The sequence below is a fragment of the Geotrypetes seraphini genome, chromosome 10, assembly GCF_902459505.1.
Source record: "Geotrypetes seraphini chromosome 10, aGeoSer1.1, whole genome shotgun sequence".
Taxonomy (NCBI): domain Eukaryota; kingdom Metazoa; phylum Chordata; class Amphibia; order Gymnophiona; family Dermophiidae; genus Geotrypetes; species Geotrypetes seraphini.
Genome location: NC_047093.1, coordinates 80,586,677 through 80,717,477, shown reverse-complemented (window position 1 = coordinate 80,717,477; position 130,801 = coordinate 80,586,677). Strand labels below are relative to the sequence as shown.

The following is a 130,801-nucleotide window of genomic DNA, read 5'->3' as shown; positions in this document are numbered from 1 at the left end:
CCCTCCCCTCCACCATATGCAGGATACCTCCCTCTCACCCCTTTCTACCTCTTTAGCATCTCTCCCTTCCTTTCCTCTATCCCATCTTCACCAATTTTTCCTCTCTCCCCCACATGTGCAGCAGCTTTCCATCCCTCCTATCCCCCTGTGCAGCAACTGTTCATCCCTCCCTCCCATCGCCCTGTGCAGCAGCTTTCCATCCTTCCTATTCCCCTCTGCAACACCTCCCGACTGACCCCCCCCACCCCTCTTTGGGCCTCCTAAAGTAGCATCAGCGGTGGCAGTGACTGGCTTGGCAGAAGCAGCGTGGTGAACAGGCTTCTCATGGCCTGCCCCCAGTGCTTCCCTCTGATGCGTCATCAGTGACATCATCGGTGATGCGGCAGAGGGAAGGTCCAAGCGGGGGCCACTTGTCTTATCTTAGTGGTACAGTAACTAACTATAAAGCTTATCAGAAAATCAAAAAATTCACAGAAACCACTTATCTTAGTGGCACAATAACTGACTCTGACAGATCCGTTTCGTTAGTACTTCTTCAGAGAATCAGTTAGAAAAGCCATAGTGCTAACTGAGCCATGGAGATAGCTTTCCTCAAAAAAGTTAAATGGTCTGTGTCAGACCTGAGCGCCATTATTCAGGTCTGACAAAATTATAAAATCTATTGAAATTTTTTTAAAAAAATATCAATTATAGCACTTAATGAATTATTGCATTCACATTAAAAGGATGGAGGCGGACCATGATTGAAACCATAATATTTCATTTGTCAATAGCCTTTGGCTATTATGAGACATAGCAATATGGTCTGAGGTTTTGCCTTCTTCCATTTATGATCTATTAGTGCAATTGAATTGACAAAGTTAATTTTTGTTTCATTCCACTTTCTTTGTGCAATTGGAATCGTAGGCCATTCCCATTGCATCCCAGAATGCACTGGGAGATGGACCTAAGATGCCAGTTGGCCCAGGTAACAGTTCTATGAGTGTCAGAGCTGTTACCACTGCAGCCGGCACTAAAAAACATTCTACAATTTTGTAAAAGGGGGGGGGGGGGGGATATATTTTGAACTGTATTTGTCTATTTTTCTGTAGCAGTTATTGAGATGGCATTGCATATTTTAAAGTTATCTGCCTTGACCTCTTTGAAAAAAAAACAGAGTATAAATGATAATTAAAATTTTCTCTGCATACAATGTGTTTTGTGTGGTTTAATTTTATGGTTACCAATATGTATTGTTAATAAGATGATATTGTGTGTATAATGAATGGAAGAAGTTACATTACAATAAGTACTATTATTATGGGGGTGGGATCTGGGGCAGACCTTGGGCAGGTCTGGGGCAGAGCTTGGTTGGAGGATACTCGAATGATATTTGTTAGACTTAGGGAGGACTTGGCTTGAAGAAATTGAGAAACACTGTTTTACATGAATCGAATTTTTAAAAGACTGTGGGTTTGATTCGGATATTGTATATCAAAGTTGGAGATTGTGGACTATTGGAGATATTTCTAGTGAGTAAAGAGGGATCAAGCTCACCACCACTCCCTTTTCTGTAGGCCTTCTGGTGTACTTGTAATGCCTGTGTGGTCTAACAGGTAACTTCAGGCAAGAATGGCCCAATCACTCCAGCCTGTCGCATCCCCTTCTCCAATATAGCTGCCACAACTCCTAGCAACAGTCTCATGGTACTTGCTAGTACCGCAGGTCTGTTATTAGAGGTAATGATAGCCAAATTAGAAAAGGGACCATGATGGGCAGAAGAAATTGGGCATCATTACTGCCCAAAGAACCCCCGTTAGACCACCAAGGCTTTATAAAGTAAGCTGGAAAGGGACCTATTAGGAAGGATTAGGGTGGGGGTAATGGTGGTGTGGGGGGGCCGGTCTCTATTTACTCAGAGCTAGATGCACTAAAGTCAGTGATCGACTAACGATCTTCGCAAAACCAATTTTGACTGGTTTAGCGACGATTGCAATTGCCAACCTGATGCAGAAAACAGCTCACCTAAATGGATTTCTGCACGATTGCTCATTCTCCGATCCGACCATTCAAATAAGCTCATTAATATTGAAATGCCATGTAAACTAGCAGAGTGATTGATGCTCTAACAAGGCTTCCCGATGCCCCAAAAAATGTGATCGCTTTTAGGGATCCAAAAAAAGCGACTGGTCAAGACCAGTCACTTATCTGTCCCACCGATACAAAAATATTTATAACATGCCAAACCTTTTATTTAATGGGCAGAGATGTTGTGTGTGTGTTACACATGCACAATATCTGCCCCATTGAAAAGAAAAGAGACCACCCCATTACGCCGATAATGGTCCTCCCCGACATTCCCCAATGAACCAGCACCGAGGACTGCCTCCTCCCCCACAATGGCAATGAAAATGGCAGGAGGGATGCCCACTCTCTCTTACCATGTCGAACCCCGCCCCCCATGTAAGAAAAAATTGGCAGGAGAGATGCTCATTCCCCCCTGCCAATGGGGGAGAGGAAACAGGACTCTGGATAGGTGCACGTGGGGATGAGAAGGACTCCGGATAGGTTGAGCTGCTGTAGAGTTACTAGATGTCTGGTTTCCCCTGGACAAAAGTTGTTAAATTGAAAAGCCACCTGGACTTCCAACAGAGTCCTCAAAAAGAGGACATGTCCAGGGAAATCCGGATATCTAATAACCCTAACCTGAATGAAACTCACTTTGAGCAACTACTGAAAAAGTGTAAGCCAAATCCAAACAAACAAAACCCCCTACACTACATTACTCTATGATTAGGTATTTAATAGAGCAGTAATTAATCAAGCTGAAGGTCTTTCTGTTTGAGCATTTTGGAAAGAGGATTTGAATAATGCAGGTCAGGAACATAGGTAACAGATCAAGGTTAAGCTGACATGAAGATTTTCTGAATGGACCAGCTACCCGGTGCCCATATCATGAATGCCAAGATCAAGGCAAATCCCTAAACACATCAGTAATTGAATGCAGCTTTGAAATGCAGATGTTCTCAAAAGCAGTGAATTTTGCCTGAAGGTTTTTGGAAAAGGAACAGGAAAGTCTTCCTGAAAATTCTCTGGCCTGTCTCTCTATGGACAGTGAGGACCTCATCTATCTTGTGACCGCACTGAATTTGATTACGCAATATGGTTATATCAAACTGAACTCAAGGGAGGAAAAATCTAGCAGAAAACAATGAAGTCTACTCAGCTCCCATCTTTTTTCCTGCCCCCTCTCTCTTTACAAATAAATGCAGCTCATGAATATGCTAATGCTCTGAGCCAAGTATTTGGCACTGGAAAAGTTCCATGAAACTTCCTTAAAATAATATTGTTCACTTCTGTACACAATAGACCAGTGGTCTCAAACTCAAACCCTTTGTAGGGCCACATTTTGGATTTGTAGGTTCTTGGAGGACCTCAGAAAAAAAATAGTTAAATGTCTTATTAAAGAAATGACAATTTTGCATGAGGTAAAACTCTTTATAGTTTATAAATCTTTTCTTTTGGCTAAGTCTTAATAATAATATTGTAATTTATAGCTAAAGAGACATATGATCAAGAATATGTTTTATTTTACTTTTGTGATTACGATAAACATACCGAGGGCCTCAAAATTGTACCTGGCAGGCCGCATGTGGCCCTGGGCCGTGAGTTTGAGATCACTGCAGTAGATTGTATGACAGCAAAATCCTGCCCCTTTCTGAATGTAACACTTAACAAATGGCTTGCAAACTCTTATGCAGCCGTGCTGAGAGAAACCACAAAGGTTCTGAAATAGAGAGTGACATGGGAACAAAGATTCATCCTGTCCCTTCACCATCCCTGCATTTTCATCCCTGTCCCCACAGTAAAGCACATTTTTATCTCCATCTCCTTCCTGTCCTTGCATTCTTAATTTTCCCCGCATCTCCCTACGGTACAGATTCTTCAAACTTTCGAAAAATAAAAGAAGAGGGCATTCGGAAAAGTTGAAAGGGGACAGATTCAAAACGAATGCTAGGAAGTTCTTCTTTACCCGTGTGGTGGACACCTGGAATGTACTTCCAGAGGGCATGATAGGGCAGAGTACGGTACTGGGGTTTAAGAAAGGATTGGACAATTTCCAGCTGGAAAAGTGGATAGAAGGGGATAGAGGATTACTTTACAGGTCCTGGACCTGATGGGCCGCCGCATGAGCGGACTGCTGGGCACAATGGACCTCAGGACTGACCCAGCGGAGGTATTGCTTATGTTCTTAAGGTTGAAAGAAAGAAAACAGAGAGTAGATTTAAATGGTCAATATTCTTGGAATGGTCAGTGGTTAAAGGAAGCAGGGGAGACCAAAGTTCTGTTGACTGAATACCTTCAAGAATGACATGGGAATAAATATCAAGTAAAAGAAGCCGTGGAAAACTCAATGTGCGGTGGCGGCTAGGAAAGCAAATAAAATGTTAGGAATTATCAGGAAAGGAATGGAAAACAAAGATATAAATGTTAAAATGCTCTTGTATCGCTCTATGGTATGGTCGCCGTAAAGCTTAATTAGAAAAAGTACATAGAAGGGTGGCAAAAACGATAAAAGGAATGGGATGAGTTCCCTATAAGGATAGGCTAATGTGGCTAGGGCTTTTCATTTCTGAGAAGAGATGGCTCAGGGGTGATATGTTAGAGGTCTATAAAATACTGACTGGAGTGAAAAGGGTAGATGTGAATCGCTTGTTTATTCTTTCCAAAAATACTAGGACTAGGGGACATGCGATGAAGCTACTAAGTAGTAGATTTAAATAAACTGGAGAAAATATTTCTTCACACAACGTATACTTAAACTCTGGAATTCTTTGCTGGAGACTGTAGTGAAATCAGTTAGCTTAACAGGGTTTAAAAAAGATTTGGCTAATTTCCTAAAAGAGAAGTCTACAGGGTTTGGGGAAATCCACTGCTTATTCCTACGATAAGCAGCAAAAAATGTTTTACTACTTGGGATCTAGCTAGGTACTTGGGATCTGTGTTGGCCACTGTTGAAAACAGGATACTGGGCTTATCACAATAAGAACATAAGAATTGCCACTGCTGAGTCAGACCAGTGGGCCATCATGCCCAGCAGTCCGATCGCGCGGCAGCCCTTAGGTCATAGACCAATGCCCTATTTAAGTCTAGCCTTACCTGCGTATGTTCTGGTTCAGCAAGAACTTATCTAACCTTTTCTTGAATCCCTGGAGGGTGCTTTCCCCTATAACAGCCTCTGGAAGAGCGTTCCAGATTTCTACCACTCTCTCGGTGAAGAACTTCCTTACGTTTGTACGGAATCTTTCCCCTTTTAACTTTAGAGAGTGCCCTCTCGTTCTTTCCACCTTGGAGAGGGTGAACAATCTCTCTTTCTCTACAAAGTCAATTCCCTTCAATATCTTGAATATTTCAATCATGTCCCCTCTCAGTCTCCTCTTTTCAAGGGAGAAGAGGATATAGTATACTGGGTATGGTATACTGGGTATATCACAGTATGGCAATTCTTATGTTCTTATGATATCCTTTGTTTCCCTCCCCCCCCAAAAAAAAAATACCTGGAAAAATCCCCTTAAGAACATAAGAATTGCCACTGCTGGGTCATTGTGGTCCATTATGCCCAGCAGTCCGCTCCCACGATGGCTCTTAGGTCAAAGACCAGTGCTATGAGTCTAGCTTTACCTGCGTACGTTCTGGTTCAGCAGGAACTTGTCTAACTTTGCCCTACTGGAACAGGCTTGACCACATTGGCTTTCAGAAGGGTGGAGAGGACCTCTGCAAGTACCTTCTTGTGCAAAAATTTAGACCACCAGGTTTTTAAACTATATATAAGGAGGGTGGCCTGTTCCCTATTACCATGGAATTACCACGGTATTGGTTACCATTCCTACAGTAATACTGCAGAAAGGTCTGCCGGTAATGCAGTAATACCAGGCATTCTTTGCACACGGTCCCCATTACCTTGGTAATTACTGCAGTATCAAACAGTAATAGTTACCATGTCACTCTCTATCCTTACTAATCGAACTTGGAACACCAATGGGGTTCTGATTAGCTGCTAGGAGGGCTAATTACTGACCTGCATTAAGGGAATATTGCATGATATTTACCTCTTAATGTCTGTTAAATGGCAAACATTTACTGTAATGTAATCTCATTATTATACAAATTGAATAAAGTAGCTTATGTTGAACTCTGTATGCTACGTTATTCATGGAAAAATAATGTCAGCTTTGAGATGGCATTATTTTTCCTGCTCAGGGCATTAGGCTACTAATATACAACTTGATGTTCCTGGATGAGAGCGACTGAACAATTTTTTCGGTTTCAAATGAAACCGAATCTGCAGATGAAATTTTCCATTTGATTTCCACTACTGGCTTGAATCAGCACTAGGTCCCAGTCCAGCCCCCACTCCCTCCCTGAGCAGGCTACTACCTCCTCTTTTCCATCTTCCCTGAGCAGGAAGAACTATCCTCCTCCCCTCGAACAGGTAAAACCAACCACCCCTCCTGGACCTACTTGTAGACCCTCTCTGGGCCTACATTAAATTCTGGTAGAGAGTGAGAGAGACAGAAAGAAAGAAAGACCTGGATCATAGGTGGGAGGACTCAAAATGTTAGCAGAAGGAAGATAGAGGGAGAAACCTGAAACACAGGGGAGGCAGAAGAGAGGGGGCAGATGTTGGACTTGGAGATGTACAGAGGGAAGAGAGAGAAAGAGACTGCAGAGAGATGGAAAGATTTTGGACCAGGGAGGGAGGATGGAAGAAACAGAGAAAAGACCTGGAAGGAGAACAAATGCTGGGGGGGGGGGGGGGGGGGTTGTAAGCAGAAAAAAGACAGAAAAAGGCCTGGACCAAAGAGGAAAGACAGAAAGCAGATGCTGGACTATGGGAGGTGCAGACAAAAGGGGAGAAACCCTGAGGAAGAACAGAGAGATGCAAGATCATAACAGAGGAGGGAGAGAGAGGGAGACATGTTGCCAATAGTTGTGGATGAGACAGGAAGAAAAATTGGACACATGGAGGGACAGAGATGTTGGCTGGGGAAGGGAATGAGGTCCGGAGGAGACGAAGCATGCAGGGGGCAGAAAGAAAAAAAAAATGTTGGATGCACAGTCAGAAGTCCAATCAGAAACTAATTAAAATCACCAGACAACAAAGGTAGGGGAAATTATTTTATTTTCAATTTAGTGATTGAATTGTGACAATTTTGGGAATTTACATCTGCTGTCTATATTTTGTACTGTTAATGAAGAAATGCATTTGTTTCTATTTTTCTGGGGTTGTACTACATGCAGAGTCTCGAATCTTAGGGTTTCATTTATATATATTAGTACTTTTAGTTTGTGGTCCCGTATTTGCATAGGAGTTCTGTGTTCTGGTAGGAATGAATGTTGAGAAGCATATGTACAGTGTACTCTGTGTAATTTAATTTTGTGGTTAACAATTATGTATTGTTAATAAGATTATGTTTATATATATGAAAAATGAATGGAAAAAATGGTCTGGGGCGAGATTGGGCGGGTCTGGGGGGCAAAGCTTGTGGGCCCCGCAAACAAAAAAGCATTCCGCTGCCTATGAGTGTTTGAGGCTTTTGCGGTTAAGGCAGAGCTTACAGGAATGGGGCAGGGGCAGGGACAAGAACAGGACTGGGACGGGACGGGGAAATTGAGTTCCTGCAAGGACAGAGAAAATTAGTCCCTGTGTCATTCTGTATGTGGTAGCTCTGTGACCTCAAGTGGCAGCCTTGCAGTACTGCAAGACTGCTACTAGAGTTCATGGTGGTCATTCTGCTGTCCTAACTTTAGCCACTTAAACCAGTTAGCAATCTAAATATTGCCACTAAAAAGTACCAGTTTCGGTGAAAGAATGGCACTACACTAACTGGACAGTACAGGGGTGGTTTGTGCTGATATTTAGCTGCACTGTCTGATTAAGTGCTACTGAATATCAGCAGACAGGCAAACATAGGCAATTTAACTATTCAGTTAACTTACTTTGAATATCAGGCCCATAAATGTCTATTTCTTCCAAAGCTGTGACAAAACCCAGTTCCCTTGCCAGTTTTGCTTCTGGGTGAGGGAAGGAGACACCAACCACCAGGGAATGGAGGAAGTGATCTTCCATAATCCCTTTAGTGCACTGCTGCTTCTTGGGAGCACTTTTCTAAAACCTGGACATCCCATTCATTCCCCTTCTGAAATAGAGAATAAGGGCTGAATTTTGCATAGGATGCCTGGTCTCAGAAACTGCCTAAACAGCTTTTGAGATTCGCACATAGGTGTCCTATATAGAATTATGTCTGTCTTAACGGACAGACGCCTAAGCCCATCTAACAACACAATTCTCTAACCGGCGTCCATATCACAGACACCAGTTAGAATCGGGTTCCTGCTGAGCTGATTGCAGCAAAGGCATCTCCCTGCTGTGACCAGTTTAGTGGCAGGGAACCCATCCCCACCCCATGAAGATACCAGCAGGAAGGATGCCCAGTCCCTCCTGCCGGAACCCCCGAAGCCGCTACCCCCACCCCCGAATGTTTGCAGCAGGAGTGCCGAATTCCTCCTGCCGCCACCACCGCAAGACATCCCCTGGCAGAATCTCGGAGAGAGCGTGAACTCGCAGGCCTTAAGCATGCGCAGATGCTCAAGGCCCAGCAAAGAAGAGGACGCAGATCTTCGGGCTCCAGCATGTCCTGTGCGTTGGTGCCAGTGGCCAGATGGGGGTAAGCAGCGTGTTCGGGTGGGTGCTGGGGGATTTCAGATTGCAGCAGGGGGGGGGGGGGGATGTGACACGAGCGAGGGGATGCCGGACCGCGGGTGGTGCCACTCTCAAATCGATGCAAGCTTGGTTTCTGAGGTGCCGATTTTGCAAATGTTTTGCTCATCTTGCAAAACACTCGCAAGCCGGTGCACTCATAAACCAAGGTACCACTGTACTTTTAAAGAAAAATGGGGAGACCCAATGATCCACAGTGAAAACAATCCACTGATGAAAACAAAAACAAAAACTGTGGATACAGATGTTCTGGAGATAATTTATTAAACACTGACATATAAAACCATGAAAATTAAATTTAAAAAGTACAATGCTAAAAAATATGGTGATAAAAATCCACCCGGACCCTACACGGTCCGTGTTTCGGCGAACACGCCTTCCTCAGGGGTACAATGGTTTGCAAACTCATATATAAAGAATTGGACTGAAAACAGTCTATTGTCTTTAAACGTGTGAGCAAAGAACACCGCAGACAAGCTGAAGTAGCAAAAAAAAAAAAAAAAAAAATGCTAAGCATTTTTTTGATTCTTCAGCTTGTCTGCGGTGTTCCTTGCTCACATGTTTAAAGACAATAGACTGTTTTAAGTCCAATTCTTTATATGTGAGTTTGCAAACCATTGGACCCCTGAGAAAGGCGTGTTCGCCGAAACACGGACCGTATAGGGTCCAGGTGGATTTTTATCACCATATTTTTTAGCATTGTACTTTTTAAATTGAATTTTCAAGGTTTTATGTCAGTGTTTAATAAATTATCTCCAGAACATCTGTATCCACAGTTTTTGTTTTCACCACTGTACTTTTCACATATCAATATATTATACTGCCCCATCACCAATAAAAAAAATCTAACCATTTAATATGTAACAGTCAGTTTATTTCAATATTTATTATTATTATTTATTTGCTGGGTTTTATTTCTACATTTTTAATGGATTGGTATCTATTTTACTTTATTTGATATTTATTACCCCGCATGCTATTAAATAGAGAAACAAAAAGTAAAATCAGGAGAGTTTAGATGAATGTTTTGGTCTGTATCCCGTTATTTCATCCCAGCCTTTTCGACAGGTTCGAATTATCCATTCATGTTCCTCATCATCTGAAATAGACCAGACAATAATAAGAACACACAAGATAACATATCTAAATATGCTTCACTCTTCTTGTTCATATAATTAAAACTGATACATATAATTTGTTTTATTTAAGATTTAGGGAAGATGTTATCAACATTAGTATGTGTTATTTTACTGTTAATAACAAGGTCTCACTGCAGAAAATGGGACCTGTGCCAAAATACAGTGCTCCCCCGGTATTTTTCAACCGCGAATGACCATAAGGGAGAGGGCTGCCGGAGAGGCAGGAGAGAGCAGCCGGAGCGCCAGCGAGTGAAGGGAATCACTCGTGGTATGCTCCGACCGCATCTTCCTGCACTAAAATCGGGTCTCACCAATCAGGAGCTGCATGTCAAAGCAGCTCCTGATTGGTGAGGCCCGACTGCCAGAAACCCCCCACCCCCCGACTACAACTAAGTTTTTCAGTTGTAGCTGAAACAAAATCTGAATCTGAAGTTTGCTGCACAATTTTGATCGAAACTCATGCTGAAAACAAAACTGGGGTGGCATGAAACTTCCTGACCCAAAGTGGGCCGCATGCCCTCCGGATACCTGCTCCTCCCAACATAAAGGCACAATCTCCTTGACCAAAAGCTCCACCTCCTCACCATGTATAGGCCCTCCATGGACCTACCTTAGTAGCCCTGGTTGTGTAGTGACCTAGTCAGGGCAGAAGTGATCTCCAGTTGCTTCTTCCCAGGCTGGCTCCACATTCAAAATGTCTGTGGCAGTCTCATGAGACTGCCACTGGAGTTTGTGGCAGTCATTTTGAGATTGGAACTGGCATGGCCAGGAGCGATTCTGTTGACCCTGCCCAGGCCAGCTCCAATCTCAAAATGTCTGCTCCAATCTCCAGCAGCAGTCTCATGAAACTGACAAAGCTATTTTGAATGTGGAGCTGGCCTGGGCAGAAACAACTGGGGATTGCTTCTGCCTTGATTAGGTCACTAGATCACCAGGGCTTCTAAGGTAGCCCAGGGAGGGCAAGTGGTTATGTTTTTGGTCAGGAAAGTTTTGGTTTCAGAATTTTGGGTCATTTTCAGCACTGAAGCTGAAACTAAAATTTGGATGGTGTCAAGTATATGGCCCATTCAGTCTGTCTAGGATGCTTGCCTTGCAGTGCTATAAGACCCCAGCTGATCTATATATATATGACTTCAGAACTGGAGATCCTTTATGCTTATCCTTCATATTTTTTACCCAGTAATTCTGCATTCTTCTTTTTCTTCCAGGTAGATCAGAACCAGTGTTGCATCCTTGTGTAATACACCTTCATTTACAACCACACAGGGATTTTCCTCTCTGTTTTCATAGACCTTCCATCCCACTGTCCCTAGTCTAGTCCTTGAAACAGCTGTTCTGAGGCTGAGAGCCATGAACGAGTATCAGTGTTCCATCTGGCCTGGATCATGGTTTCTGTATCTATGACTCTCTATTGGACTAGGAAAGCAGCCTCCGCAACATCCCAGCACCTGCTAATCTGGGTGCAGAAGACTTACGGCCTCTTTTACAAAGCCGTGCTAGCGGCTGCGCTGCGCTAACGGCCTTGAAGCCCATAGAGATGTAAAGGGCTTCAGGGCTGTTGCTGCGCGGCTTTGTAAAAGAGGCCATTAGTCTAGGAATATAAACAGGGACTCTCAATGTGGCTGTACACAATACACCCCCACTGAGCTCCTGGGATGGCCAGAATCGTTTGAATACTCGTACTGTTTTTTCATCCACCACCCTGTCTGTGAAAAAGCATTGTTATTTATTTTAAATATTTATAATTTGCCTATCTACAATCAGGACGATAACAACAAAAATATAAATAAGCAATAAATACTTAACTCATAAATAAATAACACAACACAAAGACAGTTACATCTTCTTAATAATACCATAGATTAAAATTGATTTGGAAACACCATAGACACAATTTCATTCACATAGAATGCTGGAAAATGCTTGTTTGACTAAATGGCAAATTGTTTGCAAAATGCCCCAATACTGGGGGCCAGTTTTAAATCAGGTAGCACTAAGTGCCACAGAGCTGGACAAGCAATGTCAAATATTGTGTTTCAATATTCTTTCAATCTTATTTTCTAATATTAATTCTGACTGTATCCTCTTTGAACATCATATCATGATTTCAGGTTTCTTTGGCTTTCTTTCAATACAAATTATTACAGTTAGGGTATCATTTACTAATGACTAGTGGGTTCTAATGTCATTATCATTTGCTACCTGCCTTAGGGCTCACTGCATAAAATGAGACCTGCAGTACATAACATGCGAGGATAGTATTAACACATGTTATTAATAATATTCAGTTTGTACTTTGCTTCCAGCCACAGTTCCATTTTATGTCTTTCTATTTTTAACTGATATGCATATAGAAAAAAGGGTCAACCAACACAATGCAGGTGATGAGTAAGTAAAAATAAAGTTCCAATATAAAAGCAAGTAGACTAACCTGGCAGGCACACTATTTTTGTGTAATAATTCCTCCTCTCGAATGACTGTGCAATTGTCCTTTGCTTTAGCCTGACCTCCCTGGAGCAATACAGTCCATTCCCTCAATAAGGTTCTCTCACACCCACAAAAAAAGCCCTACTTTATCTTAGCTGTAAGAATGTATTATTTATGAACAGTGCTCCCCCGCGAATTCACGGTCCGCTGTCCCGGTCATTCGCGGTATTTTCTTACTGCGAAGGAGAGGCAGGAGAGGGCAGCCGGAGCGCCAGCGAGTGAAGGAAATCACTCGCGGTATGCTCCGACCGCCTCTTCCTGTACTAAAGTCGGGCCTCACCAATCAGGAGCTGCGTGAGGCCCAATTTTAGTACAGGAAGAGGCGGTTGGAGCATACAGCGAGTGATTTCCTTCACTCGCCGGCGCTCCGGTTGCCCTCTCCTGTCTCCCCTGCCTAAAATGGAATGGAAGCCCCGCAAATATCGGGGGAGTACAGTATTAGGATTTATTTATTGTCCTTCTGAAGGAATTCACTCAAGGTGGTGTACAGCAAGAATAAGTCAAACATAAATAACAGACAGCTACATCATTAAACATATTCAAATTACAGTACAATATATGGCATAGTATGCTACATAGTATTACTTCTGTAAATTTGGGTAGAACTGTGCAACTTACAACTACCAGTCCTGATATTAGCTGAAAAGCATATGGACAACAGAGCTTCTAAAACCACTAGTGTATAAAAAAAAAAAACCACAACAACTGTGTATTATTTTATTGCATCTCATATTGTGCACAACTGACAAAATAAAAACACCTCCCAGCCAAGCTATCATAAATTGGAGAAATGTCACTATAAGCTATTAGCATTGTAATGAACTATTAAAGGCAGAAATGATGGAGCAGAGGAACCTAGAAATACACTCTGGGCGGTCTACATGTGTATAGCAGAGCATAAAGAGTTAAGCTATGGTTAGGCAGACTTTTTGCCACTAAAAGAAAGACTGGTTGCTAATTGCTGTAGTTTGCAGGCTATTTGAATCAGTGCAGCTGTAACCTCTTCAGTAGTAACCCCTCAAACAAGACAAACTGGGTTTATTGTACTGAATACATCTTAAAGCCCCTCCCTGATTATTAGTCATTTGGCAGCAATGGACTTAACAGCCTCTTGACTAGCCTTTTACACTCTACCTGGCTGCGTAGCTAACAATTTAAATCACAGATGCCCATCTCTCTTTGTAGCAGCTGCTTGTTAGCTATAGCTTTCCTCTTTTCTGTCTCTGCCTGCCTCCATAACCCCTGCAACACCAGGGTTACACTGGAGAATCACATTTCATCAATATTTAAAATGCAATTAAAGCTTGAACATTGATTAACAGTTGCAGATATGGAGTTCTAATTGCTATTTTGCAGATTGCATTTGTCTGAATATGTTAATATGATTGTCTAAGCAGATCTTCACCTTCAAAAGTGATTTTCTTTCTTGAGGATAAAGCTGAATTTTTCAATTCTGACTCTTTAATCAGCTGTCACGCACAACAAAAAGGAACATATTCTTTATACCAAATCTTTGTTTATGTATAGATATATATCTTTGGATGTTAAATCTTTCTGTTTTCATGGGAAGATACTGTAGATATAATAAAACATTTCTGCAATGTACCAGATTATTTTGCATTGATTAATCCTAATCCTACCATGACAGTTGTCCTCAGTACTGTGCTCTGAAGTAACTCTATTTTCACTGAAGATTATATTCAAAAACTCAGCTAAAATCTTGTCACTTTTACCTAATCTCTGCAGAACCTAGCATATATCTGCACATATGATTTATTTGAAAATATGATTAGTTGGAGTCCCAGCTGACAAAACTAGAGTATGATATGTTATTACAGTCTAGTAAAGTCTATAGCTATGTTTACATTGTTATGTTTTATGTCTTCTTATGAAATATACTGTTTAATATTACAGTGTATAATACAATTTCAAATTAAAAATGAATGCAAAGGAGACCTCAGAACTTACAGAGCCATAATAAGCTATGGAATACAATAACTGATCTTTAAAAAAGCCTCTTTTCTTTATCAGTGTGATCGGTGAAATATGGCAATCATTCTACTGCAAATAACATTGGTAATCTATAGAATGTGCATTTTGAAGGGCAAAATCGCAAAAGCACTTATCTTTAAAAAAGTTCTCATATTCCCAACAAAGACCACTGTTTCATATCAGCTGCTTCAGGGGAATTAGTAGTTTTCAGGGCCACACATCATTACTTTACACCATTGCTTCCAAAAATGCCATCTTAGAAAGCGTATCATAATTAATGCCAGGGTTTATGGCAGAGGCTCTCAACACATGGTATGCGTACCCTTAGGGGTACGCAAGTCGTTTATTGGGGGTATGTACCTCACAGGTCTCTTGCCCCTCTCCCTGCTTAATGGCCATCGGGGATCTCATGTCCTCTTTCTTGCCCACCGGCCTCCGCCAAAGCCGCCGCTGGGGATCCCATGCCCTTCTTCCTGCCCACTCCCCTCCACCGAAGCTGACCCGGAAGGCTTCCCTACAATGTCAGAGCTGACATCAAAGGGAAGCCTTATGGGTCAGCGGTGGATCCCAGTTATCTCCTTCCAGGTGGGCTGCTGCTCCTTCCTGCTCGAATGTCTATGTCAGGAGTGCCCAATTCCTCTTGCCTCCACCCCCAAAGATCAACAGCATGAGGGATGCCCAATCCCATGGAAGTGGCCTAAGGGATCTGGCCAATCGTAGTCTTATGCCATTCCCAGTGCATCACAGAGGGAGCAGGGAAGGGGTGCTGCTGGACAGGGGGGAGAGAGACAGAAAGAAAAACAGACATACAGAAAGAAAGAAAGAAATGCCTAAGTCTACACATCTATTCTAGCACCCGTTAATGTAACGGGCTAAAAAACTAGTGATTCTATAAAAAGTAGCACCTAGTCCAAAGTGCATAGATAAAAGTGAGCATGGTTAGGGGCAAATTGTGGGGATGTTTTTGGTTTAGGCGCCTATTTTTGAGTTAGACACCATTGTGTGCAACAACTTAGGCACAGGCTTTTAGGTCATGAAAACCCTGGCATACAGTGTGCCTAAACGTTAGGATGTCTAGTGATACCTAAGGCTGCTTAGGTGGCACTAAGCATAATTCTATACAGTGCTCCTAACTTTTACACAATTGCATTTAGCTCTGCACTAGTCAGAGCCTATTTTTTTCAGGTAATATGTAAAGAATATTCACTGTGACTCTACAGACTGAAAGGCCTGTTATGATTTTACAGGACTAGGCATGGAAAGTATTCAGGCCATGGTGCTCAAACAGCTGATGCTAAAATCAACAGCGCAGACCCCACAATGTAAGAACAATGCAGAAATCTAGCTCTCTAGTGCTCAAAGGAAACAGTATCCAAATTCTATGCACGCTATGAAGCCGAAAGCAAGGTGGAGGAATATGCCTGGTGCATGCACACAAGAGTTTCACAATAAGTGCAGTTCTTGTGCATATGCCCATGCAAGACCGAAAGTGCAAGCACACCTTGGTGCTGTTCTTTTGTGTCTTTAAATATAAGCTTTTCAAATGTTGTTTTCATTTGAAAGGCTCACATTTAAACATAGAAAAACAGGCACCGATGTGTGTTTGTATTTTCTGTTTTGCTCAATCTTGTGCACATTTGTTATTCACTATCTACATTTATAGACTGCATGAGCTTACTTCCACTTCTAATAGAAGACAAAATCAGCAGTTTAAAGTGAAAAATTTTGAAGAAATCCTCTCTTCAAGGCCTTCAACTTAGAGAATGACATGGGGACAAATTTGTCCCCGTCCCTGCAGGAACTCAATTTTCCCATCCCGACCCTGTGAGTTTTGTTGCTGTCATTGTCGCTGCCCCATTTCTGTAAGCTCTGCCTTAACCGCACAAGCCTCAAACACTTAGGATTTTAAAAAAGTTTGTGCAGATGAGGATGGAGCTTGCAGGAATGGGGCAGGGACAGGAAAAGAACTCACGGGGATGGGACAGGAAAGTGAGTTCCCACAGGGAAGGGGAAATATTTGTCCCTGTGCCATTCTCTACTCCAACTCCAGCATCTTTTCTGCGTTATTCTCTCAGCATTGAGAATGAATTCCAAATGACCTCATTAACATCCGAGTATATTTAAATACAATTTGTGGCCATCTTTGGTGCACACATTGTTTCCTGCGCTAGAGCCCTCTGAATATTCTGCATTCATCATCATGCACAATACTCCAGTGCTAATTGCATCTCACACCAGCATTAGGTCTTAGAAAGCCATAAGATCCCAGTAGCTGGATATTTCCATTGCCTATCTTACTGGTTGCAAAAGAATGCACTCCAACAAAGATGACAAAAGAATGAAGAAAGCCACATTGATACTAGTTCTTTATAAAATTTTCTTTTTGTCTTCTGATATCTTATGTCATGTAACACTGTAAAACATTCTGGAAGGTGGCTTGTAAGAAAAATGCTCTGGAAAATGCAGCTTTCTTGAATTAAACTACAAAGGCTTTTACTTAATTTTGTTTAGTTTAAAATAAGATTCTTTTCATTTGGTTCAAAATTTCTTATAGTTAGGCTATGATTTTCTTAAAGCAATCAAAGTATTTGATAATCACGAAAACAGTCTTTCAGTCTTGCACAACAGCAAAATAAATCTTCAGCAACAAATATGGTATACACACGAAAAATATGCCTAAAGGCTAGTTTCCTAACTCAATCTTCATTTCCTACAAGCAAGCAGTTTAATGAAAAAGACCATCATTTCAACATTTGCTGGTATATATCTCTCATCAGTTAACTTATCAAATTCCTTGGCAATCATAGATCCTTATGCTCATGCCCAATTTTGCAGCAGTCATCCTGATGTGGGCCCCGTTTCAGTTCACTAAAAGCCTTTCTCAAGAGCAAGCACTGAAGAGAGCCTCTTTTGCCTTGTTGCTGTCAGCAGGGCTGTGACAAAGCCAGAAGTGCTTGTTCTGAACACCCTGTTTGTCTTGCTAGGTTTAAGTAGCAGTCCGGCTTGGCTGGGTGTTTCACTACGGTATGGCAACAGTTTGCTGATTGAGTCTGTGTAAGTTACAATACCAATGGGTGTCTGTCTGATCTGAGATAATTTTCTATGCAAAGTTGATTTTGTTTTTTTTTTTAAATAAAAAGAGCATTTGAACAATCAAATTCCCAGTATAAAAGGTCTGGCTGCAGATTCTTGACTTTTTCATGTCTCATATTATGCTGTCAGCATGGAACATTGTGACTGACTGGCTTGTAAAGCTGCCTTCTAAATCTTTCTCAGAAGGATTTTATATCAGTAACTTTGGATAGATTTTCCTACTAATAATTTTTCTCTCTCTCTTGAATGCCAATAGTAGAATATTCTAAAAATTCCTAGAAATGTGTGGTTACTGGTGGCAAACATATGAATAAATAAATTGATATACTGACCCTTTTCATGAAACATATGTAAGTTGCTTGCTAATATCAACTCTATAGGACTTTAGCCTTGAGGATTTCCACATTTGTACTCATGTTTTTGAAAAATGCATTATTTTGTTTTGATTTGCTGGGTGTCATTGTCAAGTTTTCTTGACATTCTTCCTTTGTGTCAGGGGTGTGTAATGGGGAACAGATCATACAAGTCTACAATTCTTTCCAACTGAGCAGCATATGGTTTTAAAGTGGTACATCTAGTTCTTAAATAAATGTGTCACATGACCCCACATTATTTGAAGAATTATACTGTACTAGTCTTTAAGCCCGTTACATTAACGGGTGCTAGAATAGATGTGTCTGTCTGTGTTTCTTTATCTCTCTCTCCTTGGCCGCTGTCTGTGTCCTTCTGTCTTCCCCTCCCCCCCCGAGCAAAACTGTCTGCCCCCAGCACAACCTCCCCCCAAAGAAGCCCCCTTTCCCTCTCCCTCTCTTCATGGCCCCTTCTGTCTTCCCCCCCACAGTAAAGCTGTTTGCCCCAAGCACAACCCTCCCCCAAAAGCAGCCCCCTTTCCCTCTCCGTCTCTCAATGGCCCCTTCTGTCTTCCCCCCAGAGCAAAGCTGTTTGTCCCCAGCAAACCCCTCCCCCCAAATCAGCCCCCTTTCCCTTTCCCTCTCCCCCTGGCCCCCTGTATTGATCCCCTTCTTACCCTCCCTCCATCCCGGCGTCTTCTGACCTGCTCCTCTTCAAAGTAGCCTGCGATTATGGTGGCCGGCTTTAGCGAACCTCGCAGGCCGCTCTCCAACTCGGTAGCACGTTCCCTCTGACGTGATCCCGTGCGTCAGAGGGAACGTGCTACTGAGGTTGGAGAGCGGCCTGCGAGGTTCTTTAAAGCCGGCCATGATCGCAGGCTGCTCTGAAGGGGAGGATCATCAGCGGTGGCGGCAGCAGCAGCGGTGAGCGAGGGCGGGAGGTGTGTTCCCTGCCGAGGACGCGGGCAGGGAGAGAGCTTGCCTGCGCTTCAGGTTGGTGAGTGAGGGCCGGAGGAGGGGAGTGGCCAGAATGTTCCCTGCCGCCAGGTTCTAAAATGGAAAACGGCCACGAATCACACACCAGAGCGGCAGGGATTGCGCTGTTTTAACAGCGCATGCGCCGGTAAGCTTTTATTATTTAGGATAATGACATACATGCCTGTTAGAATATCGCAGTCATCTCAAAGACCAAGGTGATAGTTCCATCAATGCATCAGATTGTGATGAAGGCAGCAGACTTTTATATGCCGGCCCTATGATCTGATGAAATACTCTCTCTTCAGAGGCTCAGCATTGCTCATGTCTGGCAGCTTGAACCCCAGCAGTAGTACTACAAAACTATCACTAGAACTATCATTTTGAGCCCAGGCTTATGTGAGCGCAGGTGAATCTAGAGATGATTCCTGCTGTATCACTAACTCACCAGGGACATGCCCAACAAGTGCCAGGGAGGGGGGTTTATAGGAGTTGGTGATATTGTTACTGCTCGGGTAGTTTGGCGTGGTAATGGAGGTTGAGGATGATGCTTAAGGGGATAGAGGATTAAAAAAATAACCTGCAGCTGTAATAAATACAGGCTGATAGCATACTTAACATACTATTTGCCAATGTATTTACCATGTAGTGTCTGTCCAGTATGATAACTTCAGCATAGATGTTGGTCATGCCCCCAACAGATACTAGGGATTTAGCTCATATATTCATATTCCCAAATTCGAATCAACAATTTTGACGTGCCTTAAAAACGTATCTTTTTAGGGAATCTTTTGGAAGTTAGATATTGGATGTTTATTCATTTGTATTACTAGTCTTTGTGAATCGCATAGAACTTAATGGTATTTGCGGTATACAAATGAGTTTTATGTTATGTTATGCTATATTACCACACAGACTTTGTACCTATTACATGTTACTTTTATACCTAATGCACTGTAAGTGCAAAAACTTACTACACTTTAAAAAGCAGACTGTTATTTTTTTAAACCAGTAACCACTTACCCAGGAGCCACTACAAAGAAGTATTCAACTACAGGGTCCGTATTAAAAGTAATTTAAACAGCAAGAAATGGCTTCTGGCTGTTTAAATCACTTGTCTGGGCTAGAGAATGACACAGGAAAAAAATTTGACCCTGTCACCGCTCCGTCCCCGCGACCACCATCCCTGTCACAGCTCCTTCCCCATGACCACTGAACCCGCCCCATCACCGTGACCATTGTCCCCACCCTGTCCCCGTCCCTGTGACTACTATCCCCGCAGCATCCACACAAGCCTAAATACTGCAATATTTAGCTAATTCATAGAAACATATAAAGATGACGGCAGAAAAGGGCTACAGCCCATCAAGTCTGCCCACTCTTCCGACCCACCCCATCAAGTCTGAGTGCTAATGATCCAGTTCCTTAACTCGACCCCCGTAGGGATCCCACGTGGATGTCCCATTTATTCTTAAAGTCGAGCACGCTGGTGGCCTTGACCACCTGCACCGGAAGTTTGTTCCAGTGATCTACTACCCTTTCTGTGAAGAAATACTTCCTGGTGTCACCATTAAATTTCCCTCCTCAAAGTTTGAGCGGGTGCCCCCTTGTGACCGAGGGTCCCTTGGGAAAGAATATATCGCTTTCCGCCTCGACACAACCTGTGATGTACTTAAATGTCTCAATCATATCTCCCCTTTCTCTGCGCTCCTCAAGAGTGTAGAGCTGTAATTTGCCTAGTCTTTCTTCGTATGAGAGACTCTTGAGTCCGGAGACCATTCTAGTGGCCATTCGCTGGACCGATTCAGCTCGAAGCACATCTTTATGGTAATGTGGTCTCCAAAATTGCACACAGTATTCCAGGTGAAGTCTCACCATGGTTCTGTAAAGCGGCATTAAGACTTCAGGTTTGCGGCTGATGAAGCTTCTATTGATACATCCCAACATTTGCCTTTCCTTAGATGAAGCCTGCTCTACTTGTTTGGCAGCCTTCATGTCTGCACTGACGATTACTCCCAAGTCCCGTTCTTCTGAAGTCCTAGCTAGTGTTTCTCCATTCAAGGTGTAAGTTCTGCATGGATTTCCGCTGCCGAGATGCATGACCTTACATTTCTTAGCGTTGAAGCCCAGCTGCCATGTCGAGGACCAGTTTTCCAACGTGATCAGATCCTGGGTATTACTATCCTTGAGATTGCTTTCACTTACTATATTACATAGTTTGGCGGCGTCGGCGAACAGTTTTACCGACGACGCCAAACTATGTAATATAGTAAGTGAAAGCAATCTCAAGGATAGTATGACGCAGGATCTGATCACATTGGAAAACTGGTCCTCGACACGGCAGCTGGGCTTCAACGCTAAGAAATGTAAGGTCATACATCTCGGCAGCGGAAATCCATGCAGGACTTACACCTTGAATGGAGAAACACTAGCTAGGACTTCAGAAGAACGGGACTTGGGAGTAATCGTCAGTAATTCCTTCCTTATAAATCAAAGTTTTGGCTGCTGAACTAGAGAAAGAGATGTTAAGCTGGCAGGGCTTTGTTTATAAATTTTTATCAACACAACTACTTTATCCTCCCCCTTACCATCACAGCACGTTAATTTCCAGAGTAACTTGCTCAAGCCGCCGGAGCCTGCCTGCAGTTGAGTGCGTCTGTGGGTGGAGCTTCTCCTCTGATGCAACCGGATGGCCTTGTCCCCGTACCCGCAGTGAGCACTTCCCCCACCCCGCAGCTAGCCGTGGGTAACAACCACCGTGTCATTCTCTAGTCTGGGCTAATCAGCATACTCTGTAGCAATTAACTGGAAAATGCCACTGAAAATGACCACTTAGCACCTAAACCACAAATGGCTACCTTCTGATTCACTGCTGGTGCCCAGACATGGCCTGGCACTGAATATCCAGATATAAAGCTAGCAGTAGTCAGCAAAATGCCACCGAAGGCTGAATATTGAGCCCTACATATATAAAGATATCTGTGAAATCTCTTGTTTACAAAAACTAATGAAAAGCTCGAGGAAGGAAATTTAAACCTGAATCAGTGCAAAAAAAAAAAAAAAGGTGGGGAGGATAAAACTACGGTTGAAGAGCATGACAGAAAAAAAGATTAGGAGCTAGATATATTAAACAGGATTGGTACAGCCACTCTGTGTGGGGCCACTCTGCTTTATTCTTTTAGCATATGGTTGTTAAGTGCTACTGTTTTTTTTTACATTTATCATATTTAAAATGTTGTGCTATTTGGGGGAAGCTGAGACCTCTGTATGTCTATGTTCTTGTCAGGGGCTCACAAAGATTTGTTTTGAAGTTGTTTGAATGTTGGGTGAGGGGAGGGTGAGTAGAAGTAGAGGGATATAAATGTTCTAAGGCAGTGATTTTCAACCTTTTTACACCCGTGGACCGACAGAAATAAAAGAATTATTTTGTGGACGGGCAAACTACTAGGACTAAAATTTAAAAACTCTGTTTCCGCCCCATCTCCGCAAGCTCGTCCCTGCAAATCATCTGATCCCATCTGTGCAAGCCTCAGTTATGATTTTATATTGAATATATTTTATTAAAGTATAAAAAGAAACAATATTCTGTACAATTGTCATTTTATAAATACAAATAATACAGAGCAAGGATCAACAAAACCCCTGTCTCCCCTTCCCTTCACATATATCCCCTCTACTATCAAGAAAACTGAACAAGCCAAATTATTACAGAATGCTACACAGAAATATCATGCTAATAGAATACCGCAGTCACACATGACAGGAATAGTGTTAGGGGAGTGCAACTAGGGCAATTGTCCCTTGGTCAGAGAGCGCCCTAAGCCAGCTGGAAGCTAAAGAAGCACTGCCTGGGCTTTGCAGTCCCCAGTTATGTCTAACACCAGCTCTAGCAGGATATATATTTCAAATCTGATATATTCTAATCACAAAATAGAAATAAAATTATTTTTTCTACCTTTTGTTGTCTCTGGTTTCTGATTTCATCTTCTTTTCACTCTCTTCCTTCCAGTGTCTGCCCTCTCTGTCTCTTCAATCCAGCATCTTCCCCTTCCATCCACTGTCTGTCCTCTCCCCCTTCCATATGGTATCTGTCTTCTTTCTATGCCCCCTCCCCTTTCCATCCAGCCTGCGCCCCCTCTCTCCTTTTTACATGATTCATTCCAGCTTCACTGCTCTCTTCATTTTCATCTCTCCTACACCAGATCTACCATCATTGTCCCTCTCTGCTTATTTTTCTGCTGACCCCTTCCCATCATCAATCTCTCTACTTTCTCATGCCTGTCTCTCCCCTTCCCCTCCTCTAATCTCCCTGCCAGCTGTTTCCTTCCTTTTTTCCTTCTCCCTTCCCTCCTCCTTCTGTCAGCAGTAACTCTCTTCCCTTCCTCCCCTCCCAGCAGTATCTCTCCTTTTCCTTCCCTCCAGGTCCAGTAGCAGCTGTCCCTTTTTTCCCTTGCCCAGCAGCTTCCCAGACTCCTTTCCCTCCTCCCCTCCCAGCAGCATCTCCCCTCCTTCCCTCCAGGTTCAGTAGCAGCTGTCCCTTTTTTTTCCCTTGTCCAGAAGCTTCCCAGACTCCTTTCCCTCCTCCCCTCCCAGCAGCATCTCTCCTTCTCCCTCTCCAGTAGCAGCTGTTCTTTTTTTCCCTTGCCCAGCAGCTTCCCAGACTCTTTTCCCTCCTCCCCTCCCAGCAGCATCTCTCCTTCTCCCTCTCCAGTAGCAGCTGTCCCTTTTCCCCCTTGCCCAGCAGCTTCCCAGACTCCTTTCCATCCTCCCCTCCAAGCAGCATCTCCCCTCCTTCCCTCCAGGTTCAGTAGCAGCTGTCCCTTTTTTTTTCCCTTGTCCAGAAGCTTCCCAGACTCCTTTCCCTCCTCCCCTCCCAGCAGCATCTCTCCTTCTCCCTCTCCAGTAGCAGCTGTTCTTTTTTTCCCTTGCCCAGCAGCTTCCCAGACTCTTTTCCCTCCTCCCCTCCCAGCAGCATCTCTCCTTCTCCCTCTCCAGGTCCAGTAGCAGCTGTCCCTTTTTTTCCCTTGCCCAGCAGCTTCCCAGACTCCAATGGTGGCTTTCTCCCCTCCCAGCAGCTCTCCTTACTTCCCAGCGCAGCGATTCAGGAAGGCAGCCTTAGGTCCTTTGTTGGGTTGCGCCGCCTCTGAGGAAAAAGGAAGTTGCATCATCAGAGACGGCCACGACTCAGCAAAAGCCCCAAGGCTGCCTTCCTGAATCGCTGCGCTGGTAAGTAAGGAGAGCTGCAGAGAGGGGAGAAAGACACTGTCGGAGGCTCCCCATGATCTCTCCTGCCCAGCGAGGACCAGCTGAAAATATCTTGTCGATCTTGCCAGCCCTGCGTGGACCGGAAGAAATTTCCTGCGGACCGGAGGTTGAAGAACAGTGTTCTAAGGTACTGAAGACATTGATTACTTCTGTTCAGATACTGATCACATGGTTCATACTCTGTTTGGAATTTTGGTCTCTTTAGGTGTAACAACTAAACAGTATAATATTTTGCAGGCTGTTTTGCTTGATTTTATTTATTTATTTATCATTTTAATGCATCCTATACAAGATGTTTAAGAAATACAGAAATATATAATTCTCTTAGTCATTTTACATACCAAGAATTGAAATTTAAACATCCATATAAATCATATAATACAGTCCACAACTTGAGGAGAAGAGACAAGATGAAAGTAACACCCCTCGGGAAAGGGGAATATACAAAGGAAACAAAAAACTTTAAGAAATGGAGCAGTCAGATCTTACCTATCCAAAATAAAATTAACCGCAATATTATTAACCTGTATCATCCGGTCTGTGTAGAGATACCTTTACCTTCAAGGAAAAAACCTAATTGGGCAGGTTCAAAGAAAATATATTTACTTCCCTGATAAGAAATAAAACATTTACAAGGAAATCGCAACTGAAAACTTGCCCCCAAAGCAATCACCTTTGATCTATATAACAGAAATTCTTTCCTTCTGGACTGCGTCCACCTCGAAACATCAGGAAATATATATATCCTTTCCCCCAAATAGGAAATCTGCTTTAAATTGAAATATAATTTCAGCAACATCTCTTTATCCTGAAGAAATACCAATGAGACCAATAAAGTTGCTCTTCCCTGAATTTCAATATCAGAAGACTGCAGAATAGCAGAAACATCTAATTGAACATTTTCATCCGCTGTAGCTTTTTCTTTCTGCATTTGTTTTATATAGTAAATTCTTTGTATCGGGGGAAGACTTACTTCAGGTACCTTTAAAACATTCAACATAAAGTTCTTAAAGAGTTCTTGAGGAGACATAAACTTGGCAACCGGAAAATTAAGAATCCTCAAATTTAAGTTTTTCTGCTGATTTTCCAGGTTTTCAATCTTCCTCAAAATCATTATCTTTTCTGTTGTTTGTTTGGTAATCAAATTCTTAGTCTCTATTGTTACTTTATCCAAATTTTTTAATTCAACTTGGTGTTGCTGGGTAATAGTCTCTAAGGAGCTTATCCTGGAGGTAGAATTCTGAGTCATAGTAACAAAGTTAGAACATACCAGGTGAAGATTCTCAATTGCAGACCAGATGGAGTCCAGGGTAACAGCCTGTGGTTTCACCAACGGTCCAAGGAGGGGGACATCAGCCGACCCAAGCACGGCTCCTGCTCCAGCGTTGGAAATCTGGGCTCCTACAACCTCCCCACCGCTGGTCACCGACGGCTCCTCTCCCCCAGAACGCTGCCTTTCCAACGTCGGGATCAGCGTATCTGCTGCGTGTTCGACTTCCGGGTCAACTACGGAGAGAGAGCAAGCCTCACCCCACACTCCGGGGGAGCCCTCCCGCCAGCTCCGCTGCAACGCAGATTCTCCGGGAATGGGAGGGGTGTGCGGTCCTCGCGGGCTCAGAGAGAGCGACATCTCTCCGTCCAAGCTGTGGATTTCCCGTTCCACAGCAGCGGAAACACCCAATATGGAAGTAGGGACTGTGTAAGCTGTCATCACAGTCTGCCTCGGCGTCGAGAAGCCCGGGGTAGGTGGAGGGATACCCCTCGGTTTCCCTCTTCTTTTAGGCATAGAAATATCTTTATTAAGACGTGAAAATGAAGAAATTTTCCCTTCAGAACGGGAGTGCTTCTCTCAGCTTCCTGCTCCAGACGCCATCTTCTTTGCTTGATTTTAAACCCTTTGCCTAATGACAACACTTAATGTAATAACTTGGAATATTTGTGGCATCAACTCTCCCTTAAAAAGAAAAAATAGCTTTATACAGCTTCATGCCACGGGGGAGCAGATATGGTCTTTTTACAGGAAACCCAACTAAGTGATCAAAAACATGCTAAATTAGGTCAGAGTGGGTGGGACATTGCTATTTTGCAACTGCACCAGTTACCAGGAGAGCTGATACTGCACCGTTAATTAATAAGGCTGTTCCTTTTCAAGCACAAAATCAAAAAAGACAAAAAAAAAAGAAACCCACTGAAAAATCAAAAATGATAAACAACAAAAAAAATGTGGGGTGAAATAACTATTGCCAAAGATCATAAATAATTCATTAATCAGTACTGAAAAGAGTGGTAAGGCTGAGCTTTCATTCAAAATATAAAACTCATTTTGTGGTGAGACCTCAGAAATTCATTCCCCAGCTCACTATAGGGCAGCCTAAGCTGATCCAGTCCGGGGATTAATTTATCAATCACCGGTCAATCACCACTCACCAACAGATCACTAGAAAGCTAAGTGACGTTCTTTTGGAAAAGATAAAGATTAGAAAATGAGTCTAAATGAATAATTAATAAAGGCTGGACCGACGAAGAATAAAGCAACCGGTAGCGTTGTACCCAGCTGCGATCTGAAGGTCCATACAATTGAGAATAACAACTATAATTGAGAATACTAAGTACATTTACCATCTGCCTTTGGCGAGACACCAGTAAGACAAAGTGTGATACAATTTGATTGAATATACAACAGTGGCTCTTATATATATATATGATTGAATGTAGAGGTAGGCCATTCTCAAAAAAAACCCTAATTTTGGACGTTTTTTTTGAGAATGGACATTTTCCCTGCTTCTACTTTCAACGTTTAGGACCTTAAGCCAAAAGGGGCTTTTTTTTTTATTATGCCCCTCCACGGGTTTGGTGGGTTGCTACTACAAAGGTACTAAGAAACCAATTAAAAAACAACTTTAACTGTGATAGTAGCATGGTGGAATAGAGATTTTGAAGCTTACACTTTGGATAGCCTTCTCAGGAGTTTGCGAGAAGGCCCTTGGCTTGCAGAGTATCCAGCAGCACAATTTACATTACAAATTTCTCATGCGGATGTACATCCATCCAGCAAGAGCCAAAAAGATAGGCACCCAACAAATGGAGCCTTTCCAAAATGTGGCCAGCAGGATACTGCATTTGGGAATGCCAATATATTCAAATTTATTGGAATCAGATTTGGAGAAATCTTGGGCTGATTTATGGTTGCCGTTGGCAGGCAACACTTCAGAACTGTCTTCTGGATAATATGTCTGACATAGTGGAAGGCACCCATGTGCCTAGCCTCTTCTTAAGGAAGGCAGTTCTGACTGGAAAATGATGCTTGTTGCTATGTTGGATTAGGGACTCTTCCCCCCAGTCTTACCTTCTGAAAAAATCAAATATATGAGTTATTGAATATGGAAAACTTTCAGTGGACTCTCAAGGCAGAATTGCAAAGTAAAAATGTATTAAACTGTGGACACCATATTTACAGACTCTTCCCATCAGGGTGTGCTCTGCTTTTTTGGGCATCCTAGACTTTTAATCATATTGGCTGCTTTGACCAGTGCATTGCAGTCTTTTCTTGAGTGTCTCCAGTCACCTGGGGGGGGGGGGAGAGTGGGTGAACAGATTTTCCTCTGATTAAATTTATCATTGCATGAAAGGCCTGATGATCCTCAGATAGATGAAAGTTTGAAGCTAGACTGAATAAGATTGTTATATTTCTGTAATTCTTCATGAGCAATGCAATGATATTAATAAAGATATTTAAAGATAAATTGCCTCTAGCTACAGATAAAGGGAGTATAAAAGTATTGATAATTATATTATGCTAGGTTTGTAATGTTACCCTTTGAATAAGGTGGAAAGCTTGATAAGTGCTATTACTGCTCTATTCATATTTAGCACTCATACTTGGGTGGTTTCAAAGGGTTCAGCCTTGTCTCCAGTCTTGTTTTAATCTGTACATGACACCCATTTGTAAACTTTTGGCTTGTTTGAATTTACATTACAAATTTTATGCTGATGATTTACAATTTTTTTCAGGTAGAAAGTTCTATTGAATTATCATTGGTACATTTATCACAGGTGATTAAACTGATTCAGGACTGGATGATGGCCAATAGATTACAAAACTAAATGTGAACAAAACCCAGTTCTTGTTCTTGTTTTTATCGAGAATGGGATGGTCAAGTTGTCCTTTGGATTTCCAGGTAGATGATTGTTCACGTCCCATTTTAAGTGAAATTTACTTTTTAGGGATTTGATTAGATACTAAATTATCCATGAGGAGTCATGTTATTAGAACAGTGTTTTCTAAATTGAGAATCATGCACAAGTTATGAGATTTGTTGTCTTTTGAGAATTTTCAAATAATTCTGCAGGCAAGCATTTTTTCCCATTTTGACTATACAATGTTCTGTTGTTTCAGTTTCCAGATTACATGTTATGAGCTTTGCAAGTGGTTCAAAATGCAGTGGCAAGCTTGTTAACTGGAAAATCAAGGAGGGAGCATATTTCTATTCTAAAAATATATAAACATTCATGTTCACTGAGATCAGAGAATAAGAATCTATTGAAAATCACAAGTTTCCAATCAGTGAGTCTACTAGGTATTCAGACTAAGGGCTCCTTTTACTAAGCTGCACTAGCAGTTTTAGCACACACATAGCATGCGCTGCAGTGCCATGCACGCTAGACGCTAACGCCTCCATTGAGCTGGCGTTAGTTTTTCCATGAAGCGCGGGGGGGCAGTGCGCGCTAAAAACGCTACCGCAGCTTTGACTTTTCAAATTGAAGGAACTAAATTATGGAACATCTTACCTCTAGAATTCTATAAGACAATGATTTTATTAATTTTCAGAAAGCAGTTGAAGATGTGGCTTTTTTGGAAGGCTTTTGGAGAAACAGGAGATGTTTAAGAATATAGGATGAGGTATTGATCAATGGTGAATGGGAGGATTATTGTTTTGATATTATAAATGTGTGATTTTTGTTCTATTTTGTTTTTAGAATTGTGAATGTTGATTTTGTAATCTGCCAAGAACATAGGATTGTGCAGAATAGAAATCTGGATAAATATAATACTAATTGAGGCCCTTTTTTACTAAGCCGCAGTAGAGGTTTCTATCATGGCCTGGAACATTAAATGCTCCAATGCTGCTCTGACGCTCAAGTATCAGAGCAGCATCGGAGCATTTAGTGCTCCAGGCTGCGCTAGAAATCTCCATCGTGGCTTAGTAAAAAGAGAGGGGTTAAGTCTCATTCTCCCCAGTATTCAAAGCTATTTAGCCAGCCCACAAACAGCCACTGACTGGTTAAATAGCATTTAACTGGCTAACTGAATATTCAGTGCAAGATAATCAGTTAATCAATAGTTAATCAATAGTTCTCCCATTGTAACCCCCATTTTATTAATCTTTTATAAGCCGCCTTGAACCGCAAGGTAATGGCGGAATAGAAATCCCTAATGTAATGTAATGTAATAACCGGTTATCTTCATTGAATATTCATAATTAGCAGTTAAAAATTAACCGGTTATATCACAAAATAACCAGCAATAGTCAGCACTGACTGGCTAAGTTTAACAAACTAATCGGATCGCCTAAATAGCAGTCCTATCTTTGCCAATTATAACTTAACTAATCAGTTCTGAATATCAACCTAACCAGTTAGGTTAAAGCCAATAAAAAAAAAACCTTTTTATTCAAATGCTAGTCACCAGAAATGGCCTGGCATTGAATATTCAGACTCATCGCCAACCACGGAACTTAGGGAGGCTGCCTCTTGCAGTCTGAATATAGGACCCTTCGTGTTTACCTTGTAGTTCAGTGATAGTGATGTATGTTACCTTACGGAGGATCTGGATTCAATCTTCAGGTCAGATTCAGTGTTCCCTTAAGCTGTCCAGGGCTAGAGGTGCTGCAGAGGCAGCATTTAAAACCTTGGGAGGAAGAGGACTAGGAGTCCTAATTATCATATAACAGCAATGACTAGTGACTGGACTTAGGAGTCATATTAACTAGGTTTTGAGCTAGGGCAGTGTCTTGCAAATTTTCCAAGCTGTGGCACACTAAACTCGTGGCCGTGGATCTCTTCACAGAGAAAGGTAGGGGAGGGTTATTGGGTGGGCAGACTAGATGAGCCGTGGCCCTTATCTGCCGTCTGTTTCTATGTTTCTAATAATGTCACGCACATGTGTGATGTCATCACATTGAAATCAGCGAATGCGTAAAGGCCCTCCATATGAGGCCCTGAGCTTGTTACTATGCTAGTGGGGAGGTGCGGCCAGGAGGCGAGGCACTGGCTGACTCACTTACAGGACGTTCCTCTCACAGCATACCCGGAATCTCACCGCAGAACTCAGTTTGCGATGCAATGAGCTAGGGACTACCGCTGCTAAGGATGGGCTGAGTTGGGAGGGCATATAAAACCCAGGAAGTCATACATGAAGGTTTTTGGAGTTATAGCCCAACAAAGGTAAGCCCCAATTGACGTTGAAGCCCAAAGGAGCAGGTGGAAATTGCCAAGTCCAAAAAAAAAAAAAGGAATATGAAGTATAGGGTGAAAAGGTTTGCATGCTTAAATAGCACTCCCAGAGCAGAGAAATAAACTGTCACTTTGCTAAACCTGTCTGGCACTAAGAGCTGTTTCAGAGAATTTCCTGAATACTTCCTGCCATCTGCTTTTGATGCTTTCAAGAGTTGGCCAACAACCTGGGTGTTTTCCTGCTTCTTCCTGCCCAGCCTATGAAGTAGTACTGCTGGATTTGTTCCCTGTCATTCCAGCCCCCTTCCTCAGTTTCTTCAGAATGCAGCTGTTTTTTCACTTTTCCTCCACTGTTATGGCCTTGTGCCCTGAATTGTCTCTCACAGGGGTAGTCATGTTCCTCTGATGTTGTGTAATGATGAGGTCTTTCGATTGTCTCAGTGTTCTTAAAGGAAGGTAATGGACCGCTTATTTCTCCTTAACACCCAAACCAACAAACATAATTTACGTATACCACTCAAGAAATCTCTGCATAAGCAGAAGAAAAGGACATCTATTCTACTTATAATCACTAGTTTATATTGAATTCATTTGGCCATTACAATTGGTCTGCACTCATTTAATCATTTAACTGGTATACACATTTATGCTACAGCCCAAAGGGAAGTTCAACACACACATGTACAAGTAACAGATTGCTTGCTTGGGTGTTCCCCTTTATATTGTTAATCTTTACAGGTTCCTGTGTTTTTGGAAAGCATTCCACTTATCTGACTTATCACTAGACACACCGCATTCCAGTGTTTTGGACCCACGCCCATAGCTATCATGTAGGCTAGTTTGGGCTAAGGGTGTATAAAACATTCACTGCAGAATCACAGTTTAAAACAAAAGATATTTCCCATTTATTTCCCTACTTAACAAACATGATCATAAGAATTACCAAACTAGGTCAGACCAAAGGTCATCTAGTCTGGTATCCTGTCTCTGCATATGGTAAGCAATGGATACTTTGGGTAAATGTGCAAGAAATACAGCACAGTGGTCATCTATTATCATACTCTCTTATCACTCAACAGTAGCACCTACAGGCCATATTCAAGGTTTACAGGTACCAAGTTCTACAAGGAGCTGACATCTGTAGCCTCTGGCTGTGTAATGCAACTGTAATAACTAGACTAGATGGAAGAAGGTTAAATTGGGGGAAAGACCTAGGTAATTGCAAATGAAGGCTCACTAAATTATAGCTGCAGGAGATGCAAGTTCTAATTGGACTGGAAGCACAAAATATTATGCTAAAAAATTCAGAAAATCTCACATATCTGCTGTAAAGCAATAATGCACTAGATCTGAAACCTGTGATTATAGAAAGATACACATCATACAATGATTTTTGGTCAGCTCAGGTTGGAAATTTTGCAGAGACCAACTCATGAGCACTGAAATGTGAACTTTAATGGCAAGAAAGATGATTTTAGTGGATATACACAGAAAGGAGAAGTGGAAGACTGTACCTGCATTTCTCAGGAATCTGTCCTCATAGTCACTAACAATCCTGGTATTTGGATTATAAAATCCATCGCCACAGTCATAACAACCTTCTGGTATTTTTCTAGGAGGATCCAAGTCTGTGAGCTGTGAACGACCTTAAAAATGAAGGTTACAATGTCTTTAGTACAAAGGCAATAACTTGTAACTTTCTTTGTACTGCTATGGTGCACCAGCAAAAATAAGTAAATGGAGGTAATAAGAGCAGGTCAACAGCAGTCCAAGCCAATCATGTTCTTTAAATTTACATGTTTCTGTTTCTACAGCATGGTTGTAAATAAATGTATGGAGAGTAATTTTATAATAGGTTGTCTAAGTCTGAAAGGCCAAATAGGCTCCTATTTATAAAGACACAGAGGTACCTATGTGTCTTTATAGAATTGTCCCTCAAAACCTGAAAAATCCTGGTTATAAAGAAGTCAAAGACATTACTCATGTGCACACTTGGATTTTCAAATGTATTCATATAACCTTTTAAGAAAAAACTGTGCATGTTAAATAGCGGGCATGAAACTGTGCAGATAGTTTCAAAGGAAAAGTGTTCAACATCCCTCTCCTTCCCACCCAGCCAATGCCTACCTGATGCAAAATGAAGTGCAGGGCTAACAGTCCCATGGAACATCACTCCCATCTGTCTGCTTCAAAATGAATATGGTGCCAAGTAGAGAATGACACGGGGAAAAATTATGTTCCCTTCACTGCCCCGTCCCCAGATCACCATCCTCTTCACTGTCCTGTCCCCTTCACCACCCTGTCCCTGCCATCCCCTTCACTGCCCCGTCCCCACTGTACCTTTCACCGCCCCGTCTCTGCAGCATCCATACAAGCCTCAGTACTGCAATATGTAGCTTATTCCTTCCTTATAAATCAAAGTTCTGGCTGCTGAACTAGAGAAAGAGATGTTCAGCTGACAGGGCTTTGTTTATAAATTTTTATAAACAAAATTAATATACTACTTTATCCTAAAGCAAAATAAATAAATAGAATTTTTTTTTCTACCTATCAGCAGGAGTGATGCCCACTTGCTCCTGCCTTGGTCACTCATATCCCCCATGCTCCCCAACCCCCTCGCCCTGTGCCTACCCACGTCCCCGACCCATACCTTAGCAGAAGATCAGCAGGAGGAAAGCCCATTCCCTACTGCCAGCAGGCCCGCCTCTTCAAAATAGCAGACCTTCCCCTTTCCAGTGCAAACTGAATGCCCTGGGAGAGGCCTAAGGCTCTGATTGGCCCATGCACTTAAGCCACCTCCATAGAAGGGGCCTTAGACACCTGGGCAAATCAGAGCCTTAAGGAGCCTAAAGCCCTGATTGACCCAGGTGCCAAAAGCCCCTCCTAACACTAAGCACCTGGGTCAATCAGAGCATTAGGACCCTTATAATGCATCCCAGGATGCACTGGGAAGGGGAAGGCCCACCATTTTGAAGAGGCGAGCCTGCTAGCAGGACAGAGTGGGCATTCCTCCTGCCGTTCTGAATAAGGTATGAGGGTAGGTCAGGGGGCATAAGGGGAATACGGGGGTGGGTGTGTCCAGGTAGCCAAGGTAGGAGTGAGTGGACATCCCTCCTGCTGATCTTCATGGGAGAGGGGTGTGGGAGAGTCTAGATGGTTGCCAAGCCAGGAGGGAGTGGACTTCCCTCCTGATGATATTACACACTTAGTAAGTGCACTAAATGTGGGCATGCTGATAGCAATTTATGCTAGTTTTCTATAATGGAATCTTGGCACTGATTCCATTAAACAGTAGAATTAGTGCTCAGTGCATAAGGTGCTTCCACTGTGGTGTCTAGTTATAGAATTGCCCCTAGCTTGACCAGAAGTGGGGGCCTCTTCCTCTTGGTGTTTTCCTGCCCTCTGCCTTGCACCCTCCCCTATAAAAATATTAGAGGGAACACTGAAGAATAGCTGGATGCTACTATGTACCCAACAACAGTGCATAACCACAAACATTGCTTTACATCACTGTCCTTTAAATCTGAAAATGCTGTATGCATATTTTTCTCTGCTTCGTGTGTTAATATTTATATGGAATACCTGCAGGTTTTAAACCATGACAGATCTCTGTATAAAATCTTCTGTCATAACCATCACAGTATTCCCAGTTCTTCTCTTTGTATTTAAGGCCATCCGCAAAAATATACTGCCCCTACAAATCAGGATAAACACATTTAAAGCAAATGATGCAGATTATGGAAACTTTACCTTTCTCATTACAAATATTATTACTGTAACTGAGAATGAATATTCTGATCAATCCAAAAGCTTTATTGACCAATTGCGATGTACAATGTGTGACATGTGCTAAGAATCTTATAATTCCATTACAGGTATATTAGAATGGATTTTTTTTCTGGATAAAATGAAACAAATCTTTTTTTTTTTTAATGCAAAATGAGGAATTATTTCTTCATCTCTATCAGCTGGCCACCCTAACTGATGGAAATATAAAAATTCTAATTTTGCATACAATCTAGAATCAGGTCTGTACATTGTATAGCTGTCAACTTGATTTATTACTATTCAGTCCTGTTCTTCATTTTAGCCTTGCCCCCTTCAGCTGTAGCCACTCATGGGATCTTTCCAGTAGACCAGGACAGGTATTCTGTGTCACTACACAGTGTGGCAGCTGGAAGTCTGGATATTTTCACAGTATTTTTTTCTACTTTTTCACCTGCATTCACAAGTAACAGGCCATAAGACTGATAAACAGTAAGAACATAAGAACATAAGAAGTTGCCTCCGCTGAGGCAGACCAGAGGTCCATCCTGCTCAGCGGTCCGCTCCCGCGGTGGCCCATCAAGCCCATTGCCTGAGCAGTGGTCTATATCTATCTATACCCTTCAATCCCTTTTTCTTCTAGGAATCTATCCAAACCTTCTTTGAAACCATTTAATGTGTTCCTGTCTACCACAGCCTCTGGAAGCGCGTTCCATGTATCCACCACCCTCTGAGTGAAGAAGAACTTCCTAGCGTTTGTTCTAAACCTGTCCCCTTTCAGTTTCTCCGAGTGCCCCCTTGTACTTGTGGTGCCCCTTAATTTGAAAAATCTGTCCCTGTCTACTTTTTCTATGCCTTTCAGGATCTTGAAGGTTTCTATCATGTCTCCTCTAAGTCTCCGCTTTTCCAGGGAGAAAAGTCCTAGCTGCTTTAATCTGTCGGTATATGGGAGATTTTCCATTCCCTTTATCAGTTTAGTCGCTCTTCTCTGTACTCCCTCTAGTACCGCCATGTCCTTCTTGAGGTGCGGCGACCAGTACTGGACACAGTACTCCAGATGCGGCCGCACCATTGCACGATACAGCGGCATGATGACTTCCCTCGTCCTGGTCGTGATACCCTTCTTAATGATACCCAACATTCTGTTAGCTTTCCTTGAGGCCGTGGCGCACAGCGCCGATGCCTTCAGTGTTGCGTCTACCATCACTCCCAGGTCTCTCTCCAGGTTACTGACCCTTAGTGGTGTTCCCCCCATTTTGTAAGTGAACATCGGGTTCTTTTTCCCCACGTGCATGACCTTGCATTTCCCTATGTTGAAGCTCATTTGCCATTTTTCAGCCCACTTTTCCAGCTGCGTTAGATCCTTTTGGAGATCTTCGCAGTCTTCCCTCGTTTGAGCCCTGCTGTATAGTTTGGTGTCATCTGCAAATTTTATGACCTCACACTTGGTTCCCGCTTCTAGGTCGTTTATGTAGATATTGAACAGGAGCGGTCCCAGCACCGACCCCTGTGGAACTCCGCTCGTGACCCCTTTCCAGTCCGAGTAGTGGCCCTTTACGCCAACCCTCTGTTTCCTGTTTGCCAGCCAGTTTTTGATCCATCGGTGGACCTCCCCTTGCACCCCGTGGTTCCATATTTTTTTGAGCAGTCTCTCGTGTGGTACCTTGTCGAAGGCTTTTTGGAAGTCGAGGTAAATGATATCTATAGATTCCCCTTTATCCACCTGGCTGTTCACCCCCTCAAAGAAGTACAATAAGTTTGTGAGGCAAGACCTACCCTTGCAGAAGCCATGCTGACTCGGTTTTAGCTGCACATTGTTTTCGATATATTCACAGATGCTGTCCTTAATCAGTGCCTCCATCATCTTTCCCGGGACTGAGGTCAGGCTCACCGGCCTGTAGTTTCCTGGGTCGCCCCTTGAGCCCTTCTTGAAGATGGGCGTGACATTTGCTATTTTCCAGTCCTCCGGGATCTCTCCGGTTTTTAGGGATAGGTTGCATATTTGTCGGAGTGGCTCCGCTATTTCGTTTTTTTAGTTCCTTGAGTACCCTTGGGTGAATGCCGTCCGGACCTGGCGATTTGTCGCTTTTTAGTCTGTCTATCTGCTTGAGTACATCCTCTTGGCTTACCTTTAAATTGACCAGTAGCCACAGAAAATTCTCTCTACCCAGCATATTTTGCTTTTTGAGATAACATTTGACTGTAAGGAACACACATAAGCCTTTTTGCTCAATCTTGATATTCATCAAGACAACAAATACACTGTAAATCGAAAAAAAAAAAAAACCACAACAAAATGTGTTTTGCCGTACCTTCCACAGAACTTGGCTGATTTTTATGAATTTTAGTGTGCTGTGTCCTGAATGAAGTTGATGTAAAATGTTGTAAATATTTTCCAACACACCACAACACTACCTTGTGAAAATGAATTGTGAACTGAATAAAAAACATCAAAAAGTTTTATGGTGTATCTTGCAGAAAAAGGTAAAGTCAAAAAGTAATGTTTCAATTAAATAGATGTTCGAAGTGCACTCCCTTTGCATAAAGGCACACCCTTAGCCTTGGCCACCACTGACCTATGGATTTGTCAACGATGCTCTGCTTCAACTCAGTCACACAAACCTATACAAACTCAAGGCGACAGATCAAAGAGGAAGTGGGAAAGTAGAGGGGGAGCAAGCAAGAGGAGGGGCATAGAAGTAGGGGGTGCAATACAGAGGTTGAAACAGTTAAATGTCAAAGAGGTGGGTCTTTAGGTTTTTTCTTGAAGGCGGTGTAGTTTGTCTCTTTCCTGATTGCTTCTGGGAGGTGTGACAGGCAACTGCCTGACTCAGGTAGAAATACCCCTTCTGACACTGCCAGAGATAAAACTGTCCCAACTCCTGCTAGGAGAGACAGCCCAAGGGATATAAGGCAGAGGGATAAAAACAAAAGGGAGATTTCTACCAGTCAGACAGGATAATGTAACTCCCTATTATTCCCTTGCTAGAAAGACTGAGCAGAATATCTGTGAGTCCCAGAGAATAAGATCTGACACTGAAAGAGTAAACAGAGGAGGTGGGTCTCAGTCTAGTGAAGAACACGCTGTGCAACCAATCAGGGAGAGAGTTTCCCCAGCAGGCAGAGAATGTGCAGGTAAATTGAGCCCAGCTGATCCAGGGCAGTGCATTGATCTACCTAGTGCCTTGGTTGATCTGTATGTCTGTTGGTTATAACTATTGTTTAAAAATTTTTAAACATTATGTTAAAAGAAATGTTATTTTTTTTTCAATGTTGTAACTCGCTTAATAATAATAATAATAATGGCAAAATGAAGGGGACGTGTGTGTGTATGAAGATATGTTGGAATGAAGCCTCAGCTTAACTTTAAACCCAGTGGGTATGAAAGCAAACACTGCTTTTGGTTTCAAAACGGAAAGTATGTGAGTGAAAACTATTAAATTCCCCAGCCAGGAATGGGGGAAAGGAATTCACTGCACAAGAGCTAGGTTAGAAAATGGAGCTGAAAGCTGCATTTATTACCAGAGCTCTAGGGCACTTATAAGGGGGCCGGGAGGGCATGATTCCAATTGTTATGCAGGGAGGAGTATACCCCAGCACTCTGGCCATAAGTAAATGGGTCAGTAGTGCCATTGGCCAAGCAGGGCAAAAGTGCTGAGAGAAGCAATGCAGTAAGCTAGGCTGTAGCCTGAATAGGAAAAAAAAGAGGGAAATAAAAAATACCCTCTTTCCCTGAGAAGTGGAGAGCAGGGATGGGGAAAGCCTTATCCCAGTCAGGAGGTTAGGGAGAGGCAGCTGCTGGAACCGTGTTTAATGCAAAGCAGCCTTTATAACAAGCACTACCATTGTACAGAATCCAGAGAACGGTTGAACTGCGGAAAGCTTATTTTTGATTATTTGGACGTTCCTGGTATAAGGTAAAGTCAAAGGCTACCTGAGAGGAACTGCCTCTGAATGAGAGGAAATTTATTTTGTGTTCAAAGAAGAATAAAAAGATGTGGGTTGTTTTTGTGGGGGTTTTTTTAGAAATAATATTGATTGGGAACTTCTTTCCTTGGGGCCCAGAGCCTCACTATCACTGGCACTCCAAGAGGCGTGGATCTGAAGCATGTGGCAGACGCCTTGGTTGACCCTTGGGCACCCATGACCCCATCACAGAGGTCATTCCAGGTTTTTACACCCCGATAAGTTAGCATAGAGTAGAAAATTTGCTTGTAGTGGAGGTATTTTGTGGATGGCAGGTTTAGTTGAATTCTGTTAAGGATTCTTCTTGATATCGACCAAACAGTAGAGAGCAGTTGGATGAAAGGGGCTGCCGAATTTCCGTACAGAATCTGGTGTAGGATACATGAAGTTCTGAAAATTATTTGGGATGATATTGGGAGCCAGTGTAGTTGCCTGATGAAGGTTGTGATTGAATCATATTTCTTTAATTTGTAGATTAGTCTAATGGCTGTGTTCTGGATGAACTGCAGTTTGTGGATAAGAGTGGTGTTGATGCCAAGGTAGGCAGAGTTGCAATAGTCCAGTTGAGGTAAGACCATCATCTGAATGATCAGAGCAAAGTGATGTGGGTGGAAGTATGGTCTTGTGAGACGCAATTGACGCATAGTGTAGATGGTCTTTTTCTAAAAGTTAGAGATTTGTGGTTCCATTGTGAGAGTATCGTCTAAAAACAGCTGAGTACCTTGGTGGATTTTTCAATTGTGAGAGTGATGCCTGATGAAAGAGTGAGGTTAGATATGATGTTCTGTTGTGCGGTGCGGAAACCAATGGCTCTTGATGGCGTTCAGTTTCAACTTTTTGTTCGTTGCCCATGTTTGGATTTTATCTACATTTATCTTCCACTTCAGATATCACTGTCTAGTAGATGCGTTCCTGTATCAGCCCCCAAATCCAGTAGTTAACTGGTTTTAGGTTTGGTGAATTCACAGGCCAGAAGTCTAGACTAATGAAGTCTGGGGTCTTCTGATATAGCAGTTCTATTGTGTCCTTTGCCTGATGTACTGGGGCTTTGTCCTGTTTGAAGATAAAGTAATCTCCCGACATGTAACAGATCACTAGCAACAGTTTCTGCATCAAGGGGATGTCCTGGTAGTATGCGCAGTTGGTCTTAACCCCAGGATCAATGAAGAACAGATCTGTGAATCCAAGTTTCAACACGGCGATCGAGACCATGACTGATTGGCTGAAGGTAAAGTAAGTCCGTAGTAGGCATTTGACATTAATTGGTGGAGCTACTGTAAATATTTTTTCATCTATAAACTAGATGAAGCTGATGATGTGCTCTGGGCATAGGCATCAGAACAGGGAGCCTCCCCCCAAATTGGTGGTCAACGGTTGGTGCCCTTCCTCTCACCCATTTCCTAGTGTTGTACTTTATATCTTTGGGGCAGCCACCACACAGTGTCAATGAGCAGGCATGCCCTTCAACCCTTATTCTACTTCCAGGAGCAGGCGTGCTCACTGATGCTGCGTGGCGGCTGGCCCGAAGATTTAAAGTATAATGCTGGTAGGAGGTGGAGTCAGGAGATGGCGACAGGCCGTGCCAAAAGATTCTGCTGAGGCTAGGGTGGAGCTCCTGGGCCCCTCCCAAACCAAACAGTGTTCTACTGCCTATAGCTCCGGGTACTTAGTCAAAAGCTGCTTGTGCAGTTTCAGGCGTGTGTCTTTGTTGTGTAAAGTTAACTCTTGGGCATGACACTTTTTAAGACACTTTAAGTTAGATCTTCATGAATTATGCTAACCACAGTTGTCTGGCTTATTCCTGTTTCTCTTGCTATTTGGCGAGTTGTTTGGTGTGTTTACAGCATGTCCTCCTAGATAGCATACAATGTCAATGTGCTCTTGTGTGTGAATTGAACGGGGTCATCCACTGCCTGGCTTACAATCCACAGTGCCCATTGCTCAGATCTTGCATAGCAGCACATTAAGGCCATTTCTGTCCAAACCCTTTTGTGGGAACTCTTTCAACAATCGTTGACTGCTGTAACCTTTTAGCAGTACCAAGCAGATGTTCAAAGTGCAGAGACTGTTTACAAACTATCGTCTGCTTCTGCACATATCCCATAGCAACAATTCATTTTCACAAGGTAGTGATGTGGTGCTGTGGGAAATATTTACATTTTATATCAACTTCATTCAGGACATGGCACACTAAATTTCATAAAAATTAGCTGAGTTCTGTGAAAGATACAACAAAAACCATTTTAGCGTGGTTGTTTTTTTCCAGTTCACAATGTATTTTAGCAAGCCAGGGCTAAATGAATATCATTTATTTAATTTGGAAGTATAAGGATTAAATGAAAAGAAATACTTCTACCTCCATAATTCATCAACATATTGCAGCACTGATGTACTACATGTGTTCACTTTATTTGAAATCTCTTCCTTCACCTCAGTAGGCAAGAAGAGTCTTGTGTGAAGACGCTGTTTTGCTATTGTTTGTGAAATTGAAGTATGCAGCTAGCACTTGTCAGTGTGATTCAATCAACATGCTGTGATAGAATTTCTGGCTATTATAAGTATTCCTCCAACTAAAATTCACCACCACGTGAAGATTATTTATGGTGAAGATTGTGTTGATGTGCACTGGACTAGATTCTGTAAATGGCACCCAATCTGAGTGCCCAAAAAATGACCGCTAAGGCCTAGATCAGAGGTAGGGAACTCCAGTCCTCGAGAGCCATATTCCAGTCGGGTTTTCAGGATTTCCCCAATGAATATGCATTGAAAGCAGTGCAAGCAAATAGATCTCATGCATATTCATTGGGGAAATCCTGAAAACCCGACTGGAATATGGCTCTCGAGGACTGAGGTTCCCTACCCCTGGCCTAGATTCTATATACAGCACCCTCGCTCAAGGAACTACATCCAGTTAGGCAACCATGGATCCTAGAACTTGAAGATAATCCTATGCCGAAGGAGCTGACCGCTCCAGATGAGAAGAAATCTGGGCACATAGCTTCTGTCTGTGAGCTACTGGCAAATAGGTCACATATGGAGTGCTGTGAGACAAAAAATGAGAATGACCAGAACCCCAGGAGGGTTTGGGTCCACTATCAGACATGGGCTTAGGGTGATAGTCCATCACAGAATACATGAGATCATCCAGGCCTTTGCCAAACAACAAGAGCCCCTTAAAAGGCAGCCTAGCTAATACCGCCTTAAAGTGGAATCGCCAGTCCACTATCTGATCCAGAGCAATTGGCAGGCCGAGAGTGAGTATGCTGACACCTTTGCCAAAGCTCTCAAGATGGTCCAACCATCAAAAGTTGAGGAGGGGAAACCACTGCTGCACTCTCCGGTGTGTGCCGCCAAGAGGGACAGGCGCATGCCACAAAGACGTCACCGAAGCAGTTTTGATACCTAAAGTAGCTGCATCAAAAGGTTTCCTGAGGACCACAGGCACACTATGGTCTTGATATATTTTAACACTACACCACCTCCACCGGGGAGAGGGGTGTGCTTAGTCACCTGCACCACCAAAGAAGTCACCTGGGCTGACCGAAAAGCTGCTGACACTCTTGTGCTAGAGAAAACAAGAATGACAAAGCTCCATAAATTTGCAGAGCAGTCTCTGGTTCAGTTACCAATATACAATTCTTTGTAGTCCATGGATCAAGGGCAGGGGGTCAGATGAAGAGGTATGCTTTTATTGCTTTCCTGAAGTTGAGGAGACCTTCAAGAGATCTGATCTGAAATGGCAGTCGATTCCAGTAGCTTGGTATGAAGTGGGAGTAGGACAGTTGTTTGGCAGTTTGTAGGTGAAGATCATGACCAGGGGGGCGTTTTGAGGCGTATTTCATCCTGAGAGCGTAGAGACCGGTTTGGTAGATACGGAGGAAGTTTAGCCATCACATAGCCCGGTGCCATGTCGTATAAAGATTTGAATGCTAGCATCAGGCCCTTGAAGACACATTTAGCTACAGGTAGCCAGTGAGCAGATGCTAGAGCCTGGGAGACAGGGTCACGTGCGTGGAGATTTAATAGAAGCCTGATTGCTGCATTTTGAACACACTGGAGCCGTCGTACATTCTTTGCCATGAGACCATTGAATAGTGCATTGCAGTAATCCATGCAGGAGAGTACTAGGGCTTAGAGTAGTTGGGAAAAGTCAGACTCTGAAAAGTAGTTCCTTATTTTTCAGAGTTGTTGCAGGTAGTAAAATGAGGAAGATACCACATAAGAACATAAGAATTGCCGCTGCTGAGTCAGACCAGTGGTCCATCATGCCCAGCAGTCTGCTCATGCGGCGGCCCTTGGGTCAAAGACCAGCACCCTAACTGATACTAGCCCTATCCTTGTTCAGCAGGAACTTGTCTAACTTTGTCTTGAATCCCTGGAGGGTGTTTCCCCTATGACAGACTCCGGAAGAGCGTTCCAGTTTTCTACCACTCTCTGGGTGAAGAAGAACTTCCTTATATTTGAACAGAATCTATCCCCTTTCAACTTTAGAGAGTGCCCTCTCGTTCTCCCTACCATGGAGAGGGTGAACAACCTGTCCTTATCTACTAAGTCTATCCCCTTCAGTACCTTGAATGTTTTGATCATGTCCCCCCTCAATCTCCTCTGTTTGAGGGAGAAGAGGCCCAGTTGCTCTAATCTTTCGCTGTATGGCAAGTCCTACAATCCCTTAACCATCTTAGTTGCTCTTCTCTGGTCCCTTTCGAGTAGTACTGTGTCCTTCTTCATGTACGGCGACTAGTGCTGTATGGATTACTCCAGGTGAGGGCGCACCATGGCCCAGTACAGCGGCATGATAACCTTCTCCTATCTGTTCGTGATCCCCCTCTTTATCATTCCTAGCATTCTGTTCGCCCTTTTCGACGCCGCTGCCACACATTTCGTGGACGGCTTCATCAATTTGTTGATCAGAACTCCCAGGAGATATGGTCGGAGAGCAACAGGTTACAGTCAAGGAGTATTCCTAGGCTGCACACTTGGTCTTTTGCAGTTAGAGTAGTTGCGTCCCAGCACAACGAGGGACGGGCACAGTCGCAGCGTTCTTTGTGGATCCAAAGGAGTTCTGTCTTGGAGGCATTTAGTTGATGTTTATTGACGGACATCCAGTTTTTGATTTCTGAAAAGCAGTTTAGGAGTTTCTCAATCTGGGCATCATGGGCTTCTCCTAGCGGTAGGTACAGTTGGATGTCATCCGCAAAAGAGTGAATCTGTATTTGATATATGTGGGCTATGTCTAGGACAGGTCTAATGTAGAGATTGAATAATAGGGGGGATAGTTGAGCCCCCTGTGGAACATCATATTTGATCGGTTTCAGTTTTGATAGTGTGTCATTGAGCAGAACACTTTGGGATCTGTTTTCCAGGAATGAGGAGTATCTATCCCTCTCTCATCCACCCCCATATTCAACACCTCTCTCTCTCCCCCTTCCTTATACCTTGTGTCAAATCTCTCTATCCCCCTCCATGCACCATCTCTCCCTTCCTCCCCTCCATTATATGAAATTCATCATCTCCTCTCACCATGCATGTCTTCCTCTTCTCCCTCTGTGCCAGCATCTTTTCTTCCTCTCTTCCCTCACCTCGCCCTGTGTCACCAACTTTCCTTCCTTTCACCCTCCTCTCCGCCCCTTAAGCTACCAACTTTCCTTCCTCTCACCTCTTCCCTCCCACTGTGCCACCAACTTTCCTTCCTCTTACCACTTCCTACCTTCTATGCCACCAACTTTCCTTCCTCTCCTCCCCTGTTCTCTAAGGCTTGCTTCTTCAGGTCACAGTATTGGCAGCAACTTTCACATATTGCCTGCCACTAACCTGAAAGCCTCCCCTCTGCCACAGAGAGACTTCCAGGTTAGCGGCAGGCAGAGTGTGGAACTGCTGCCAATGCTGCGATCTGAAGATGCCGACAAGGTCAAGATTCTGCCCGGGAAAAGGGAATTCTGCGCAACTGTGCAATTCTGCATTATGCAGAATTCCTCCATGAATAATCTGTTGTCCAAAAATGTTATACACAGCAGAATAAACTGATACCTATAAAAAAGGAAAAAAACCTAGTGAAGGAGTGGCCCAGTGGTTAGAGCAGCTGCCTCAGTACCCTGAAGTTGTGAGTTCAATTCCCACTGCAGTTCCTTGTGACTCTGGGCAAGTTACTTGGAAGTACTTGTAGAGAGGTCCGCGCCATGCGTGGAAGTTTCAAGTTTATTAGTGTTTTTGATTAATCGCTTAATCACAATTCAAAGCGATGGACATAAATAATAAACAATAAAATTACAGTATTAGGGAATAATACAATACTTAACATAAACTTAATTCCGAACAGGACTATTAACAAACTTAACAAACAAGAAAAAAGGGGAAAAAGGGAATTGAACTACAAAATATTAAAAATAGAATAATCAAGGAAAGTGGCAAAAAGGGCAAAAAGAATGCTGGGAATGATTAAGAAGAGGATCACAAACAAATCGGAGGTTATCATGTCGCTGTACCGGGTCATGGTGCACCCCCACCTAGAGTACTGCATCCAACACTGGTCGCCGTACATGAAAAAGGACATAGTACTACTTGAAGGGGTTCAGAAAAAAGTGACAAAAATGGTTCAGGGGCTGGAGTTGCCGTACAGTGAGAGATTAGAGAAACGGGCCTCTTCTCCCTTTAAAAGAGGAGACTGAGAAGAGGACATGATCGAAACATTCAAGATAATGAAGGGAATAGACTTAGTAGATAAAGACAGGTTGTTAACCCTCTCCAAGGTAGAGAGAACGAGATGGCACTCTTTAAGTTAAAAGGGGATAGACTCCATACAAATGTAAGGAAGTTCTTCTTCATCCAGAGAGTGGTAGAAATCTGTAACGCTCTTCCAGAGGCTGTTATAGGGGAAAGCACCCTTCAGGGATTCAAGAAAAGGTTAGATAAGTTCCTGCTGGACCAGAACATACACAGGTAAGGCTAGACTCAAGTAGGACACTGGTCTTTGACCAAAGGGCCGCCGCGTGAGCGGACTGCTAGGCATGATGGACCACTGGTCTGACCCAGCAGCGGCAAATCTTATGTTCTCCCTACAGTCCAGACATGAGTCCACCAGACTTCGACCTTTTTCCAAAGTTGAAACAACCTATGCGTGGACATCATTTTGCATTTCTGGAAGAGCTTTCTTCCACCGGTACCCAAAACATTCGGCAACTGAACAAAACGGTGTCTTAGATGGAATAATTAAGCTTCCCAGACGTTGGGACATGGTCATTGCAAAGCAGGAAGACTATATTGAAGGGTTGTAAAGAGATGCTTGAAAAAAATTAAAACATGTGAATTTCAAAAAATAGTGCGCATTTATGAAATGACCCTCGCAGTATGTAAATATTTTATATTAAAACTCAATAAATTCAATTTGTACATTTATTTAATATGGATAAATATGGAGGTATTTTATGGTAATGCTTAGAATTAAATGAATTAATAGTTTTATTTAAGACAATCTGAAATGAAAGAAACATGATATTGAGATATATATTTATATATCCCCCCCTTTTATCAAGTCACGTTAGAGTTTTTTTTATTTCAGGCCGTGGCAGTAAAAACTCCAACGCTCATAGAATACCGCCATGGCCCTAACATGGCTTGATAAAGGGAGGGGGGTTATGAGTTTCTGTGTAGATATACAATATATTTTGCTACCCTTTTATTAAGCCATGTTAGGGTTTTTTTTATCGCAGGCCACTATGGTAAAAGCTCCGATGCTCATTGAATTTCTACGAGCGCTGGAGCTTTAACCTCAGATTAAAAAACCTAACACAGTTTGATAAAACAGTGTGCATTATTTATGAAATGACCCTCGTATTTTAATATAGCATTCAAATTATCAGGCACAGAAAATTCCAATAAAAGTTTAAGGGCTCCTTTTACTAAGGTGTGCTAGTGTGCTACGCTTCTAGAACTAACGCCAGCTCAATGCTGGCATTAAGGTCTAGCGTGCACGGCAATGTAGCGCGTGCTATTCCGCGCGTTAAAGCCCTAGCGCTCCTTGGTAAAAGGATCCCTAAGAGTCAAAGATTGAAAAAATACAAGCAAATATAATGAGAAAAGCATATATGTCATTAAAATGAACAACCCTACACTTCTAATTTTCATAAAAATATATACCAAGCTAGTAATGTTATACAGCTAAAGCAAGTGTTTATGTGGCAGTTAAAAACACCTTTAGATAACTGTTATTACAACTATAAAATCATTATTTGGGGAAATGTACAGAAACCAGCACTTATTCAATAGGAATTTGCAATCCTTCCACTCCCAATGAAAAGAAATACTCATCTTAAATAAATGTATCTACCTGCTGTTCATTCTCTAACCAATCCTGTTATTTTAAACACCTCTTCGAAACCAGAGCTGTGGGCCAACATCTTAAAAGCCTGGTAGTTACCAATAAAATTGTTAAGTCTGTTGAAGCCCTGCTTGGATATAATGCCTCATATACACTGAAAATTATTATTATGAAATACTGAAGTGTAAACGACTGCATATAATGGTAAAGCACAGCTCTGGTTCAGACCTGAGAGGTTTATTAATAAAGAAAAATCAAGTGCTGTGCAGAAAAATTATACACATGGTTGGAATCAGCAAAATGGTTTAAAACTGATTAAATAAAATAAATAAATAAGGTGGCATAAATCTAAACAAGTAAGTTTCCATTCTCTATTATTCCTGAGCTGTGCAACTGGCCAAATATCTGGAGACAGTCAGCAAGTGATGGTTTTTTCATGCTACAGAAAGCATTCGCTATCAGCATGTCTTCATGTGTAGTGCATTAATACCATATTATTCAGTATGGATGTTTTGTCATTTTTAATGTACCCTGCTACATGAATGTTTTAAACTGTGCTAAGCTGACCTGTATTACATTGTTATTACTATGATTAAGGGCCCCTTTTAGAAAGCAACAGTAGTAATTCCCATGCAACAAATACAACACAACTCATTTGTTGCAGTAGCTGTGCCAGAAATCACTACCACGGCTTTGTAAAAGGAGCCCTTACTTGGATTATTTCCAAGTCTACTTTGCTATTCTAATTGTGTACTGCTATGATGATATTTGAGCATTTCAATGAGGTCATCCTATATAATAAAACGCTAGCCGCGTATGTGCACTCCTACCAGCGTGCTTCCATTATCAGTAGGTCTGTGGCCACAGGAGTGCGTATGCGCGAATCCCCAGCACCTACCTACACTCGCCGGAAGGACTGGACCCCGGCGCTGGACATCCTGCTCTCCTGTCGGCTCCTCTCACGAGCCGCACCAGCGTCGGAGAAGGCTTCCGACGCTGGCGGGGATCGAGAGGAGCTGCGGCGTCACCTCAAGGGGCGGGAAGGGAAGCGCCGAAAAAAGACTCCAGCCACTACTTTCTTCGTGGTCCCGACTCCAAACGCCGATTCAAGCAGCATGTGCAGCACTACACACGCTGCTTCGGGGCCTTCTACTGCCCTGATTTGCTCTGCTGCATCTCTGATGATGTCATCAGGGACGTGCCAGAGTAAATCAGGGCAGTAGAAGGCCCCGAAGCAGCGTGTGTAGAGTGCTGCACACGCTGCTGGAGTCGCAGGTTTGTCGGGAAAGGGGAGCAGGAGAGAAGACATGCACAGCCACTTGCAGCAGGGGCTTAGAGGGAAAGCGAGCTGCAATTGGACAGACTGAGGAAGGAAATGTTCAGATAAAGAAGAGCTGAGACTGAAGAAGGAAAGAAAATTGGAGAGACTGAGGTAGGAAATGTTCAGATGAAGGAAAGAAAATTGGAGAGACTGGGGTAGGAAATGTTCAGAGAAAGAAGAGCTGAGACTGAAGAAGGAAAAAAAATAGGAATAAATACCTACAGGGAAACACAAGATCAGGAGCATACAGGGAAAAAAATACAGCATAGAGGTTTGCAGGAATAAGGAACACATAGAGAAAGTAGAGCAGAGACCCCTGCAAGAAGAGAAAAAGAGCAAAGAGACTGGGAATGAGAAAGAGAGCGGAAATGCTTGCAGGAGAAAAAGCAAGGCAGTAATGTTACAGCTGGAGAGTGCAAAGTGAGGAAGAAAGCAGAGACAGCGCTACACAGGGAAATAGAGGGGGAGAGAGACAGAAAGAAAAAAAAAAAAAGTCAGACATATATTCTAGCACCCGTTAATGTAATGGGCTTAAAGACTAGTACTATCAATATAATGGTAAATTGCTTATATCCAGTTACAGTTGCTGTACTTGCCCTTGGATGAATTTCTTCAAAAACGCAGTAAATAAATGTTAATCAATGAAATACAATAAATACATAGTTGAATCATCTTGTGAATTTCTCAGTTCCATTCGATAGAGATCTCTCCTGTGCAGAATTTTCTACAGTTAGGAATGAAAAACACAAGTATTTACAATGCTGGTGCTGTACCTCTTGGGCAATTCCGTCTTTCCAGGTTGCAGAGTATTGGCTTCCATTGGGAAAATGTAAGATTCCTTTGCCATGGAACATTCCATCTTTCATCTCGCCTTCATATGTGGTGTCAGTTGGCAGGGTATACTTGCCTTTTCCCTCCATCCTGTAACAACCAGTTCAAAAGATGTGGATCCTTCCAATCTATATTATTCATTCATGTTAATTTATTCTTATTCTACATAGTTTTCATGTTGCCACTAATGAGCTGTATGTTATGCAAAGCAGAATACCTCAACATAGTTATAAAATAAAAAATGAAAACCTAAATGGCTTGGTGATGTCTTCAGTGTGCTCTGATATTCATTTCATAGAATATATATATTCTGAGCTGAAGAAGGGTTAAGTTAGTCCAATAAAAAAGGTATCACCTTATTTCCTTTGTTTTTATTTCTATATATTACCTTTAAAAGTGGACAAGCACAGCTACCACACCATTTTACTCATAGAATATACTAAAGCATTTGAGATATATATATTTTGTTCATTGCACATTTCCTTAAGGAATGTGATCTGTAAATGTAACACTGCAAGTATAGGACATTGAAGTAAGACCATGTCTCTCCCCTTCTAATCGACGCTCATTGGCTGCCTGTTGAGCACAGAATTAGTTACAAAATTTTACTGTTCGTTCCAATAGCCAACCCAAATTCATTGATAGACTTCTTATTCCATATCAACCTGCTAAATTGCTCTGATCTACGTCACAAAACCTTCTTGTTGTACCATCTTTGAAACTAATCAATACGCTGAGATCTAATAACTTTGCCGTCACTGCACCTTCCCTATGGAATTCATTGCCCAATCACTTACGAGCAGAAACCTCGATAAAGCAGTTTAAAGCAAAACTCAAAACATTTTTATTTGAGGATGCTTTTGGATAAAACTGTCCTTTTTAGGACTAAATCAGCAATAGTCCCTTTCCCCACCTATTGTTTTAACCCTTAAGTGTGCTTATTGTATTTATTGTAATTCAATGTAATTGCGTGAATTATTGTAATTCAACCCTACTTCCCATATTATGTGTAGTCAGTATATGTGTCCTATGCTAAAAGTCTACTAGCCTAGTATAGTACTGTATAATATTTTAACACCAATTTTTATTTGTGTTTTAAAAGCTTTCTTTTATTAAGGCTGTACACCGCTTAGAAATTTGAATTAGCGGTATAAAAAATGTTTTAATAAACTTGAAACTTGAAAGTACAGCTTTCCCAACCCTCTAACTTCTTTCTACCCATTTCCACCACCATCATGATTTCCCTCTTGAGATAAAAGAAAATGAAGGTTTCATTGTTTATTATTATTACTAGTCTTTAAGCCCGTTACATTAACGGGTGCTAGAAAGCAGCCCCCTTTCCCTCTCCCCCTCCAGTTCCTCCCTAACTGTCTCTCCGTGGCCCCCCTTCTGTCTTCCCCCCATAAGCAAAACGATCTGCCTCCCAGCACATCCCTCCCCCCGAAGCAGCCCCCTTTCCCTCTACCCCTCCAATTCCTCCCTGACAGTGTCTCCGTGGCCCCCCTTCTGTCTCCCCTCCCAAGCAAAGCTGTCTGCCTCCCAGCACACCCTTTCCCTCTACCCCTACAATTCTTCCCTGACTGTCTCTCCGTGGCCCCCCATTTTGTCTCCCCCCCCAAGCAAAGCTATCTACCTCCCAGCACACCCCTCCCCCAAAGCAGACCCCTTTCCCTCTGCCCCTCCAGTTCCTCCCTGACTGTGTCTCCGTGGCCCCCCTTCTGTCTCCCCCCCCCCAAGCAAAGCTGTCTGCCTCCAAGCACACCCCTCCCCCAAAGCAGGCCCCTTTCCCTCTTCCGCTCCAGTTCCTCCCTGTCTCTTCGTGGCCCACCCGATTTTCTCTTCTCGCGGTCTGGCCAGCTCCCCTAGTCCCTTGCCGCCGCCGCCACCCCCTTCCCGCGGTCAACAAACCTCTTGGCTCCAGCAGCGGCCGCAGCACTGTAAACACGCTGCTTCGCGGCCTCTACTGCCCCGATTTGTTCTTCTGTGTCCCTGATGATGTCATCAGAGACACGGAAGAGCAAATCAAGGCAGTAGAGGCAGCGAAGCAGCGTGTTTACAGTGCTGCGGCCGCTGCTGGAGCCAAGAGGTTTGTTGACCACGGGAAGGGAAGGGAAGAGGGTGGCGGCGGCGGCAAGGGACTAAGGTAGCCGGCCAGACCGCGAGTAGAGAAAATCGGGTGGGAGGCTCAACAGGGAATGGGGGGAGGGGCAAAGACAACGACGAAGACGAACTGAACCCTTGCTTTCTCCCTAGCTCCCAGTGCCCTACCGGTCTGTACACTGCGATCTGGAGAGCAGGGAGTCCAACGCTGGCGGCTGGGAAGCAGTAAGGCTGGGGACTCGCGCATGCGCACTCCTGCAAAGCCACGGACATACATCTCACAGATCAGGGATTTCAGATCACGCAGGTCTGAGTGCGCATGCGCGTCTAGCGTTTTATTATATTAGATTATTTCCTCCAATTCTAAAATTTTGATTATTTTATATTACAACGTTGTTCTCCGCATGACCCTCTATATGTGATACATCGAACATACCGGACCCCTGAGGAAGGAGTGTTTCTCCGAAACACGGACCGTGCTGGGTTCATACTCCATGTATATAAGACCCATTTTTATGGATTACAATTTTGTATAGACTTTTAATAAAGATTCCTGCACCTTGTGCATTCCGCTCTGTACTTTATAACATAAGAACATAAAGGCCTAATGGCCCATCCTGGCTGTCCATCCACAGCATCCACGATTTCATCCTCTCCTGAAGAGATCACACATGTTTGTCCCACATTTTCTTGAATACAGACAGGTTTTGTCTCCACCATCTCAACCAGGAGTCTATTCCATGCATCTACCACCCTTTCTGTAAAAAAGCATTTTCTTATATTGCTCCTGGACCTCTTAAACTTCATTCTATGCCCTCCCATTTCAGAGCTTCCTTTCAAATGAAAAAGAGACTAGATACATGCACATTTATTCCACGTAAGTATTTAAATGTTTCTATCATATCTTCCCTCTCCTGCCTTTCCTCCAAAGTATATATATTGAGATCTTTACATAGGCATTGGAATGGAGGGAGTGGGCATCCCTCCTGCCGATTTTTGTATCAAAAGTACAGGGGGTATGAGGGGATGTTAGGAGTGTTTGGGGATTTTGGAGGAGAGGGGTGTAGTGCGGTGGCTCTGTGATCAGTGACTGTGAGGGAGGAAGGGAGAGAGGAATCTCCCTGCCAGTTCAGCTGATCCTGGCAGGGGTAATCCCCATTAGCTGAGCTGGCAGGAATCCCTGAAACTAGCTCAGCTGGTGGGGATTCCCCCTGCCGTGATCAGCTGATGGGAAGCATACTGGGCTTTTTTTTCACTCAAAGGCTGGTAGGAGGTGGTCGTGATCACTGGGGGAGTAAGGGGGATTCATGCCTTAAACACTGCAGTGGTCATCTTATCAGTTTGGTCACCTTTTGAACACTTAGATGCATGTAAAACAGGTCTAAGTAAGTTCTGGCTTGGAGGTCCAGGAAAAGCTTTGATTATTGCTGCAGGATGTCAAGGGTTAAGCCCACCACATACCTGCCCATAACACACTTCCCAACACACCCCTTTAGGCTCTGGATGTTCAGCAGCTTGGAAGTCCTGCTGGATGTCCAGAAAGTTGGTTTCGATTATTAGTACTTGGACATCCTGGCTAGTAGGACATCCAAGTGCTAACTTAGGCTGGTTTTTCAACATTTAAATGTTTTGATTATGAACCTGCTAGCATCCTTCTAGCTTTCACCGTTGCCTTTTCAACCTCTTCGGCCACCTTTAGATCATGACATACTATCATACCCAAATCATACTCCTCTTTCGTGCACAAAAATTCTTCACCCCTAAACTGTACTGTTCCCTCTGATTTTTGCAGCCCAAATACATAACCTTGCATTTCTTAGCATTAAATCTTATCTGACAAATTTCAGACCATTTTTCAAGCTTTGCTAGGTCCTTCCTCATATTATTCACACCATCAGGGGTGTCTACTCTATTGCAGATTTTGGTATCATCTGCAAAGAGGCAATAAGCTTCTTTGTGTTTTTGGAAACTTCACACTATAAAATCCTATTTTTATTTTTTTGTATTTTAGATTGCTAGTACAATCCTTGGTTTTAAGCATATTGGATTACTGCAATATTATCTATCTTGGTTCTTATAAGAAAACTATTAAAAGGATGAGAATCATTCAAAACACAGCAGCGTGTTTAATTTTTAATTTGAAAACAAATCGGAGCATGTAGCAACACCTTATTATCAAATGTTGCACCGACTCCCGGTGGAAGTGAAAATAATTTTTAAATTTGCTTGTTTATCTATATATATAAAATCGGAGGTATGTGTGTGTGTATGTGCCGCGATCATGCAAAAACGGCTTGACCGATTTGAACGAAACTTGGTATGCAGATCCCTCACTACCTAGGATGATATGTTCTGGGGGTCTCGTGGCCCACCTGCACACCTGGGCGGAGCTACAAACATAAAATCAGATTTCACCCATTCATGTCAATGTAAAAAATGTAAAAAGCTGCCATTCTCACAGTAATTCAAAAACGGCTTGACCGATTTGAACGAAACTTGGTATGCAGATCCCTCACTACCTGGGATGATATGTTCTGGGGGTCTCGCGGCTCACCTGCACATGTGAGCGGAGCTACAAACATAAAATCAGATTTCACCGATTCATTTCAATGGAAAAAATGTAAAAAGCTGCCATTCTCACAGTAATTCAAAAACGGCTTGACCGATTTGAACGAAACTTGGTATGCAGATCCCTCACTACCTGGGGTGATATATTCTGGGGGTCTCGCAGCCCACCTGCACACGTGGCCGTAGCTACTAACAGAAAATCAGATTTCACCCATTCATGTCAATGGAAAAAATGTAAAAAGCTGCCATTCTCACAGTAATTCAAAAACGGCTTGAACGATTTGAACGAAACTTGGTATGCAGATCCCTCACTACCTGGGGTGATATGTTCTGGGGGTCTCACGGCCCACCTGCACACGTGGGCGGAGCTACAAACATAAAATCAGATTTCACCCATTCATGTCAATGGAAAAAATGTAAAAAGCTACCATTCTCACAGTAATTCAAAAACGGCTTGACAGATTTGAACGAAACTTGGTATGCAGATCCCTCACTACCTGGGATGATATGTTCTGGGGGTCTCGCGGCTCACCTGCACATGTGAGCGGAGCTACAAACATAAAATCAGATTTCACCGATTCATTTCAATGGAAAAAATGTAAAAAGCTGCCATTCTCACAGTAATTCAAAAACGGCTTGACCGATTTGAACGAAACTTGGTATGCAGATCCCTCACTACCTGGGGTGATATGTTCTGGGGGTCTCACGGCCCACCTGCACACGTGGGCGGAGCTACAAACATAAAATCAGATTTCACCCATTCATGTCAATGGAAAAAATGTAAAAAGCTACCATTCTCACAGTAATTCAAAAACGGCTTGACAGATTTGAACGAAACTTGGTATGCAGATCCCTCACTACCTGGGGTGATATGTTCTGGGGGTCTCGCTGCCCACCTGCACACGTGGGCGGAGCTACAAACATAAAATCAGATTTCACCCATTCATGTCAATGGAAAAAATGTAAAAAGCTGCCATTCTCACTGTAATTCAAAAACGGCTTCACCGATTTGAACGAAACTTGGTATGCAGATCCCTCACTACCTGGGGTGATATGTTCTGGGGGTCTCGCGGCCCACCTGCACACGTGGGCGGAGCTACAAACAGAAAATCAGATTTCACCCATTCATGTCAATGGAAAATATGTAAAAAGCTGCCATTCTCACTGTAATTCAAAAACGGCTTGACCGATTTGAACGAAACTTGGTATGCAGATCCCTCACTACCTGGGGTGATATGTTCTGGGGGTCTCGCGGCCCACCTGCACACGTGGGCGGAGCTACAAACAGAAAATCAGATTTCACCCATTCATGTCAATGGAAAAAATGTAAAAAGCTGCCATTCTCACAGTAATTCAAAAACGGCTTGACCGATTTGAACGAAACTTGGTATGCAGATCCCACACTACCTGGGGTGATATGTTCTGGGGGTCTCGTGGCCCACCTGCACACATGGGCGGAGCTACAAACAGAAAATCAGATTTCACCCATTTATGTCAATGGAAAAAATGTAAAAAGCTGCCATTCTCACAGTAATTCAAAAACGGCTTGACCGATTTGAACGAAACTTGGTATGCAGATCCCTCACTACCTGGGGTGATATGTTCTGGGGGTCTCGCTGCCCACCTGCACACGTGGCCGGAGCTACAAACATAAAATCTGATTTCACCCATTCATGTCAATGGAAAAAATGTAAAAAGCTGCCATTCTCACAGTAATTCAAAAACGGCTTGACCGATTTGAACGAAACTTTGTATGCAGATCCCTCACTACCTGGGGTGATATGTTCTGGGGGTCTCGTGGCCCACCTGCACACGTGGGCGGAGCTACAAACAGAAAATCAGATTTCACCCATTCATGTCAATGGAAAAAATGTAAAAAGCTGCCATTCTCACTGTAATTCAAAAACGGCTTCACCGATTTGAACGAAACTTGGTATGCAGATCCCTCACTACCTGGGGTGATATGTTCTGGGGGTCTCGCGGCCCACCTGCACACGTGGGCGGAGCTACAAACAGAAAATCAGATTTCACCCATTCATGTCAATGGAAAATATGTAAAAAGCTGCCATTCTCACAGTAATTCAAAAACGGCTTGACCGATTTGAACGAAACTTGGTATGCAGATCCCTCACTACCTGGGGTGATATGTTCTGGGGGTCTCGCGGCCCACCTGCACACGTGGGCGGAGCTACAAACAGAAAATCAGATTTCACCCATTCATGTCAATGGAAAAAATGTAAAAAGCTGCCATTCTCACAGTAATTCAAAAACAGCTTGACCAATTTGAACGAAACTTGGTATGCAGATCCCTCACTACATTGGGTGATATGTTCTGGGGGTCTCGCGGCCCACTTGCACACGTGGGCGGAGCTACAAACAGAAAATCAGATTTCACCCATTCATATCAATGGAAAAAATGTAAAAAGCTGCCATTCTCACTGTAATTCAAAAAAGGCTTGACCGATTTGAACGAAACTTAGTATGCAGATCCCTCACTACCTGGGGTGATATGTTCTGGGGGTCTCGCGGCCCACCTGCACACGTGAGCGGAGCTACAAACATAAAATCAGATTTCACCCATTCATGTCAATGGAAAAAATGTAAAAAGCTGCCATTCTCACAGTAATTCAAAAACGGCTTGACCGATTTGAACGAAACTTGGTATGCAGATCCCTCACTACCTGGGGTGATATATTCTGGGGGTCTCGCGGCCCACCTGCACACGTGGCCGGAGCTACTAACAGAAAATCTGATTTCACCCATTCATGTCAATGGAAAAAATGTAAAAAGCTGCCAATCTCACAGTAATTCAAAAACGGCTTGACCGATTTGAACGAAACTTGGTATGCAGATCCCTCCCTACCTGGGATGATATGTTCTGGGGGTCTCGCGGCCCACCTGCACATGTGGGCGGAGCTACAAACATAAAATCAGATTTCACCCATTCATGTCAATGGAAAAAAATGTAAAAAGCTGCCATTCTCACAGTAATTCAAAAACGGCTTGACCGATTTGAACGAAACTTGGTATGCAGATCCCTCACTACCTGGGGTGATATGTTCTGGGGGTCTCGCGGCCCACCTGCACACGTGGGTGGAGCTACAAACAGAAAATCAGATTTCACCCATTCATGTCAATGGAAAAAATGTAAAAAGCTGCCATTCTCACAGTAATTCAAAAACGGCTTGACCGATTTGAACGAAACTTGGTATGCAGATCCCTCACTACCTGGGATGATATGTTCTGGGGGTCTCGCAGCCCACCTGCACACGTGGGCGGAGCTACAAACCTAAAATCAGATTTCACCCATTCATGTCAATGGAAAAAATGTAAAAAGCTGACATTCTCACAGTAATTCAAAAACGGCTTGACCGATTTGAACGAAACTTGGTATGCAGATCCCTCACTACCTGGGGTGATATGTTCTGGGGGTCTCGCTGCCCACCTGCACACGTGGCCGGAGCTACAAACATAAAATCTGATTTCACCCATTCATGTCAATGGAAAAAATGTAAAAAGCTGCCATTCTCACAGTAATTCAAAAACGGCTTGACGGATTTGAATGAAACTTGGTATGCAGATCCCTCACTACCTGGGGTGATATGTTCTGGGGGTCTCGCGGCCCACCTGCACACGTGGGCGGAGCTACAAACAGAAAATCAGATTTCACCCATTCATGTCAATGGAAAAAATGTAAAAAGCTGCCATTCTCACAGTAATTCAAAAACAGCTTGACCGATTTGAACGAAACTTGGTATGCAGATCCCTCACTACATGGGGTGATATGTTCTGGCGGTCTCGCGGCCCACTTGCACATGTGGGCGGAGCTACAAACAGAAAATCAGATTTCACCCATTCATGTCAATGGAAAAAATGTAAAAAGCTGCCATTCTCACAGTAATTCAAAAACGGCTTGACCGATTTGAACGAAACTTTGTATGCAGATCCCTCACTACCTGGGGTGAAATGTTCTGGGGGTCTCGCGGCCCACCTGCACACGTGGGCGGAGCTATAAACAGAAAATCAGATTTCACCAATTCATGTCAATGGAAAAAATGTAAAAAACTGCCATTCTAACAGTAATTCAAAAACGGCTTGAACGATTTGAACGAAACTTGGTATGCAGATCCCTCACTACCTGGGGTGATATGTTCTGGGGGTCTCACGGCCCACCTGCACACGTGGGCGGAGCTACAAACATAAAATCAGATTTCACCCATTCATGTCAATGGAAAAAATGTAAAAAGCTACCATTCTCACAGTAATTCAAAAACGGCTTGACAGATTTGAACGAAACTTGGTATGCAGATCCCTCACTACCTGGGATGATATGTTCTGGGGGTCTCGCGGCTCACCTGCACATGTGAGCGGAGCTACAAACATAAAATCAGATTTCACCGATTCATTTCAATGGAAAAAATGTAAAAAGCTGCCATTCTCACAGTAATTCAAAAACGGCTTGACCGATTTGAACGAAACTTGGTATGCAGATCCCTCACTACCTGGGGTGATATGTTCTGGGGGTCTCACGGCCCACCTGCACACGTGGGCGGAGCTACAAACATAAAATCAGATTTCACCCATTCATGTCAATGGAAAAAATGTAAAAAGCTACCATTCTCACAGTAATTCAAAAACGGCTTGACAGATTTGAACGAAACTTGGTATGCAGATCCCTCACTACCTGGGGTGATATGTTCTGGGGGTCTCGCTGCCCACCTGCACACGTGGGCGGAGCTACAAACATAAAATCAGATTTCACCCATTCATGTCAATGGAAAAAATGTAAAAAGCTGCCATTCTCACTGTAATTCAAAAACGGCTTGACCGATTTGAACGAAACTTGGTATGCAGATCCCTCACTACCTGGGGTGATATGTTCTGGGGGTCTCGCGGCCCACCTGCACACGTGGGCGGAGCTACAAACAGAAAATCAGATTTCACCCATTCATGTCAATGGAAAATATGTAAAAAGCTGCCATTCTCACTGTAATTCAAAAACGGCTTGACCGATTTGAACGAAACTTGGTATGCAGATCCCTCACTACCTGGGGTGATATGTTCTGGGGGTCTCGCGGCCCACCTGCACACGTGGGCGGAGCTACAAACAGAAAATCAGATTTCACCCATTCATGTCAATGGAAAAAATGTAAAAAGCTGCCATTCTCACAGTAATTCAAAAACGGCTTGACCGATTTGAACGAAACTTGGTATGCAGATCCCACACTACCTGGGGTGATATGTTCTGGGGGTCTCGTGGCCCACCTGCACACATGGGCGGAGCTACAAACAGAAAATCAGATTTCACCCATTCATGTCAATGGAAAAAATGTAAAAAGCTGCCATTCTCACAGTAATTCAAAAACGGCTTGACCGATTTGAACGAAACTTGGTATGCAGATCCCTCACTACCTGGGGTGATATGTTCTGGGGGTCTCGCTGCCCACCTGCACACGTGGCCGGAGCTACAAACATAAAATCTGATTTCACCCATTCATGTCAATGGAAAAAATGTAAAAAGCTGCCATTCTCACAGTAATTCAAAAACGGCTTGACCGATTTGAACGAAACTTTGTATGCAGATCCCTCACTACCTGGGGTGATATGTTCTGGGGGTCTCGTGGCCCACCTGCACACGTGGGCGGAGCTACAAACAGAAAATCAGATTTCACCCATTCATGTCAATGGAAAAAATGTAAAAAGCTGCCATTCTCACTGTAATTCAAAAACGGCTTCACCGATTTGAACGAAACTTGGTATGCAGATCCCTCACTACCTGGGGTGATATGTTCTGGGGGTCTCGCGGCCCACCTGCACACGTGGGCGGAGCTACAAACAGAAAATCAGATTTCACCCATTCATGTCAATGGAAAATATGTAAAAAGCTGCCATTCTCACTGTAATTCAAAAACGGCTTGACCGATTTGAACGAAACTTGGTATGCAGATCCCTCACTACCTGGGGTGATATGTTCTGGGGGTCTCGCGGCCCACCTGCACACGTGGGCGGAGCTACAAACAGAAAATCAGATTTCACCCATTCATGTCAATGGAAAAAATGTAAAAAGCTGCCATTCTCACAGTAATTCAAAAACAGCTTGACCAATTTGAACGAAACTTGGTATGCAGATCCCTCACTACATTGGGTGATATGTTCTGGGGGTCTCGCGGCCCACTTGCACACGTGGGCGGAGCTACAAACAGAAAATCAGATTTCACCCATTCATATCAATGGAAAAAATGTAAAAAGCTGCCATTCTCACTGTAATTCAAAAAAGGCTTGACCGATTTGAACGAAACTTAGTATGCAGATCCCTCACTACCTGGGGTGATATGTTCTGGGGGTCTCGCGGCCCACCTGCACACGTGAGCGGAGCTACAAACATAAAATCAGATTTCACCCATTCATGTCAATGGAAAAAATGTAAAAAGCTGCCATTCTCACAGTAATTCAAAAACGGCTTGACCGATTTGAACGAAACTTGGTATGCAGATCCCTCACTACCTGGGGTGATATATTCTGGGGGTCTCGCGGCCCACCTGCACACGTGGCCGGAGCTACTAACAGAAAATCTGATTTCACCCATTCATGTCAATGGAAAAAATGTAAAAAGCTGCCAATCTCACAGTAATTCAAAAACGGCTTGACCGATTTGAACGAAACTTGGTATGCAGATCCCTCCCTACCTGGGATGATATGTTCTGGGGGTCTCGCGGCCCACCTGCACATGTGGGCGGAGCTACAAACATAAAATCAGATTTCACCCATTCATGTCAATGGAAAAAAATGTAAAAAGCTGCCATTCTCACAGTAATTCAAAAACGGCTTGACCGATTTGAACGAAACTTGGTATGCAGATCCCTCACTACCTGGGGTGATATGTTCTGGGGGTCTCGCGGCCCACCTGCACACGTGGGTGGAGCTACAAACAGAAAATCAGATTTCACCCATTCATGTCAATGGAAAAAATGTAAAAAGCTGCCATTCTCACAGTAATTCAAAAACGGCTTGACCGATTTGAACGAAACTTGGTATGCAGATCCCTCACTACCTGGGATGATATGTTCTGGGGGTCTCGCAGCCCACCTGCACACGTGGGCGGAGCTACAAACCTAAAATCAGATTTCACCCATTCATGTCAATGGAAAAAATGTAAAAAGCTGACATTCTCACAGTAATTCAAAAACGGCTTGACCGATTTGAACGAAACTTGGTATGCAGATCCCTCACTACCTGGGGTGATATGTTCTGGGGGTCTCGCTGCCCACCTGCACACGTGGCCGGAGCTACAAACATAAAATCTGATTTCACCCATTCATGTCAATGGAAAAAATGTAAAAAGCTGCCATTCTCACAGTAATTCAAAAACGGCTTGACGGATTTGAATGAAACTTGGTATGCAGATCCCTCACTACCTGGGGTGATATGTTCTGGGGGTCTCGCGGCCCACCTGCACACGTGGGCGGAGCTACAAACAGAAAATCAGATTTCACCCATTCATGTCAATGGAAAAAATGTAAAAAGCTGCCATTCTCACAGTAATTCAAAAACAGCTTGACCGATTTGAACGAAACTTGGTATGCAGATCCCTCACTACATGGGGTGATATGTTCTGGCGGTCTCGCGGCCCACTTGCACATGTGGGCGGAGCTACAAACAGAAAATCAGATTTCACCCATTCATGTCAATGGAAAAAATGTAAAAAGCTGCCATTCTCACAGTAATTCAAAAACGGCTTGACCGATTTGAACGAAACTTTGTATGCAGATCCCTCACTACCTGGGGTGAAATGTTCTGGGGGTCTCGCGGCCCACCTGCACACGTGGGCGGAGCTATAAACAGAAAATCAGATTTCACCAATTCATGTCAATGGAAAAAATGTAAAAAACTGCCATTCTAACAGTAATTCAAAAACGGCTTGACCGATTTGAACGAAACTTGGTATGCAGATCCCTCACTACCTGGGATGATATGTTCTGGGGGTCTCGCGGCCCACCTGCACACGTGGGCGGAGCTACAAACATAAAATCAGATTTTACCCATTCATGTCAATGGAAAAAATGTAAAAAGCTGCCATTCTCACAGTAATTCAAAAACGGCTTGACCGGTTTGAACGAAACTTGGTATGCAGATCCCTCACTACCTGGGGTGATATGTTCTGGGGGTCTCGCGGCCCACCTGCACACGTGGGCGGAGCTACAAACAGAAAATCAGATTTCACCCATTCATGTCAATGGAAAAAATGTAAAAAGCTGCCATTCTCACTGTAATTCAAAAACGGCTTGACCGATTTGAACGAAACTTGGTATGCAGATCCCTCACTACCTGGGGTAATATGTTCTGGGGGTCTCGCAGCCCACCTGCACACGTGAGCGGAGCTACAAACATAAAATCAGATTTCACCTATTCATGTCAATGGAAAAAATGTAAAAAGCTGCCATTCTCACAGTAATTCAAAAACGGCTTGACCGATTTGAACGAAACTTGTTATGCAGATCCCTCACTACCTGGGGTGATATGTTCTGGGGGTCTCGCGGCCCACCTGCACACGTGAGCGGAGCTACAAACATAAAATCAGATTTCACCCATTTATGTCAATGGAAAAAATGTAAAAAGCTGCCATTCTCACAGTAATTCAAAAACGGCTTGACCGATTTGAACGAAACTTTGTATGCAGATCCCTCACTACCTGGGGTGAAATGTTCTGGGGGTCTCGCGGCCCACCTGCACACGTGGGCGGAGCTACAAACAGAAAATCAGATTTCACCAATTCATGTCAATGGAAAAAATGTAAAAAACTGCCATTCTCACAGTAATTCAAAAACGGCTTGACCGATTTGAACGAAACTTGGTATGCAGATCCCTCACTACCTGGGATGATATGTTCTGGGGGTCTCGCGGCCCACCTGCACACGTGGGCGGAGCTACAAACATAAAATCAGATTTTACCCATTCATGTCAATGAAAAAAATGTAAAAAGCTGCCATTCTCACAGTAATTCAAAAACGGCTTGACCGGTTTGAACGAAACTTGGTATGCAGATCCCTCACTACCTGGGGTGATATGTTCTGGGGGTCTCGCGGCCCACCTGCACACGTGGGCGGAGCTACAAACAGAAAATCAGATTTCACCCATTCATGTCAATGGAAAAAATGTAAAAAGCTGCCATTCTCACTGTAATTCAAAAACGGCTTGACCGATTTGAACGAAACTTGGTATGCTGATCCCTCACTACCTGGGGTGATATGTTCTGGCGGTCTCGCGGCCCACTTGCACACGTGGGTGGAGCTACAAACAGAAAATCAGATTTCACCCATTCATGTCAATGGAAAAAATGTAAAAAGCTGCCATTCTCACTGTAATTCAAAAACGGCTTGACCGATTTGAACGAAACTTGGTATGCAGATCCCTCACTACCTGGGGGTGATATGTTCTGGGGGTCTCGCGGCCCACCTGCACACGTGAGCGGAGCTACAAATATAAAATCAGATTTCACCCATTTATGTCAATGGAAAAAATGTAAAAAGCTGCCATTCTCACAGTAATTCAAAAACGGCTTGACCGATTTGAACGAAACTTTGTATGCAGATTCCTCACTACCTGGGGTGAAATGTTCTGGGGGTCTCGCGGCCCACCTGCACACGTGGGCGGAGCTACAAACAGAAAATCAGATTTTACCCATTCATGTCAATGGAAAAAATGTAAAAAACTGCCATTCTCACAGTAATTCAAAAACGGCTTGACTGATTTGAACGAAACTTGGTATGCAGATCCCTCACTACCTGGGATGATATGTTCTGGGGGTCTCGCGGCCCACCTGCACACGTGGCCGGAGCTACAAACATAAAATCTGATTTCACCCATTCATGTCAATGGAAAAAATGTAAAAAGCTGCCATTCTCACAGTAATTCAAAAACGGCTTGACCGGTTTGAACGAAACTTGGTATGCAGATCCCTCACTACCTGGGGTGATATGTTCTGGGGGTCTCGCGGCCCACCTGCACACGTGGGCGGAGCTACAAACAGAAAATCAGATTTCACCCATTCATGTCAATGGAAAAAATGTAAAAAGCTGCCATTCTCACTGTAATTCAAAAACGGCTTGACCGATTTGAACGAAACTTGGTATGCTGATCCCTCACTACCTGGGGTGATATGTTCTGTGGGTCTCGCGGCCCACCTGCACACGTGGGCGGAGCTACAAACAGAAAATCTGATTTCACCCATTCAAGTCAATGGAAAAAATGTAAAAAGCTGTGGGACTGATTTGAACGAAACTTGGTATGCAGATCCCTCACTACCTGGGGTGATATGTTCTGGGGGTCTCGCGGCCCACCTGCACACGTGGGCGGAGCTACAAACAGAAAATCTGATTTCACCCATTCATGTCAATGGAAAAAATGTAAAAAGCTGCCAACGCAAAAACGGCTTGCCTGATTTGAACAAAACTTGCTATGCTGATCCCTCACTACTGGGGTGATATGTTCTGTGGGTCTCGCGGCCCACCTGCACACGTGGGCGGAGCCACAAACAGAAAATCATATTTCACCCATTCAAGTCAATGGAAAAAATGTAAAAAGCTGTGTGACCGATTTGAACGCAAATTGGTATGCAGATCCCTCACTACCTGGGGTGATATGTTCTGGGGGTCTCGCGGCCCACCTGCACACGTGGGCGGAGCTACAAACAGAAAATCAGATTTCACCCATTCACGTCAATGGAAAAAATGTAAAAAGCTGTGGGACCGATTTGAACGAAACTTGGTATGCAGATCCCTCACTACCTGGGGTGATATGTTCTGGGGGTCTCGAGGCCCACCTGCACACATACACACATACACAAACACATACCTCCGACACAGTATTTCTTTGTTTTCTTTTCCATCTCCAAAAGGTTGTACTTAGATATACATAAGTGATAAAGTCCTTTCAAGGAATCTTTTATTTATATATATATATATATATATATAAAAGATTCCTTGAAAGGACTTTATCCTTTCAAGCAGGTAAATGGAATAAGAGTTCAAGTGGCTTGATTATGACTTCCACTTCTTACCGGGATTTTAGAAAATCATTGAAAACCTGTCTGTTTGGCAAATTTGTACAATGCATTGTCAATTTTCAAGAGGTTGTAATTATTAATAAAGTAACCTGATGTATCATCACTATGTTTTCACAGTTTTTCTTGTACACCGCATTCAACTGTGAGCTACTGTGGTATAAAAATTAAGTTATTATTACCCGGTGGCCCCTCAGCAAAAGTTGGCAGGGACAGTTGGCAGTTTATTGACCACTTTTTCATAAAGTGATTTACAATATTGAATATTACAGTATTGAATAGTAACCAGGTACTCTTTTTTTTGTTATCTGTCCTGGCAGGCTCATAATCTAACTGAGGTACCTGAGGCAACAGAGGGTTACGTGACTTGCCCAGAGTCACAAGAAGCAGGCTGGAATTGAGCTCACAATCTCAGAGTGCTGGGGCAACAGCTGTAACCACTGGGTCACTCCTCCACTATGTATGTTTGATGCCTTATTTTAGGCAGTCTTTCTTGAATTTCCCTTTAATGTGCAGCTGGGACCGGTCGCGGGAAGGATCACCCACTGTCCTGGCTCACTGCTGGGCCACCGGGGCTTAAGGCAGGCCCTCAGAAGGCAGCAGTCAGGAAGTAGGGGATTAAATTACCATCCCAATGCCTTTGCCACCCCCAGAATCTCTGCCAGAACAAGTGTATTATCTGCTTTGAGCATTTTAAAAAATTCTCTCTGTTAACTGTAAAATGTTATAGCAAGTTAGTAATTATGCCTCAAATGTTGGAACCCAGACAGGAGTGTGTCAAAGCTAGCCAAGAAATATATCAAATTAGTCCAATAAAAAGATATGGCATTATTGTTATTGGTCTTGTTTTTCCCTGCAGTGCATTCAAGTGCACTAACCAACAGGGCCAGAGAAAACAATTTTGGGAAATGATCGGGGATGCTAATCTCAAAACAAAATACCTCTCCCTAAGGATTTTGTACCATAATGGAGGTGCTCAAGCACTCACTACCAGCACAGAGCTGGCACTTAGGAACAGAACAACCACACTACTTTATCCTAACCGTTCAACAGTATAACTACTGTATTACAGTTCACACCCAGCAGTGTTTGAAACAACCCACATTTAAAACTGTGCACGAAGCTATTTACTCAGAATCAATTGACCGGGAACGACCAGAATAAAAAGCTTTTGAATTTAGAGAACCATTACCCCCTCCCTTACCTGCCTTTGTGATAATCCCCCACATAGCTGCTACCCATATACTCCATCTTCACCATAAGCTTATCCCGTCACCGTGGCAACCGCTCGAGCCGGTCGCGCTATCCAATCAGGTTCCAGAACGGCCAGGACGAGCGCGCGCCTGTTTTCACTCACACCCAGGGAGCGCCGCGCGCGCCGCTCTCCGTCAAAGTCCTTGAATCTAGAGCCAACGATTGGTTAAGAAAAGAGTAGCGACAGGGAAGGGGGAGGGGTTGACGCATACGCTTTGAGTTAACCTTAAGATAAGCTTCAGAGCCTGTGCTTGCTGCCGTCCTTCAAAGTATCAGCGCTTGAGTCCGGAGACCGCCATTGGTTAAAAACGAGCCGAGGCGGGAAAGAGGGTGGAGTTGACGCATGCGCTGTGGGTGACCTTAGTGTCTTTCCAAGGCCTACGCTTGACGAGGTAGTTGGTTGCAGAGGAGGACGGAGGATTTCTAATTACTTGACTGTGGGTGACGGTGGTGCTGGCACTCCACCATGTCGCACACAGTGGAGCTCCCGAAGCTGGAGGAGCTGGAAGTGAAGGAGGTGAGCCGGGAGATGAGGGAAGTAATCGGTCTCCTTGTTTGTTCCGGCTCCTCTTGGCTTGTAGGCCTAGTCAGTGATTGAATGAACGGTGTACTCGTTTAGAAGATAATTTTATCAGGTGATCTAACTGGTAAGGTGAAGAACGCACAGACGGAGAGGTCTGAAACCTGGGGAATTGGGTTTAATTTCCTCTGCAGCACCTGGTGACTCTGGGCAAAGTCATTTAACCCTCCATTGCCCCATGTACAAAATGAATATCTGCATACAATGTGTAAGCCGCTTTGATTGTATATCCTCACATCCCATCCCCTTTTTTTACATAACGTTTGTATGTCTTGTAAAGTACCAGCAGAAATTCGGCTAAAAGTGAAGTTGTGGACATATGCATACGCAGAAACAGAGAAACATGATGGTGGTTAAAGGCCAAATAGAAATAAATGTAAACTTTTGCATATGTTTTATTTTTATTAAAACTTGATATACTGCTAAATTTTCGGGTCCAAAGTGGTTTATGATAAATCTTATAGCAAAAGAACTCCATAATTTTCAAATAGAAAAAATTCACTCAAAACAAGCATTAAAATATTTGTTATCTTCAAGATAGCAATCTACAGCAGGGGTGTCAAAGTCCCTCCTCGAGGGCCGTAATCCAGTCGGGCTTTCAGGATTTCCCCAATGAATATGCATTGAAAGCAGTGCATGCACATAGATCTCATGCATATTCATTGGGGAAATCCTGAAAACCCGACTGGATTCCGGCCCTCGAGGACTGACTTTGACACCTGTGATCTACAGTCTATTAATGTATTTTTCCTTTGGTATCCCAATGGTCACCAAAAGCCTATCTTAAAAAAAAAATGTCTTTCAATTTCTTAAATTTTATAAAACTGGCTTCTAGTCTTATCTCTCAAGAAAGATTATTCCACAGAGCAGGTGCCACTCTATAATAAGCTCTAGAGCAGGGGTCTCAAAGTCCCTCCTTGAGGGCTGCAATCCAGTCAGGTTTTCAGGATTTCCCCAATGACTATGCATGAGATCTATGTGCATGCACTGCTTTCAATGCATATTCATTGGGGAAATCCTGAAAACCCGACTGGATTACGGCCCTCAAGGAGGGACTTTAAGATCCCTGCTCTAGAGCAAGTAAATTCCTCAATGTTCTCCACAGGGCTTTTTAGCCGGGCGGTCCGCTCGGCTAATTTAGATGACCGCCCAGCTGTCATCTATCCGGAATCCTGCTGCTGCCGCTGCTCAGCATAAAAGAATCCCCCCAAAAAACCATCTCTCACCGGCTTGGAGATGCAAACTCATGCTTCGGGGCTCTAAGGTGTGCTGCCGGCTTCCCTTCTCTTCCCTCCGAAACCGGAAGTTACGTCGGAGGGGGGGGAAAAAAGAAGGGAAGCCGGCACGCACACCTTAGAGCCCCGAAGCATGAGTTTGCTATGGGCTAAGGCAGGAGACAGGTCAACGACGGATAGAAGCTTACCACTATACACACAAATCCAGCTGTCCCAATATCGAGCACTAAATCTAATCTTGTGGGGGAAAAACACATATTCATGGAAGTCACTACAATTAAGCTGGGATTACATCATATATCAGGGGTCTCAAAGTCCCTCCTTGAGGGCCGCAATCCAGTCAGGTTTTCAGGATTTCCCCAATGAATATGCATTGAAAGCAGTGCATGCACATAGATCTCATGCATATTCATTGGGGAAATCCTGAAAACCCGACTGGATTGCGGCCTTCAAGGAGGGACTTTGAGATCCCTGGCATATATCCACTTGAAGATGATCAGCAGTAATCTTATCCAGAAAAAGGCATAAATGTGTCAGGAACCAATCATAGAACTTTAGAGTAATAGATCCTTCTGATGTTTATAGCATGCAGAATGATCATGTTATCAAAAAATAAAATAAAAAACCTGCTTCTTAAATGTAGTTAGTTCAGGAACTCTGGGGCTACAACACATGTTGATCTGAACAAAGTCAGAAGCAAACATGTCCAGGGGGATAAAAAAGTCCTTGAATTCTGAGTGTTACTAGCTTCTCCCAACTGAACCGAGTATAAAGTCCATATGGCCCATATCGTCATTAACTTTAGTAGAAAGGACTCGCTGTGAGTTCTGCCAGAAATACCAGCTCACCAAAGAAAAATTTTAAGCACATGTGGTTCACAGCTACACTCAAGGTCCGATGACAGATATCGAGCCTCCAGGCCCGCCAAGAATTCCTGGGCTGTTACAATATGGAAGAGATGTGCTTGTCCTTCATCTATCGCTCGCAGCTTCGCTGGGTGTAGGAGTTCAATTTTGATCTTCTAACAGAATAGTGAGCAAACTGAAGTGAAATCACAATGCTAGCTAGACACTTTAGAAGAATATGGTTTAGTTTTATTTTAGAGGAACAAACAAATCAAAACTGCAGATATGTACAACGATGTAGGCAAAATTTATTGTGACAACCAAAGTATATTTAAAAACCTTTTTACCAAACAGGGGACCCAACACGGTCCGTGTTTCAGACAATCTTCATCAGGGGTCCATGGTAGAAAAGGAAAGAAAAATGTGACACAAAAAATTGCAGTAGAAAAAACGGATTGTATATATCGCCGAGGGGAACCAAATATTGTCAAATTGCGCTAAAGTCGGTGACCCTCGGCGATACATACAATCCGTTTTTTCTACTGCAATCTTTTCTACTGCAATTTTTTGTGACACATTTTTCTTTCCTTTTCTACCATGGACCCCTGATGAAGGTTGTCCGAAACACGGACCGTGTTGGGTCCCCTGTTTGGTAAAAAGGTTTTTAGATATACTTTGGTTGTCACAATAAATTTTGCCTACATCGTTGTACATATCTGCAGTTTTGATTTGTTTGTTCCTGGTTGGTTTTTTCACTGCAGACAAGGTTGAACCTTCCTTTTCCTTTGGTTTTGTTGCTTAGTTTTATTTAATACACCGCCCTTCCTTAGGCAGTAACAGGGCAGTTCACAAATTACAATAAAAATTACTACTATTATTCCTATAGTGCTGAAAGACATATTCAGCACTGTATATTTAAAATTCAATAGATGGTCCCTGCTCAAAAGAACTTACAATTTAATTTGGACAGACAGGACATAAGTGATTGAGGCTTGTGCAGTTAAGGCAGAGCTTACAGGAATGGGACAGGGATAGTGACAAAACTCACAGGGATGGGATGAGGAAATTGAGTTCCTGCGGAGATGGGGACAAATTTGTCCGTGTCATTCTCTACTTGGAAATTGAAACTTTGGTGTGCTAAGTCATCTTCTATTCAAGTGTATTTGCTTCTGTCCTGAGGAAATGGAAGACTAACATTTCTTGATAGACATCGATTGAGTCCTAGATTGTTGTTTTGCTACCAACACCGGCTTCAATTTTATATTGTTTTTTCCTCTTGGATAGGTACAACATTTGATAAAAGTAACTTATATTTATCCCAGGACAAACAGGCAGCCTATTCTCACATATGGGTGACATCATCAGCAGAGCCCGGATGTGGAAGCTCGCAAGCAGACTTGCTTGAAGAAACTAGAATTTTCGAGTCGACCGCACTGCGTATGCGTGAGTGCCTTCCCGCCCAACGTAGGGCACATCTTCTCAGTTTTCCGCGGAGCCGAGAAGTCCGTCTTTGATTCTCTGCATTTAACTTTGTTACTTCGTGCCTTCTCTACACCGCAGTTTGTGTTCTTTTCTTCACGAATCGCTGTTTTTTATTTTTCTTTTATTTCTTTAAAAAAAAGAAATTTTTTTCTTCCGTTTGGCTTCTGGGGCAGGCTGCTCCGCCGCAGTCTAGGGGCTTCGATTTTGCGGCAGCTGTTTTTCCTCCTGTGTCCTGGCCAGCAACGGGCTTCAAGAAGTGTAGCCAGTGCCAGCGTGCGATTTCCCTCACGGACCCACACCATTGGTGCCTCAAGTGCCTTGGGCCGGATCATCAACCGAAGTCGTGCGAGCGCTGTGCTACTCTTCAACCTCGAGCCCTTAAACGTCATCATCTGTTGGTGGAGAAGCTCTTCGGGATATATTCTTCCTCCGATCCTTCGACTTCGAAGACGACCTCAGCCTCACCTTCGACCGAGACTCCTCCTGCGTCTACCTCGAGCCTCATCAGACCTTCATCATTTGCAGCGGCTTTCTCGTCAACGACCTCTGCTGCTGTATCTTCCCCTGTATCCTCAGGTCAGATAGCTCAGCAGAAAGTTCTAGCGGTTGGTGCTTAAGGTGCATAAGACTTCCAAGTCGAAGCACAATTACACTGCCTCAGTGGAACCTCCAGCTAAAGCAGGTGGTCCGGTTTCAGACACGGATCCATTCTTGCCAGCTTCTTTCCAGACCATGTTAGAGAAGCAATTCATTCAGTCCCTTACTAATATGGAACCAAAGCTGCTTCCTCTCATCCAGCCTGGGCATTCTGCAGACTCCCGCGAGGTCAAGCCACTTCCTTGCCTCAGTCTGAGCTTGCACACTCTTTGCAGGGAGCAGAGTCTCTGTGAGTGTCTGGTCTGGCATCTAAGCACGTAAAGCAAGGAGCAGAATCCTCACACTCTATACAAGGAGCAGAGTCTTTGGGAGTGCATCGAAGTTCCTCCACCAAGCCTCTGGAGCTTCGATCTACAGCCTCCAGTCCTATCCATTCTTTGGTGGCATTGGCTGCTTCTGTTTCCGAGGCAAAGTCTCCTCGATCTTCAAGATCTGCTTCCAAGCACCATTCTCACCGACGATCGAGGCCTTCATCGAGGCATACTTCCAGGCATAGTTCTTCTAAAGAACTTCTCTCTTCAACTAAGCCTCGATCTACTCCTACTTCGACTAGACCGCCGACTCCTCAATCGAGGTCTCCACTTTCACACCTCGAGGGTGCATCGGTTTTGATTGCTTCGTCTAAGTCTCCATATTCTTTTGATGCCTTTTTTCCTGCCAAAGCTTCATCTTCGACCTAGGCTGCCTCGACGACCTCGAGTCCTTCTCGAGGCAAAGCATTGGCGGATCAGCTATCTTTTTCATCTTTTCTTTTGTCAGATGGCTGTTGACTTGGATCTTCAATTAGATGCTGGTTCCAAATACTCTAAGGAGTATCTCAAAGTCATGCATCTACCTCAACCTCCAGCAGAGTCACTTAAGCTTCCTTTTCACAAGCTTTTGTCTCAGGCTTTTGCCAGATGCCTGGAGACCCCTTATACCGTTCCAGGCAAATTGGACTCTAGGTATAAAACTCTCCATTGCAAAGGGTTGGACAACTCAGTTATCTCATCAATCCCTGCTTGTAGAGTCATCCTTAGAGGTCCCATCCTTCCAAGGTTTATGCCACCGTTCCTCCTGGAAGGGAAGGGAAAACTATGGACAAATTTGGACGTCGCATCTATCAAAATTCTATGATGTCTTCTAAAGTTCTTAATTATAATTTTCATTTTATTACTTATTTTGAGTTCCTCATAACTCTTTTACTTAAATTTTTGAGTTATTTGGATACTCAAAAACACTTTTAATTTCAAGAAGTCATTGCTTCTCTATCACAACTCAGATTACATCTCCTTCAGTCGTCTTATGATGCCTTCGAATTGTCTGCCTGGGCGGCTGCTTGCTCTGTAGCAATACGTCGCCTTGCCTGGCTTCATACCATTGACATGGACCCTTATCTTCAGGACTGCTTGGCTAATATTCCTTGTGCCTCTTTGATGAATCTATCGAGGCAGCCACCAAGAAGTTGTCTGAACATGAAAAATCTTTCGCTTCTATTGTCAGACCTAAGCCCAAGCCAACTCCTGCCAAGTCTACATGTCCTCCTCCCATTTACCAGAAGCATTTTGCTCCAAGGGCGGCTCCTTATACTCGCCCCCCCCCTCCTAAGAAACAGCAGCCTTAGAAGCAACAAAAATCTCAACCTTCTGCTGTACCTAAGGCTTCACAGCCTTTTTGATTGTTTACAACAGAGCATAACCTCCTTTGTTCTGTCTCTGATTTCTCTTCCCCCCTATAGGAGGTCGTCTCCATCATTTTTTCCCACCGATGGATGACAATTACATCCGACCTCTGGGTGCTGACCATCATCAGGGAAGGATACTCTTTTCATTTCACTCAGGTTCCACCAGAGCTTCCTCCAAGAGAGTATCCTCCCAATCCTTCCCAGACTGCCCTTCTTCTTCAGGAAGCTAAAGCTCCTACTTCGTCTCCATGCCATCGAACCAGTTCCTTTGGAACAGCAGAACAAGGAGTTTTACTCTCGTTACTTCCTTGTTCCAAAGAAAACGGGCGATCTGCGGCCCATTCTGGATCTCAGGGCTCTCAACAAATTTTTGGTCAAAGAAAAATTTTGAATGTTGTCCCTGGCATCCCTTTATCCCCGTCTCAAGCTGAACGACTGGTTATGCTCTCTGGATCTCAAGGAAGCCTATACTCATATTCCCATTCATCCGGCCTCCCGTCAATATCTCAGGTTTCGGGTGGGGAATCTGCATTATCAATACAGAGTGCTGCCCTTAGGCCTGGCTTCATCTCCCAGAGTGTTCACCAAGTGCCTAGTAGTGGTAGCAGCTAAGGAATCATGGTCTTCAGGTATTTCCTTACCTCGACGACTGGCTCATCAAAGATTCAACATCTCAGGGGGTTATTGTAGCGACCCAATGGACTACCTGGTTCCTACAAAGTTTGGGATTCGAAATCAACTTTCCCAAATCCCAACTTCAGCCCTCACAGAATCTACATTTTATCGGAGCTGTTCTGGACACTGTCCAACTCAGAGCATTCCTCCCACAACAACATCTGGAAGCTTTTCTTCAACTCTGTCATACAGTGTCTTCCCATTCTTCCATCTCAGCGAGACACATGATGGTACTCCTGGGTCACATGGCCTCCACAGTATATGTGACTCCTTTTGCCAGACTTCAACTCAGAATTCCTCAGTGGACCTTGGCATCTCAATGGATGCAGTTTTGCGACCCACTTTCTCGACACATAACAGTCACTCCTTTATTGAAGCAGTCTCTCCGTTGGTGGATGCTCTCTTCCAATCTCTCCAGAGGCTTGCTTTTTCAAACGCCCCCCCCCATCAGAAGATCCTCATGACAGATTCTTCGACCTACGCTTGGGGCGCTCATCTCGATGGTCTCCGTACACAAGGCCACTGGACCAGTACGGATCGTCAGTGTCATATCAATCTGTTGGAACTCAGAGCGATCCTCAAGGCTCTCGACGCTTTTCAACATCTTCTTTACGACCAGGTAGTCCTCATTCGGAAGGACAACCAAGTCACCATGTATTATGTCAACAAACATGGAGGGACGGGATCTGCCTCCCTTTGTCAAGAAGCTCTGAAAGTTTGGGATTGGGCAATCCGCCACAATGTCTTCCTCAAAGTTGTCTACATACAAGGGGTGAAGAATTGCTTGGCGGACAGCTTGAGTTGTCTTCTGCAACCTCACGAATGGACACTCCCATTCATCACCTCTTCATCACATTTTTTCACAATGGGGAACGCCTCAGATAGACCTCTTCAGAGAGGTCCCCACAAATGCAGCTCCCCACAACTACAAACTGCCTCAGTTCTGCTCCAGGATGTACTCTCCTCATCGCCTCGAGGCAGATGCTTTTCTTCTGGAATGGACGAATCTCTTCCTATATGCATTCCCTCCATTCCCTCTCATTCTCAAGACTCTGGTCAAGTTGAAGAACGATCATGCCACCATGATTCTGATTACTCCTCGGTGGCCGAGACAACCTTGGTACCCCCTTCTACTTCAACTCAGCAGCAGGGAGCCATACCTTCTACCAGTTTTTCCATCTCTGCTTACACAGAGTCAAGGGTCTCTCCTTCATCCCAACCTGCAGTCTCTACACCTGACAGCTTGGTACCTCTCAACATGACTCCTCTTCAGTTTTCTCAATCTGTAAGAGACGTTTTAGAGGCTTCTAGGAAACCTACCACTAGACAATTCTATCACCAAAAATGGACTAGATTTTCTAAATGGTGTTTTTCTCATGATAAGGAGCCTCAACATTCCTCTTTATCTTCTGTTTTGGATTATCTTTTGCACTTATCCACTTTTGGCCTCAAGTCTACATCGATCCGAGTCCATCTCAGTGCAATTGCGGCTTTCCATAAACCTATTGAATGGAAACCCCTCCCTGCTCATCTGGTGGTTTCCAGATTCATGAAAGGACTTTTCAGTGTCAAACCTCCTCTCAAACCGCCTCCTGTGGTTTGGGACCTCAATTTTGTCCTTGCTTAGCTGATGAAACCTCCATTTGAACCAATTGACAAGGCTCATCTGAAGTATCTCACTTGGAAAGTGGTGTTTCTCATCGCCCTCACTTCTGCTCGATGAGTCAGTGAGCTGCAAGCTTTAGTTGCTGATCCACCTTTCACGGTGTTTCATCATGACAAAGTGGTCCTACGTACTCATCCAAAATTCCTCCCTAAAGTGGTATGGGAATTTCATCTCAACCAATCTGTTGTTCTTCCAGTGTTCTTTCCAAAGCCTCATTCTCATCCTGGAGAAGTAGCTCTTCATACTCTGGACTGTAAACGTGCTTTGGTCTTCTATTTGGAACGCACCAAACCACACAGAACTGCTCCTCAACTTTTAGTCTCCTTTGATCCAAATAAGTTGGGACATCCTATCTCTAAGCGTACTATCTCCAACTGGATGGCTGCTTTATCTCATTCTGCTATGCCCAGGCTGGATTACCCCTACACAGTAGAGTCACAGCCCATAAAGTCAGAGCAATGGCAGCTTCCGTAGCTTTCCTCAGATCTACACCTATTGAGGAGATTTGCAAGGCTGCTACTTGGTCCTCGGTTCATACTTTCACGTCTCACTATTGTCTGGATACTTTCTCCAGACGGGATGGATAGTTTGGCCAAACAGTATTACAAAATTTATTCTCCTAAATTGCCAACACTCCCACCATCCCATTCTGGTTAACTTGGAGGTCACCCATATGTGAAAATAGGCTGCCTGCTTGTCCTGGGATAAAGCACAGTTACTTACCGTAACAGGTGTTATCCAGGGACAGCAGGCAGCTATTCTTACAACCCACCCACCTCCCCAGGAAGGCTTTCCTGCTATCTATCTGAACTGAGGAGACGCGCATGCGCGGTGTGGTCAACTCGAAACTTCTAGTTTTTCATGCAAGTCTGCTTGTGAGCTTCTGCATCCGGGCTCCGCTGATGACGTCACCCACATGTGAGAATAGCTGCCTGCTATCCCTGGATAACACCTGTTACGGTAAGTAACTGTGCTTTATGGAGAATACAAAAAGGAACTTATTCTAGTGAATTTGGCACTCATGAAATGATGTGGCTTATCCTTGATTATTCACAGAAGTAAGGACTGTGGTAGTACAAGTTTCCACGCATCATGCTATTAATGTGCCCATTTCTGTTCCTTAATTTGCTAACTGTTGTTCTCCCCATGCAAAATTTTTGCAGGTTACGGTTAGTTCTGCAGTGTTGAAGGGGGCTGCTCATCACTATGGTTCACAGTGTGATAAAATTAATAAGGAATTCATGCTCTGTCGTTGGGAAGAGAAAGACCCAAGGAAATGTCTTAAGGAAGGAAAGAAAGTGAATGAATGTGCACTTGATTTTTTCAGGTAATCTTCTTTTGTTGACTTGTTGGTTGAATTCAGGTTGCTAATTCAATTTGTGCTTGATATTTAGTAATACAGTAGGACCTTGGTTTATGAGCATAATTCGTTACAGAAGCATGCTCGTAAACCAAAATACTTGTATATCAAAGCGAGTTTCCCCATAGGAAATGATGGAAACTCGCTTGATACGTTCCCCACTCCGCCATGGCCAGTGATCATGTCTTTGCGCTGAGTTGTCTTCGCGTTTTTGTCTGCGCGCTATTGTCTTGTGCGCATTTGACCTGTCACCAGATATTAATGTTGGTATACTGATAAAAGTAGAAAAATATTAAATGCCAGATTGCCTTGGTACAGTACTTTAAAAAAAAAAAAAAAGTAGCCCCTTGAACCCAGAAGGAGCAAATATCACTATGTCCATCGTAGATTCAAAAAGAGCCACTCAACCTAGGCTGGATTCTAATTGATAGTTGAAAGTCAAAAAGGTTTGCTAAAAGCAGCCACCTTCAGCTTACCGCTGCTAAAATGCAGTTATCTCTGATGTATATTTTATTTAGGTGGAATTACAACACAATTTGCTACATATTCTCTGGCTGTTGGAAAATACTGCTTCACATTTTTAACCAATTGTGGATTTAAGAACCCACAACCCCAGAACTGAAACCCATGCATTAGTTACCAGTGCCTATGTCATTTTAAATTTAAGATACAGTGGTACCTCGGTTTACGAGTGCACCGGTTTGCGAGTGTTATGCAAGATGAGCAAAACATTTGCAAACTCGGCGCCTGCACAGGAGGCAGATCTTCGGGCACCGGCACCAACGCACAGGACATGCTGGTGCCGGTGCCAGTGCGGAGGCTACACTAAAGTAAGAAGAGGGCTCAGGTGGGTTGGGGGACCTCAGGTTGCGGCGGGGGGGTACCCGATGGCGGCGGGGTGGGGTGCCGGATCGGGGGGAGGGTACCGGTTCACGGAGGGGGCCTTCGGGGGGAGCAATGCTGGTTCTCGTGGGGGGGAGCAGCGCTGCTGGCCTCAGGGGAAGAAGGGGGGTGGGAACCTATCAAAGCGAGTTTCTATTATTTCCTATTGGGAAACTCGCTTTGATAAACAAGCATTTTGGATTATGAGCATGCTCCTGGAACGGATTATGCTCGTAATCCAAGGTACCACTGTAATTGTTGGTGTGTAAGGGACTGAAAGTTGAAAGCCCAGTTGAGAAGTATTTCACCTTTTTTTATTGTATATCGGCTACTATTCATGAGAAAGGGGTGGTTGTCGGTTCTCTCCTCCAAATATTAATCTGTTTGGATGCTTTGGGTCTTCAAGGAAATGTTTATTTATGGTTCAAAGGATTCTTGGAAACCAGACTCTACCAAGTTAGGTTTAGGACTCGGCTCTCTCCTATCTGGAACAATCCAAGTGGTGTTCCTCAGGGATCACCGCTTTCACCCACAATATTTAATGTTTACCTTTCATCGTTAGGATCATGTTTGAGCAATTTGGATATAGAAATGTTTAGTTACGCTGATATTACCATTATTATACCTTTTAATTTAGCTCTGCCCCAGATTATTACCAAAATTGAGACTGTAGTGATAAAGATGAAATCTTGGATGCAACAATTCAAACTTAAACTCAATTCTGACAAAACAAAGTTTTTCGTGGCGTCTTCCAGTCAAATCCTTTTTGAACCCTCCATTAGTATAAATTCAACTGTGTACACAATCCATCCAACAATCAAAATACTAGGCGTTGTCTTAGATCAGCATCTCATTATGAAGACTCAGATAGATGCAGTAGTATGTAAAAGTTATTTTACCTTTATGGAGGCTACGAACAATTATATCTTACTTTGAGTTTTCTGCCTTTAGACTATTGGTCCAATCATTAGTCTTCTTGATTATCGTAACATTGTCTACTTGACAGTCACCAAGAAAGAACTAGCAAGACTGATATTAATACAGAGGTCAAGCTGATCTACGGCCTGAAGAAATATGATCATGTCATACCTTTTTATTGTGAATTACTTTGGCTGCCTATGGAGGCTCGGGTATTGTTTAAGCTGGGTTGTCTCTGTTTTAAGGTTCTATATGGAACAGCCCCTTTCTTTCTGGTTTGGAAACATAGAAATAGACGGCAGATAAGGGCCATGCCCCATCTAGTCTGCCCACCCCAATGACCCTCCCCTACCTTTCTCTGTGAATAGATCCCACATGTCTATCCCATTTGGCCTTAAAATCAGGCACGCTGCTGGCCTCAATAACCTAAAGTGGAAGACTATTCCAGCGATCAACCACCCTTTCAGTGAAAAAGAATTTCCTGGTGTCCCCATGCAGTTTCCCGCCCCTGATTTTCCACGGATGCCGCCTTGTTGCCGCGGGACCTGTGAAAAAGAAGATATCTTCTTCCACCTCGATGCGGCCCGTGAGATACCGTATTTTCACGCAAATAACACGCACCCGTATAAAACGCGCACACGTGTATAGCGCGCAGAAATCACGATGATAAGCACAAAAACTTTGGTATAACGCGCTCACGATTATACCGCGCATGCTGCCCGACTCTCCGTTCACCCCCCTGACTTCCGTGCACTGCCCCGCCTCTCCGTGCGCTGTCCCGACTCTCCGTTCACCCCCCCCTGACTTCCGTGCACTGCCCCGACTTTCTGTGCGCTGTCCCGACTCTCCGTTCACCCCCCCCTGACTTCCGTGCACTGCCCTGAATTTCCGTGCGCTGTCCCGACTCTCCGTTCACCCCCCCTGACTTCCGTGCACTGCCCCGCCTCTCCGTGCGCTGTCCCGACTCTCCGTTCGCCCCCCCTGACTTCCGTGCACTGTCCCCCCTTGAAGGTCTGTCCCCATCCTGAAAGCCTGATGCCCCCCCCCGACGTCCGATACATCCCTCCCCCCGAAGGACCGCCGACTCCCCAACAATATCGGGCCAGGAGGGAGCCCAAATCCTCCTGGCCACGGCGACCCCCTAACCCCACCCCGCACTACATTACGGGCAGGAGGGATCCCAGGCCCTCCTGCCCTCGACGCAAACCCCCCTCCCCCCAACGACCGCCCCCCCCCCAAGAACCTCCGACCGCCCCCCCAGCCGACCCGCGACCCCCCCTGGCGACCCCCACGACCCCCCCCACCCCCCTTCCCCGTACCTTTGGTAGTTGGGCCAGAAGGGAGCCCAAACCCTCCTGGCCACGGCGACCCCCTAACCCCACCCCGCACTACATTACGGGCAGGAGGGATCCCAGGCCCTCCTGCCCTCGACGCAAACCCCCCTCCCCCCCAACGACCGCCCCCCCCAAGAACCTCCGACCGCTCCCCCAGCCGACCCGCGACCCCCCTGGCGACCCCCACGACCCCCCCACCCCCCTTCCCCGTACCTTTGGTAGTTGGCCGGACAGACGGGAGCCAAACCCGCCTGTCCGGCAGGCAGCCAACGAAGGAATGAGGCCGGATTGGCCCATCCGTCCTAAAGCTCCGCCTACTGGTGGGGCCTAAGGCGCGTGGGCCAATCAGAATAGGCCCTGGAGCCTTAGGTCCCACCTGGGGGCGCGGCCTGAGGCACATGGTCAGGTTGGGCCCATGTGCCTCAGGCCGCGCCCCCAGGTGGGACCTAAGGCTCCAAGGCCTATTCTGATTGGCCCACGCGCCTTAGGCCCCACCAGTAGGCGGAGCTTTAGGACGGATGGGCCAATCCGGCCTCATTCCTTCGTTGGCTGCCTGCCGGACAGGCGGGTTTGGCTCCCGTCTGTCCGGCCAACTTCCAAAGGTACGGGGAAGGGGGGTGGGGGGGTCGTGGGGGTCGGCCAGGGGGGTCGCGGGTCGGCTGGGGGGGCGGTCGGAGGTTCTTGGGGGGGGGGACGGTCGTTGGGGGGGAGGGGGGTTTGCGTCGAGGGCAGGAGGGCCTGGGATCCCTCCTGCCCGTAATGTAGTGCGGGGTGGGGTTAGGGGGTCGCCGTGGCCAGGAGGGTTTGGGCTCCCTTCTGGCCCGATATTGTCGGGAAGTCGGCGGTCCTTCGGGGTGGGGGTGCGAGTGGTCCTGCCGGGGGGGGGGATGTATCGGACGTCGGGGAGTCGGCCGGGCAAGAGGGCTTGGGCTCCCTCTTGCTCCGATCGTGGATGCGGGTGCGGGTGGGAGCGCGTGCGAGTGGTCGTTCGGGGTGGGGGTGCGAGTGGTCCTGCTGGGGGGGTGAATCGGGCGTCGGGCGGGGTGGGAACTATGTTTGAAAACTTTCGTATACCGCGCTCACGCATATAACGCGCGAGGGGTATGCGCGGTAGGTAAAAACGCGTATAACGCGCGCGTTATATGCGTGAAAATACGGTACTTGAATGTCTCGATCATGTCACCCCTCTCTCTGTGTTCCTCGAGTGAGTACAGCTGCAACTTATCCAGCCGTTCCTCGTACGAGAGATCCTTGAGTCCCAAGATCATCCAGGTGGCCATTCTCTGAACCGACTCCAGTCTCAGCACATCCTTGCGATAATGCGGCCTCCAGAATTGCACACAGTATTCCAGGTGGGGCCTCACCATGGATCTATACAATGGCATAATGACTTCAGGCTTACGGCTGACGAAACTCCTGGGTATGCAACCTATGATTTGCCTTGCCTTGGATGAAGCTTGCTCCACTTGATTGGCAGTCTTCATGTTCTCACTGACGATCACCCCTAAGTCTCGTTCTGCTTCAGTTCTTGTTAGGATCTCGCCATTAAGGGTATAAGTCTTGCATGGATTTTGGCTGCCCAGGTGCATGACTGCATTTTTTGGCATTGAAGCTGAGTTGCCAGGACCTAGACCAGCGCTCCAGTAGGAGTAGGTCGTGCATCATGTTGTCGGACATTGAATTTATGTCTGTTGTGCTTTTGCCCACTACATTGCTTAGTTTGGCGTCATCGGCGAATAATGTTATTTTACCTCGCAGCCCTTCTGCCAAGTCTCTTATAAATATGTTGAATAGGATCGGGCCCAGGACCGAGCCCTGCGGCACTCCACTGATTACCTCCGTCATTTCGGAGGGGGTGCCATTCACCACTACCCTCTGAAGCCTACCTCCAAGCCAGTTCCCAACCCATTTCGTCAATGTGTCGCCCAATCCTATAGAACTCATCTTGCTCAGCAACCTGCGGTGTGGTACACTATCGAATGCTTTACTGAAGTCCAGGTATACGATGTCCAGGGACTCCCCAACATCCAGCTTCCTCGTCACCCAGTCAAAGAAGCTGATCAGGTTGGATTGGCAGGATCTCCCCTTAGTAAATCCATGTTGACGGGGATCCCGTAGATTCTCCTCGTTCAGGATCGTATCCAATTTGCGTTTGATTAGAGTTTCCATTAGTTTGCACACTATTGATGTGAGACTCACCGATCTGTAGTTTGCTGTCTCCATCTTGGAGCCTTTCTTGTGGAGTGGAATGACGTTAGCCGTCTTCCAGTCCAACGGGACGTTACCCATACTAAGGGAGAGATTGAAGAGCGAGGATAGCGGTTCCGCCAAGACATCACACAACTCCCTAAGCACCCTGGGGTGTAGGTTGTCAGGCCCCATTGCCTTGTTAACCTTAAGCTTTGACAGCTCGCAGTAGACGCCGCTGGGTGTAAACTCGAAATTACTGGTTAACAGATTTTCTTTAGCTTCATACAAATATAGCAGAAAAACTCATGCCCTGTTTAACTATCCTCCTATCCAGGGCTGCAAAAGCAAGAAATTTCTTAATCATACTTTAGTGTTCCAAGCAGCTTTTCAACGAAAAGAATATGATAAAACCCTACAAGGGATTAGGTTTGGGTTCAGTACTGGGAAATACTTTTTCATGGAAGGGGTAATGGATGCCAGTAACATCCTTCTAGAAGAGGTGGTAGAATTAAAGTACAGTGGAATTTAAGAAGGTGTGGAATAAACACAGATGATCCCTTGATAGTAAGAGAATGGAGCCAAAGCACTGGGGTAACTTGCATGGAGCTGCGCTTCTCAGACCACAGTAAATAACTTTCTTGTATTCCTGAGAGCAGCAGTTACAACCCTAGAAACCTTGCTGAGCAGACTGAATTAGCTATTCTGATGTTGATTTGTCTTTATTTGCTACATCTGTCTACTATAAATAAAAGCCTTTTGTCACTAAGGGGCTCTTTACTTAAAGTGTGGTAATTATTTTACACGTATTACACTTTAAGTGCAAAAGCTTGTGTGCAGTAATTGCAGAATTTGTGTAATAACTTATTGAGGTGATAGTAAGTTCACCTATGCAAACCACACATATGAAAATTGTGCATGCTAAACTACTGAGTGCTAACTGCAACATGTAGTCCATGGCTTATTTCTACCAATGGCCCATCCAATCATCGTCCCATCCAGTACTATGGGATTAGTATGGGATTCTGGTGGCGGTGGAAGTTATTAGCACACAGTAGCCATTAGTGGACCGTGCACGAACAGCGCATGCTAAAATCTACTTTAGCATAAGGGCCCCTGATAGGGCTTCAGATTAGCTCCTATGATGGTGGTAGTAGGAAATCTTTGTTAAAAAGTTTCACAATTTAAAGAAAAAAACACACCCTATTAAAAGTCCAATATAAGATTAAATACGATATAAATAGGATTCTCTTTTTGCAATCATATTGCCAGCCAATGCATCCGTGTTCGGTTTGTTGTTTCTTTGTGTCCTGAGGTGCACCAAAATTAACTAATCAAGACAATTAGGGGAAAACCACAGGATTGAAACTGGCTTAACAAATGGAACAATGTAGAATTTACCACTTGAGCTTAAAATTTGTACATTTGTCCATATCAGAAGCATTTATTATTGAAGCAAAGCTACAAAATTGACTGCTTTGAAAAGTAAGAGAATTATTGGGATATGCAAGAAGGAGCATTTGGGTTCCCTGTTCTACTTAGTGTATACTAAATGGTTTTACAATGAAGTGAAAATTCATATACCTAGAAGATAAGTCTTTTAGAATTTTAAACTGAGTAATCGATATCTTTTGTTTTAAATCTCCATTCAGATGTTGTACAAATAATTCAATAAATTTCTGACATTTTACAGCATATGCTTATCCTACTTGCTACTGCTTCAGCTCATACATATACAGTACACCGACGCTCCAGCCGTTGAGCTAGTTGGAGGGCTCAACGGGAAACCTTGCTTGTTTCAAAGTTTCCCTTTCCTTGGCTTTGCCATTTTGTTATTCCCGGAGCAACTGAGGATCCCCTCGGGCGTGGGAGAGCACTCCGCCCCTCACCAACGCTCCAGCCACTGAGCCAGTTGGAGGGCTCAGCAGGAAATCTTGCTTGTTTAAAAGTTCCCCTTTCCTTTGGCTCTGCCATTTTGTTCTTCTCTTTTCAGAGCAACTGAGGATCCCCTCGGGCGTGGGAGCGCACTCCAACGCTCCAGCCACTGAGCCAGTTAAAAAGTTCATCACCTAACAGCATGCAGCTGTTCGGCGCACCATCTAAGGCGCACGTCTAGCACACCGTCTAAGGTGCACGCCCCAATCACTTGCCACCAGCAAACACCTAGAGAAAGATCAACTATTTAACCCCCAGGAAATTACCTACAACCTCACTCCCACCAACCCCCTACCTTCTATCTTTCACAATGAAAGCTGTACCACAAACACAAACTATCCTACTGATCATCTTGCTCCTAACCAACTGGAAGGCTGCAGCAAACAACATCTCCCCAATACCATTTATTTCAACTACAAATAGAATTCACCACCCAGCCAGGAGAACCATTACAGACAGAAACATAAACTCCCAGACCTGCATACACCACATAATCATACCAACATGGAGGAGACCAACAAACCCTTCCAGGACTAAACCACACCCCCAACCAAGAGCATTTGTCTACCCAAAAGCAACACATAGTGGGCAAACAGAATACAACACACCAACATGTGCCTACATAAAAATCAGAGCTCTAGACCCAAAGACAGAACACATAAAAGACTGGATAAAAACAAAAATTCTAGACTGCCTCTTCCTCACTGAAACCTGGCTAACCTTAGACTCGGATAACGGAAGTTTGCCCAAAGGAATACAAGATAACGGTGGTCTGTAGGGGAAAAAAAAGAGGAGGTCTAGCAATCTTAGTCAGAAACTCCCTAAACTTAAACATTCTAGACAAAATGTCCACCCCATGCATGGTTCTACTAGCCTGACAACTTTCATGCACCACACTAAAAGGATCCATAACCTGCACGCTCTGCTACATAACACCAGGAAATTGGAACACAGCAAGACCAGAATTCGAAAATTTTATATACTGAAACTCACTAACGGCAACCTAATCCTAGGAGATCTAAATCTCCATCTCAAAGACCTTACCTCTAAGCAAGTAGAAAACCTACTAGCTTACCTCGAAGCCTTAACCTACAAGATCTTAGACTCACAAACCACATACGAGAAAGTCACCAACTAGACATTGCAGCCTTCATGACCCAACAGCCCATTCTACCAGAGATGCAAACCTCAAATGGAAAATGGTCCAAATCCATCTGTTCAGACCATTACACATACACCTTCAATATCAACTGGGCCAAAGGCAAAACCAAATCAAAATCCCAAAGCTTAACCTACAAATCACAATCCCAAAGCTTAACCTACAAATCACGTACATATATCGACCCCTCCAAATTCTGGAATAAAACAGACGCTACAATCCAAGAATGTAACCCCAAATACTTCATCTCACAATGGTGCAATATAAGTACAACTACCCTAGACGAGCTAGCCCCAATACAAACAAAAACCAGACTCAGCAGACGATCAGACAGATGGTTCAACAACGAACTACTCCTGCTCAAAAAATAATGCAGGCGACTAGAAAGAAAATTGAGAAAAAGTAACCAAGAACACACAAGAGCAGAAAAACCTAAACTAACAATTCAAACTAAAAAGAAAGACATACTACACAAACCAAATAGGCATAGAAACCAACCAAATAGGCATAGAAACTATTCCAGTTACTAAACGAACTCACAGACACCAAACCCTACCTAGCCAAAAATGACAACCCTCCCCCTTAGAATACTTTAAAAACAAAATTACAACTGTCAGGACAAACTTCGCAGGAACCCCAATCCACCTAGAAGACATCACAATGCCCTCCACAGAAAAAGAATCAGCTGCAGCCGATAGAACCTGGTACCAATTCTCCACAATACAATGGTCCGACCTTAACAAACTCTATAAAAAATACAGCCGTGCAGCTTGCAGCCTCAACCAATGCCATCCATACCTATTAAAAACCTCCAGCCTAAAATTCTGCACTCTCCTCATGCAATGGATACAAACAATGCTTTCCCATAAAACCTCTCCAAAATCATCATCACCCCAATCTTAAAGACCCAAAAGGAGCAACAGATCAACCATTCAACTCCAGACCCATAGCCTCAATTCCACTATATGTCAAGCTAATGGAAGGCCTCATAGCTAAACTCCTCACCAACTACCTAGAAAACCACAATTTGCTCCATCCTACACAGTCTGGATTCAGAACCAACCAGCACTGAGACACTACTAGGCTCCCTTCTGGACACAGCTAGACAACACCTCAGCACAGGCAAAAAAATGCTGATTATTCAACTAGATCTCACTGCTGCATTTGACCTGGTAGATCACGATATCCTGCTACAAATACTAGATACAATAGGAATCGCAGGCAAAGTACACACATGGTTTCAAGGATTCCTACAATCCAGGACCTACAGAGTAAAGACAAACAAAGAAAAATCAGAACCATGGTCCAACCCCTGTGGCATACCCCCAAGGATCGCCATTATCCCCAACACTCTTCAATCTCTACATTGCATCCCTCGGCACCTGCCTAAACAAAATAGGCTTAACCTCCAATAGCTATGCAGACAACATCACCATTATCCTTCCTTTTTAATCAGCCAACACCCACCATGACAATCACTACACAGAACTCTAGAAACAGTGGCAACATGGATGAAAGAACACAAACTAAAACTGAACCCAGACAAAACAAAATTCATACTTCTTGAAAAAAATAAAACCCCAGCCTTAACAAACCTAGTAATAAACTCAATCACATACCCCATTCAACCCACTCTAAAACTTCTGGGAATGATGATAGACAGATGCTGCACCATGCAATCACAAATCAACAAAACAATACAGAAATCATTTGCGGACATGAGAAACCTAAGGCAAGTTTGAAAATTCATTGACAGAAAACAATTCCAGCTCATAGTCCAATCCCTGGTCCTAGGTCTCCTTGACTACTCCAACATCCTATATCTCCCCTGTCCTGCAACAATGATAAAACAACTATAAACAGTACAAAACACAGCCCTGAGACTAATCTATTCACTAAGAAAACACAACCACCTCATCGACTCACACTGGCTCCCAATTCAAGCAAGAATGCTATTTAAATTCTATTGTCTATTATTTAAATCCATAAATGGTGACAGCCCAGCCTACTTGAACAACCACCTAATCCAAACTACCACAACCAGACATAGGAGAACCCAGACCCCATTCACATATCCTCCAGAGACATCAAACGGAAAAAACTGTATGATGGCCTTCCAGCCACATAGGCAGCAAAACTAGACCACCAACTCTCCAATCTACTAATCGCGACCCAAGACTACAAAACTTTCAGAAAATAAACTAAAACCCTGCTATTCAAGAAATCCATGAAGATTAACTAACACCATATGAAACATTTCAATCCTCTGAAAAACCCGCTCTACTCTGTAACACTTTTGGACATGTTCAGAAATCCTCTTCTGTAATCTGCCTTGAACTGCAAGGTAATAGCGGAATAAAAATCACTAATGTAATGTAATATGAAACTGGTGGCGTTTTAAGTTTAATTTCCTTGAACAAAGTAAAATCAACGGTACTGCGGAAGAGAGAAGCTGAAAAAAACGTCATTAAAATAGTCAGATTTATAGTGGTCACTTTGGTTGACATTTCTTCTTATTTTTCTCATATAGACATAGATTTTCAAGATTGTTTTGCCTTATTTATAATATTGGTTTATACAGAAAATTATGAGAAAATACAATACAACTAGAGACTATGCCTGAAAGATTTCTTAAGATAACAGAAAAAGAAGGAGAATAGGGAGGATCAGTGGAAATGAAATGCTGGTGTGAGAAGCATAGAAAACTCTATCTGGATTGAGTGCCATCTGTGGTTGAGGAAGTGGCATTTATATTTCAAAACTCCAGATCAAACCATCTGATCATCCACTTCAATCATCCCATATGGCTCAGGAAACAGAATCTGTTCATTGTTTGCAAGTGTAATTGCCACATGTAAATTTGCATGTGTAAAAGTGGGTTTTTTTTACATGGTATTTACACATTCAAATTAATATGTGCACAAGGCAAAGGGGCAGGCCTAAGGCAGGGGCAAAATATACACATGTATTTCCCCATTTCAAAAGGAGTATGCACAGTGATTATCATTCTGGGATGGGGGTCAGAGTTTTATTAAAGTTTAGAGTTTTTTTTCTATAATTAACATAAATATATTGAAAGCCCATAAACCAATACATTAATAGCAGAAATATAAAACTATGTATACTATAATAGAACTATTCCAAGCAGAAGTCATAGATCTTGCATAAATTGATCTAGGTGTCTCTCTAGATGGGATCATTTAGATGTGGTCAAACCCATAATTTTTCTCCTCAACTGCCAGTTCAAATTTATAAATGGTGCATACACTGTTCCACCACATATTGAAAAATGAGACAGGCTTGTGTTTCCAGTGGGTCAATTTCACTGTAGTGGAGAACAAATGTTTAGTGTTTTCTGGAAGGCAATCTCATAGCTCCATGGCTCTTAAATGTCAACCAAAGTGACCAGTATAAATCTGAAAAATAACTCTTAATGAGTCCAGCTAGCATCCCAAAAGGATACTAAGTTGTGGAAAGGGTGCTAGGCACTATTTGACAAGACTGATATTTGCCACCGACACTCAATGTAACTTTTGCAACCTTGATCAGAGTCCAACTTGCTTTATGGGCCACAAAATACAATAACTGGGTAAGGGAAGCTGAATGAGAGCACCTGGCATCTTAACATTAATAAAGGCTTCACTACACTAGGGAAAATTCACTACCCAAACTAGCTTGAGCCCTGAGTCATTCCTCCTACACCCCTCCCACCCCCAGAACAAATAGAAATGAGGCCTATCCCTGGCAGCTAAAATTTAGGCGCATAATCGCTCAGTGTTCCTCATAGGTCCTGTCTGCACCCAAATACAGGGACAGACAGTGCGCTAACTGGAGCCACATATGCTTTAGGAGGAAGAGCAGATTTGTATTGCATTTATGGGAAAGGCATCCTGGATTAATGCCTAACTTGCCACATGCCTTCTAATTTCCAGAGCTCTCAATTGATTGGCCCTTTATTAATCTTCAGGAGCCAGTAAACACATATATCGAACAGCGGTCTATAAATACTAATAAACATAAACATCACAAGTTGATCAATTGGAAAAAAGATTTAAGTAACATATTCAGCACAATGATTGGAGTAGTTAGTGTGGGGAAAAGTTTTCCAAATTGTACCAAAGCACTTGTACACAGTTGTTCATGACAGAACTCAGAGGCAGATATGATACTTAGGGAAATGGGGAAATTGGCACCTCCCGGTTTAAATTTAGCCATCATGATTCATGGAGTTTTAGAATTCCACAGGAACCAGGAGAGCTGAGACTCTTTGATTTGTAGAACATACTAATGGTAATATACTTAAAATGTAATGAATGGACTCCAGCCTACCCCCTGCTTAGGTGTGTGTGTAGGGAGGGGCAGTGACAGAGTTTGTCCCGTACTAATTGCATCAAAATTTGGATATTAAGATCTACAGTTTTCTACTAAGGTGTGAGAGAACTGGATGCCCAGAAACTATTGATCTGGGCATTAGACAAAAGGAAAAGCAGCCATCAGCTCTATATACAAATTTATTAATAGATGTCACTTTGAATTTTGTTTGATTTATTTTATACCCTGACCAATAAGAAAAATTGTTAATCGGTTATAGATCTTGTGGTATGGACTGGGGCGTGGAAAATAATATTATTTATCCTTGTAGAGTGTGGCTTAGTGGTTAGAGCTACATCCTCAGCATCCTGAGGTTATGGGTTCAAACCCCACACTCTAGGTAAGTCACTTAATCCTTCACTGCCCCAGGTACATTAGATACATTATGAGCCCACACGGACAGATAGGGAAAATGCTTGAAGTACCTGTATGTAAACCACTTTGAATATGGCTGTAAAACTACAAAAAGGCTAGTGTACAAGTCCCAATCCCTTTCCCCTATTTTACATATTGCCTCACCAGCCAAGAACCCTTGTATAGCTATATCCTATGCTTACTGTTCTGAAAATGAGGTGTTACAGCTGCTCCTGGGGATGTCTTGGTGTTGTGAAAGTTAGGTAAGATTGCCATCTTAATCCCTCTGTTTTCTAAACCTCCCCCCCCCCCCACTGCAAAAAAAAGATTGTGGATGACAAATGATTTCAGGCTCTTAATTGAGCACATATACTCTAGACATGTAAGTTTCTCAAATAACACACACATGTCTGTCGGCACTCTCCTGAAATACTACTATATACTTCTAAGTGCCAACACACAGATGTGTATGTTGCCACTTTGATATTTTATCCATTGACGCTTGTAAAATGGATGCTTCCACCATACGTAAATGACATGTACTCATCCATTCCTACATGTATTTTAGAAAAGGCCCTATGTTAGTAGTTCCTCTCCTAAAATACTAGCAGATAAGATGAGATCTGTCATTATTTCTTATTTCTATAATCTGTCGTAAATAGGTCTTTAAATGTATTTGAGAGTAAACTGAACTAAATAGAGGAGCACAATTTAATTTTCTAATGTAATGTATCAAGTGGTCCTGAATGCTAGGGTATTGCATCTGAACCCACAGGTTGTTTGCAGAATGCTGTCAGTCATCTTTTAAACGCCGGTTCCTTCCCAGGAGCTGCTCCTGCCCCTCTGTTTTTTTTTTCTGCAAGCAATTTGCTCTAAAGTATTTCTGCTCTGAGAATTTATTATTTTGGGGTATATTTTTCTAAGTGTTCAGTTGGAAGCTTGGTACCCAGAGATTTCCACTTGTTGGGATCCCTGTCTGGGAGAAGATGCAGACTCATGCTGCCGAGGTCTGCTGCTAGCAGGATCAGCCCTTGGGAACACCAAGCTAGCCAGCCTACTTTTTGAGCTCAGGGGCCATGTCCTGCATAACTGCTTGCATCCCTGATTTATCAGGAGCTTCAGCATAGGCTGTTTGGCTCATTCCTGGCTTGGCCAGAATTAATAGTGAGCTAGCTGTGTGGTCCTCTCCCCCTTCGCGCCGCAAGGTTTTCTGGGGGTTGAGACTCGGTCCGACTGGCAGCCCAAAGACCAAGTTCATCTAGCAAACCAGGGAGGCAGAGTTTTTCTCTATTTATTCCAGCTACATTCCTGAGCTGAAGCAGGCAAGCACATGGCACAGTGCTTCCCCTATGGGGAAAATCGTGGGGGGGGGGGGGGAGAAGGGTCTCCAAAAGGTGAATTTTGAAGGTTTCTGCAGCCAGAGCCAAGGTTCCCCATCTCTAAAACCTCTTTCCATGCCTTTTTGTACTTTAGGGAAGTTCCCATGGGCTGTTTTTGGCACAATTTTACTGGCAGTGGCCATCTTGTATTTTAATTTTTTTATTTTATTTTTTCTAAAGCCTCCACCTTCCTCAAAACTCCTCGATTTTACTTAAAATCAACAGGGATGCCTTCATACCACTATATCATATCAGGTTTGTGCTGGATGGCCGGCTAAGGAACGTTCATGTCCCGCGTGCAGGGTAGAGGCGGGAATCTTGGGCTCAGCCTCCTCCAAGTTCTCCGGGCTGGGGATCTACTGGAGGCACATTTCCAAGGGAAGAAACTTTTTCCAGGGCCCTATGAAGGTGCACTGAACAAGTGCAGACATGTTGTGACTGCAGAATCCAGGAGGGGACCGGCAGGGGGTTCCTGCTGGGGTCTTCGAGACCCCCAGTACAAGGCTTCACCCTGGATTTTGTGAGTCTTATGTGGAATGCTTTTTTGAACTACCAAGGGTCCTAAATGTCTGCATTCAGCATGATGGAAGCAGTGGCACAGGGGCTATCCCCTCAGCATGCACCCTAACAAGATAAGGACACTGAGCTGGACCAGGAGGTTCAGTCTGACATAATCTGGGAGGATGAAAAGTCTGATTCTGTGTAATGATTGTCCCAGGATGCAGTCCCAGGATGCAGAGTTGGGTTCTCTGCATGAAAACAGCGGTCAAGAAGCAGTGGTGACCCTGAATCAGGGGATAGACCCCATGGTTCATTATTTCTACCTCACTACAAGAATTGAAGCTGGAAGTTCCTCCATCCCCATCGTTGCAGTGCACAGTTATGAACAGCTCTGTTGCTTCAACTGCATTCTTTCTTTTGCATCCGAACATCACGAAGCTGGTGAAGGACCACTGGGAGTCACCAGAATGGTATACTCGCACGTCAAGGAAAAGTTTACAGGCACAACTGTCTTCCCAGAAAAGGAGGAAGAGCCTCAGACTGACTTGCTACTCTAGTTTGTGAGTTACACAGGGAGAAACTTCTTATGGGAAGGTAGTTGTGTCTGTAAACCTTTCCAACTATATATGTGAGTATATTGTGACTTTCTACCCTTTGCCTATAGTTTTAGATGAGTCACCAGAAAGGGTCCCTGAGAGTGGCTAAGACTATGGCCAAGCTCTACCAGATGGCTCCTGATTTCCAGCAACTATTTATTCAGCTGAAGGTGGATTTGCTGGTCACCAAACAAACCTCCTAGCCTAGTGAAGCAGGTGAAGAAGGATACTCAGAACAGTAAAGTGGATGTAGTCCTCAAGGGGCAATTTGAAACTTTGGCCTAGGGATTAAGACAGCTGCTGCAGCTTCCTTTGTGGCACATGCTTGCCACATCCATCTGTCTGGAGTCCCAGCCTCGGAGGACGATGAAGATCCCCAAATACCCCTATCTGAAGTGGATTATGTAGCGGATGCTCTGTATGATATCAGAGTTATGAGCAAGGTGTCGTCCTATGCTAACTTTGCCTGGCGGATGCTCTGGATCAGACAGTGGGCATAAAACTCAGCCTCTAAAGCCACTCTGAGCAGGCTTTCCTTTCAAGGGCAGTTGCTATTTGTCAAGAGTCTGGGTCACCTGATGGCCAGCATTACAGACTGTTGCCCTAAGACCTTGCCGGACAGCAGACCCCAGATGATTCAAGGTAAGGGAAATGGGACTTTTCAAGGCTCGAAGATTTCATCCTTATGCAGGAGGCCAAACAATGCAGAGGTTCAGCAAGGATAGGAGACAGGAAGCCTTTGGCTTTCGTCCCTCCGCAACCTCCAAAAAAGCTCATTGATGTTGGGACAGGAACCAAGTCACCACCCCCACCCAGATAGGGGCAGACTGGGCTTAGATAGGCACAGACCATTAGGTCCTAGAAGATGTTTAAGAATTTACAAAATCGAGTTTTGTGCTCCCATTCCAGATTTCTTTGTAGATTCTCCAGCCAACTGGGCAAAGGCTACTAGGCTCCGGGCAACAGTACAAAGGCTACTGGATTTTCTTGCCATAGATCCAGTACCAGGTGAAGAATCTGTCTCGGGCAGAAACTCACTCACATATGTCATCGTACCAAAGAAAGGCTTAGATGATTGGAGGCCAATTCTAGACCTCAAGTTAGTCAATGCTGCATTGAAAGTGCCATATTTCCGCATGGAGACCAGTCAGTCATAGCAACAGTGGCGCCAGGGGAGTTTCTTGCCTCCCTCGATTTGACGGAGACCTATCTCCACATTTCTGTTTTTCCGGCCCACAGAATGTACTTGCGGTTTTATGTGCTGGAGCAGCATTTCCAATTCTCAGCATTCCCTTGCAATGGCACCTTGCACCTTTCTGCCTTGCGATGGCACCTCACACTTTTACCAATGCTAGTGGTGGCAGCGCACCTCCACAAGACAGGGATCCAGTTGCACCCATATTTGGATGGGATGGATCGTCAACTTCAAAAAGAGCCAGCTGAAGCCGGCACCTGGAGTACCTTGGAGTTTGACACAGCCTTGGGCCAGGTCTTTTCTTCCAGAGCTACACTGACTGAAGTTCTGGAAGCAGATTTCGGACCTGCTACAGAGTCCAACCCCCACAAAGTGGCGGCATCTGCAGGTCCTGGGGTCAATGGCGGCAGCCATAGAGGTGGTCCTTTGGACAAGAATGCACACAAGCCCTCTCCAAGATTCTCTTCTCTCGATGGTCTCCTCAGACAGATTTGCTTCAGCAACCAGTTCCCTGGGTTCCAGAAGTGAAGAACAGTCTGCAGTGGTGCATGCCTCTGAATTTCTTCCTGGGGAATGCCAGCCTTTATGGTTAGGGTTCATTGCAGCGGACATCCAATGTCGTTGGACACTGGCTCAGCAAAAATGTGCCATAAATCGATTAGAACATAGAGCCATTCGACTAGCTCTTCAGACACTGGAGAAGCCTCTGGAATGCAAGGCAGTCGGTCTTCTTGGACAATAAGACAGCTGTGGCCTACAGGCAAGGAGACACCAGAAGTACCCCATTATGCCTAGAAGCTCAACTCCTTTTTCAGTGTGCAGAACTCATTTGCAGGCCCTCTCGGCCACACACAAAGTGTGAGTAGAAAATGTGCAGACTGACTTTCTCAGTTGGCAGATTCTTGACCTGGGGGTATGGTAACTGTCCCCACAGGTGTTCAACTCCATAGTTCAGCAGTGGGGGCATCCACAGATGGATCTGATTAGCCTCTGCTGTAAACACAAAGTGAATGACTTTTACAGCTGAAGATATGAACCCGGAAGCTCTGGATTGGATGTGTTAGTCCAACCGTCACCAGAGAAAGGGCTCTTGTATGTATTTCTCCTGTGACCCATGCTAGAGTCATCTAAGGTTGGTAGTCCTAGTGGCACCTGATTGGTATGTGAATCTAGTTCGCCTCCAGAGGGATGAAACCTCAGACTGCCGGTCCAAGTGGATCTTCTCACTCACGGACCAGCCCTATCGAGTATCTGGAACACTTTAGGCTTACGGCATGGCTCTTGAGTAAGTGGTCCTGACAAGCAAGGGTTACTCAGAAGGTAAGTAGCGTTCAAGTCTGCTAAACCAGTGTTTTTCAACCTTTTTACACCCGTGGACCGGCAGAAATAAAAGAATTATTTTGTGGACCGGCAAACTACTAGGACTAAAATTTTTAAAACCCCGTTTCCGCCCCATCTCCGCGAGCTCGGTCCCTGCAAATCATCTGATCCCATCTATTCTCATCATGCATATAGGGAAAAAGAACCCGATGTTCACTTACAAAATGGGGGGTTCACCGCTAGGGGTAAGCAACCTTGAAAGAGACCTGGGAGTGATGGTGGACACAACATTAAAGGCGTCGGCGCAGTGCACCTCAGCCTCAAGGAAAGCAAACAAAATGTTGGGTATCATTAAAAAGGGTATCACGACCAGGACGAAGGAAGTCATCCTGCCACTGTATCGTGCAATGGTGCGACCGCATCTGGAGTACTGTGTTCAGTACTGGTCGCCGCACCTCAAGAAGGACATGGCAATACTTGAGAAAGTACAGAGAAGAGCAACTAAACTAATAAAGGGCATGGAGGACCTCTCATATACTGACAAACTGAAAAAGTTGGGGCTTTTCTCCCTGGAGACATGATAGAAACCTTCAAGATCATGAAGGGTATAGAAAAAATAGACAGGGACAGACTTTTCAAATTAAGGGGAACCACACTTACAAGGGGACACTCAGAGAAATTGAAAGGGGAGAGGTTTAGATCAAACGCTAGGAAGTTCTTCTTCACACAGAGGGTGGTGGATACATGGAATGCGCTGCTGGAGGATGTAGTAAGCAGGAGCACGCTACAGGGCTTCAAAGAATCTTTGGATAGGTACTTGGAGGACAAAGGGATAGAAGGGTACAGATAAGAAAAGAGATAGAGGTAAGTTATAAAATTAGTCAGGGACCACTGTTTCGGGCAATAGGCCTGATGGGCCGCCGCGGGTGCGGACCGCTGAGCAAGATGGACCTAGGGTCTGCCTCAGCGGAGGCAACTCTTATGTTCTTATGTTATGTTCTTATGTTCACACAAGCCTCAGTTATGATTTTATATTGAATGTATTTTATTAAAGTATAAAAAGAAACAGTATTCTGTACAATTGTCATTTTATAAATACAAATAATACAGAGCAGGAATCAACAAAACCCCTTTCCCTAGCAACAGCAGCAGATGAATCCAGAGACCAATGGGATAGCTCACATCTACCAGCAGGCGGAGATAGAGAAACTGATTAACAGGTGGTCCTATTGGCTGGCACTCCTCCTGTTTATCTAGTATTCTCTATCTCCCAGCAGGAAAATGTCGCTATTCAACTAGCTCCTGAATTCTGGCTGTGGCTGGAACTTTATTTTCTCCTGTTGAGGTTTCTCTTCAGTGAGACTGCCATTCTGTTTCTCCTGTTGAGGTTTCTCTTCAGTGAGCTGGCAGTGCTATTTCTCCTGTTGAGATTTTCTCTTCAGTGAGACAGGGGTGTCCGGCTGAACGGTGCCGGCTTTAGAGGTTACACTTGGGCCCCCCCCTTGTCCCTGCCTCACCCTCCCTCCATTGCTAGAGGGTCTGACTGGGTCTCAATTTTTTTCTTCTTTCCCTTCTCTGTAAAAAAAAAAAAAAAGAGAGAGAGACCACAGTTGTTAACATTCTGCCATGCTTTTGCTGCAAACTGGCTTCAACTGGCCCTAACAACTAGCTTGTGAGTATGTCTGGCTTTTACGGTTGTTTGAACTTCAGGTTCTGTTTGGGAGTCTTAGTACTGTGGGTTCGGTCATCATACATTTAAGGTATGGATATTTTATTGAGGCTAAGTTTTATGACTAGAAATCCGTGGAGGGAGCCGGGACTTCCCGCCCTTTGCATGAACGCGCTTTGTTTCCTTGTTGGTTACAGCGCAGCAATAGCGATGCAATTTCATGCTCGTACTTGTTCTCATTGTTGGGTTTCAGTGCAGCAGTAGTCCTGTTTATTCTGAGGCTCTCTTTCATCAGTGTTTGTCATGGCCATGTGCAGCTGATTGTGCAGGTGCCGGTTTATAGCAGCGCGCATGAGATGAGATGTTTTTTCCGGCGCTGTGGGCCGTTCTTCTGGTTATTCACCGAGTCTGATTTTCTTTCTATGCAAGCCGCGGCAGGGTAAATTTTGCGTGGCTCGAATCCGACTATGTTTTTAGGAGCGTTGATGCAGCGGCCACGTGTCAGCGAGAATCAGGAGTGCGCATGGGTCTCCGGCGATGGCGGGAGAGCTGCAGCGTTCCGGTAGTTTGTTTCCAGCTGACTTTGGTCAGGGTATGCCGGGGCTTCTCTCCTTTCCGGTTCAGACAAGTAGTATGTGTTTCACCAGCTTTGGGACAAGCTTGGGCAGCTTTATATGTCTATGTCTGTGTTCCTGCTGTACTCCCTTGAAGGAAGCTGCTTGTTTAATCGGACTCTGGGGTTAGCACTCAAGGGTTTTACCAGAGAGACTCTGACCTGTGCTAGGTCACCCAGTCTCGGTTTGTCTCCAGACTGGGGCGACATACGGCAACTCAAGATCAGCAGTAAGATAGTGCCCTGTATTTCACACAGGTATCTCATTGTCTCTCTTGGGGTCCCTGCAGATTGAGCCTTTGTCTATTGGTAACTGTCCTTATTTGGGCCTCTGTGCTGAGCTGCATGTGTCTAGTAGTGGCACAGGATATTTATGCCTAAAGGTAGTACAAGCAGTTTCCAAGTTCGGGCTGTCTCTATGGGCATAATGACACTGCGCATATTCCTGCGGCCAGGACTCTCTTTCTCTATTTCTGAGGGGGCCTAGACTTCAGATTTCCATGCTTATCACGCTGGTTTCTCCTGTCACCATTTTCTCATGGCACATGCTAGACGGGCCCCCCGACCAGACAGAAAGGGCTGTACAGCTCCTTTTAACCAGGAGCCAGTTACCTATTCTATCAAACCCGCGGAGGATCACGCACTATGTGGCTGTTAGCCTCATCCCTGAAGCTCTCATTAACGATGTGAGCTTTGTCTGATACCTGTAAGGATGCTGTTGTTTTCCACGGAGCGATAGATGCAGCATCTTGATTGAGTCTAGTACGTATTCACTTTAAAGGACATACGTATTTCGCTCATGTTGCATGGGGTTAGTACTGTTTTCATGGTTCCAGTATATTCCTCTTTACATTGTGAAACTTGATTTTTCCTAGGAGAATCTTCTTGCAGATCCTACAGTCTCATTCTGCCATTCCCTGACCTTCTGCACTTCATTCTGAGGGGATCTTGACTTCTTCCAATGACTCTTCAGGCTTTCTCATGAGGGAGAAGACACTATAATGTCAGGTCAGAGGGCTGTGAAGATTTTTCAGGATGCTTGCATCTTTGCATTCTCCTCAGGTTTTCCAGTTCGTTCTTGGAGTCTCTATGTTTTGTGTTTCCCTTTTCAGTGTTACTGGTCCTCAGGACAGTTCTTGTAGTTCTTCGGGAACTAAGGGACGTTGTTCCACTTACTGCATGGTGCCCGAGACGGGGGCATTGGGCAGGCTGGATCCCATTCTGCTGAATTAGTTTCTCGGGGTTACACATTTCTGGAGACAACCTGGGAGTATATTTACATTTTCTCTATGGACTCCGAATCGGCACTTGGTTTGCCTGCCTCTCTTGGAGCAGCGCTTTCGGTTTTGGCACATGCCATTTCGTCTACCCAAGGCTTCACGAACGTTTTAGGTGATGTGGGCGGTGGTACCGTTTTGGCACTACCAGGCAATTCATCTAATTTCTTCTTGACTGCCTGCTTGATTCGGATGACTTCCAGTCGGGCCATTTGACTGACACGAAAAGGGTGGTATCTTTTCCTCAGTTCTTTACACGTGCATCTTCGAATTTGCACAGCGCTCTTTTCTCCTGTACTATTTATAGGTATATCGGGTTAATGTTTTTATTCATATAGGAGAGACATGTGTTTCTTTCTGGTGACTGGGGCGTGGGGTCTCGGTCTCAGATTGGTATTCTTCTTCGCTTACCATGACCAAGAGTATGGGATTCTGTACAGTTTTTGGGATCCATATTGCTGACTCCACCGGAAACTTCGACTTGCTTTCCCCTTCTTACGCTACAGCAGTCGCTTTTGTTCCGGTGGTTCCCGGTATCTCAGGGCTCCAATTATTTGGTATGCTCCTCCTGCATCGCTCTGTATGATTTGGTGGCTCAGCGCGATTTCTCTTTTCAAGGCATGCCTCGGTCTTTGCTGGACTAGCTCATGACCACCGACCATCCCGGGCTGTCGGGTTGGGGTCTCGGTGGCTTCCATCCTCAGCTCCAGGATTCTGGTCTTCAGAGGCGACTCAGTACTTGTTCATTCTTCTACTCTTGAGCAGGGTCAGGCTACCTTTCTGGAGCTTCAGATTATTTCTTCCGGATTGCCGCTGAGGGTCCTTTTGGTCAGTATTAGGATGGGGGTATTTCTCTACAGCTTGGGCAGTAGGTGTTGTACTCAGTTGGCAGGTGAAGTTGGTCTGCTTCAATGGGTGGACTCTCATCTTCGTCTTCTGTTGGCAGATCCTTTTATGGATCAGGATAAGAGTTTGGATAGACTTTCTCTCGGCGGAATCTGAGCATGGCCCATTTCTTGTATGTTACAGTGTACAGCGCTGTGTACGCTCTGGAAAGTGTGCATGTTAGTAATAGTGTAATCTTCTGCATCCTGGATATTGAGATTTGTGGCTCAGGCGTTCTAGCTCCTTTTTTGAACATGAGATCTCCTTGACCTAGACCTCATGGTCTCGTTTCTCAATTCTAAGCTTCCTAGCTTCTTCGGCAGGCCCAGGGAGTGGGAGTTAGAGGGGGTAGCTGCATGGCTCCTTTCTCGCCTCTGCCTTCTCTTTTTCAGTGTTTTCCGCTGGCTGATGATGGCTTGGATTTGCCATCTCGAGCTCGCTTTCCGGGCACAGTATTTGTAGAATCTCTGGATTGGCGGCGCCATCCTTACTATGCGGATTTGATGAATCTTTCGACAGCCGGACTAAGAAGTTTCCTGTATCTCCGGCTTTGCTCGCCTAGTGTCCGATCAACATGGATATTTGTACTACTTTAGTATTACGACCTAGTTTTTTTAAAAATCTTGGCTGACGTGTAAGGGTTATACGAAGCAGGTTGTTTCTTCTCTTATCCAGGTGCTACGGACGTCTTCTCCTGTGGCTTCTGCTTCCTTTTGGAGGTTTTTCCTTTCTTGAGTGCTTCTTAACGTTTGAACCACTCCAGAGTTCCTTTTTGGCACAAGTGTATTGCCGAGGGCTTAGCGTTCAATTCCCTTCAGCTTCTGGTGCCATTCTTGGCTTGTTACAAGGGCTAGGTATATTGCTCTTCGCTTACTTCTCAGCTTCATGTAGTTCAGTTCCTAAACAGAATGCGGTATATTCATGCACCTCTTAGAAAGCCCGGTTTGGAGTACAATCTTCACGTACTTCTTCTAAGTTTACCGAAGGCTTCATTTCATCCTTGTCTTTTGGGACTCTAAAGGGCTGTGCCGTTGAACATGGGGTTTCTTGTGGCCATGGCTTCAGCTCTGCAGTTTTCTATGTTGCAGGCCTTGTGCAATGGGGATTCCTATTTCTGATTTCCGAAATATGGGATATCAGTTTGGATGGTACCACTATTTCTTTCTAGGGGGTGTCATCCTTTCTTTTATACACAACTCCCAATAATAGGTTCTTTATGCAATTGGTTTTACATGTGTCTCGAGGGAAAGACCTCAGAAACCTGCGTCCAACACAGAACAGTCAATTCTTGTGGTGGTGTAACTTGGCAGGACAGATTTTCTATCATTGGTCGCAAAACCCTCCACACACCAATCCCAAGTGCTTTCTGCTATAACTGTCAATATTTATTTCTATAGCACTAGGTGTGTGTAAATATAATGCACTTATCTGGTTGCAGAATAAGGCCCGACGGGACCCATTTCGCCAGCTTATGGCTTCGTCAGGGATCCTATTTTTGTAACAGCTGCAAGACAACAATAAGACAAGTGCTGAGCCATCGCTACAGTAGCTAAACATCCAATTGTCTCTGCAAACTTATACGAAATCGTACTCACTGTGTTCAGTCCTGAAAACACTTCGAAAAATGGCGCCGGAGGCGAACAGACGCCACGCATGCGTATTTAAAAACATGCAGTCATGACGTCATCAAAAAAGTAGTAAACGACATCAGAAAAAAGACATTAGAAAAAAGAGTGCCAGCCGATGTTCCCATTCAAACCGGTGGGTTTTAAAGCACTAAGTTGGAAAGTCCATCTGGCTTCTCTTTGTAATAATCTAGTGTGTCGATCTCCCCCCCGCTCGTTATTAGGTTCATGGTCAATGCACATACAGGATAGGTGATAAAAATCGTGCTTAAATTCCAGACAGTGTTCCACGATGGGGGCACTAATTCTTTTGAGCTTAAGGTTAGAACTGTGCTCGTACATCCTGGTTTTGAACGGACGTATGGTTTTCCCTATGTATCCTTTCTTTTATGTCATGCTCGCTTTTCCTTCCTTCTTCCTGGGAGGAGAAATTGGGAGCAGTGCTTTTATTCCCTGCATTTTTTGATACGTACGTAGCGTTCTCCGCGAGCTCGGTTTCTAACAACTTTTAGTTGTTTATATCTCCTTTTTGTATTCTTCAAGGGACGCCTCAAACGTATGGCGGCGTCCAAAGCCTCCATCGCTCAATGGGTCCAGGAGGACATTCTTTATGCTTGCTTGCTGGCAGGGAAGCAGGTGGCAAAAGAACTTCATGACCATTCCGCCGGAGCGATGGCTACTTCTTGGGCTCGGCCCAGAGGTTTTTTCCCTTGGAGGAGATTTGTCTCGCGGCTAATTGGTCTTCTGAGAGTGCTTTCTCTCCGCATTTCTGCTTGGATGTGGGGGCGCATATGGTAGGGGCGTTTTGTGCTTCGGTTGTTGCAGAGGCGGCGTATGCTTCCCACCCAGATTGAGGATTGCTTTGCTACATCCCATTGGTCTCTGGATTCATCTGCTGCTGTTGCTAGGGAAGGAAAAATTATGTTCTTACCTGTTAATTTTCTTTCCCTTTGACGCAGCAGATGAATCCAGAGCCCCACCCTTTCTGGATATTGTCTCGGTTTTTTCTTTTGCAACTTTCGCAGTTTGTTATTATGGCAGGTTGTTTTCTGTATTATTGCATTTTGAGATGTGTTATGGGAAAGAAGTTTTTTACTTGCTATGCCTATTGATGGTTACGGATGCTTGGGCAAGGAGCTATACTAGATAAACAGGAGGAGTGCCAGCCAATAGGACCACCTGTTAATCAGTTTCTCTATCTCCGCCTGCTGGTAGATGTGAGCTATCCCATTGGTCTCTGGATTCATCTGCTGTGTCTAAGGGAAAGAAAATTAACAGGTAATAACATAATTTTTCCGTCTCCCCTTCACATATATCCCCTCTACTATTAAGAAAACTAAACAAGCCAAATTATTACAGAATGCTACACAGAAATATCATGCTAACAGAATACTGCAGTCACACATGACAGGAATAGTTTTAGGGGAGTGCAACTAGGGCAACTGCCCCCTGGTCAGAGAGTGCCCTAAGCCAGCTGGAAGCTAAAAAAAGCACTGCCTGGGCTTTGCAGTCCCCAGTTAGTTATGTCTACCTTTTGTCATCTCTGGTTTCTGCTTTCATCTTCTTTTCACTCTCTTCCTTCCAGCGTCTGCCCTCTCCATCTCTTCAATCCAGCATCTTCCCCTTCCATCCAATGTCTGTCCTCTCCCCCTTCCATATGGTATCTGTCTTCTTTCTATGCCCCCTCTCCTTTTTACATGATTCATTCCAGCTTCACTGCTCTCTTCATTTTTATCTCTCCTACACCAGATCTAGCATTGTTGTCCCCCTCTGCTTATTTTTCTGCTGACCCCTTCCCATCATCAATCTTTCTACTTTCTCATGCCTGTCTCTCCCCTTCCCCTCCTCTAATCTCCCTGCCAGCTGTTTCCTTCCTTTTTTCCTTCTCCCTTCCCTCCTCCTCCTCCTCCTGTCCAGCAGTAACTCTCTTCCCTAACTCCTCCTCTCCCAGCAGTTTCTCTCCTTCTCCTTTCCTCCAGGTCCAGTAGCAGCTGCCCCTTCTTTTCTCTTGCCCAGCAGCTTCCCAGACTCCTTTCCCTCCTCCCCTCCCAGCAGCATCTCTCCTTCTCCTTCCCTCCAGGTCCAATAGCAGCTGTCCCTTTTTTCCCTTGCCTAGCAGCTTCCCAGATTCTTTTCCCTCTTCCCCTCCCAGCAGCATCTCTCCTTCTCCCTCTCCAGGTCCAGTAGCAGCTGCCCCTTCTTTTCTCTTGCCCAGCAGCTTCCCAGACTCCTTTCCCTCCTCCCCTCCCAGCAGCATCTCTCCTTCTCCTTCCCTCCAGGTCCAGTAGCAGCTGTCCCTTTTTTTTCTCTTGCCCAGCAGCTTCCCAGACTCCAATAGTGGCTTTCTCCCCTCCCAGCAGCTCTCCTTACTTTCCAGCGCAGTGATTCAGGAAAGCAGCCTCGGGTCCTTTTGTTGGGTCGCGCCGCCTCTGAGGAAAGAGGAAGTTGCATCATCAGAGGCAGCCGCGACTCAGCAAAAGCATGCCTTCATGAATCACTGCGCTAGTAAGTAAAGGAGAGCTGCAGAGAGGGGTGAAAGCCACTGTCTGAGGCTCCCCAAGATCTCTCCTGCTCAGCGCGGACCAGCTGAAAATATCTCTATCTTGCCGTCCCCGCATGGACTGGCAGGAAATTGAAGTTAATCAATCTTGCCTGCCCTGCATGGACCGGCAGAAGTTTCCTGCGGACGGCATCGGTCCGCGGACCGGCGGTTAAGAACAGTGTGCTAAACACATTGCACTAGAAAGAAAGATTAGGTTTTTTTTCCTCAATAATCTTCTTTCTTGTAGATGTGTCTACTGGTCCTGAAGCCCCGTCTTATCAGTAGGCTTCACCTGCCTTCTGTCTTAAAGGTCAGTCCAAATTTGGAGAATTCTCTGTCTCACAGATTAACTGAGAGGATATATTAAAAAATAGGGGGGGAATATTTAAGAAAGTGAAGTCTGGTTTAATCTCCATATAAGATTAGTGCTATTTGCACACTGTTTTTGTACCAGTTTTCATCATTAATGTTAATAAATGTTAGAGAGCAGAACTGCATTGTAGTGTCGGGGATTATTTCCCCATTTCCTTCCTTCCGGTTATGTCTGTCATTACAGTGCTACTTGATAGCTTTTGAACAAGCTGAGGGAGCAGAAGCAGTTCCCTGGGAAGGAGTCAAGAGTTCAAAAGATGATTGACAACATTCTGCAAGCAACTCGCAGGTTCAGATGCAAAACCCTAGCATTCAAAACTGCTAGACACATCTACAAGAAAGAAGATCATCAAGGTAAGAACCTAATCTTTCTTTACAGATATTATCATAGATGTGTATTTCCTATATTTTCACAGAAAGATAAAGACTCACTGCGCAGAGTCTTTTACAGAATACTGGACCTGCCTTGACTACACCAACATGCTAGAACTCCGGCGCTGTCGCAAACAGCAGCAGGCGTTTGATAACTGTGTTCTAGACAAATTGGGGTGGGTGAGACCTGACCTGGGAGAGCTGTCTAAGGTAAGATTTATACTGATATAAATATGGAGGCTAAGCTAAAATCTTGAGAATAAGTGAGTCTGATCTTCTAGAACAGAGGTTCCCAACCCTGTCCTGGAGGACTATCAGGCCACTTGGGTTTTCAGGCTAGCCCTAATGAATATACATGAGAGAGATTCGCATATAATGAAGTGACAGGCATGCAGATCTACTCCATGCAAATTTATTAGGGCTATCCTGAAAACCTGAGTGGGCCTGGTGGTCCTCCAGGACAGGGTTGGGAGCCACTGTTCTAGAATACACACAAGTGCGAACAAGTCATGAAAAACATTGCACCTTTTGTAGATGCACTATTAATATTATTAGCTTGATTTTCACTGCACTCTGTGATATAAGTGAATATTAAAGAAATTACTGGTATAGTTTTATTCTCTGTTCATGATTTATAGATCCAAAATTAACCACCAAGGTGAAGAGCTATAGATATTGCACAAACAAAAGGTACCAAATTACTCCCACAAGGAGAACCAGCAAAAACCAAAAAGAGTGAGAATGACCACAGCAGAATAGACTGAGATCGCAATAAGTCCTTTAATCAAGATGTTGAGTAACAAGTGTAGAGCAGAAGCATAGCTGTAGGTACAACACAGACCATGTTTTTGGCTGTAAAGCCTTCCATAGGGGTCCTGTTTTGTAGACACAGAGTTATCTTTTACAACAGAATAATCCTTGCTTTTCCATTTTTATTCCTATGGTGATCTTTCATAGAGTGATTATCTTTGAAGAAAGGAAATTAGGCCTTATGTTGTCTTTAAAATCTTATTATATAAACTGTTGGGTCACTTAATTTTCTACATAGCCATTTGTCCTTTTATCAATTTATATGATGTGGGGTTTTTTTCAGTTGATAAATTTTGTTTCTCTTTAGATATAGATTACAAAATTAATATGAGAATCTTTGTTTTCTAGGTCACAAAAGTGAAAACAGACAGGTCTCTGCCTGAAAATGTCTACCACTCTCGACCAAGACCAGAACCAAATCCTCCTATTGAAGGGGAGCTGAAGCCTTCCAAATATGGAAGCAAGCTCTATTTTTGGAGCTGGTAAAAAAAATAGCAACCTGAAGAAACCTTTTTAGCGATCACATTGATTTGCAGTTTTCATCCTTAATCTTGTATTTAAGTATCAAGCAATAAAAACGTCATTTGCTTGACAATATTTTGTAGATCATCAAGAATCCATTTCCTGAAAATAACTTGGAGAATATGATTCATGCTAGGGACCAATGCAGAAAGGTTATTGTGAAGTATACACACATGTTAATGGACACAGAAATCAGAAGAGTTTAGCACAGTTTTCACATTGTACATGTAAGCAAACACTGTATATTAAAAATGCATGGTAATGAGACCATTAGGTATTCTTCCACCATGCATATGTGAAAACTTCATTGCCAGGTCCAAGGCAGTGAATAAAGTTTAGTCAAGAGGATTTTATGTCAGTTGTTGAGTTTTGCTGCCAGTTTTTTCTTTATTTATGCAACCATAGCAAGTACCTGCAACTTTATAAAGAACAGACGTAGCAGTTGTGCAGGAGGCAACAGCAGTTTTTAGTGTGACAGACACATTATTCCTGGACCTTTTTGGTAGTTGCTCTATTTCCATGAGAATTCTTGTAGAGATCCTCGGCATTCATTTGCTCTGCCTCCCATATCTCTGGGCTGTCCTCCAGTTCCTCAGTTTTCTCTTTACAACGGAGATGGTAGGAACCTGTCTTTACTGCTCATGTTTATTTTTCCATTTGTTTTTTTGCCCATTGTTTGTGAAGCTTTTGATGCTGCAGAGGAATTCCAATCTTGGGACATCTCTGGTTGCAGGAGAGCGCAGACTCTTTAAGGTCAGAGGTCTGCATCTAAGGGGCAGGCTGCCTTGCAGTGCACCAATTTAGGGCCTTGTCCCTTGGGAGCAAGGCTCACCCCAGGTTCTGTCCGCAGTGGACTTGAGCGCAGGCTGAGAGGCTCTAGCAGTTTTCCAGGTGCGTTCAAGGATCCAGTGGGGGTTCAGGTCTCTGGCCATTCAGGCCCGAGGAGGCAGTCTGAAGAGACAAGCTGTCCGGAATCTAGGCTTGTTTGAAGCACACGTTCTCCCTGTAAGCTGTCTACAGCTTCACCACAAGCAGCACACAGCATAATACAGTGAGTAATAGGCTGACAGCCTTTAAAACAAAATCGGGAAGGGATCACTAATAGTGGATTTTTTAGTGGTTCTGGGGTTAGAGCTAGGGTCCCCCACCTAAAATCCAAAAATCACTAGTTTTTAGATGCCATTGTAGCTTCCTCAGGCCGTTTTTGGCGGTAAAATTGCTGCAGCCGCAGCAACCATCTTGGATTTCCCAATTAAGAACATAAGAATAGCCTTACTGGATCAGACCAATGGTCCGTCTAGCCCAGTATCCCATCTTCACAGAGGCCAATCCAAGTCACAAATACCTGGTAAAAATCCAAATAGTAGCAGCATTCCGTGCCACCAATCCAGGGCAAGCAGTAGCTTCCCCCATGTCTGTCACAGCAGACTATGGACTTTTCAACTAGGAACTTGTCCAAACCTTTTTTTAAATCAGCTACATTAACTACTCTAGCAACATCCTCTGGCAACATGTTCCAGAGCTTAACTATTCTCTGAGTGAAAAAATATTTCCTCCTATTGGTTTTAAAAGTATTTCCCTGTAACATGATTGAGTGTCCCCTAGTCTTTGTAAATCTTGATGCAGTAAATCGATCCACTTGTGCCTGTTCTACACCACTCAGGATTTTGTAGACTTCGATCATATCTTCCCTCAGCTGGCACTGCAGGGAAGGGCAGCAGAGAGCAGGAGAGTTGGGGCAGGTTTCGTGTTCTGTTCGTAGTCTAACTGCCCCACAGTAAGCTGGACAGTTCCCCTCCTTGGCTTTTTTAAAAGAGGCTGCAGCGAGTTCCGTCTGGAGACGAGATCAGGCCCGGCTCAGCCCTCGATCATGTTTGCCTTTGCCTGCCATTACTTTGCCACCTCTCCCCCTTTGTTTTGACCTCGCTGGCACAGGAGAGCGGCGCATGTGCAGATCGCATGTACAGCCATCAATGATGGTCTGCGCATGCATCACGATCAGTCTTCAGTGATCCTTGGGATCGCTTGTGGGCATGTTTCCGATTAGGTCGTTTGCATGGGGAGCCTTTAATGAATCGGTCACCCAACAAAACTCAGCCACGGATCGGAACCGGATTGGACAGATAAAGGGGGGGCGTTAGTGAAATAAAGCCCTTAGTGCAGGTTGCACTCTGGTAGGTGAATTATTTTTCACCTTATTATATATTGCACTTGTTTAAGTTTTGTTTCATCTGTTAGATGTTAATGATATGAGCAGAACCAACAAACAAAAAGGAGAGGAAAAACTCACAAAAATCAAAAGCACAAAGAAGAGTGAATCAAAATTATGATACCTGGATAAACACTGGAAAAAGATAAGAAAGGCCTCTTCTATCATACTGCCTGTTTCACATTGAATATTGGATACATTTTTAATTCTCAATAGACATATTTTTATTTGTATTGGCCTTTTTGTCCTTTCAATTATATAAGCAGAACAGAAATGTTTCTCGGGGAATGTCCCCATGTCCTTCCCTATTCTGTTTCCTCTCTAGGGCTGACCATCTGCTTTGGTATGAACTGAAGAATTGGAGGACAGCCCAGAGAGATAGGAGGCTAAGCAAAATAATGCTAATAAGGCTTTCTACAAGAATTCTCGTGGGAATAGAGTGAGTACCCACAAGAATTATGTGTCTGTCTACTAGAAAGATTACTGAGGTAAGAACTTAATCTTTCCTTCATTGTGCATGTGTTCAAAGAAAATAAATGTACCAGCACACATTTCTGCACATGTTTTGCACATAAAGATGAGCCCTGTGGAAAGTTTTATGAAGCTAATTCTTATGTGTGAATGTGCTGGCCCTTTTGTTTTCTTTGGACATTTCCCCCAAATTCTATATATGTTGCCTAAAAAAATCGGCGCCGATATGAATGGTGCCTAGCCTGATTCTAAATTTGGGTTTTATTAACCGATATATAGAATCGCACTTTGTGGTCATACACGTCTCTAACATTTTATATGCACCCATTTAGGCCAAGAAAAACAGGACTAAATGCTTGCATCTAAGTAGTGTGCAGATCAAGCATATTCTATAACAGTGTGTTTAACTTGTAGGATTACCCATTCTCCTTCCTTGGCCATATTCTCTATGAAGCACTTTATAGAATGCACCTATCAAGTTGTGTACATAACTTCTACTTGGTGCCAATTAGTATCAGTGATTGTTAATTGCTAATTATCGGCATTAATTGATTTCATTTTCACATGTAAATCAGCTATGTGCACCAATTTGCATGTGTAATTTAGGATGCCATATTTAGGCCTTTGTGCATTTGTCCAGCAGGCTTTCCCTAATTAGCACAAAGTTCTGTGCACTTTGAATGTGCATTCAATTAGCTTACTGTATTACTGTGGAACAATTTTTTTGCTGATCTTACAATAGAACCTGCATGCTCAGCCATTGGCATCTGGCTTTATCACGTAGCTTTCTGTATCACCCTCTTAATGTGGTTAGGGAGTAAAACGTTAGCCAGTCATAGGAAATATTTCAAGGTGTTTGATAATTTGCATAATTGCAGTGATAATCTGGACTCTGCCCCCTACAGCGTGGATTCTATGCACCAGGAACATTTGCATAAATTAGAAGTATAAAGCAGATTTTCCAGGAGTGTCAAAACAAGACTACAGAATCAGAATTGAATCTTTTCTTTGTTTTGGCTTATATGGTGTCATTCTTCCTTAAAAATAAAAAAGACCCTAAATAGTTTACAAATGAATATAAAAAACAAATTAACAATGCATAAATAAGCACAATTAAATGCATCAAATTAAATAGTGAAATGCAAAAAATATTCCCTCATGCTGCCAATCACAACCCCCATTCTCACTAGCTATTTCATACCTAGCTTTCTGAATACACTAATTTCTTTACAGCATATTCTGAATAAATTTTTGTAAGAAAACATGGTAAGATAAAATTTTAACCTGCACCTCCTGTGCTGCTGATTAAAATTTTCAAATCTGTCCTGGAAATTGTATTTTAAATAATCACAAGCCAACTCACAGGGCTCAATCACTTATCCATTACAAAGAGCTCCATTGAGTATACACAGACTAACATTCTACAGTTTTAAAATACAGGAAAACAATACAGTCATAAAACTATTACATATTAAAACATACAGAATAAAATAAAAATCTACATAGTAGGATAATAAGGGCGGCATTCCAGAATCTTATTTTAGTTTACTCAGAGCTAAATGGTCCTTAGTTAATCTCATTTCCAGGAAATACGGATGAGTAAATTTTAATAGAGCTTTATCAGTGGCAAAAGCCTTTATACATGGTCAGAAAGCTTATGAATGGTGTTAAATCTGGCCCTCTGTTTATTATGACACAATGGAATGACTATAGCCTCTTTCAGCCCCCCCCCCCCCTTTTTTTTTTTAACACACAGATTTTGGGTCTGGAGTGCTGAAAGCATGCACTCTGCATATTTTGCTATACTACAATAAAGACCCCTTCAAGTCAAACACCTGTTTGAAACTCCTCCATAGCATTTTGAATTAGCCAGTTCAATGAGAAGAAAGCAGGTTTAGAGTTTAGGAATAGAGCCTAGATCTCTTGATGTCAGTGCATTATGCTGCCAACTGAACCATGAAACCAGCTCTTGCTCCTCTATGTGGGAGGTTCTAGCTTGTCATATTGAAAATGTCACTGAAAAGATGTTGAAGCACATCATAAGGCATTTCATTTACAACCTGTTAAGCCTATTTGAGAGAGGTTCTTACATCAATAGATTGGAAAGCTATTCAAGACGAAAAGCTATTCAGTATGAAGACGAAACAAATGCAAATTGTAAATAGATATTATAAACAAACCTTGAAATGTCTGTATGCAGATGCTAGAAGCCTAAGACATAAGATGAGAGAATTAGAATATATTGCACTAAATAAAAAGATAATAGGGCTCCTTTTACAAAGCCACATTAGCGGCTTTATCACACGTACCTTTTTAGTGCACGCTAAACCCCGCGCTAGCCGAAAAACTACCGCCTGCTCAAGAGAAAGCGGTAGCGGCTAGTGCGGCCGGCAAATTAGTGCAGCTTCGTAAAAGGAGTCCATAATGGGCATCTCTGAGACCTGGTGGAAGGAAGATAACAAATGGGACACTTATCATACTGGGGTACAATCTATATCGCAGAGATAGCATGGATCGAATATTAAGGAGGGCATTGAATCTGATTGAAAATGCTATAGGATCAGAAACACACCTTGAAAACCCTATGGGTAGAAATTAAATGTGTAAAGGGGAAAAGGATAGTGATAGGAGTATACTACCATCCATATAACCAGGATGAATAGACGCATGCTAAAATTAGGGAGGCTAACAAACTGGGTAAATGTAACATCAGAGCATTCTTGAGAGATAAATTTCCTTGATGAAATGGACTGCTTTATAGAGCAGCTGGTTCTGGAACCAACAAGGGGTGAAGCAATTCTAGACCTAGTTCTTAGTGGAGCGCATGAATTGGTGCGGGAGGTAATGGTGCTGGGGCCACTTGATAACAGTGATCATAACATGATCAGATTTGATATAATCCCTGGAATAAATTCACAAAGGAAATCCAATACAATAGCATTTAACTTTCAAAAAGGAGACTATGATAACATGAGGAGAATGGTAAAAAATGAAACTTAGAGGAGCAGCTGCAAAGGTCAAAATTTATATTGGGCGTGGATGTTGTTCAAAAATACCATCTTAGAAGCCCAAACTAGATATATTCCATGTATTAAAAAAAAAAAGGGAGGAAGCAAGACCAAACGGCAACCATCATGGTTAACAAGTGAGGTGAAAGAAGCTATTGGAGCTAAGAGAAAATCCTTCAGAAAGTGGAAGAAGGATCCGACTGAAAATAATTATAAACAGCACAAGGAATAGCAAGTCAGATGCAAGGCATTAATAAGGAAGTCAAAGAGAGACCTTAAAAAGAAGATTGCGCTGGAAGCAAAGACACACAGTAAATGCTTTTTTAGGTATATTAAAAGCAAGAAGTCAGGAAGAGAATCAGTTTGGACCACTGATGACCGAGGGATAAAAGGGGTTCTCAGGGAAGACAAGGTCATAGTATATAGTATAGAAATTACATGAATTCTTTGCTTCAGTCTTCACCAAGGAAGAAGTGAGGGAGTTGCCAGTGCCAGAAATGATATTCAATTCTGATGAACCAGAGAAACTCAAACAAATCTCGGTACTACTGGAAGATATAATGGGTCAATTTGACAAACTGAAGAGTAGCAAATCACCTGGACTGGATTGTATACATTCCAGAGTGTTGATAGAATTGATAAATGAACTTGCAGAGCTTTTGTTAGCAATTTGTAATTCTTCTTTAAAATCCAACATTTTTTAAAAGGGTTCCAGATGTGATCCAGGAAATTTTAGACCGGCGAGTCTGACGATGCCGGCTAAAATGATAGAGACTATTATAAAGAGCAAAATGACAGCATATACATAAGTATGGATTAGTGAGAGAAAGCCAACGTGGATTTAGTCAAGGGAAATCTTGCCTCACCAATCTACTGCATTTCTATGAAGGGGTGAATGAACATGTAGGTAAAGGTGAGCTAGTTAATATTGTGTATTTGACAAAAAGACTTCTGAGGAAATTCGAAACCCCCACCTCCACCCCTCGGACCACTAATGGTGAAAAGGTATCTTTTGAGAGCTATCTGAGAGATCTTGAGTCGGGGGGGGGGGGGGAGATCTGCTCTGCTGGTCATGGTGCATTGGGCCAGCCCAATGTTTCCAGGCAGTGAAATAACTGCAACAGAAAGTTGGGATTATCTCTTTCCATATTTTCAGGGCTCTAACATGACATTTGTGGTATATCATTGCAAGTCATGATGGGGTATTTGCATTAGAAGGTGATAAAAGTCATACTTTTGCATGTTTTGCATCTCATTACTGTGTAACCTGCGGCAGCACAAATATTGCTACTGTAAATTAACGGCCTCTTTTACAAAGCCGCGCTAGCGGCCCCGAAGCCCATAGAGATTTAAAGGGCTTTGGGGCTGTTGTCGCGCAGCTTTGTAAAAGAGGCCGTAAGTTTTGTTGAGGGGAAAATAATGCATCTTAAAGTCCTAATGCAACTTGATAATTTCATCAAATGATTTTATAAAATACTAGCACAACTCCTACACAAAGGTAGCTTATGAACCTGACATCAGTATGGAAGCTAGTGTAAATATACACATATGCAACTGTGTGTATTTTATAAAGAGAATGAAGAAATCATGACCTTTCCACGCTCTGCTCAAAATCTGCCCCTGAACATACCTACAAGAATGCAGGGGGTACTAATGTAAAGGGACACTTAATTAATTTTTATCTGCTTAACTTGTTCTGTGTTACCAATAGCTTGTAGGCCCCTCTAAAAATGATTTGTTTGCCATTGCATTGCTATTGGGATGTGGAAAAACGGTCTCTCGGGTCTAAAAAGATTTCATGGTTCTCCTTGCATTATATTGGACTATTATTTTCTGATGCTGATTGTTAATAACATGCATTGGATTGCAATCTCTACAAAAGCTTACATGCTTGTGATAAATCATTTTTTTCTGCCAAAAACTTAAGCCGCCTTTGTTATATTTGACTGCTACCTGCCAAAAACATGTCAGGCTAAATTCAACAAAAATGGTTTTTAACACTAGTTTTAACTTTTGGTTTTCTTTGATTCAAAATTTCCAAGAAAACTGTGCTAGTAGTATCTGGAAGTTTTAATGACTGATACCACATTAACAGTTAAAACACTAAGAAATAATTTGCAGCTTATGAAAAAGCACTTTAATTCAGTTCTCATTTGATGGCCTGATTGCTTCTATATAGTGCCAAAACACTTACAAAGAGCAAAGGAAAAAATGGTTATACTGAGTAGTCATGCTTCAGAAAAGGGCTTCCTTTGATAATCCTTCTATATTTAAATCGGCTTAAAAAGTTGGAACACAACCAAAAATAGCAGATAACCAAAATTCTTGTACTTGTCAGCACTAGGTCTCATGTGGTTCACACTGTATTGCTCTCCTTACTTATAAAGCATGCCAAAAACACAGAGAAAAAAATCATAGTCATAGAAATAAAAGTGGCCAAGTGATGGGAGATGTTTTTCTCCCCACACAATTAACTGCCATTCAGTACAACAGCTGTATAGGGAAAAGATGTGCCATCCCTTTACGGATTGAAGAAATACGATCATGTTAAGTTATTTTATTGCGAATTGCACTGGTTGCCTGTGGAAGTTCAGGTATTGTTCAAGTTGGGCTGTTTTTGTTACAAGGTTTTATATGGTGCAGCCCCTACTTATCCGGCTAATAGTTTTTCCATAGCTACGCACAAATGCAGTAGAAAAACTCATGCTCTGTTCAATTTCCCTTCTGTAAAAGGTTGTAAAAGCAAGAAATTCCTAGATCACTCTTTAGCATCTCAGGCAGCTTCTCATGAAAAAAAATTTCAATCATTGTTGTTCACAGCTGTTTCTTACAGACATTTTAGAAAACTGCTAAAAACTTATATTTTCTCCAAATACCTGACTAGCTGACTCATTCAAATATACGATTATGTTTAATGTGTATAATCTTTAGTAAACCGTGTAGAACTTTTTGTTAACACGGTCTATAAGTATAATGTTAGGTTATGTATCCCTGTATTCAGTATGACACAGAAGGTGTTCATATGGATGTATTAAACAGAAAATGGTTTACTAGCATATGTAGTAGGCGTTATACAGTAGCTGAATATCATCCTGAAGGGCAATTTCTAATGCTTCTTGCCTTGGTTAACCACTACAAAGAAATTAGGACACTAACAGGCTCATTAAAAAAAAAAAGCAGACATCCAAAAAGCATCCTAAATCAGCACTTGGATATCCTAATCACTAGGACATGCATGGTGGAGGAGTGTTAAGTGCATTAAGACATGGACATTTTGCAGCGATAAACATTTACAAGACATCTTGGACGGAACTTACACGTTTGGAATTAGACTTGGTTGGACGTTCAGCTGGAAACATTTAACTGAGCTTAGATATGTTTTTTTAAATGCCCCTCCATGGGCATTTAAAAAAATGTGTAAAGGCATCTTTCACATGTCTATCTGTATATAATGCCTCTTCCTATTGCTGCTGTTTTTAGTATTAGATATGTTGGAGTTCTTCATAATTATTTGATGTTTATTAAATACTAACTTTGGCTTGATTATTTCCTTTACCCTGATATTATAATAATGTAGATAAATACGGGGGTTGTTTCATAAGTCATGGCAATATTTTTTTTTCCTCTCAAAAATGCACCAGTACTAGAAATCTAATATTTTTATATATGTGTGTGTGTACTTTTGAAAGTGTGCAACATGTACTTTTTTTTTTTAGTTCAATTTTTTAATTGAAGATTAACAGAAAAATAACAAAAGTCAATATGAGGATATATACATAGTTAAATTACTTTGTAGTTCGACTTACTTCTTAATGTTGCCACCAGATGAAAGATGAGCGGTCTGGTAGGGAAGAAGCAAAAAACATGCCATTGAAATCATCGTTTTATTAACAAACAAGTAATAAATGTTGGTTGTTTTACTAAACCAAGCATACAGTCAGCTTGAGAGTAAGTATGTTAACTGTTAACATCCTTCAAAATGTTGTCATGTAGGATTATGGTGTTATGCAACAGTTCTGCAAAAGCTCAAGTTTTTGCCACTGAATTAGTACTCAATAATATATTCACACCTGAAGAGTACAAATAATTAATTCAGATACCTTACTGCACTTTACAAAAAATCTCTTTATATGTTGAGCGGTTAATACATAGCTCTATATAAAGTGCAATAAGGTTTCGGTATTAATTATTAGTACTCTTCAGGTGTGGATGCAATAGTTTTGGACATGTCTCCCATACTGCACGACACTTTTGGTACTGCAGAAATGACTTGTAAAACTATATATTCACAGTGTGCCCCTCAAACTGGATGACGCACAAGACAACCTGGGAGACTACTTTGAAGGATGTTAACAGTTAAACAGTTTGCACTTGTACTTTGTTTATGTTGTAAACTGTATGCCATAATAAAACAATGATTTCAAATCTTTTTTTTTTTTTTTTTCTTCTCCCCTTCCACTTCTCCCCTTCCAGAGACCACTGCACTCATCTCTCATTTGGTGGCCATGACTTATGAATCAGTTCTCTTATAAGTTGACATTTCTGCAGTTGATATCGCCTCTTTTATGTGGAGGGGATGAAAAAACACTATATCAAAATGTCAAGGAATTCAGTTAGCAAATGTCCTAATCTGCCTGACCATGACTTTGCTGGGATTGGAGTACTGTAGTACAAAAACAAACACATGGGTCTTCTAAGAAGTTGGAAATACAAAGGACATTCCAAGGCAAAAGTTTGAAAAATTTGAGCCACGGAGCTTTCAGCTTTTTGAACTTACTGATTGTAGATTTAGGTGGCTTTGTTATCTGAACTGTTTCCTGCTTTGAAATTTATATGCATATAAGCACCAAATCAAGTACTTCACAATGATCAGGTAAAAAATAGTACTTGGGATTTATATGGGCACCGTATCTCCCATCATTCTGATGCTTTATTTATTTAAAAATTTATATACCACATAAAAACTATGCAGTTTACAAAATTACATGCATACATATTAAAAATACTAAAACATGTTTTGACAGAAAAAAAAACAATAATATAGGTAAAGGCAATTTTTTTGAGTATATACAAACTGCTGTCATATAGAAACACAGCAGCATGGCAGATAAAGGCCAAATGGCCTATCTAGTCTGCCCATCCGCAGAACCATTATCTCTTCTCTCTGAGATCCCATTTGCCTATCCTAGACTTTCTTGAATTCAGACACAGTCTCTGTCTCCACCACCTCTTCGGGAGACTGTTTCACACATCTACCACCCTTTCTGTAAAAAAGTATTTCCTTAGATTACTCCTGAGCCTATCACCTCTTAACTTTATTGTATGCCCCCTCATTCCAGAGCTTCCTTTCAAATGAAAGACTCGACTCGTGCATTTATATCATGTAGGTATTTAAATGTGGCTTTCATATCTCCCCTCTCCCACCTTTCCTCCAAAGTATACAGATTGAGAGCTTTAAATCCGTCTCCATATGCCTTATGACGAAGACCACGCACCATTTTAGTAGCCTTCCTCTATACAGATTACATCCTTGTTTTATATATATATATATATATTTTTTTTTTTTATAAGGTGTGGCCTCCAGAATTGTATACCATGTTCTAAATGAGATCTCACAAAAGTCTTATACAGGGGCATTAATACCTCCTTTTTCCAATTGGCCATATCTCTCCCTATGCACCCTAGCATCCTTCTAGCTTTCACAGTCACCTTTTTAATCTATTTGGCCACCTTAAGATCATCACATACTATCACACTGTCCCACTCTTCTGTCGTGCACATAAGTTCTTCACCCCCTAAACTGTACCGTTCCCTCAGGTTTTTGCAGCCCAAATGCACGACCTTGCATTTTTTAGCATTAAATTTTAGCTGCCAAATTTCAGCCCATTCTTCAAGTTTCAATAGGTTTTTCTTCATGTTATTCACACCATCCTGGGTTTCTACTCTATTGCAGATTTTGGTATCATCTGCAAAAATGCAAATCTTACCTGACAGACCTTCAGCAATTTCATTATAAAAATGTTAAAAGAACAGGCCCACGAACACAACCTTGATGAACACCACTGGTAACATCCCTTTCCTCATAGCGATCTCCATTGATCACTACCCTCTATCACCTTCCACTCAACCAGTTTTTTACCCAGCCTGTCACTTTGGGACCCATTCTGAGAGCACAGTTTATTAGACGTCTGAGTGGAACACTGTCAAAGACTTTGTTAAAATCTAAATATACCACATCTAGCACACTCCTCTATCCAATCCTCTAGATTGATCGATTTGTCTGACAAGATCTACCTCTAGTGAATCCATATTGCCTCAGCGTCTGTAATCCACAGAATTCCAGAAACTTCACCATTCTCTGTAAAGTGTTTCCATTAATTTGCTTACCACAGAAGTCACTTACCGGCCTTTAATGCCCTACTTTCTTGCATCCACTTCCTTACTTCCAGTCCTCAAGTACCACTCCTGACTCTAGAGACTCAATGAAAAGGTCAGTCAGCAGAGCCACCAGAACTTCCCTAAGTTGCATCAGCACCCTTGGATGTACACTATCTGGTCCCATCGCTTTGTCTACCTTTATTTTAGCTAGCTCCTCACAAACAGAACCCTCTGAAAATTGATCAGCACCTACCACTCCTCCATCTCTATTCATGTTTGTTTTCTTTGGTAAGGGTTTGAAGTTAAAAATCCCAAAAGTATTGTATAGTTTTAGAAAGATAATGGAGTTTCTTAGAATCCCAGGGCAGTTTACAAGAGAAGAACAGATTACTCCAGCTTCTCACTTAAGCCGGGGATGCCAGCCACTTATTTAAGACGGGGATGATGCATCCCAAAATTATGCCAGTGGGCAAACATAGGGCTAAAATATTTATTTCAGGTTCTAAATGAGCAAGGGAAAATGAAATCCTTTCAAGATTCATGAATAGAATATGCTCTCCTATGTCATCATGCCTATCTCCAGTTACATCATTATCCCAGGACAAGCAGGCAGCATATTCTCTACATGTGGGTGACGTCACCGACGGAGTCCCCTAGCGGACGTTTTCGCAATCAGACTTGCTTGAAGACCTTCAAGCTTGTGATTGGCCCGTGCATGCGTGCGTGCCCCACACGCCCGGTCTAGGGCATGCGTCTCCTCAGTGTGGTCTCAGTTCAATGTTTATCCCAGGACAAGCAGGCAGCATATTCTCTACATGTGGGTGACGTTTTCACAAGCAGACTTGCTTGAAGACCTTCAAGCTTGCGATTGGCCCGCGTGTGCCCCACCCGCCCTGTCTAGGGCATGCGTCTCCTCAGCGTGGCCTCAGTTCAATGTTTTCCATGGAGCCAGAAGCACTGCTCCCTTGCAATGCGTTATCTCGTCCCTCTTGCACCGTGGCTTTCTTTTTTATTTTCGTCTAAGTCGCTGTGCCCGCGTCTGTGTTGTTTTATCTTTTGTGTATTTTCGACCAGGCCTCTGGTCTTGCTCTGGCCGCTTAACCTTGCGGGGCCGCAGCTGTACTTTTTCCTTATGTCCCAGCCTCGCTCCGGGTTCAGAAACTACTAAGTGCAACCGGGTTATCTCCATCACCGATCCCCATCGTTGGTGTGTAGAGTGCCTGGGTGCGGAGCACCGCGCTGAGTCGTGTCTGTGTTGTGCGACTTTGCAATCGTGAGCTCTTCGTCAGCGAGTGGCCAAGATTCTTCAACTGTTTGGCCCTATGGATCCGGCGGGACAGGCCTCGAGCTCGGGGCCCTCGGCCTCAAAGTCCCCCTCGACCTCGAAGACCCCAGCCTTGGTTCCACCTACTACCCCGGCCTCGGGTAAGTCTCCTCTTGCCTCCTCAGGTGTGCCGGCAAAGAAGCCTACCTCGGAGTCTCATGTGAGTGCCGCTTCGTCGGCCTCTTCAAAACATCATTCTAAGCGTGCCTCCTCACGTAGGGAATACTCTTTTTCGAGGTTGCTCCCGAAGGAGCGCACTGCTGCACCCCAGAACCAACTTCCCTTGGTCTCAGTGCCGATGTTCGAGGACATGCTTAAGGCAATCCTTACCTCGCAGCTTTCTTCGGTGGTGAGCCAACTGGTCCCAGCCTCGACGCCTTTGACCTCGATCTTGGCCCACCCTTCTGACCAGCCTGAGCATATTTCGCTTGAGCCTTGGGGTCACACACGTAAGACTCGCAGGGTTCCCTCGAGCGATTCTTCATCCCCAGATTCGGGGCCTGTGACTCTCCGGCTACTTTGTCGAGGTTCGCTCCTCCTAAAAGGTTGCGGTCTTCCCTGCCTCTTCGAGGCAGGTTTCCGACCGCGAAACTCAAAGCACATCCTTGTCCTCGAACTGGACTCTACCGTGCATTCTCCCTCGAGTCACCGGGCTGCCTCCCGAGGATCTTCTTCGAAGCCAGAGGAAGAATTTTCCTTTGCCCCATCTTCTCCGGGGCTCCGCATGAGGGTCCCTCGGACTCCAGGATACTCTCCGACGCATCTTGTGCGGGGTCATTCCTCAACGTCTCTGAGGCGCTTTAGCCGAGCCTCTTCGATTTCCCATGCTCTGGCGTGCTACTCGAGGGAGATTTCTCCCTCTTTCTCTGCTGCCCCGAGATCTCGTTCGGGATCCCCTCCTGAAGATGAGTCTTCTTCTCAAAACTCTTTCTTCACTCGTTTCATTGCTGACATGGACAAGGCTTTGAACCTGGACCTCTAGTCGGAGTCCCGTTATACCCAGGAATTCCTGGCTGAGATGGGGGTTTCTCATCCCCCCCATGAAGCACTCAGTTTGCCTTTGCACCAGGTTCTACAGCAAACTTTCCTGTGGAACCCAGAGACCCCTTATGGGGACCCGGCTGTTCCCTCCAAGTTGGAGTCCCGCTACCGGACAATTCCAATTAAGGGATTTGAGGGTTCTCAGCTTTCTCACCAATCCCTGGTGGTTGAGTCTTCCTTGAAGAAGTCCAACCCCTCGAAGGTGTACGCTGCCGTCCCGCTGGGGTGGGAGGGCTGTACAATGGACAAGTTTGGTCGCCGTCTTTATCAAAACTCGATGGTGAACCGTGTCCTCAATTATAACTTAATCTTTACGTCCTATCTCCGGTTCAGTGTGGAAACCCTCCACTCGTTCCGGGCGGACGTGCCGGATTCTCGACATCAGGAGTTTCGTCTCCTCGAGGAGACTCTCCCAGATCTGGCTCTATATGTTCCAGGCGGCTTATGACGCCTTCGAGTTGTCCTCGAGAGTCACGGCTTTTGCGATCGCCATGCATTGCCTCGCTTGGTTCAGAATTGTTGATATGGATCCGAATCTCCAGGATCGTCTAGCCAATCTCCCTTGCATGGGTAATGAACGGCCACTAAGCGCCTCTCGGAGCACGAACGGTCCTTCGCCTCTCTGGTGCACCTTAAGCCGAAGACCCCTCTGGCACGGCAGTACAAGATCCCTCTCTGGAAGTATCCACAGAAAACTACTCCTGCGTTCTCTAGGCTTCCTTCGAAGTGGCCGCAGCACCAGCGATAAGCTAAGGTCCAGCCGTCGGCTCCGGCAAAGCTTGGGCCGTCTTTTTGACAATTCTGGGTTGAGCCTTCGGGCTCCCTTCATTCTGGAGACTTCTCCCCTCCCTACCAGGGGGCGTCTCCATCATTTCTACGCACGCTGGGAAAGCCTTACCTCCGACAGTTGGGTGCTTTTCATCATCCGGGAGGGATACTCCCTTCACTTCAATCATGTACCCCCAGACCTTCCTCCAAAAGAGTTTCCTTTGGGCCGGTCTCAGTTGCCCCTCCTTCTCCAAGAAGCTCGGGCCCTTCGCCTCCGGGCGGTCGAGGAGGATCTTCTGGACCAGTGGAATACGGGGTTCTACTCCCGGTACTTTCTGGTGCCCAAGAAGACGGGGGATCTGCGTCCGATCCTGGACCTCCGTGCTCTGAACAAGTTTCTGGTCAGGGAACGGTTCAGAATGCTCACCCTCCCCACTCTGTACCCCCTCTTGGACGAGGGGGACTGGCTGTGCTCACTGGACCTCAAAGAGGCATATATGCACATTCCAATACACCAGGCCTCTTGCCGGTATCTGAGATTCCGGGTGGGGGGATCTCCATTTCCAGTATCGTGTTCTTCCCTTCGGTCTGGCGGCCTCTCCGAGGGTTTTCACGAAATGCCTGGTTGTGGTAGCTGCGGCCCTGCATCTCCGAGGTCTGCAGGTGTTTCCCTACCTCGACGACTGGTTGGTCAAAGTGTCCTCTCGCCAAGAAGTTCTGCGAGCGATGAATCAAACCATCTTGCTCCTTCAGAGCCTCGGCTTCGAGGTGAACTTCCCCAAGTCTCACCTCTGTCCGTCCCAGTCTCTAGAGTTCATCGGAGCGGTCCTGGACACTGTTCATCTCCGCTCCTTCTTGCTTCAGCAGGAGGCCCTTATTCGTTTATGCCAAAGGGTGGCCCATCTGTCCTCAGCCACGGCTCGGCTCCTGATGGTCCTCCTCGGTCACATGGCCTCTATGGTTCACATGACTCCTTTTGCCAGACTTCACCTCCATATTCCTCAGTGGACTCTTGCGTTCCAATGGAACCAGGATCGGGATCCTCTCTCTCAACACATTGTCGTAACTCCTTTGTTGAAGAAGTCTCTCCATTGGTGGATGCTCTCTTCCAATCTTTCCAGAGGTTTTCTGTTTCATGCTCCTCCTCCGCAAAAGGTCCTCACGACGGACTCGTCAGCCTTTGCTTGGGGGGCTCATCTGGACGGTCTTCGCACTCAGGGTCTTTGATCCAGTGCCGACCGCCTTTGTCACATCAATCTGCTGGAGCATCAGGCGATTTTCCTCGCCCTGAAGGCTTTTTATCACCTGCTTCGTGACCGGGTGGTGCTGATCCTCACGGACAACCAGGTCGCCATGTATTATATCAACAAACAGGGGGGCACGGGGTCCCTGACCCTGTGCCAAGAGGTGATGCGGCTCTAGGAATGGGCCTTCCACCGCAACATGTTCCTTCATGCGATCTACATTCAGGGCCAGCACAATTGTCTGGTGGACAGATTGAGTTGTCTTCTGCAGCCTCACGAGTGGTCCATCCATTCCGTGACTCTGCGTCAGTGTTTGCTCGTTGGGAGACTCCGAATGTCGATCTGGTCGCGTCCCCCCCTTCAATCACAAGTTGCCCCGCTTCTGCTCCAGGGTTTACACCCCTCTCAGACTCAAGGTGGATGCTTTTCTGCTGGATTGGATGGACCTGTTTCTGTATGTGTTCCCTCCATTTCCTCTGATTCTGAAGACTCTCGTCAGGCTCAAGTCCATGCACGCCACCATGATTCTGATACCTCCTCGGTGGCCCCGACAGCCGTGGTTCTCCCTTCTGTTGCAACTCAGTTCCAGGGAGCCTCTTCTGCCTGTTTTTCCTTCTCTGCTTACGCAGAGTCAGGGTTCGCTGCTTCATCCCAGCCTTCAGTCTCTGCACTTGACGGCTTGGTTCCTCGAAACTTAATGCCCTCATTCCAGTTCTCCCAGCCTATGCTGGATGTCCTGGAGGCATCTCGGAAGGAGTCCACTCGCCAATGTTACCATCCGAAGTGGACCCGCTTTTCTTCCTGGTGTGCTACTCGACAGCTGAAGCCGGTCTCTGCCTCCCTATCTGCTGTCCTGGATTATCTGTTGCACTTGTCTGGCGCTGGACTCGAGTCCTCTTCAGTTCGAGTCCACCTTAGTTCCATTACTGCTTTTCATCAGACGATTGACAGGAAGCCTATCTCTGTTCATCCTGTGGTTTCCCGCTTCATGAAAGGCCTTTTCCACGTTCATCCGCCCCCTTAAACCGCCTTCCGTGGTTTGGGATCTTAACATGGTCTTTGCTCGTTTGATGAAACCTCCGTTCGAGCCGCTAGCTCGGGCTCACTTGAAGTGTCTTACTTGGAAGGTTGTGTTTATTATTGCTCTCACTTCTGCCCGTCGGGTAAGTGAGCTTCAAGCCTTGGTTGTGGACCCACCTTTCACTGTCTTCCATCATGATAAGGTGGTTCTCCGTACCCATCCTAAATTCTTGCCTAAGGTTGTTTCTGAGTTTCACATCAACAATCCATTGTTCTTCCTGTGTTTTTTCCGAAGCCCCATTCTCACCCTGGAGAAGCAGCTCTGCATTCTCTTGATTCTAAGCGTGCGCTGGCCTTCTACTTGAAGCGCACCGCTTCTCATCGTTCTGCTCCCCAGCTGTTCCTCTCTTTCAATCCCAATTGCTTGGGATGCTCTGTTTCTAAGCGGACCATTTCTAACTGGTTGGCCGCTTATATCTCTGACGGGTCGAGTCACAGGCCACAAGGTCCGAGCGATGGTGGCGTCTGTTGCTTTCCTCCACTCAACTCCCATTGAGGAAATCTGTAAGGCTGCCACTTGGTCCTCGGTTCACACTTTCACCTCTCACTACTGTCTGGATGCTTTCTCCAGGCATGATGGCCATTTTGGCCAGTCGGTTTTGCAAAATCTATTCTCCTAAATTGCCAACTCTCCCTCCATCTCATTATAGTTAGCTTGGAGGTCACCCACATGTAGAGAATATGCTGCCTGCTTGTCCTGGGATAAAGCACAGTTACTTACCGTAACAGGTGTTATCCAGGGACAGCAGGCAGATATTCTCGTAACCCACCCACCTCCCCGTGGTAGGCTTCTTTGCTTGCTATCTGAACTGAGGCCACGCTAAGGAGACGCATGCCCTAGCGCGGGAGGGGCACGCGTGCATGCGCGGGCCAATCGCAAGCTTGAAGGTCTTCAAGCAAGCCTGCTTGCGAAAATGTCTGCTAGAGGGCTCTGTCGGTGACGTCACCCACATGTAGAGAACAACTGCCTGCTGTCCCTGGATAACACCTGTTACGGTAAGTAACTGTGCTTTATCTTCATACTCTAACAGAGACAGCATATGAAACTTTTAGTGTGCAACTTTGCTTAGTAGCTCAATCTTATGTCCATTTCTCACCGTCAAAAAGACCTTCAGTGGAGTGCCCAAGATTTGACCTATGGTTCCCTAGCAGACGGAAAAATGCACAGTATCTGAAAATGTACTGGATTCTTGTTTGTGTAAAATTTTGAAAGTAATCTGTAATAATGGTCAATGAGAAATGGAATACAAAATATTTATGCATACCTGTATACATTCTTGATAAAAATTAATGCTGAAAGTGTCAAGTACCATGAGCTAATTTATGTTGAAATGGTTTTTATTGATGAAAACAAGGTAATTGACATACAACCAAAGAACAGATCAAAACAAGCACCAGGAGCTAATTTAAATCATATGTTTTGGCACTGTATTGTAATCCAACACTTCTAGAAGGGTTTAAATTTCTGTTGTGAGGGATCTTGATTACTATTAGATTACAACCAGGTCATCTTTTTGAAGTGGGGATTATAGCTCCAAGACTATGAAAGAACTTTTGCAAACTACATTTCTAATACCATGTAAATGTTTTTTTTTTTGTTGGGTTTTTTTTTTTTTACTGAAATGGAAGCTGTCAGAGGCACCTAGTATGTTGCGGTTAAAGATACACAGCATTGCTGGCTTTGATGCATCTAAATGTGGATTTAATAGCAAAGGAACCATCAGTCAAAGGCTGTACAAAGAAAAGATTCATTAACCGACTTATCATACCAAGCCGCTAACATGGATCTTGAACTGGGCCAAATGGTTAGAATATCAACATCATATATGCATTTTAGAAAGCTAACCCATCTGTTCTCAAAATTCTTGTAATTCCTTCAAAGCAGCATACTGATGTGAAACTATTGTTAACTCGTTGATGTTAATACTCTATTGTAGCTCACTGACAATGGTCAGCCCATCTCTTTTGTAAACCGCATAGAACCAAAAGGTTTTTGCAGTATATAAATAAAAATTTGTTATGTTATATGGGTATACTCTCATCACCTTGAGTAAATAGCTGATTTCTGGTGCTTACTTGACCTTAATCTACTATCTCGATTTCCTTTGTTGGGAGGGTTCTACTGATTTAGTAGGGGATGGGGGAGAAATGGGGAGGGAGGAGTTAGGTAAGGTAGGCATGTTTTAGAGTGAGGGTGTTTTTCTTCTCTTGCATGTACCTATATTAAAATCTTTTGGGGTCACTATGGGGAAGAAATTGAATTCACAAGGCAAAACAAAGGAAAATCCAGTTGGTCTGCGGTGAAAAGTCAAACAGCAAAGACAAAAAAAGAAGGGCTGTAGATGTGATGTACAAATCACAGGAACTTTATTAGAGTAAATAAAATCTGGTAATCTGAATCCAAATAGTGGTTCTCATAAGTGAAGAGAGGCTCAAATATCTATTGTTGAGGCATGTTTCGTTGATCTGCCTCACATATTCTTAAAAAAGACACTTTAAAAAAATATATATAATTTATTCTGTGCAGTGATCATTAACAGATTAGACTATAGCAGAGGTAGGCAATTCCGGTCCTCGAAGGCCGGAAACATGTCAGGTTTTCAGGATATCCACAATAAATATGTACGAGATAGATTTGCATCTCAAGGAGGCAGTGCATGCAAATCCATCTCATACATATTCATTGTGGGTATCCTGAAAACCTGACCTTGCTCTGGCTCTCGAGGACCGGAATTGCCTACCCATGGACTATAGCAACAGCTTTTCCAGTGCAATAGGTGAGACATTCTAGACAAGTGGGTTATTTCCCAATGGCTGCGTGTCATATGTAAAAGGAATCTACTTTGGATTTTTTTCTATGACTCTACTTCACTGGGAGCTCTAGCACCACTTGTAATTTTTACCTTCTGCACACATTCCTGAAGGAGTGTCTCTGTTCTGCTTAAGGGTCTTGATGCTCTAGTAGTTCAGTCATGGCCACAGGGAGTCCTGTATGTTTTTCCTCAGTGGCATATGATCTACAGTCATTCAGCGGATCGCAGCCCATCACAGCTGAGTCATTCTGGTGGCTCCAGACTAGCCTCGCAGACCGTGGTATGCAGATCTTATGCGTCACGGTCTGCAGTTCCATGCACATCTGACATTTTTATGCAGGGTCTGGGCTGCTTGGAGAATATGAATCGCTTTGCTCTTAATAGTATGGCAATTGAGCGCATAGCCTTAGTGCGCAAAAGTTATTCTGATGTCGTCATTGTTCAAGTCTAAGAAGTTGACTATGATGTCTACCTACTCTAAGGCTTAGAAGACTTTCCAACAATGTTGCAACCAGGAAAAGCTAGAACTGTATACCGCTCCGATTTTGGTGGTTCTTGCCTTCCTCCATGTGGATCTTGATAAAGACTTTACCGTGGCTTCCCTTTAGGTCCAAGTTACTGGGCTCTCTTGTTTCAGAGCCTGAGATTGTTCTTCCTTGCTTGTGTCTCATCCTGATATCGCCAGATTCATTCTGAAGGGTGCTTTTCATATTAGACCTATTAAACCACCGTTCCCTTCTTGGGACCTGAACTTTGTTCTGTCTGGCCTTACCAAGGTTCCTTTTGAGCCTCAAGCTTCCCTCTTGGTCTTGGCACTCAAGACTGATTTTCTGGTCACTGTTACTTCTGCGAGATGTGTCTCAGAATTCCTGGCCCTTCCTAGTCGAGAGCCCTTCCTGCAGATCTGATACTGGGATTTCCTTGTGCACAGTCCCCCTCTTTTCTGCCAAAAGTAGTTTCAGCTTTCCATGTTAATTAGGAGGTACGTTTACCTATTTTTCAGCCTTCTGGCTCAGACACAGGATTGCATCTTGAGAAAATTAGATGTGTGCAGGGTGGTTCTACGTTATCTGGAAGTTACTAACGAGTTTTTTTTTGTTTGGGTTGGTTTTTTTTTTTAATTCTTTATTGATTTTCCAAATGAGTTTTGTCTCTTTGTCTATTTGTGCTAACTAATTCTTCTAAGGGTGCTCCTATTTCCAGAGAAATCTGGAAGTCTATTTTGTCAGCCTACATTCTTTCTGGGAAACAGTCTCCTGTCTCTGTAAAGGTGCATTCTACCAGAAGTGTGGTTTATTCTTGGGCTGAAGTTAGAGCAATCTCTCCAGAGGAGATTTACAGGGTAGTGACATGGTCCACTTTGCACATGTTCTCAAAATTTTACCAAGTGGATATGTCAGCAAGACAAGACTCTGCCTTTGGGTCCTCAGTCTTGAGGGTCGGCACAGTCAGCCCACCCTAGCTCTTTGGGACTGCTTTTGTACATCCTACTTACCTAGAATGTCTCACCTAGTGCACTGGAAAAAGAGATTATGTTCTTACCTTGATAATCTTTTCCAGTAGATGGGTGAGGCATTCTAGACTCCTGCCCTGTTTTTCCTGCGCCTGCCTACTGTCTCCTGTATCATTCTGTTTATGGTTCTCCGTGTTCTTGGATGCCAGTCAGCCATTCAGGGTTTTGAAGAATTCTGTATATGCAGTATGTTATGTGCATGTCTTTCCTGAGCTCCTTTGATGCCTTTGTTATCTGTTTAGAGTTGATGTTCTCATGTTCCTTTGTTGAGCAGAACAGTTAATTTTAGGAACATTCCTAATGCGGTCCCTACTTCAAGTGCTCTCCTTGGAGCTCTTTGTGCTTGGGTACTAATTACAGGTGGTGCTAGAGCCAGTGAAGTACAGGAGAGTTGCACAAAAAAAATCCAGAGTGGATTCCTTCCGCATATGGCACGCGGCCATTGGGAGATATCCCACTTGTCTAGAATGTCTTGCCTATCTACTGGAAAATATATTATCAAGGTAAGAACATGTTCTCTTTATACAACAACTTTCCACTTTTATCCCTTAGGAGGCTTTGAACAATTCAAAACACCACTATCTGGCTTATCCACTTAAGGCTTGATTCTATATATGACTAATTAGTACCAAAAATATAGAACATTCATAATTCGTTCACACAAAGAACGTTAGATGAGCCTTGCTATGCAGCTAGCTACATCTGAATTGCATAAGAATACTTCTAGGGAAATAAGAAAAGCAAAATGCCCATACCATTTTTCACATTATCATTGACTGTCGCAAGTAATATTTCTATCAAACCAGCAGGCAGGGGATAACTTCTACAGTTAAGACTGATCATTCTTGCTTCCAAAGCATTTGCTTTGAACTTAAACAAAACTCAATCCACGCCTTGGCACGCTCCCTCTTGTGGTTGCTGGAAGCTCTAATTATGTCTCAACATTTTTACCCTAGAGGGAAGACTGTTACAAGAGAAAATTATTGTCGGAGAAAACACTACAGATATTGAGACAGCATGATCTTGATAGGATGTGATGTACAGTGTTATACATGTGTTACTTTTATCAAAATATAAAAAGAAGCACAGTAGTTAGAGCAGAGATCTCAAAGTCCCTCCTTGAGGGCTGCAATCCAGTCGGGTTTTCAGGATTTCCCCAATGAATATGCATTGAAAGCCGTGCATGCACATAGATCTCATGCATATTCATTGGGGAAATCCTGAAAACCTGACTGGATTGCGGCCCTCAAGGAGGGACTTTGAGACCTCTGGATTAGAGCTACAGCCTAAGGTTGTATGGTCAAATCCCATGCTGCTCCTTGTGACCCTGGGCAAGTCACTCAATCCCCCATTGCCTGAGGTACATTAGATAGAGTGTGAGTCCACCAGGACAGATAGGGATAAATGCTTCAGTATCTGAATGTAAATCACTTAGGCCAGGGGTGTCAAAGTCCCTCCTCGAGGGCTGCAATCCAGTTGGGTTTTCAGGATTTCCCTAATGAAATGCATGAGATCTATTTGCATGCACTGCTTTCATTGTATGCTAATAGATCTATTTTGAAAACCCGACTGGATTATGGCCCTCGAGGAGGGACTTTGACACCCCTGACATAGGCGATAAGTGGTATATATATTAAAGCAGTTATCTTTCTAAGGTGTTTTCTGAGAAGTGAATTAGAAAAATGAAGATTAACAATTTTCAAGTTATGTAATTCAAGACAGAAAATGTTATTTTTCTTCTGAAGATGTAGTGTAGGAAAAACTGCTGAAATCCATAAAAATCTGCATTTAAAAAAAAATCTTTTTTTTAACCTCTACACTCTTATAAACACACCTGAGCAGTCTTCAGATTTCTTAACTTTCACTGCAATTCTGTATTCATCAAAAGTCAAAATGAAGTTTTTCTAGAATTCTCTTCTGATATAAATAAATGATTCAAATCATAAAACTTTTTTGTCAAAAGGTCCTTTTCATAGAATCTACAAAAACTTAACCAAAGCAAAAGAAACTTGTGTATCAGTTGTAGAGAGGGACAATGAATAATAATTTGTACTATGACTGCTGAACAATGCTTGGTGCAAAGAAGGCTTTTACTTGAAGACTGGCATGCCAAATTTTAATACAGTGCATTACCTCCAGCTGCATCTGGCAACCTGACAAGTTACAATCATTGGGTCCATACATGCTTTTGTAACTCATGTCATGGTTTAATAGTTATGATTGTTCTATACAGGGTATGTAAAATTTGTCTTACCAGTATCTTGTTTCATATATCCCCTAGGACAGTCAGAAGACCCAATGCTTGGCTATCATCCATGTGTTATTAAGCAGATCACTCAGCCAGAGATGCATGCTATGCTGTCTGTTTCTTCCCTCAACTTAAACACACGCAAACCTCTTGGGGGATAATCAAGTTCCTTTAGGCTGGCCATGGACTGAGGGTCAGCATGTGAAAACCATCTTCTTGCTTATTTTTTAAGAGTGTTTGATCCCTTAATGAAAGGAAGAAGCACAGTGTTGCAACTGAGAGTGCTGGATATTGTCTCTTGATCCTTAGAATCTGAACCAGATCTAATATTGTCCTTTTTTTTCATTTGTAATTCTTTATTAAATGATATGAGCCATGCCATAGAGGTGTTCTGCCTAGAGTAGCAGTTATGACCCTACCATCATGTGGAATGAGAGGGCATAGGATGAAGTTAAGAGGTGATAGGTTCAGGAGTAATCAAAGGAAATACTTTTTTATATATATATATATATATATATATATATATATATATATATATAAAAAGAGTGGTAACAGCCTCTCAGAAGAAGTGGTGGAGACGGAGACTGCGTTTGAATTCAAGAAGGTGTGGGATAGGCATGTGGGATCTCTTAGATAGAGAAAGAGAGAATGGTTACTGCATATTCATTGGGGAAATCCTGAAAACCCGACTGGATTGCGGCCCTCAACGAGGGACTTTGAGACCCCTGGATTAAAGAGATTTACCCAAGGGAAGGAGTATAAGGAGAGATACTGAGGAGCTGCAGCGTTCATAAGAGGAGTTTGCACCGTATGCAGACATGGATAGAGAGCCAATGAAGTGACTTGAGAAGGGGTAATGTGAGCATAGCGACACTGACAGAATGTGTCATGCAGCATAGACCACAGAGGCATTCTTCAGCATGGTCTGTGGGCAGATTGAAGGCAGAGCTGATATTCAGTGTTGCCTAAATAATCTGGATCATTATCTGGTAAAAGGCTGTCTTAACTTGTTCAAATAGCTATCTGGGCACCAGTGTTGAATATCTCTGGTACCCAGGTAACTTCCAGTGGCCAGGTATTCAGTGCCAAATCTGCCCACTTGGAAAAATGCTATTATCCAGTATATCTTTTTGAGATGGGAGAATCAGAGCTGCACACAGTACTCGAGTTGTGGTTTCAGTTTCAACTTGCACAGCAGCATAATGATATTCACAGTTTTGTTCTGCCTTTTTGTATAATTCCTAATGTTCTGTTTAGGGTTTTTGACAGCCGTAGAACCCTGGGCTTAATCTTTCAATGTATTTTCCACCACGACTACAAGCACTTCTCGAGTGGTGAGTCCTAACATAAAATCCAGCATTGTGTATTTAGGCTTATTTTCCCCTAAATGTATCACTTTGCAGTTGCTTTTTCAAATAATATAGGAGCTCACAAATCCAAATTCCCAGGACCTCAGCGATACCACTCAGGGCTCGATTACTCTCATTGCCCTAGAGCAGGGGTGTCCAATGTCGGTCCTCGAGGGCCGCAGTCCAGTCGGGTTTTCAGGATTTCCCCAATGAATATGCATTGAAAGCAGTGCATGCAAATAGATCTCATGCATATTCATTGGGGAAATCCTGAAAACCCGACTGGACTGCAGCCCTCGAGGACCGACATTGGACACCCCTGCCCTAGAGCATTAAGTATCCATTCGTCACTCTTCTGTTATTATTCCTAAATCCATAGGTTGCTTCTACCAATACCAGCTTATTTTTAAACTTTCAATTTTATAACATATCATATTTATAAAGCACTTAGCTTTTTTAACTTGAATCACTGTCAGGGGTTAATTAATCTGACATGTTTTACTAGTTGCTGTTTCAAGGATCCCCCTAAAAAGAGATATAATGAATTGCTTTTTATAACTCTCCATTGGCCTATTTTCTAAACATATACAAAAAAAGTATTTTTATCTTGCCAAACACTCCAAGCATTGACTCCCTCCCTCGCCAGCTCCTCCCTGGACTAAGATGGCATCAGCGTTATAC

General features: G+C 43.7%; 2 protein-coding genes across 2 annotated transcripts; one reads left to right on the top strand and one right to left on the bottom strand.

The window, feature by feature from the left end:
• Positions 1-9,568: 9,568 nt before the first annotated feature.
• Positions 9,569-66,034, bottom strand: MORN5 (MORN repeat containing 5). The gene is made up of 5 exons (XM_033962440.1): positions 65,644-66,034; positions 48,655-48,802; positions 34,098-34,209; positions 32,030-32,161; positions 9,569-9,860 (listed from the first exon to the last, which is right to left on the bottom strand). Exons 1-5 carry the CDS (start codon positions 65,697-65,699, stop codon positions 9,766-9,768), a joined length of 543 nt encoding a protein of 180 aa, XP_033818331.1. The 5' UTR covers positions 65,700-66,034; the 3' UTR covers positions 9,569-9,765.
• On the top strand, positions 65,949-104,756 carry NDUFA8 (NADH:ubiquinone oxidoreductase subunit A8). The gene is made up of 4 exons (XM_033962441.1): positions 65,949-66,210; positions 75,660-75,823; positions 103,387-103,552; positions 104,501-104,756. The coding sequence occupies exons 1-4, from the start codon at positions 66,160-66,162 to the stop codon at positions 104,636-104,638; spliced, it is 519 nt and encodes a 172-aa protein (XP_033818332.1). The 5' UTR covers positions 65,949-66,159; the 3' UTR covers positions 104,639-104,756.
• Positions 104,757-130,801: the final 26,045 nt, after the last annotated feature.

Excerpts from the sequence above, each read along its gene's own strand:
- MORN5 (XM_033962440.1), bottom strand. The coding sequence starts at position 65,699 with ATGGTGAAGATGGAGTATATGGGTAGCAGCTATGTGGGGGATTATCAC. Across the intron at positions 48,803-65,643 it reads GGGGATTATCACAAAGGCAG|GATGGAGGGAAAAGGCAAGT; the intron begins GTAAGGGAGGGG and ends TGGTTGTTACAG. Across the intron at positions 32,162-34,097 it reads TCATGGTTTAAAACCTGCAG|GTCGTTCACAGCTCACAGAC; the intron begins GTATTCCATATA and ends TTCATTTTTAAG.
- NDUFA8 (XM_033962441.1), top strand. The coding sequence starts at position 66,160 with ATGTCGCACACAGTGGAGCTCCCGAAGCTGGAGGAGCTGGAAGTGAAG. Across the intron at positions 66,211-75,659 it reads AGGAGCTGGAAGTGAAGGAG|GTTACGGTTAGTTCTGCAGT; the intron begins GTGAGCCGGGAG and ends AAATTTTTGCAG. Across the intron at positions 103,553-104,500 it reads ACCTGGGAGAGCTGTCTAAG|GTCACAAAAGTGAAAACAGA; the intron begins GTAAGATTTATA and ends TTTGTTTTCTAG.